Genomic DNA, 102,231 nt, shown 5'->3' on the forward strand with positions numbered 1-102,231 from the left:
ATTAATGTGTTTTTAGTGGAGTGATGGAGTAAGTCTTTGGCTAAATTCTAACATTTATGGACAGCTAAGAGATTTCTATGTGTGTCACTGAAAGAATGCTTCAAAGTAGTACTTTAAAACTTATTCCATACCCTTCGTTTTGGAGATCATGGGGAGGTTTCAGCAGTGGGAGCACCGAGATACACAAGCGCTGTACTCCTGTATTTCTGATGTTGCCATAGACCCCCACGGCTCCATGCACAGGGAGAGCTGGTGCCCCATTTGAGGCATCCAGTTGGATGATGAGATTGTTGGGCGTCTCTGCGGATGGACCCCCAGGGATCAAACACTTATCCCATGTCCTGCAGATAGGGGATACGTTTTAGATTGCAGGAGTCCCACAGCTGGGACTCCCATTATCCCCTGCACGGCACCCTGGCACTACCCAGGAAAGGAGCGAGGGTCGACATGCTTCCTTCCAGGGTGCCGTGCAGAAGACTGTGGGGGGTCCCAGCAGTCAGACCCCGTGATCTTAAACCTATCCCCTATCCTTTGGATAGGAGATAAGTTTTACTGCACCACAGTACCCCTCTTATAAAAACCTAGTCATCACTTATTTTATTATTATTATTCTCTACTATAATCTGTTGCTGTTGTTGAGACATTTGTTTTCATGGAACCCAGAAACACTAGTTGCAAATACACTGCTCAAAAAAATAAAGGGAACACTAAGATAACACATTCTAGATCTGAATGAATGAACTAATCATATGAAATACTTTTGTCTTTACATAGTTGAATGTGCTAACAACAAAATCACACAAAAATTATCAATGGAAATCAAATTTATCAACCCATGGAGGTCTGGATATGGAGTCACACTCAAAATCAAAGTGGAAAACCACACTACAGCCTGATCCAACTTTGATGTAATGTCCTTAAAACAAGTAAAAATGAGGCTCAGTAGCATGTGTGGCCTCCACATACCCGTATGACCTCCCTACAATGCCTGGGCATGGTCCTGATGAGGTGGCGAATGGTCTCCTGAGGGATGTCCTCCCAGACCTGGACTAAAGCATCCGCCAACTTCTGGACAGTCTGTGGTACAATGTGGCGTTGGTGAATGGAGCGAGACATGATGTCCCAGATGTGCTCAATCGGATTCAGGTCTGGGGAACGGGCGGGACAGTCCATAGCATCAATGCCTTCCTCTTGCAGGAACTGCTGACACACTCCAGCCACATGAGGTCTAGTATTGTCTTGCATTAGGGGGAACCCAGGTCCAACTGCACCAGCATATGGTCTCACAAGGGGTCTGAGGATCTCATCTCGGTACCTAATGGCAGTCAGGCTACCTCTGGCAAGCACATGGAGGGCTGTGCGCCCCCCCCCCCCCCCCCAAAGAAATGCCACCCCACACCATTACTGGCAGCAGAACGTTCTCCACGGCGTCTACAAACTCTTTCACGTCTGTCACATGTGCTCAGTGTGAATCTGCTTTCATCTGTGAATAGCACAGGGCGTCATTGGCGAATTTGCCAATCTTGGTGCTCTCTGGCAAATGCCAAACGTCCTGCACGGTGTTGGGCTGTAAGCACAACCCCCACCTGTGGATGTCGGGCCCTCATACCACCCTCATGGAGTCTGTTTCTGACTGTTTCAGTGGACACATGCACATTTATGGCCTGCTGGGGGTCATTTTTCAGGGCTCTGGCAGTGCTCCTTGTAACATTCAAGTTTCAGAAGACAGGAACCCCGGTGGATCTGGTGGACCTGTGTGGCAGTTGACTCGGACCATACCAGGGAGCAGAGTCTAAGGTGGCTCCCCTGGCACAGCTCGACCACACAGGCGGCTGAGGAGATGCGAGGCACAGGTTGGATAAGGCATCTCGTAGTCAGGATAGCAGAAGGTCAGGGCAGGCGGCACAATAGCATAGTCAGGAATGTAGCAAGTAGGCAGGTGGAAAGGAGCAAGGTCAGGTCACGCAGCAAAGGATCAGATACACAGCAAGGCAATACCAGTAATTCTTTCTCTCAGGCTCAAGGCAACAAAGCACCGGCAGGGAAGGGAGGAGGATGGAGGAATTTATCAATGAGCCACAGGTGAATTATACTAAGGAGCGCACTGGCCCTTTAAATCTTAAAGCTCCGACGTGCGCACGCCCTAGGGGATGGGGACATGTGCACCGGAGCAGAGAGGCAGAGGCAGGAAAAACACCCGGTGAGTGACGGACTGGGGCTCACATGCGGGCGCGTCCTGCGATGCGAGTCCCAGCCCCATTGGCAGCAGCAGGTAATGGGACCATGCGCTCATGGCCAGTGTGTGCAGCCGGAGCGCATAAAGTAAAACTCCTCCTGCTCCTCCTTGCACAAAGGTGGAGGTAGCGGTCCTGCTGCTGGGTTGTTTCTCTCCTACATCTCCTGATGTACTGGCCTGTCTCCTGGTAGAGCCTCCATGCTCTGGATACTATGCTGATAGACACAGCAAACCTTCTTGCCACAGCTCTCATTGATGTGCCATCCTGAATGAGCTGCACTACCTGAGCCACTTGTGTGGGTTGTAGACTCTGTCTACTGCTACCACTAGAGTGAAAGCACCATCAGCATTAAAAAGTGACCAAAACCTCAGCCAGGAAGCATGGGAACTGAGAAGTGGTCTGTGGTCACCACCTGCAGAACCACTCCTTTATTGGAGGTGTGTTGCTAATTGCCTATAATTTCCACCTGTTGTCTGTTCCATTTGCACAGCAGCATGTGAAATTGATTGTTAATCAGTGTTGCTTCCTGAGTGGACAGTGTGATTTCACAGACGTGTGATTGACTTGTGTTACATTGTGTTGTTTAAGTATTCCCTTTATTTTTTGAGCAGTGTATATACATTTTCACTTTATTTTCAAGAATCATCAGTTAAATACTTCAAAATTCCTTTGTGAAAGAATCCTGTCTCTTGTAAAATGTACACACTTTGCTATTAGACCAAACTTGTAATTATTTTTTGTTGTAAAGGTCTCTAGTTATTGGCTCACACAATGCATTTAGATCATTTTGGTATATTTTGGTATATTTGCCCTGGCAGCATCTATCTGTAGTCAAAAACTGACTTCCATAAGAATACCCCAGCATATTACCTTCAATTTTTTATTATCAAATATGTATAAAACAGCCTATGGGATGGCTCAAGTAACATAGAACTGAATAAAGGGTATCTTTGTAATGTGCATAAAAGTTTAGGAATTAGGGTTATCAGAGTTCATCTCTGCATCTTCATATAAGGGAGATGGCTCCAGTTCATTGTTCATTAAACTCTTTGATATACTTATGTTTTCATACTTAGGTTCTGAGTCTTCTTTATCATCTGGGCTTTGGTAAACATGATCACCATTTTGGGTTTGTTCCAATATTACTGGATCATGCAAGTTGGAATACATATTCTCTTGTTTATCGGTATTGCCTTCATTCTCTATACCATCCTCGGACAAGTGTTTTTTAAGGATAGAAGAACTTGGAAGAACACTTTTTTTCAACTGGCTGCCTTGTATTTTATCATTTGAAGAATTTTTCATTCTAATTTTGACATCTTCTGGATGTGTAAGCTTTAGCTGAGTGGCTTTTGAATTGGACTGCTGTAACAAACTCCTTCTTGCAGGTTTTGGGATTCCTTTCTGGAAACTGCCCAAACGTTTCAACACTGCCTGCACTGCTCCATCCACATTGCCTTCTGATTTTCTACGAGGCTTAAAAGGCTTTCTTGGGGGACCAACAGTCACATAAAGAGTGGAAATATTATGAACCTTCCTTTTAATTTCAGTGTTCTCTTTTAAGCCAGTCTCTGTAGCTTCTACTTTGAAAGATGTCTTTTGAGCGTTAGACATGGTCCTCCGGCGTCCAACTGGACCACTTCTCTGAAGCTTAGGATGATCCTCCGATTCTGGGTTATAGTTTATGGTGTCATAGTGCTCATTACTGTGTTCACCCTTTTGTGACTCATCTCCATCTATTGTCTGTGACTGTATAGAGGGCAACTTTGGGAGACTCATAGCAAGTTTTGGTTTCCTAACAAGATTGGGTGTGTCAGTTGTGGACGATCTTCTACTCTCAAACTTGGTTCCTTCAGCAAATGATACAGATGGTCTTTTGGCTTTTGCAATGCTAGAGGTTCTAGGAATAGAAAATGGAAGGGATACATCATCTGTGCTTAAAACCATGGCATCTGGGAAAACATTGCATTTTGAGCTTATTTCTTGAAACCCATCCAAGTCAGCAACAGACATTCCTATAAAAGAAAAAAGGATATATTAGTTCCCTATATCAGTCAGAATTATTTCTAAGTTTCTAGACTGTTCAATTTCTCGATGAAGATATAAATGTCTAATGCCAAAGTGCTGGATCCTTGATTTATACATTTAGATTTCTAGATTTCTATCAAATTACATCTAATGTATCTAATCTAGAGAATAGCTTCTGTCTGTTATTAAAAGATTTTTCCCAAAAATATATCATAAGAAAATTGGAAAATTTTATGTTTAATAGGGAAATTGGTTTTATATCTATTTTAGTATAGGGAAATCAACATCTGGTGGAATTTTTCTTTAACTCTTCATCTGTGGGAAGGATCAACTGTGGAGCCTTGTCCTTAGATTTGGCCAGGATTTGGGGGTTCACAAATCACTTTACCCGTTTCACTGCTTTATCTCACTAATTTGTCCTGATGGCAATTGTCAATTGTGCAAATCAAGAGAACATTTTCATTACCTCTAGCCAGAACTCATACAGAATATTGTTAGTTATCAGCCTAATAGAATTTCTGTTGTACCTTGCAGCCCAGCTTAAAGAGGAGTTACAACTGCTTCTAAAAGAGGACATAGCTGCTCCTAAAGTGTTTGTATGCTATAAAAGAACATAGCTGCTAGAAAAGGACTACACCATCCTGAGGAGAAAGCTGCCACCCCTGCTGTTCCATAATACACAGAAATAAATCATACATAGCTGCTTATATAATAATATTCACCATAAAGTAAGATAGTAGCATAGCTCTCCCCTCTGCTTACATGTTGCACACTTACAGGCTCCACCGTAAGGAAATGATGGAGGGTTCTGTCAGGTAAAAGGGGCAAGTGCGGCAAAAATGAAAAATAAAAAATAAAAACATACTCTATCTCTTCTTGCTCCTGGTACTGCAGCCAATGACTGGCCTTAGGGGTCACATGCAAGTGTGAAGGCACATAACCAATTAGTCACGTGATTGGCTGCAGTGTGGATGTCATCAGGGCACTTACACTGGGCAGTCCTAACTAGTGGTAGTACTGGAAAAATGGAGAAGTATGCATGCTTTTTAAAGATTTTCTGCCCTTGACTGCCCTTGGATAATTATGTTAAAGGACTGGAAAACCCTGTAAACAGGAAGTCTTACAGAGCAGTCAAAATGGTAAGCTGGAACCCCCTTAAAAAGGAAGTCTCACAGAGCAGTCAAAATAGTAAGCCATTACAGTTACCTGTGGAGTGCTAAATTAAGTCTTACTTTTTTTTTTTTATTATTAGGGACAACATTTTAACTTTTCTAAAGTTATATATTTAGGGAGATAGAGCACCTGATTGTGATGTCATAATATTAATCAGGACACTCACAGCTGGTTCTGAGAGAAGAAGCCAATCCCAGAAGATAAGCTCTTTGAGACAACTGAGCCCACCATGGTGGAGACAGCTACTGGCATGGGGGGCACTGTGGCTAGCATGGGGACATGGGTGGCTGACATTGTGAGGGGAACAAAGAGCAGGAATGAAAGCACATAAGTCTAGCAATATAGAAGGCATCTGTGGCAAGATAGTTTAAAGACACTCATTTAGTTAATGATTCATAAGTTAATCCTTGCCTTATGGTCTACATGCAACTGAGATAAAACAACTTCTGTCACCTTCTCTTGGTGGAACGCAGTACACAGGTCCATCTTCATCTGATTCAAATGAAGAAAAGGAGTTTTCAGATAACCAGCCTGTAGAGGGGGACTCAATGAAGCTGTGGTTGAAGGGCAGTTCCGTGTCATGATGAGAAACTGGAAGATAAAGGCTCATGAAGAAAAAACTTTAAAAGCACTTGACATCACTTATAGATCATAAAGCGTTACTAGTATGTCACTAAACATGTGGGATCTAGGTGTTCAGACCCAGGCGGTTTGTTAGAATAAGCTGAGAGAAGTGCACGGATGAGTGCTTCTCTCCCCAGCTGGATGCTCTCCCCTTTATCCATGAATACTTGGCATTCTTTTACAGAGTTTATGCCGGTGAGCCAGAAAAGGGAACCTACCTGTAATTGAAAAAGTTCCAGGATAACTTGTCCTGTATTCATGTAAATATCTGCTCATTCTGGAGTAAGTAGTCATGTGCATGGTCCTACTCAGTAACAGACAGCTCTCTCTATATGCACACTTATACATAGCTGTCACTTACTAAATAGGATAATCCACATGGCAACTTAACCCAGAATGAGCAGAGATTTACATGAATAAATTACAAGTTATCCTGGAACTTTTCATGCAAAAATATATGTCAGTCTGATCAGCCCTGCATGCTCTGTAACATGCTGAATGCAGATTAGACTGCATTATTAATTAGTCAGGCTCCCTTTAGGTTCACAATACTACATTAAGGCTATGTTCACATTACATTTTTCCCAACATTTGAGATAAATGTTGACAACCTGTCATAAAAATTTGCCAATGTTTATTGTGGTGTACTGACAGTATGCTTGATGAGTTTAAAGAACCAAGCATAGTCAACTATTGAATATGTTGGTCTATTTTCCACATGTATACACTCGTTTTGCAGGTCTTAGATGCATTGTATGCTTCATAATAAGGGTAGTGTCAGGCCCAAGGCCTGATTATAGAATCATAAATGTGTTATAACTGTATTGCTGTATTAGTGTATAATTCAAGACATGGGTGAGGGTTCATTCAGACTGTGTATTTGTTTTTGTGTACTCCAGTTTTATTGGGGGTCTGTCTATCTGTGTTATACCTCCTTTGAAGTCAGGCACTCTGGCCATCATAAATCAAAATGAGATAAGGGTACAGGAAGAGAGATGCCAACCCCCCCCCCCCCCCCCACCTGGTGGGATCAGAGAGGAGGGGGGATGGAGGTTTTTCCCTCCTAAAAAGCCAATATAAACTGATATGTTGGACAAACCTCTGGTCAAGCCTGTGGCATAAGCTGACAAGACCATCCTAAGAACAGCTGGAGACTCAGTCACAAGGACTGCTATACCATTATGCCGTAAGGACTTCATTTTTGTTTTCTGAACTGGCCTTGCTAAACTCTTTATATATTTTTTGTACCTGTATGTCATTTGTTTATTTTATACCTAGCACTGTGATACCTTTTATCAGATTAAATGTTTAATTAATCAGCTCTGGTCTTTTATCTCTAAATATAGGAGCTCACCTTTCTGAAGGAAGCTCTGGTGAAACACGTTTATCAAAGGGTTAATGTGGTGACTTGCTGGGACTAGTAGTGGATACCCAGAGGTCTGCTGGCTTTAACCCTTGCACCATCACACTCTCCCTAGCGTCTTTGCTGGACCGATAGGGTGTGATCGTGACAGGTAGGTTTACACAGATTGATCTGCAGCGTATGTTACGCAGCAGATCCGCCAACGATGGACCCCACATTGTGCCTCCATCTGTGCCTGCTCATAGCGGCAATCCGCCACTACGAGTAGAGATGTTGCGATGTGTGAGTTGTCGCGCTCATGCTCAGCATACTCACACACATCGCACTGGACAGCTGAGGTAGGCCGAGAACAGCCGCAATGTGTGCGAATATACTGCAGCATGTCTGCTCGTAGCAGTGGATTGCCACTATGTGCAGGCACAGATGGAGGCACAATGTAGGGTTCCATCGTCGGCAGATCCGCAGCATAAAATACGTCTGTACCCTAAATGCGGTGCTTCTTTCACTGTCAGTGCGCCACACTTTGAAGTCTATGCCAGCTATGACCAGGGTGGATTTCCATCATAGTTTATGCCAGATCCTGGTGTAAATTAAAGTAAAACCTGTCAGCAGCAGAAGCAGTGTAGAAAGATTAAAGCCAGAAAACTGGCATCATATCCTGATAAATCTATAGGTTAACTGTCAAATTTTATTCAAGGAAGGACCTGATTGCCGGCCACAGGGATGTCCCTCCTCAACAAGTTATCAGCTGAGCGACAGTGTAATGTATTGAGCCAGGCCCTAGTCTTCTTCCTGGTGACGGGGCACAATATTTCACACTGACGCTCAGCCTATCATCGGCTGAGGCGGAACATTTGTGGCTGGCAATTAGCAGGGCTGCAGTCTGACAAGTCAGCCCCCAGCACCAGAAAGAGGATAGCAGTGGAGGTCGGGTGTAGGATATCGGAGGCACTGGGGGAGCAGCGGGAGGTAAGTCCTGTTTGGGTTTTATTGGCATTCTGGGCAATATGTTTATATATAAAAAAAAAAAAAAAAAAAAAAGATAAATCCCGGAAAACCCTTTTAACATTAAGAGTCTTAACTAGACTAAACAATGCCGATAAATATAATAATGGAAAAAAAATTGACTGAGGTTGTATTTAGCAGTGTACCGGGCATCTGGGGCACAAGCCTGGATTTTTTATTCAGTGCCTCAACTGTATCTGCATCCTTAGGACATGAATCCAGTTGAATTATATGGTGAAGCAGAGAGCCATTGGCTGCTGCCTCTTACTCGTCAAAACCACAGGTTGCTATAAGCCTGCAGCCCACAAGAGGTCAAGAGCACAATGGCAACATTAATGTTCTAGTGGCGGCAACACAATGACATTATCGCATTGCACCTTAGGCAGCAGAGTAAGAGCTCCCAGCCTCTCATCGCAATGGGACTGGGTGAGTATTACTTTTTTAAGTTTTCAAGCACTATTAGTGTATTTCTAATGCGTGGGGGGCAGAAATTTGGATTACTACTGGGCAGAACAGTGGACTACTACTGCGTGAGGCATGAAGGGAGGCATTATTGTGTGGGGGCATGATTACAGTGTGAGACACTAAGAGGAGCAATATTACTGTGTAGGGGCCTAAAGGGGCAACTATTACTGTGAGGAGTACAGAAGAGAGTCATTATTATCATCTAGGGCACTATTACCATCTGTTAAGTTTGTATAGGATGCAAAAAAGGGGAGCTGAAAATGTGAGAAGCCAAAAATGTCTGTTTGGCTAATTCTAGAGGAATTGTGTCTGGCAGATGTCTTCATGGTGGTCTGGTCCGAATTGAGAAAAATAATGAAAGTCTACGAATCCAATCAGAGAAGACGTCACCTGTAGTCGTTGGATGTTACTGTAATCACTTATACAGTCTGTAGAGCCTGTGTAGAGCTGATGTCTATGACTTTATGAGAATATGGGGATATTTAGTCACTATGTGGTGGTATAACATGGCCTTGGTATAAAGTGGAATTATGTGGTCTTTTTATATTGGTATTATTTGCAGGTTTTTGTACAGCAACAATTTGGTAAAAATATTTTCTGTTTGTATAGTGACTTTGGAGGGGCAAGCTGTGCATAACTAGCTTGCCCCCTGACTGGTGAGCAGTTAAGGGGTTAAGAAATATACAGGCAAGGTTTTTAGTCCCCTCCCCCGCCTGTAAAAACTTGTTGGTAACTATAGTGCTGTCCCATTTGGGGAGGAGTGCACCAATCAGGGGTTTAATAGTTTCCCGGGCTTTCAGGGGCCCTCCCCTGGGTATTTATAGCTGTGGTGCCTCCCTTCCCCCCTCAATCTGCCCAGGACCTGGAGTTTTGCCCTCCCTCCCTCCCTTTTTTGTATCTCTGTTTATTGTAAGTCACAGCTTGGCGGTAAGAAGACGGTGAAAGCGGGGTCAACCCGGGGTAGACCTCCACACAGGACAGTGTGGCAGCACCTCTCGGGTTGGTAAGAAGCCAATCGGTGTCTTTGTTACAGTTAAATTGTTATTTATATAAGTAATTTTATAAATAAAGCTGTGGCCGATCCCCACTCATAAAAAAGTTGAATTGTTGTTGTGTCAGTTATTGTTTAATTAATTATTGTAATAAGGGGCAGGGGTAGTTATAGCCTGCTAGGAGCTAATTGGGTCTCAACAGTCTCAAATTGCTTCTGGGTCCCATAAAGAAACTCTTTGACAGGACTCTCAACTTACCATATGTGCCATTTGTAATACTGGTGTCTTCTCATGTGGCAGAGGTGCCTTTTCGCCTCCCTAAGCACCAGTGCTTGCACCCAACTGCTGGTATTGCACCCCCTATACATACACCCTTGGTTATAGATTGGGGTCCAAGGGATGAATTATTATAAAAGCAACCTTTAGTAAATGGTAAGATGGTGTAAATTTATTGTCCCTTTCGACATTGACTGCTTTCTTCTGGCTGTGTGGGTATGTTCACACAGTCAGGCTTTGCACAAGTGCTCCATGCAGAAATCTGTAGCTCCATTATTCTGGAGGGATATTTTTTCCAGACCATGTAAATGGGGCACTACATATCCCATCCACATACATTGCTGGTGGAATGGTGGGGGAATTCTGTCTTGATTTAGTAGTGGAATATTCTCCTAAATCCTGACAGAATGCACAACATATGGAAATGGTTTATAAATTATTATTTTAATGTTTTTCGGCAATAATTAAAAAAAAACGTAGAACAAACCTCTAGATGCAATTTTTAATGGCGGATTTCAGATTTCTTACCAGTAACCCAAGAAACTTTGTCACTCCCAATAGAACAGCATGGAAGGAAAAAGCCTATGTTAACAAGGGCTCCTTGGAAATTGTGCTTCATCCTTGATAAACATCCTCTGTCACCTCTAGATTCTCTGCAATAGAAAAAGAATTAAATGCACGTCCTTGGAGGTCACAACAAACAGTACCGTCCTACGCAAATCTTTGTTGCCATTTCCATTGTTCTATTTAGTTATAGACTGGCTATGGGATGCAGAGACATTGGCAAGAACTACCTTAGACCAGTGTTTTTCAAACAGTGTGCCTCCAGCTGTTGCAAAACCACAACTCTTAGCATGCCCGGACAGCCAAAGGCTGTCCGTGCATGCTAGGAGTTGTAGTTTTTCAACAGCTGGAGGCACACTGTTTGGAAAACACTGACTTAGACATATCTGTGGGTGTCTGACTCTAGTAATTCTGTCCCCACTGGGTGGCAGACGGGTATAAATATAGTCAGTTTGAATATTATTATTTTTTGTTTCTGTTGAGGAAATTGAGGTAAAATTCCATCCTATATATTTCTCAATATTGTAATTTCATTGCTTTATCCAATTATCAAAAATCTACTTAACTTGTAACATGAAAATAAAATGCAAAAAAATAAAAAACATAAACACAATGTAGCACTACCATTCTTAAAGTGTATGTTCCTCTTATAACACCATTTTACAGTTTGTGTATATATATATATATATATATATATATATATATATACACACACACACACACACACACACACAAGGCCTCTTTCACATTGCAGTTGGGCTCCATTAAATGGAGCGCTGTCAGCAATTCAGTGAAAATGACGCATGCGCAATTTTTTTTCGGTATACTCCGAAAGTGTGCATTGTGCTCCGACCCGTTTTAGGGTCCATTCTGCGGGGAAAAAAAATCCTCATGGTCAAGCAGTTGAAAAGGAACTAAGGACTCGGATACACTGTTCTAGTGATCAATAGGAGTCCCTTGTCCTATGAATAAATGAGAAAAACTCCTTCCAATTAAACTGTGAATTGGGTAAAGCTGAATCCATGGGTGGGGATGTAAACAAAATGGCATTTGCCAAAAACTGGTCCAGTTTGCTCCAAAAAACTGGCTAAGGCTGGGTTCACACTACGTTTTTCAACTACAGTTCCCGCATACGTTTTCTATCAAAAACCGTATGGGGAAAAAACGGATGGAACAGTATGGGAAAAAGTAAACCGTATGGGTTTTTAAACAGTATACTGTTTTTAAAAGTGCATACTGTTCCGTCCGTTTTTGTAGAAAAAAAACCCATACGTTTTTGAAAATTTTGTCCATTTTTTATGGGAGGGTTCTTGGGTGGGGACTTTAGGATTCAAATGCGCATGTGCAAAGTAAAAACGTATACGTTTTTCCCGTATGGAACCGTATACATGTGCGTTTCCCATTGACGTCCATGTTAAAAAAAAACTTATGCGGTTGCAGTACGGTTTTTAAACCGGAGACAAAATCGTGGTCAACCACAGTTTTGACTCCGGTTTAAAAACCGTACTGCAACCGCATACGTTTTTTTTAACATGGACGTCAATGGGAAACGCACATGTATACGGTTCCATACGGGAAAAACGTATACGTTTTTACTTTGCACATGCGCATTTGAATACTAAAGTCCCCACCCAAGACCCCTCCCATTAAAAATGGACAAAAATTTCAAAAACGTATGGGTTTTTTTTCTGTAAAAACTGACGGAACTGTATGCACTTTTAAAAACAGTATACTGTTTAAAAACCCATACGGTTTACTTTTTCCCATACTGTTCCATCCGTTTTTTCCCCCATACGGTTTTTGATAGAAAACGTATGCGGGAACCGTAGTTGAAAAACGTAGTGTGAACCCAGCCTCACTTGACGTCCTTGACATTTTCGATGTTTTTATTATTAAAAAGGATACGTGGCTAGAATGTGTCATGAATACAAAATTTTGGCTCCCGTTTTCTCATAAACCTTGGCAAGATAAAAAGTGGTGCACACTTAGACTAGACAGTCTAAAGATGCATTGGATTTTTTTACAGCCTGAGCCGCTGTTACAAATCTGGTGCATTCTTAGGATATGTTGACACAGCAGAATTTCTGTGTGGAATTCTACTGAAGAATTTTGATAGCCGTAATTTACTTCAAATTGATTTGAATTGGATTCCGCAGTCCCATTCAGACAGCAGAATTTCAGTAGTGGAATGCCCACCACGAAAATTCTGCTGTCTGAATGGGACTGCGGAATCCCATTCAAATAAATTTGAAGTAAGTTACAGCAGAATTTCTGTGGGAATTCTTCTGCAAATGAACATACCCTAAGAATGCACAACTTTGTAACAGTGGCTCAGGCTGTTTAAAGGGGTACTCCGCCCCTAGACATCTTATCCCCTATCGAAACTATAGGGTATAAGATGTCAGATCGCAGGGGTCTCGGCTGCAGCACCCACCTGTTGCGGCTCCCAGAAGCGATGGAGGCTCTCATCCTAACGCCTCACGACCACGGTGATGGGAGATCATGACAGCCGCCATGCCCCCTCCCATAGACTTGCATTGAGGGGGCGGGGCGTGACGTCACACGGGGCGGAGTCATGATGTCACAGTCTCACGTCACCGTGGTCGGGAGCCGAAGCCTCCAGCGTTTCCGGAAGCCGCAACAGGTGGGTGCTGCAGCCGAGATCACGGGGGTCCCCATCGGATCTGACATCTTATCCCTATCCTTTGGATAGGGGATAAGATGTCTAGAGGCGGAGTGCCCCTTTAAAGATCAAATGCATTTCAGCATTCCGTCAAAATATAAGACTAGTCTGCAGAATCCTACTGAAATCAGTGTTAAAATAACACAGAATTCCACCACAATTCTGTCAGAATTCTGTCGGAATTCCGCAATTCCCTTCAGCAATCTTTGCTGAACTGAATTTCTGCCAAATTAGAAAAATTCTGCCATGTGAACATACCCTTAGGCCTCATTCACAAGGCTGAATTTTTACGTAACGTCTGGTTGTAATCAGTCGGTGCTTGCATCGCTTGGAAATGTCAATTCTTTCTGCAGAGGCCAGAATTTGAATTTCTGTGGCAGATGTGTCCGCTGTGAAAATTCTGCCGTGTGCACGGTGCAACAGAATCCCAATGAAAACAATTGGAGTCTGCTGCAATGAAAATTCCAAGCAGAATTTTCCACTGGATTCTGCTAGGAAACTCCACCGTGTAAATAGTCCTTAGATTATCAAGTCTAAATTTACACTTTCTAAGAATTAGTTTTTTGTTTATCTCCCTTTAATGAGTTCCCATTCCAACAACATTCCCTCTATATTTTTCATTTTGTTGTTATTACTACTTATAATGTATAAGATTTACCTTTCTTTACTCTGAGGTTCATTATTTCCACAGCAACAGCAGCAGCAGCAACAGCAGCAGAGGAGCAACAGCAGGCATAAAGGAACCAGCGCCCCAGCGATAATGGCTCCCTTTTGGCTGGATGCTACAACAGAACACACATATAGAAATTACAGGGCTTGCACATATACAGTGATCCCTCAACTTACAATGGCCTCAACATACAATAGTTTCAACATACAATGGTCTTTTCTGGACCTTTGTAAGTTGAAACCAGACTCAACATATAATACAACAGAGGGTCCAGATCTGTGAAACATGTCAATGGCTGAAAGAACTGACCAATCAGTATGGGCATTCACTGGTAAAACACCTGTATTACTGAAGTGTATGCACTGACTGATGTCTGGTACCGCCCCCTACAGTACAGGGAGGAATTACATGTTCTGTACACTTTACCTGTACCAGGGTTAGCTGCTCCTTTGGACACCAGGTGAGGGCGACTCCATGTTACTTTTTTAGGACACTGTGTGTACTGTACAGGACCCCGAAGAAGTTCCTTTCCTCTACATAGACCAGTGTTTCTCAAGCAGGGTGCCCCCAGCTGTTGCAAAACTACAACTCCCAGCATGCCCGGACAGCCTTTGGCTGTCCGGGCATACTGGGAGTTGTAGTTTTGCAACAACCGGAGGCGCCCTGCTTCGGAAACACTGACATAGACAGTGATTTACAGCTCCCAGCAGATCTTTCTTACTTTTATATGTAAGGATTTGCTTTATCTAGATTAGTTATCTACTTATTTTTCTTTAATCCTCACTTTTTCCTATTTTTGGATGACATTTTGGGCCTTTAGAACCAATTACCAGGTTTCCATAGAGTTATGGTCTCAACATACAATGGTTTCAACATACAATGGTCATCCTGGAACCAATTAATATTGTAACTTGAAGGACCACTGTAGAAGGTATAGGTGCTCTTAGTAATCTCCATGGCCCAGATTTATCAAACTGTGTGAGAAAAAAAGTGGAGGGAATTTCCCACAGCAACCAATCACAGCTCAGCTTTCACTTTACCTCAGCTTGTTAGCTGAGCTGTGATTGGTTGCTGTGAGGAAATCCCTCCACTTTTTCTCTCACACAGTTTGATAAATCTCCCCCCATGTACCCCATGTTTAATTTTTATTATTCTGTCACCTGTCTTTCTCTCCAATACCTTCACTTATTTATTTGTATAGTAAGAAAGCATTGCATAGCATGATGCCTCCATATATACTGATGCAGTTCTTATGCGTAGTAGGCCTTTGTTTCAGTGTCACCTACACCACTTTGAACTGAAATCTGTATAGTCTGTGGTTTAGCATGTGTTCACAAGTTTAGGTTTTTAACTCCTTAACCCCTTAAGGACCAGGCCATTTTACACCTTAGGACCGGAGCGTTTTTTGAACATCTGACCACTGTCACTTTAAACATTAATAACTCTGGAATGCTTTTACCTATCATTCTGATTCCGAGATTGTTTTTTCGTGACATATTCTACTTTATGTTATTGGTAAAATTTTGTCGATACTTGCATCGTTTCATAGTGAAAAATTTCAAAATTTGCTGAAAAAATTGAAAATTTTGCATTTTTCGAACTTTGAAGCTCTCTGCTTGTAAGGAAAATGGATATTCCAAATAAAAAATTTTTTTATTCACAAATACAATATGTCTACTTTATGTTTGCATCATAAAATTAATGAGTTTTTACTTTTGGAAGACACCAGAGGGCTTCAAAGTTCAGCAGCAATTTTCCAATTTTTCACAAAATTTTCAAACTCACTATTTTTCAGGGACCAGTTCAGGTTTGAAGTGGATTTGAAGGGTCTTCATATTAGAAATACCCCACAAATGACCCCATTATAAAAACTGCACCCCCCAAAGTATTCAAAATGACATTCAGACAGCATTTTAACCCTTTAGGTGTTTCACAGGAATAGCAGCAAAGTGAAGGAGAAAATTCACCATCTTCATTTTTTACACTCGCATGTTCTTGTAGACCCAATTTTTTAATTTTTACAAGGGGTAAAAAGAGAAAATTTATACTTATATTTGTAGCCCAATTTCTCTCGAGTAAGCACATACCTCATATGTCTATGTAAAGTGTTCGGCGGGCGCAGTAGAGGGCTCAGAAGCGAAGGAGCGACAAGGGAATTTTGGAGAGTACGTTTTTCTGAAATGGTTTTTGGGGGGCATGTTGCATTTAGGAAGCCCCTATGGTACCAGAACAGCAAAAAATCCCCACATGGCATACCATTTTGGAAACTAGACCCCTTGGGAAACGTAACAAGGGGTAAAGTGAACCTTAATACCGCACAGGTGTTTCACGACTTTTGCCTATGTAAAAAAAAAAAAAATTTTTTTTCACTAATATGTGTGTTTCCCCCCCAAATTTCACATTTTTGCAAGGGTTAAAAGCAGAAAATACCCCCCAAAACTTGTAACCCCATCTCTTCTGAGTATGGAGGTACCCCATACGTGGACCTGAAGTGCACTACGGGCAAACTACAATGCTCACAAGAGAAGGAGTCATATTTGGCTTTTGGAGAGCAAATTTTGGTCGGGGGGCATGTCGCATTTAGGAAGCCCCTATGGTGCCACAACAGCAAAAAACCCTCACGTGGCATACCATTTTGGAAACTAGACCCCTTGAGGAACGTAACAAGGAATAAAGTGAGCCTTAATACCCCACAGGGGTTTCACGACTTTTGCATATGTAAAAAAATATATTTTTTTTTTCACTAAAATGTGTGTTTCCCCCCAAATTTCACATTTTTGCAAGGGTTAATAGCAGAAAATACCCCCCAAAATTTGTAACCCCATCTCTTCTGAGTATGAAGGTACCCCATAAGTGGACCTGAAGTGCACTACGGGCGAACTACAATGCTCAGAAGAGAAGGAGTCATATTTAGCTTTTGGAGAGCAAATTTTGCTCGGGGGGCATGTCGCATTTAGGAAGCCCCTATGGTGCCAGGACAGCAAAATAACCCCCACATGGCATACCATTTTGGAAACTAGACCCCTTGAGGAACGTAACAAGGTGTACAGTGAGCATTTACCCCCCCACTGGTGTCTGTCAGAACTTTGGAACTGTGGGCTGTACAAAATTTTTAATTTGCACAGCCCACTCTTCCAAAGATCTGTCAGACACCAGTGGGGGGTAAATTCTCACTGCACCCCTCATTATATTCCGTGAGGGGTGTAGTTTCCGAAATGGGGTCACATGTGGGGTTTTTTTTTTTTTTTGCGTTTGTCAAAACCGCTGTAACAATCAGCCACCCCTGTGCAAATCACCTCAAATGTACATGGTGCACTCTCCCTTCTGGGCCTTGTTGTGCGCCCCCAGAGAAGTTTGCGCCCACATATGGGGTATCTCCGTAGTCGGGAGAAATTGCATTACAAATTTTGGGGGGCGTTTTTCCCTTTTACCTCTTGTCAAAATGAAAAGTAAAGGGCAACACCAGCGTGTTAGTGTAAAAAATTTATTTTTTTACAATAACACGCTGTTGTAGACCCCAACTTCACCTTTTCATAAGGGGTTAAAGGAGAAAAATCCCCCCAAAATTTGTTAGGCAATTTCTCCCGAGTACGGCGATACCCCATATGTGACTCTAAACTGTTGCCTTGAAATACGACAGGGCTCCAAAGTGAGAGCGCCATGCGCATTTGAGGCCTAAATTAGGGACTTGCATAGGGGTGGACATAGGGGTATTCTACGCCAGTGATTCCCAAACAGGGTGCCTCCAGCTGTTGCAAAACTCCCAGCATGCCTGGACAGTCAACGGCTGTCCAGCAATACTGGGAGTTGTTGTTTTGCAACAGCTGGAGGCTCCATTTTGGAAACAGTGGCGTACCGGACGTTTTTCATTTTTATTGGGAGGGGGGGGGGGGGCTGTGTAGGGGTATGTGTATATGTAGTGTTTTTTACTTTTATTTTATTTTGTGTTAGTGTAGTGTAGTGTTTTTAGGGTACAGTCACATGGGCGGGGGATTACAGCGAGTTCCCGCTGCGAGTTTGAGCTGCCGCGCAAAATTAGCTGCATCGCAAACTTGCAGCCTGATACTCACTGTAAGCCCCCTGCCCATGTGAATGTACCCTGTACATTCACAAGGGGGGGACCTCCAGCTGTTACAAAACTACAACTCCCAGCATGCACAGTTTATCAGTGCATGCTGGTAGTTATAGTTTTGCAACAGCTGGAGGCACACGGTTGGGAAACACTGAGTTAGGAAACAGACAATGTTTCCCAACCAGTGTGCCTCCAGTTGTTGCAAAACCACAACTCCCAAACATTCTCAGGAATGCTGGGAGTAGTAGTTCGGCAAGATCTTTAGAGCCAGATGTTGCCGAACTACAACTCCCAGCATGCTGGGAGTTGTAGTTTTGCAACATCTGGAGGACTACAGTTTGCAGACCACTAATACAGTGGTTCCCAATCTGTGCCCTTCCAGATGTTGCAAAACTAGAACTCCCAGTATGCCAAAACTGTCCAGGCATGCTGGGAGTTGTAGTTCTGCAACATCTGAAGGGTCAGATGTTACAGAACTACAACTCCCAGCATGCCTGGACAGTAAGGGCATGCTGAGGATGTGTAGTTTTGCAACATCTGGAAGGGCACAGTGGTCTCCAAACTGTGGACCTCCAGATGTTGCAAAACTGCAACTCCCAGCATGCCCAGACGCCAAGGGCTGTCTGGGCATGCTGGGAGTTGTAGTATACACGGTCCCATTACAGCAATGCATGTCGCTTTACGGCGACGTGCATTGCTGTAAAGGGCCCGACCGCGGCTGAAGATCTACTCACCTGTCGCCGCCGCCGCCATCTTCCTCGCCGGGATCCGGGTCTTCAGGGACGAGGTAAGTACCGGGGCCGGTCCCCTGCACTCCCCCGTCCCCCGCCTCGTCCTCCGGTCTTCCTCCCGTCCTCTCCGGACTTTCAGGGGCCGGGCAGGACGGGAGGAAGTAACCGCCCCCCCTCCTGCGATTGGTCGGTTAACTAACCGACAGATCGCAGGGTATAGGAGGAGGTGGCAGGCTTGCCACCTCGCTCCTATACTTCAGCATGGTCCTGGCTGTCTGTGACAGCCGGGATCATGCGAAATTACCGGGTGGTCGGGTCCCAGAGACCCGATCAGCCTGGTATCGCCGCAGATCGCAAGGGCGATTTCCCTTGCGATTTGCGGCGATCGCCGACATGGGGGGCCTACATGGCCCCCCTCGGCGTTTGCCCTGGATGCCTGCTGAAGGATTTCAGCAGGCATCCAGTTCCGATCTCTGCCCGGCGAGCGGCAGAGACCGGAAATACAACAGGACGTTCTCTAACGTCCTTGGGCATTAAAGCCCAGGTAGTGAGGACGTTAGAGAACGTCCTATGTCCTTAACAGGTTAAGGACTCAGCCCATTTTGGCCTTAAGGACTCAGACAATTTAATTTTTACGTTTTCATTTTTTCCTCCTCGCCTTCTAAAAATCATAACTCTTTTATATTTTCATCTACAGACTAGTATGAGGGCTTGTTTTTTGCACGACTAGTTGTCCTTTGTGATGACATAACTCATTATATCATAATATGTATGGCGCAACCAAAAAACACTATTTTTGTGGGGAAATTAAAAAGAAAAACGCAATTTTGCTAATTTTGGAAGGTTTTGTTTTCACGCCGTACAATTTTTGGTAAAAATGACGTGTGTTCTTTATTCTGAGGGTCAATACGATTAAATTGATACCCATTATTACATACTTATACTATCTATTATTCTATTATGATCTGTACTTTTTTTTGATACCACATTTGCATATAAAAAAACTTTTAATACATTTTTTATAATTTTTTTTTAATAAAATGTATTAAAAAAGTAGCAATTTTGGACTTTTTTTTTTTTTTTGTTCACGACGTTCACCGTACGGTATCATTAACATTTTATTTTAATAGTTCAGACATTTACGCACGCGGCAATACCAAATATGTCTATAAAATATATTTTTTACGCTTTTTGGGGGTAAAATAGGAAAAAACGGACGTTTTACTTTTTTATTGGGGGAGGGGATTTTTCACTTTTTTTTTACTTTTACTTTTACATTTTTTTACATTTTTTTTTACACTTGAATAGTCCCCATAGGGGACTATTCATAGCAATACCATGATTGCTAATACTGATCTGTTCTATGTATAGGACATAGAACAGATCAGTGTTATCGGTCATCTTCTGTTCTGGTCTGCTCGATCTCAGACCAGAGCAGGAGACGCCGGGAGCTGGAAGGTGAGGGGACCTCCGTGCGGCGTTCTGAATGATCGGATCCCCGCAGCAGCGCTGCGGGCGATCCGATCATTCATTCAAATCCCGCACTGCCGCAGATGCCGGGATCTGTATTGATCACGGCACCTGAGGGGTTAATGGCGGACGCCCACGAGATCAGGGGCGCATGACACGGGCATCGCTCCGATGCCCGCGGTTATGCACGGGACGTAAATGTACGTCCTGGTGCGTTAAGTACCACCGCACCAGGACGTACATTTACGTCCTGCATCCTTAAGGATTTAAAGAGTCACTGTCACTTTGAAGAAAAAAAAGCATGTCAAAAGTTTTGATCGGTCGAGGTCTTGGTGTTCAGATCTCTAAAACAAGCTGAGAGAAGTGCTTCTGTTTCCGTTTTGCTGTACATATTCACAGGAAGAAAATGAGAGCAATACTTCTCTCAGATCATTGTAGAGATTGGTGGGGATATAGGCACTAAGTATAGGAAAACTGTACATGAAAGTAGATGAAAGAAGTAAATATGAAAAGTAATCAGCTTGCTTACTCAGTTGGCATGTTCCATGGGTTGGGTCACATGGGCCACCACTACAATCACAGATGCTTGAACAGTTGGATCCAAAATATCCATGAGGACATGTTTCATTGCAACTGAGGGCAAAGTAATTACAAAAAAATGAATAACATTTTGGCATCACTTGTAGGTACAATAGGTATGAAGATACATGCAGATGGGTACTTAGTAGAAATTTCATTCAGCTTGATATCTTATATAGATGGCTAACAGAACTATGATGTGTGACCATGTGCTAATGCTCGAATGAAGGTTTGAAACATGTATGGCTTTATTAGATGAAATCTATGCAATAGTAAAACATAGAAATAAGTGTCCAAAATCATACATAAGGGCAGGGTCATACAGGGCGCACCTGCAGCATATTTAACGCTGTGGATGAGCCGACAGCAGTTACAGAGGGACTGCAGAGCAAGCTTCGTCTGAGGCCGGGTAGTTCTGTGTGATTTTTGTAGAAATCCGCCACTATGAGCATACACACAGAGCTACCCGGCCACAGCTGAAAGCTTGCTCTACAGTCCCTCTGTGATTGCCATTGGCGCATCTGCAGAGGGAAATATGCTGTGGATGCACCCCGTGTGACCCTGCCCTAATGTGGTATTCCAGCACCAAAAAACTATTCTATCTATGGGAGATACACGATCGCTGTACTGTGGTATCCCTGGTGCTCCCATAGACAATGCATGGAGCGCGCTACCAACCCCGCCCAATTCTCGAGATCACGGGGTGTTTTAGAGTTGGACTCCACAGTGATCAGACACTTATTTTCCACTCTGTGCATAAAGAATACATTTTTAAGTGTATTTGCAAGGGAAGGTCACACAGACAAAGTTGAATGCGAACAGACATGAATACTGATTAGCCATACCATTAATACATGCCTACTATAATGTGCTGTAGGTTCCCCTTGTGCTACCAAAACAGCTCTGAACCTTCGAGACATGAACCTCTGAAAGTTTCCTGTGGTATCTGGCACTAAGACATTAGTAGCAGATCCTTAAAGATCTGTAAGGCTTCCATGGATCAGACCTGTTTTCCAGCACATCCCCTAGATGCTTGACTAGTTTAGGATCTGGGAAACTTGGAGGTCAAGTAAACACCTTTCCTTTCTTTCTTAAAGGGGTACTCCGGTGAAAAACTTTTTTTTTTTTTAAATCAACTGGTGCCAGAAAGTTAAACAGATTTGTAAATTACTTCTATTAAGAAATCTTAATCCTTCCTGTACTTATTAGCTGCTGAATACTACAGTGGAAATTCTTTTCCGTTTGAAACACAGAGCTGTCTGCTGACATCACGAGCACAGTGCTCTCTGCTGACATCTCTGTCCATTTTAGGAAGTGTCCAGAGTAAAAGGAAATCCCCATAGCAAACATATGCTGTTCTGGACAGTTCATAAAATGGACAGAGATGTCAGCAGAGAGCATTGTGTTCATGATGTCAGCATACAGCTCTGTGTTTCAAAAAGAAAAGAATTTCCGCTGTAGTATTCAGCAGCTAATAAGTACAGGAAGGATTAAGATTTTTTAATAGAAGTAATTTACAAATCTGTTTAACTTTCTGGCAGCAGTTGATTTAAAAAAAAGTTTTTCTCCGGAGTACCCCTTTAATCCTGATGAATTTTTGCAGTGTGGCAGGTCACGTTACCTGCTAAAGGGAGCCATTGCCATTAGTGGTTTACTATATCTGACATGGTTTACAATGTTCAGGTACCAGCCACATACATTTTTCCAGCAGAACATTGCCTAGAGCATTACACCACTTTCGTCAGCTTTCCCCTTTTCTCATGGGGCATCATGGCACCATCTCTTTGCCAGAAAAGTAACACATGGTAGTTCTCATGATGAGAAAGAAAGCATGATTCATGAGACCAGGCCACCTTCTATTGTTCTTTGGCCTAGTTCTGATGTTCACATGGCAACTGTAGGCACTTTTGGTGGTGATCAGGGCAAAGGTCAGCATGGGCGCTCTTATCAGTCTATGGTTACACAGTCCCATACACAGCAAGTTGCAATGCTCTGTGTTCTTACTCCTTTGAGCTACAGTAGCTTTTTGGGGGGATCTGACCTGGTAAGCTTTGATCCCCAAACACTTCAATAAGCCTGGGTGCCCATGACCCTGTATCCAGTTCACCAGTTGTCCTTCCTTGGACTACTTATGGTCGATGGCAAACACGGCATACTGTAAAGACCTGGTATTTTTTGATGCTCTGACCCAGTCATCTAGATAGACATTACAATTTGGCCTATGTCAAAGCTGCTCAGAACCCTTATGGTTGCCTATTCTTCCTGCTTCTAGCACATCAACTTTGTTAACTTAGGCAGGGTTCACACTGCATTTTGTGTTTACATTTCACTGTTTCTGTTTTATTACATTTGATTTTGCTGTAAGCTATGCTATTGGGGGCAAAAAAGGATACAGTACAAATGAAAGAAGCAATCTGATTGGTTGCTATGGGCAACCAGTCAATTTTTCCTTAGCACAGGTCGTGATAAATCTTCTCCTATAAGTCTAGACACCAATGGTGACCTTGCCTACTGCTGGCAGTGTCCTTAATAACACAGGGCTCTGCGCTGCAAACTAAGCCATGTCTGTCAGTCATGCTGGGAAAGGGTGGTAGGGGGAGCAGAGAGGGCTGCCAGCTTATAGCATGCTTTGGGTTTGGCACCACATCTCTGCCTTTTGGACTGGATAAATAAAGGTGATTCTCTCTGGTTATACAGTATGGACAGCAAATAGAAAAAAGATTTCCCACTAATCAGAATATCTAACGCTCAGAGCTTAGCCTTTCCCTACTTGTGGAATGACCTCTGCACATAGTATGCCTAGTAAACTATCCCATTTATGTCAATAGGATCTGGGCTAATCTGTCCCTATTCCCATGGTATTTGCTGTAAATAATTTCTTTCTAATTGCTGTTAAAGGGTACCTTTCATCAAAAAAAACTTTTGATATATTATAGATTAATGTATGCAGAATAACTTTCCAATAGCATGTTATTAAAAAAAATATGCTTCTTTCTATTTAATTTTTCACTTTGAAAAAATGACCACTAGGGGTCTCCCTACCAGTCCTTTTTTTTTTTTTTTTTTTTAATAGATTTCAGGCTCATGCTGGAGTCCTAAATCTCAGACTGTAGCCGGGACACAGACAAGCACAGCACTGCTCCCTGGAAGTGAGCAGTGCTGAGTTTGTCTGTGTTCCGGCTGCAGTTTGAGATTTAGGACTCCTGCATGAGTCTGAACTCTATAAAAAAGGACTGGTAGGGAGACCCCTAGTGATCATTTTTCAAAGTGGAAAATTAAATAGAAAGAAGCATATTTTTTTATAACATGCTATTGGAAAGTTATTCTGCATACATTAATCTATAATATATCAAAACATTTTTTGATGAAAGGTACCCTTTAAAAACAGTTCAGGCAAGATGGCTGCCCCCATAGGAATGTATTAAATATGAAATAAATAGAAAATAGAAACAGATTAGGGAAAAGAACATATTTCAGTATCTAATGTTTCAGGTTCTAATCAGTATATTCAACGACCTTCACTTGAAGTTGGTTAGTGGAGGGGACACTTAGGCATGAGGGGGAGGACTTGAATATGCCTATGAATGTCATACCTCTGTTTCCAGTATCCAAAGTCACAGACACACTCCCCTGTCACTGGGTCACACTTTCCATGGATGCAGAGGGGGCACAGGTGTTTGCATCTGCTCCCATAACTTCCAGCTGGACAAAAAAACTCACACCTTAGGATATAAGTAGAACAGTTAATATCCATATCAAGACTAGGCTCAGTTACTAGGTTTCATGTCAATAAAATGCTAATATACTGTCTGTACATATCAGCAAATTGCTATTTGCTTGTGTTAATAAAGTGAATTGACTTGAAAATACTAAATGTTTAGCAAAATGCACATGACACAGCTAAACAAACATCCTCTAAAACATAAGTTTCCATAGCTATGCCTTAAAAAGATAGCCTAAACCCAGAAAACAAAGAATCCAATAATAAATCAATCTGGGGGAATAGAGATAATGGTATACTGTAACCAACACCTGCATTTTCTGGGTAAGGTTATCTTTTTAAGGAACATCTTATTAAAGTTGTGTTATAGAGAGTCTTTATTTAGTTAGCTGTGTACATGTAGATGGACAAAGTACTATACCTTTTCTGTGTTAGGCTCCTTTCACACTATAAGCATGTGAAGAAAAGAAAAGCCAGCCACTCACCATAGTCCATCTTCTGGCTTTATTGCAACATGTAATACTCACAGATACAAAAAGGGGAGAGGGAAGGATACCATGGTATGGCCGGAAGAAGCACTTGCTAAGTGCGAAACGGAGCTTGTTGCCTTTTGTACCCCTGCTCCTTCCCTCTCCCCTTTTTGTATCTGTGAGTATTACATGTTGTAATAAAGCCAGAAGATGGACTATGGTGAGTGGCGGCTTTTCTTTTCTTCACATGATTATCACTGCTGTATACCATTCATAGCCTGAGCACCCCCACTACCTATTAGCAAGAACTACCCCAGCCCAGAGATCGGTTTATCCATACTACCGCAGTGCCGTAGGCCCTTTTCTACTGTATATATATCCTTTCACACTATAAAATGCATCCATTTTAAAGATCCGTTTAATGTTCCGTTATGAAAACCTTTAAAGTTGGCCGTTAAACGGCCCGTTACAAAATCCCATACGGCTGTTACAAAATCCCATTATAGTCTATGGGATTTTTACATTATCATTTTAACCCGACATAGCCCGTTATTAGTAACGGACGTTAATTTGTGACAGGTGATAGAACGGAAGAAATCGTGCATGCACAAAAATGCATATGATCAACGTGTCACTGGTTGAAGCTGGCTGGGAAGTCATACTCAGGTGGTACCTGGTTCCCTCCAAACTCATCTTAGATGAGTTTGGTGGAAGTCTAGCAGCTTCTGTGTCCATGTGATTTTGAAGGTGTGGTCATTAAGGTTCCACTTATGTAGATCTGAAAAGCTGGGCACTCCTTTATGGGTATGCACCACTGCTGTATGGCACTGTGATATATCTACTTTTTTGAAAAATACCTGTCGCTCTCTTATATCTCTTTATATGACTGCTCACTGTAGTTCAACACTGTATTTGATCCAACTTTGTTGACATCCTTAAATTTGTCTACTCTGAGTGTGCACTGTAAGCATACAAAGAACAAATTTACCTGGGTCCCATCTTCCCAGGATCACAATATAGACAGGTCCCAGTCTCACGACTACATTCTCCTTCTCCAAGACACTTTGGACATTTCTGTGCACAGTTCTCGCCAAAATACCCAGGTGAACAAGGCACATCACAATGTGTTCCATTCCAGCCAGGTTCACAGGACACACACGAGCCATTAAAAGGAGAGCATGCCTGGCCCAATTTACACTTTCCACAGCTGGTAAGTTAAACATAATAAGAATGATACATATGACATAGTAATCAACTTTTAAGGAAATAATATTAGAGAGACCTTTATGGAAATTTGAACAATTGCAGCTATTATTTAGTCTATTGTATGTATTTTTTTTTACCAGGTATACCAATGATACTTATACATTACAATGTGAAAAGTTTTATGTCAAGCCTAAAATGAAGCAGCACTCTCTCCCTCTCCTCCAACAGCAACATGACCCTTGTTTCTCTGTCTTGGAACTTAAAAGGATTTTCTCAATGCAAGTTATCTCCTCCAATACTAAACAAACTTAATAGCAAGACAGGCCATCATCATCATCAACTGTGTCTTATCACAATGGAGGCTGCTATTACCGGTGTCATTAACAAACATTTGACATGTCACATTGTCCCATGAGGAGTCTCGTAAGTGTTCGAAACACGTTGGGACATTGAGTATTTCTTTTATCTATATAAAATGTTTTCAGTTATTGGTCTGTATGGGATATCACTTTGTTTGTGAAGGGATTCAACAATAACCTTTGACTTTTTTGCTCTGTTTGATCTCATAGTAAATTAGCTAACTAAGGAGTGACCTCTAAATTCCCTTTATCTGCAATTATTCAGGGTCCTTGGGGGTAAGACTAAATTTAAAAAACAAATTAGGATGGCTAATGGTGAAATACAGATTAACTAGGATCCTGAAATACTCCCAAACCAAATTTTTGGAGGTATGGAAACTGGGAGGGTTTTATTTGGTAGAGCTGCATGTTTTTTTTTGCATCATTTCTGATTTTAAGTTCACTTCCACTAATCCTTTTCCCACCCCGTGTGTCTTTATGTTAACATGCGGTTGGAAGGTTGAGATTTCTTGATGTTTGATATATGTTCTTGTTTGCCTCTTGCTTGGCCTTATTGCTTATACCAAAAGTAAGCAATAATATAAATGTTTTATAAAAAAAATCTTTGAAAGTAGAAAAATGTGCATAATCTCCCGAAGACTGTTCCACTCTAACACCTTCAGTATTTAGTTTTTTTTATATACAGAATTTGCTATACATACAATATGATATTAAATAATAAATTATGTCCTTTTATTGTAACTTGTTGGCAGAGCCCCTTTATTACAAAATGTTTCAAAATAGCTGCTTTCTATATGGCAAACAGTGATTCCTCTGTTTAATAAGGGTCATTATACTAGTATAAAATATACTAGTATATATATATATGTTTGTAAAATACATGGTGAGAAAAGGTAAAAGGGCCACCACAAGTGCTGTTAATAATGTATATCAATCCCATCCTGCATTGAAACAGTACAACAAACTCCAGTGATCTCCAAGGAAGATGCTCCTGATAATAAAGATGGGCATTTCCAGTAGGGTTTAAAGGGGTACTCTAATCTTGGACATCTTATCCCCTATCCAAAGGATAGGGTATAAGATGTCTGATCACGGGGGTCCCGCCACTGGGGACCCCCGCGATCTCCGCTGTCACCCCAGAAATCCGATGCACAGAGCGAACTTCACTCTGTGCCGGATGAATGGCAATGCAGAGCGAAGGCTCGTGACGTCACAGCCATGCCCACTCGTGATGTCACGTCTCCTAAATGCAAGTCTATGGGAGGGGGCGTGGCGGATGTCACGCCCTCTCCCATAGACTTGCATTGAGGGGTCATGGCCATGATGTCACGAGCGGGGCATGGCCGTGACATCACGAGCCTCCGGTGCTGCACCCAACGCTCTATACGAACGCCAGCAGCAGGACCCCCGCAATCAGACCTCTTATCCCCTATCATTTGGATAGGGGATAAGATGTCTAGGGGCAGAGTACACCTTTTAGCATACCCATGTTTAATGGTTAGTTGGGTTTAGTCAGCATCATCACATGGCTGTCTGGCAAGCTCATCCTCGAGATGTAGAAAGTGTGAGTGCTGGGAATGTAAATCTATAACAGTCCCTCTAACTTACCTTTTCTCACATTTGGGTCCATAATATCCAGTAGAACAGAGATCTGTGCACCTTTTTCCTTGGTATCCTGTATAACATTCACATTCACCACTTTTGGAGTTGCATTTACCTTTCTCACAGGCACACTGGTGTTCACATCCCTGACCATACCAGCCTTCTCGACATATGCAACTTCCATTTGCTTGTAGACATGGAGATTTGTTGCAACTGCATCTTATACTGCATCTATTTCCCCACCAACCGCTGTTGCATAGACATTGTCCATTAGTCTGGTTGCAGTGTGAATTTTCCAGGTTGCACAAACATTGTTTATTACAGTCCTGAGCCCACCAGCCTGGCTCACATTTACAGAATCCAGTCAGCTGGTTGCAGGTCCCGTGTGGTCCACATTTGCAGGTATTCTGGCAATTAGGCCCCCATCGCTTAGTATGGCAGATACATTTGCCAGTCACCCCATCACACTTTCCAAAGGGATAACATGAACATCTCTGCTTGCAATCTGAACCCCAATACTGATTAGGGCATGCTACAAAAATAAAGAGAAAACTGTTAAAGGGACCTGTTAGATGCCACAAAAAAATTAAACTGTTTTATGTTACTCAGTACCTAATCTCCATCATGTAAATATAATTTTTATGTCTCTAATTTCCATATTTCACAAAAAAATTGCATGTTAAAGCTGCTCACTGTCTTTTCAATCTCTCAGAGGGAGGGGGCATGTCCTCTCTTGCCTTCACTGTGCATGACTCATCTTTCTCTCTCACTCTGACTGGTCAGTCAATCACTGCACTCTGCTCTGTAACCCTTTCCTCTCTGGTTTTATACTGTACATGTTACACAGAAGGAAGAATGATTATTGGAGATTGCCTGTACTCTACTACCAAAGACAATATGGCAAGTATATAACTTACACCCTCCTAAATTTGTGCAAAAGTTTAGTGCTAAAAGTACAGTAGTTTTTTATGCATACATTTTCTATCTGTTCTATATGTTCCTATGTCATTTATGTGTGTCATGATTTGGCAGTCCTGTAATGCTGGGACTTGTAGTTTTGGAATAGTTGGAGGTACAGTGTTTGGATAATTCTTTTTTGCAGCAGTGTTGACTTCAGCTATGTGCCTACAGCTTTTGCAAAACTACAACTTTGACTGTCCAAGCATGCTTAGAGTTGTAGTTTTGCAATAGCTGGAGGCACATTATTGGCAAACCTCTGTGTTACAGCAGTGTTGCTGCAGGCTTTGTTCCTCCTGCAGCCCTGTCCATCAGCCATCTTGTGTCCATGACCCTTGGACAAGCTGATGCTGTGGTTGGATTTATCAGTGTCCCAGGAGGTATGGGGATCCTTAGTGGAGTGATTTTAAAGCCAAGTACCTCGTTTTTTCACCATAGCAGTAGTACAAAGTAAAACATGTCACACATTCTATCTATCTATGTCCTATCCATCTTTGCTGCTCATTATCCCCTCCACTTATCCCATCCATCTTATCCTATTTCACCTATCCATTCCCTTAATTTTCCCAGTCAGAGGTGTCTCTGCTATACAGTACAGTAGTCCCTCAAGTTACAATATTAATTGGTTCCAGGACGACCATTGTATGTTGAAACCATTGTATGTTGAGACCATAACTCTATGGAAACCTGGTAATTGGTTCTGAAGCCACCAAAATGTCATCCAAAAAATAGAAAAAAAAAGTGAGAATTAAAGAAAAATAAGTAGATAACTAATAGAGATAAAGAAAATCCTTACATATAAAAGTAATAAAGATCTGCTGGGGGCTGTAATCACTGTCTATGTCAGTGTTTCCCAACCAGGGTGCCTCCAGCTGTTTCAAAACTACAACTCCCAGCATGCCCGGACAGCCAACGGCTGTCCGGGCATGCTGGGAGTTGTAGTTTTGCAACAGCTGGAGGCACCCTGATTGGGAAACAATGGTTTATGTAGAGTACAGGAGCTTCTTCAGGGTCCTATACAGTACACACAGTGTCCAAAATGGAGCCACCCTTACTTGGTGTCCAAAAGGAGCAGCTAACCCTGGCACAGGTAAGGAGTAGTACAAAACTTGTAGTTGAAACACAAGGAGAAGAGATTGACCGCTCACCCAGTATTCCTGCAGCTGTGCGCGGATCCACCAGCCCCGCCTCCGGCTCCACTCACGGAATATAGAGATACTTCCAGCACCAAGATGCGGTATAAAAACTGGTATATTTATTGATTCAAAGACAGGCTACAACACACGGATAACTCTAAGAGTTATCCGTGTGTTGTAGCCTGTCTTTGAATCAATAGATATACCCGTTTTTATACCGCATCTTGGTGCTGGAAGTATCTCTATAAAACTTGTAGTTCCGTACAGTAGGGGGCGCTACCAGACAGCCAGTCAGTGCATGCACTTCAGTAATAGAGGTGATTTACCAGTACAATGCCCATTCTGATTGGTCAGTTCCTCCAGTTGTGACACGTTTCACAGATCTGGACTGTCCGTAGCATTGTATGTTGAGTCTGGTTTCAAGTTACAATGGTCCAGAAAAGACCATTGTATGTTGAAACTATTGTATGTTGAGGCCATTGTAAGTTGAGGGATCACTGTATTTCACTCTATCACTCTCTATTTATCCCTAAGCTAATCTTTCTTGAAACATTTTTGCATCTCATATCCCTGTAACTGGATCTACAGAAGTCAGGGAAGGTTGTTGAATGCAATCCAAGTGTCGTATCAGCATTAAATCAGATATTCGCTTACAAATCTAATAAGTTGTCTATCCCAATCTTGGTGTGTGCTTCTGTGAGGGCTAAGATGACAAAAGGTGTTTGAACGTCAATGCAGAATACTGTTACATAGCCTTGGAAACATTATTTCCATGCAATTAACTTTTTGTAGACTCATAGAAAAGAGTATAATATTACCAGTAACTTTAATATGTTGTCAGGTTTTACATGAACTAAGGAGAACATGAATCGCCACCCATTAAAAAAAATAAAAATGAAGTGCTCTTCAATTTCCAGAGACACATTTCCAGTGGTTGGAGCTAACAGCTATATACCCCCAGCATAGATATACATAGGAAGAGGACCTGTGGCTAACCCCAAAAAATTAGATAACATTATCGTTAAATAGCTAAGGGTGCCCCGATCACATACCTTTTTACAGTTTCTTGATACACCCTCCTGTTACAGAGATATGAGGGTTTATAGTTTGCCTGACAATTCAGGAAATCAGTCAGACGGGCGTAAACTTAATATTAATAATAGGAGTGAATATTAAGGGATGAGCAGGTTATCCAGGCAGGGGGGGTGTATAAGGCAACATGCCCCTTAACCCCTTGGGGACGTTTTTTTCTTCCAGTTTTTGCACTTTCGTTTTTTCCTCCTTACCTTTTAAAAATCATACCTCTTTCAATTTTGCAGCTAAAAAGCCATATGATGGCTTATTTTTTGTGCCACCAATTCTACTTTGTAATGACATCAGTCATTTTACCCAAAAATCTACGGTGAAACGGAAAAAAAATCATTGTGAGACAAAATTGAAGAAAAAACGCCATTTTGTAAATTTTGGGGGCTTCTGTCTCTATGCAGTAAATTTTTCGGTAAAAATAACACCTTATGTTTATTCTGTAGGTCCATACAATTAAAATGATCCCCTACTTATATAGGTTTGATTTTGTCGCACTTCTGGAAAAAATCATAACTACATGCAGGAAAATGTATACATTTAAAATTGTCATCTTCTGACCCCTATAAAACTTTTTTATTTTTCCGCGTATGAGGCGGTATCAGAGCTAATATTTTGCGCCGTGTTCTGAAGTTTTTAGTGGTATCATTTATGTATTGATCGGACTTGTTGATCACTTTTTATTAATTCTTTCATGATATACAAAGTGACCAAAAATACGCTATTTTGGACTTTGGAATTTTTTTGCGCCTACGCTATTGACAGTGCGGTTTAATTAGCAATATATTTTTATAATTCGGACATTTCCGCACATATGTTTATTTTTATTCACACAGTTTTTTTTATTGGGAATACGGGGGGTGATTCTTACTTTTATTAAGAAAGGGGTTAAATGATCTTTATTCACTTTTTTTTGCAGTGTTATAGCTCCCATAGGGGGCTATAACACTGCACACACTGATCTTTTACATTGATCATTGGTTTCTCATAGGAAACCACTGATCAATGATTCTGCCGCTTGACTGCTCATGCCTGGATCTCAGGCACTGAGCAGTCATTCGGCGATCGGACAGCATGGAGGAAGGTAAGGACCCTCTGGCTGTCCTGTAACCTGTTCAATCCCGAACAGCTCCCTGAGCTAACCGGCAGTGCTTTACTTTCACTTTATATGCGGCGTTCAACTTTGAACGCCACATCTAAAGAGTTAATAGCGTGCGGCACCGCGATCAGTGCCGCGAGCTATTAGCCACGGGTCCCAGCTGCTATGATGCGTTATAGAAAGGGAGTGGGCTGAGGGCGTATAGGTAGGCCCTCCGTCCCAAAGGAGTTAAAGGGGTACTCCGGTGATAAACAAATGTTTTCAAACCAACTGGTGCCAGAAAGTTATATAGATTTATACATTTCTTCTATTTAAAAATCTTAATCCTTCCAGTACTTATCAGCTGCTGTATACTACAGAGGAAGTTGTTTTCTGTCTGACCACAGTGCTCTCTGTCAGGAACTGTCCAGAGTAGAAGCAAATCCCCATAGCAAACCTCTCCTGCTCCGGTCAGTTCTTGAGACAGACATAGGTGGCAGCAGAGATTACTGTGGTTAGACTGGAAAGACTACACAACTTCCTCTGGAGCATACAGCAGCTAATACGTACTGGAAGGTTTAAGATTTTTAAATAGAATTAATTTATAAATCTTTATAACTTTCTGGCAAAGAAGAAGTAGATGATCCAGCAATTCCTTAAAACTTCAATGTTTTATTGCAAATCGTTTGAAACTTCAGAAGGTACACCCATCACACTACCTAGCCGGTAACACACTCCAAATGGACACGTTTCGAGCGCATGCGCACTCTTGATCACCTGGGCCAGGCTTGGATCCATGCAAGATCAAGGAGAGGTGAGCTTAAAATCTTTTGCATTTATCATAACTTTCTGGCACCAGTTGAATTGAGAAACATTTTTTTTTCTACTGCAGTACCCCTTCAATGCATAACATTCTCACCCCCTGACTGTATAATCCCACCCATCACCTGATATTCACTTCTTTTATCGAAACAAAGTTCACGCCCATCTGACTGAATCCCTGAATTGCTAGACAAACTACAAAGCCTTAGGCTAGGTTCAGACTACGGAATCTCCGGGCAGAAAATTTCCGCCCGGAGATTCTGAGTTCCGCCTGCGCTGACTGAATAAGTCGGCGCTAGGACCGCTCGGACACTGCAGTCTCCCATAGACTGCAATGTGTTCCGCAAGGAATTCCGCCTGAAGAAAGAGCACCGCCTTTCTTCAGGCGGAAATTTCTAAGCGGATTTACTAAGTGGATTTTCCGCTTCACAAATTCCGAAGTGTGAATTTGTGAACGGAAACCCATTCACTACACTAGACATTTTAGCAAGCGGAATTTCTGACGGAAATTTTACGACTGAATTTCTGTCGGAAATTCCGTAGTCTGAACCTAGCCTTATATCTCCGGAATTGGAAAACAGATCAAGAAACTTTCTATATCTAACTCAATAAATACAAAGTATGCAACGGGCTCTTACAGGGGTTGTTCAATTTAAATATTCAATTTTCATATTTCCGTGCTGGAGTTAATAGAGGGAAGTCCTTTGTCCAAAACATAGGAAATGTTATATACAGACAGCCACTTTCAATTCCAGGTCTTTGCTTTGTTTTGGCAGGGGAGTTGGAGCTCTGAATTAGGTCTTAGACCAGGCCGACCGCCGATCGCTGACTGAAGAGACAGAAAAGCTCTGTCTTTGGCTTCAAAGGGGTACTCCGCCCCTAGACATCTTATCCCCTATCGAAAGGATAGGGGATAAGATGTCAGATCGCGGGGGTCCCGCTGCTGGGGACCCCCGGGATCTCGGCTGCAGCACCCACCTGTTGCGGCTTCTGGAAACGCTGGATGATTTGGCTCCCGACCACGGTGACGTGAGATCGTAACGTCACGACTCCGCCCCTGTGTGACGTCCCGCCCCGCCCCTCAATGCAAGTCTATGAGAGGGGGCGTGACATCTGTCACGCCCCCTCCAATAGACTTGCATTGAGGGGGCGGGGCGTGACGGCACACGGGGGCGGAGTCATGACGTCACGATCTCCCGTCACCGCGTTCGTGAGGCATTAGGATGAGAGCCTCCAGCGCTGCCGGAAGCCGCAACAGGTGGGTGCTGCAGCCGAGATCCCGGGGGTCCCCAGCGGCGGGACCCCCGCGATCTGACATCTTATCCCCTATCCTTTCAATAGGGGATAAGATGTCTAGGGGCGGAGTACCCCTTTAATAACCTTTGATCTCACCTGGTAGAAGTGGGGTTAACACTGTACAAGCCATAGATTTTCAGCTAATGGAAAGGCAAACAAAGCCAATCGGAACTGAAGGAGACAACATAAGGTTAAACGCAGTGTGGATCATTATGCTGTGTTAAAAGTGGAGTTTTTAGTGTTTTTAAATGGCAAGCATCCTTTTAAAGGAAAACTGACGACAGGTTAGAAGAATCTATCCTGCTGACATGGGCTAACAGGACCGGGGACACTGATTAAAAACATACCATTTATTCTCCCTCTCTGATGTGCCATGTTTGTGCAACGTTTATTTGTAGTTGTATGCTAATGAGGGTGTTAGGTGCACTGGGAACATTACTTTACCCCTAGGGGCACCAATCCGCCATTCCCCCCACGTTGTTACAGCACGACTCGTCATGAATACTCATCTGGTTTATGTAGCAATAATCCGCCTTGATTTACGTTAGTACAGAGGGATGAACATGATCATGAGGAGCTGTTACAGGAGCAGGGGCAAGTGGATTGGTGCACTTATGGGTAGAATAATGCCCCTAGTAAACAAACACCCTTAATAATAATGTCAATAAAATGTATGTTGCACACAAATAACACAATGGAAAAGGATAATGCCATGTTGTTATTCAGTGTCCTCTGCCATATTAGCCCATATACGCAAGTTAGAGTCTTCTAACCTGCTGTCAGTTTCCCTTTAATCAATGTATAATGCAATGGGCAATTTTAGTTACTCAATATTTTAGAATTTTTCTTGCTGTCAGTGAATGGGCGCATTTTTGTTTCCTTAGTGTCCTGCTAATGGCCCAGATTTAGTTCTCTGCCTACACAGATGTGATGTTACAGTGTATAAGATAAGAAATAGAAATCAACATGGAGGACAGGAGCAGGGACATGTATGTTTAGCTCACAGTGTTCCTTACACTAGTACAATATAAAAGGTCATGATGTAGAATCACTGCAGTCTGTAGTAGGTAATGTGGGCACTATGGATGCCATGTCACTGCAGTCTGTAGTAGGTGATGTGGGCACTATGGATGCCATGTCACTGCAGTCTGGAGTAGGTGATGTGGGCACTATGGATGCCATGTCACTGCAGTCTGTAGTAGGTGATGTGGGCACTATGGATGCCATGTCACTGCAGTCTGTAGTAGGTGATGTGGGCACTATGGATGCCATGTCACTGCAGTCTGTAGTAGGTGATGTGGGCACTATGGATGCCATGTCACTGCAGTCTGTAGTAGGTGATGTGGGCACTATGGATGCCATGTCACTGCAGTCTGTAGTAGGTGATGTGGGCACTATGGATGCCATGTCACTGCAGTCTGTAGTAGGTGATGTGGGCACTATGGATGCCATGTCACTGCAGTCTGTAGTAGGTGATGTGGGCACTATGGATGCCATGTCACTGCAGTCTGTAGTAGGTGATGTGGGCACTATGGATGCCATGTCACTGCAGTCTGTAGTAGGTGATGTGGGCACTATGGATGCCATGTCACTGCAGTCTGTAGTAGGTGATGTGGGCACTATGGATGCCATGTCACTGCAGTCTGTAGTAGGTGATGTGGGCACTATGGATGCCATGTCACTGCAGTCTGTAGTAGGTGATGTGGGCACTATGGATGCCATGTCACTGCAGTCTGTAGTAGGTGATGTGGGCACTATGGATGCCATGTCACTGCAGTCTGTAGTAGGTGATGTGGGCACTATGGATGCCATGTCACTGCAGTCTGTAGTAGGTGATGTGGGCACTATGGATGCCATGTCACTGCAGTCTGTAGTAGGTGATGTGGGCACTATGGATGCCATGTCACTGCAGTCTGTAGTAGGTGATGTGGGCACTATGGATGCCATGTCACTGCAGTCTGTAGTAGGTGATGTGGGCACTATGGATGCCATGTCACTGCAGTCTGTAGTAGGTGATGTGGGCACTATGGATGCCATGTCACTGCAGTCTGTAGTAGGTGATGTGGGCACTATGGATGCCATGTCACTGCAGTCTGTAGTAGGTGATGTGGGCACTATGGATGCCATGTCACTGCAGTCTGTAGTAGGTGATGTGGGCACTATGGATGCCATGTCACTGCAGTCTGTAGTAGGTGATGTGGGCACTATGGATGCCATGTCACTGCAGTCTGTAGTAGGTGATGTGGGCACTATGGATGCCATGTCACTGCAGTCTGTAGTAGGTGATGTGGGCACTATGGATGCCATGTCACTGCAGCAGACCGTTCAATAGGCAAAGAGAAAGAAATTTTTTCTATTGATTTTGCACTCTGAAATGCTGCAATAACAAACAGCAATACAGACAATACATAATAACAGAAGGATTGTAAAGTAATAAGGAGGCACAGTATTTTATTCTGGAATTTCAGCTGAGGAATATGAGAAATTAAGAAAAATTGAAAGGGCAACATTATGTGACAAGTTATTCTACATCTCCATAGCAACAGCAATGAAGCAGCTAAACATGTGTAAACCAATCAATCATGAATAGAGGTAATACAAATATAATATAGGTAATCTTCCTCTCTGTATATATAGAAATGCGTCCAGCCAGCAGCTGAATAGAGCTGATATACAGCATGGAGCACTCATGTTTTAGTTCTACATTAGAAACAAATTTGTACTCTGAGCTGCATATCCTGAGAAGTTTTTAAGTGGATGACTGGCAGGGGTTGTCCAAAGTTTAAAAGTCATCACCCATCTAATTATAGGGGATAACTAGCAGATTTTTGCAGCTGAGACCCCTACAATCTCCAAATTCGGGCCCGGCTCTCCCTGTGGAACGATGGGGTTAAAACATGCTCCATGCAATGTCTATGGGAATGCCAGAGATACTCATGTTTTTTAGGCACGGTAAAGGGTGGAAAAACATATGAGTAAAACCGTCTTGAAACACAAAAATACCCAAATGGATGCAAATCTATAGCAGGATTGTATAACAGATTTACAATAGATTGTGGGTTAAGTCATTTTTGTGGAAAAATCTGCAAGAAACCATGCAGCATAGTACAACAGATTTGGAAAATCTTCAGACTCTAACTTTTTTCCACATTTTGTTATGTTGCTAAAATAAAATAAAAGATCAAGTTTTCCTCCATCATTCTGAACTCATTACCCCCTAATGACAATAAAAACTGAGGCCCTCATTTACTAAGAAAATCGGGTTGTAAGTCTATCTTGCTTTCTTACCCAACTGCTTTTTTCCCCTTATTTATTATGTCGCATCCTGTTTGTCGCACGTGGGTTTTGTTGGTTTTGGTTTCCAACTCCTCTGAGCTGTCGGGAAAAAATCCACAACAATACAACAAATTCGGGTTGGAAACCTTAATAAATACGTGGGAAAGCTCAGAAATGTTGGGTTACGCCCCTTTTTCGGGTTTGGGAGAATACACATCGGGTCCGTCAGGAAAAAATGTCGCATCGTGTCGCAGACTGGCGCACGATGTCTGCGACATGGCGCAGACAAAGATGCGACAAAAAAACCCGACAAAAGAAGTCGGGTTTAGAATAGTAAATGAGGGCCTGAATGTTAGAAATCTTTGCTTATTTGAAGGGAAAAACTAAAATATTGTACTGACATAAGTTTTCAGACCCTTTACTAAGTACTTAGTTAAAGCCACTTTGGCAGTGATTACAGCCTCCAGTCTTCATGGGTATAATGCCCCAAGGTTTGCACCCCTGGATTTAGGGATTTTCTGCCATTATTCTCTGCAAATCCTCTCAAACTCTGTTAAAGGAAAAACTTTGAGCCTGTTCACCCACACTAAACCCAATACACTGGGTTATAGTGCGAGTGAACAGGAGTCCAACAAAGGGTTACTTAATTATCTATGTCCAGTATGTCCTGAGATATGTCCCCCAGAAGATCCTCTGCTGAATTCAGTAAATCGCACACAGGGGCCGGGCTTTGCCGACTCAGTTTACATACCGTATTTTTCGCCGTATAAGACGCACTTTTTCTATCGCGGCAGTCCCTGCGGCCATCAACGGCCGGGACCCGCGGCTAATACAGGACATCACCGATCGCGGTGATGCCCTGTATTAACCCTTCAGACGCGGCGATCAAAGCTGACCGCCGCGTCTGAAGGGAAAGTGACACTAACCCGGCTGTCGGGCTGTTCGGGACCGATCGATCTCACCGCGGCAGTCCCGAACAGCTTACAGGACCTTACCTGCCTCCTCGGTGTCTGCTCCGTGCCAGGATCCCCTGCTTGGCCGACGCTCTCCATCGATGTCATCACGTCGTCGCGCACGCCGTCCAGTCATCCAATAGGAGCGGCGTACGTAGCGACGTGATGATGGTGACGGAGAGCGTGGATCCCGGGGAAGAAGACGTCCGTAGAGTCGGGGACACCCCGGGGACGCGGCGACAGCGATGGAGCGACATCCAGGGCAGCGGTGACAGGTCCGGAGCGGCGGGGACACGTGAGTATTACCTCCTATCCAGTGGTCTTCAACTTGCGTACCTCCAGATGTTGGAAAACTACCACTCCCAGCATGCCCGGACAGCCAACGGCTGTCCGGGCATGCTGGGAGTGGTAGTTTTGCAACATCTGGAGGTCCGCAGGTTGAAGACCACTGTTGGGTTCAGAATCTTAATTTTTTTAGATTTTGCACCTATAAGGTGGGTGCGTCTTATACGTCGGTGCGTCCTATAGGGCAAAGAATACGGTATTTCATTGTCTGTGACTCCACACCCTAGTGAAGTGGAGTATTGAGGCCCCGACCCCTGTGAAGTCCCACCCCGTGCACGCGATTCACTGAATTCAGCAGAGGATTTTCTGGGGGACATATCTCAGGACCTACTGGACATAGATAAGTAAGTGACCCCTCGTTGGACTCCTGTTCACCCACACTATAACCCAGTGTATTGGGTTTAGTGTGGGTGAACAGGCTGACAGTTTTCCTTTAAGTTGACAATGAGTCCCTAAGCCAATAATTTCTTGTCTTGGCTGTGTATGGTAATTAAAGAGAACCAGAGTCCCAGTCCTCAAATGCCTCAACCAAAAATGGATGTACAATGGATATTTGATTGGAATTAGATTTGATAATACATTAAAAACTGAATCACATAGACAATCACAGGGGCCTTGTGATATACAGATACAATAATAGAGAAAAAAGAAATGACCTGCAAAGTAATAGAAACAAAAATAATGTCCCAAAGAAAAAGTCCTGTAATAATTCAAAATCCTATAATGGTGTAATAATCAGGAATGCTGAAAAAATATGTTGAATGATTCAAAGACAATTGAATATCCAGTTCTGGATGGAATATAGCCTGAAACCATCTATTACAGAGCAAGGATCACCAAATATAATGTAGAAAGTTGGTACTGTGTACCGCTCACCAAACTTATGTGGAGATCTGGATTAATAGCACGTTCTATCGCTCGTCACATGCAAATCTCGATCGTCAACTCCGCTAATGTTATCCGGTTCACTGCTTTAGCTCCCCACACTGAGTACAAGCGGCCCCAATCGAGCCACAGTGTGAACCACGTCTTTAGATCAGTGAAGCCAGACTTGGTCCGCACTGAGGCTCGATTTGGGCCGCTTGTACACAGTGTGGGGAGCTAACGCAGTGAACCGGATAACATTAGCGGAGCTGACGGTTGGGATTTGTATGTAGCCACAAATGGTAGCCACTCTTGGGAACATTTAGTGCTCTACAGACAGTTCTTTCCACCTCATGGCTTTTTTTTTTTTTGCTCTGATATGCATTGTCAGCTGTGAGGCGTTATATAGACTGGGCTGTGTCTTTCCAAATTGTGTCCAACCAACCGAATTTACCATTGCTGTTTTCACATTCTCACTATAAGGTACTGAGTGCAGACTGATGGGGGATTTTTTTTTTTTTTTTTAGCAGTCAACATATCAAATTGTGAAAAAGGTGAAAGGGTCTGAATGCTATCCTAATGCATTGTATCAACTACGCTATTACCATTGGACTAATTGATCTCATCCTTATTTGATAATGCTGCTACAGTGGGGCAAAAAAGGATTTAGTCAGCCACCAATTGTGCTAGTTCTCCCACTTAAAAAGATGAGAGGCCTGTAATTTTCATCATAGGTATACCTCAACTATGAGAAACATAATAAGAAGAAAAAAATCCATAAAATCACATTGTCTGATTTTTTTAAGAATTTATTAGCAAATTATGATGGAAATTAGTATGTGGTCACCTACAAACAAGCAAGATTTCTTCTTTAAGAGTCTCCTCTGTCCTCCACTCATTAACTGTATTAATGGCTCCTGTTTGAACTAGTTATTAGTATAAAAGTCACCTGTCCACAACCTCAAACAGTCACACTTCAAACTCCACTATGGCCAAGACCAAAGAGCTGTTGAAGGACACCAGAAACAAAATTGTAGACCTGCACAAGGCTGGGAAGACTGAATCTGCAATAGGCAAGCAGCTTGGTGTGAATAAATCAACTGTGGGAGCACTTCTTAGAAAATGGAAGACATACAAGACCACTGATAATCTGCCTCCATCTGGGGCTCCACGCAAGATCTCACCCCGTCGTGTCAAAATGATCACAAGAAAGGTGAGCAAAAATCCCAGAACCACACGGGGGGGCCGAGTGAATGACCTGCAGAGAGCTGGGACCAAAGTAACAAAGGCTACCATCAGTAACACACTACGCCGCCAGGGAGTCAAATCATGCAGTGCCAGATGTGTCCCCCTGCTTAAGCCAGTACATCTTAACAGGACGCGTTTCGGCAACGTATGCCTTCCTCTGCTGTCTACGCGAAACGGGTCCTGTTAAGATGAACTACAACAAATAAACTTGATTTATTGCATCATTTGGTGAGTGCTGGGACCTTCTTCTACACCTGGTTACCTTATCCACGTGCACCACCCGTTGACGAAGTGCCAACAACCATCTACATTTAAGCCAGTACATGTCTGGGCCCGTCTGAAGTTTGCTAGAGAGCATTTGGATGATCCAGAAGAGTATTGGGAGAATGTCATATGGTCAGATGAAACCAAAGTAGAACTCTTTGGTAAAAATCAGCTTGTCGTGTTTGGAGGAGAAAGAATGCTGAGTTGCATCCAAAGAACACCATACCTACGGTGAAGCATGGGATGGAAACATGATGCTTTAGGGCTGTTTTTCTGCCAAGGGACCAGGGGAACTGATCCGTGTAAAGTAAAGAATGAATAGGGACATGTATCGTTAGATTTTGAGTGAAAACCTACTTCCATCAGCAAGGTCATTGAAGATGAAACATGGCTGGGTCTTTCATCATGACAATGATCCCAAACACACCGCCCGGGCAACGAAGAAGTGGCTTCTTAAGAAGCATTTCAAGGTCCTGTAGTGGCCTAACCAGTCTCCAGATCTCAACCCCATAGAAAACCTTTGGAGGTAGTTGAAAGTCTGTGTTGCCCAGCGACAGCCCCAAAACATCACTGCTCTAGAGGAGATCTGCATGGAGGAATGAGCCAAAATACCAGCAACAGTGTGTGAAAACCTTGTGAAGACTTACAGAAAACATTTGACCTCTGTCAGTGCCAACAAAGGGTATATAACAAAGCATTTAGATGAACATTTGTTATTGACCAAATACTTATTTTCCACCATAAATTGCAAATAAATTCTTTAAAAATCAGACAATATGATTTTATGGATTTTTTTTTCTCATTATGTCTCTTATAGTTGAGGTATACCTATGATGAAAATGACAGGCCTCTCATCTTTTTAAGTGGGAGAACTTGCATAATTAGTGGCTGACTAAATACTTTTTAGCCCCACTGCATATGGAAGAGTGTATCCATAAGGAAGATGGCCAAGCCAAGGTGATTCAGGGCCTACTGCTGCAGGGGCCCCATGGGGGTTACAGAGGCTTCATTTCTAGGACTACAGAGCATTTATACATTACACCATATCTACAGATTTAAACTATTTCAGCAGTTCTAACCTACAGAAGTCTGTGTAGCTTTACTCACGTGAATTGCAGTCAGCACCAAAGAAACCCGGTTTACAGCGACAAACTCCTGGTCTTATGCAGATTTCATCAGTTTTGCAGGCATCAGCCCCCTCACAAATTGCTGGGGGTGGAAAATAAAGAGATACAAAAAATAACCATTTGTATTACAATTCGTGCAAACATTTTGGGGAAGATTTATCAAAACTTGTCCAGAGGATAAGTTGTTGAGTTGTCCATAGCAACCAATCAGATCGCTCCTTTCATTTTTGAAAAGGCCTCTGACAAATGAAAGAAGCAATCTGATTGGTTGCTATGGGCAACTCAGCAACTTATCATCTGAACTTATCATCTGAATATTTAAGTGTATATTAACCCCACTCCTGTGTAGTTTTTGGGTATACTGGATATGTAGTTTTTGGGTATACTGGATATGTAGTTTTTGGGTATACTGGATATGTAGTTTTTGGGTATACTGGATATGTAGTTTTTGGGTATACTGGATATGTAGTTTTTGGGTATACTGGATATATAACTGTTGCTGGAAAATGAATGCGACTTAGAATGTTACTGGCATATTATTAGTAGATGACATTACTGTCATTTCTATAGTACTTTTGAGCATATTACTAGTATTTTACAAGGCACTATTAGGGCATGTGAACATAATAGAAAATAGTTGCTTTTTTGGGAAGGAAAGTGCACATAGAGAGGTTCCTGGTCATTCATTTGCTTATTGCTGTATAGTTTCTATTTATCTGAATTAGAGATGAGCGAAGTTACAGCGATTCGATTCGTCACGAACCTCACGGCTCGGCAGTTGCTGACTTTATCCTGCATAAATTAGTTCAGCTTTCAGGTGCTCCAGTGGTCTGGAAAAGGTGGATACAGTCCTAGGGGAGAGTCTCCAGCCACCGGAGCACCTGAAAGATGAACTCATTTATGCAGGATAAAGTCAGCAACCGCCGAGCCGCTAGGTTTGTGACGAATCGAATCACTGTAACTTCGCTCATCTCTAATCTGAACACTCCATTTTGCAGTGCTGTGTGTTGTAATATTGTGCTAGATACAATAATTGTAATCATTTATTGTGTGCTTATTTTCAATCAAAAAGTATGGCCCTTGTAGTAATAAAAACTGACGGCAGAAGTGATGAAATGAATGTCAGCAGGTTAAAGTAGTTGTCCTGATAGACTATTTAAGGCTGCATTCACATATAGTATTTTGATCAGTATGGTCCTCATTTTGGTCAGTATTTTTAAGGTGTATTCACGCTGCAGAATTTCCGCTTGCAGAATTCCGCACGGATTCTGCATCAAATTGAAGCCCAACAGACTTCAATGGGATTCTGCACTCCCATTCACACTTCAGAATTTCAGCATCCGGATTCTGCACGGAATCCGCACCAATTCCGAGTGAAATCTGCACAAGCCAGAAACCAACCAAATGAATGTGGACGTCAAATTGGTGTGAATGTGCAGAAATCATGCCGTGTAGATATACCCTTAGCCAAAACCATGAGTGGAAAGACACAGAGAAAAATTATAATGGGAAGATTTTGCACCTTTTTCCTGTGTTTTGGACTCCTGGTTTTAGCTAAAAGTCCGGCCCAAAATTAGGGCCAAATTCTGATCATAATAAAAGTGTGAACCTAGGTTATAGTAAAATTCACAATCTACTTATAGTGCATATAAATTGATACAATCTTTTGGCGTGCCTATGAATTTTAAAGGGGTAGTCTGGTGAAAAAAAAAAAATTCATCTCAACTGGTGCCAGAGAGTTAAACAGATTTGTAAATTACTTCTATTAAAAAAACTTAATCCTTCCAGTACTTATCAGCTGCTTTATACTACAGAGAAAGTTGTGTAGCTCTTTCTAGTATGACCACAGTGCTCTCTGCTGACACCTCTGTCCATGTCAGGAACTGTCCAGAGCAAGATAGGTTTGATATGGGGATTTGCTTCTACTCTGGACAGTTCCTGACATGGACAGAGGTATCAGCAGAGAGCACTGTGGTCAGGCAGAAAAGAAATTCAAAAGGAAAAGAACTTCCTGTGTAGCATACAGCAGCTGATAAGTACTGGAAGGATTAATATTTTTTTAATAGAAATAATTTACAAATCTGTTTAACTTTCTGGCACCAGTTGATTTGGAAAAATTATTTTTTTTCCACCGGAGTACCCCTTTAAGCTAAAGTAAAAAGTGGGAAGGAGAAGTATAAGTCCTTCCTTTATATTTCCCTTTCCTTCTGAATATACTTCTGGCTTTGGCTTAAACACTGCAGTGGCAGTATACTAGAAAAGGGCTGTGTGAAAACCATTCGTGCACACTCCCATGTGTATTCACCCAGTGGAAGTTCCATAGCTGAACTTCCGGCAAGGATTTGGATTCCGGTGGAAGATTGATGTCAGTAAAAAAACATGTGTATAGCATAGCTTAAAGGGGTACTCCGGCCCTGAGACATCTTAGTCCCTATCCAAAGGATAGGGGATAAGATGTCTCACCGCGGGGGTCCCGCCGCTGGGGACCCCCGCAATCTTGTGGTCGCCACCCGGCTGTTTGTGAGTTGGCACCCCGGCGTGCAGCTCAAACAGGTGGGTGGCGAATACAAGATTGCAGGGGTCCCCAGCGGCGGGACCTCCGCAGTGAGACTTCTTATCCCCTATCATTTGGATAGGGGATAAGATGTCTAAGGCCGGAGTACCCCTTTAAGAGTAGCATGAATAGTGAGAAGAATACTAGATTACTAGACACATCACTGGAATAATAGCAATGTTTATAACAACAACAATAACAAATTATAATTGCATAAAAATTCCAGTGGATACATTACTAGTGTAGTACTTCTACAGGCCATATTGAGTATTTTAGTGGAATGATACGATACATAATACAGTGGGGATCAAAAGTTTGGGCACCCCAGGTAAAAATTTGTATTAATGTGCATAAAGAAGCCAAGGAAAGATGGAAAAATCTCCAAAAGGCATCAAATTACAGATTAGACATTCTTATAATATGTCAACAAAAGTTAGATTTTATTTCCATCATTTACACTTTAAAAATATCAGAAAACAAAAAAATGGCATCTGCAAAAGTTTGGGCACCCTGCAGAGTTAATATCTTGTACTGCCCCCTTTGGCAAGTATCACAGCTTATAAACGCTTTTTATAGCCAGACAAGAGTCTTTCAATTCTTGTTTGAGGTATCTTTGCCCATTCTTCCTAACAACAGTCTTCCAGTTCTTTAAGATTTCTGGGCTGTCTGTCACGCACTTCTCTTTTAAGGTCTATCCATAGATTTTCATTCATTTTCATCTATGTTGAGGTCAGGAGATTGTGAAGGCCATGGCAAAACCTTCAGTTTACGCCTCTTGATGTAACCCCCCGTGGATTTTGAGGTGTGTTTCGGATAATTATCATTTGTAGAAGCCATCCTCTCTTTATCTTCAGCTTTTTCACAGATGGCATCAAGTTAGCATCCAAAATTTGCTGAAATTTTATTAAATCCATTTTTTCTTCTACTCGTGAGATGTTTCCTATGCCACTGGCTGCAATACAACCCCAAAGCATGATTGATCCACCCCCATGCTTAACAGTTGGACTGAGGTTCTTTTCATTAAATTCTGTTCCCCTTCTCCAAACGTACCTTTGCTCATTCTGGCCAAAAAGTTCAATTTTAACCTCATCGGTCCACAGAACTTGTTTCCAAAATGCATCAGGCTTGTCTATATGTTAATTTGCAAAGTTCAAACGCTGTTCTTTGTGATTGACATCACCTGGTCTTCCCAGATGATGATTGAGAACAATCCATGACACTGGCAGGTCTCAGCTTTGCAAAGGGGGCAGTGCATGCTATAAATTCTGCAGTGTGCCCAAACTTTTGCAGACGCCATTTTTTTGTTTTCTGTTATTTTGAAAGTGTAAATGATAGAAATAAAATCTAACTTTTGTTGACATATTATAAGAATGTCTAATCTGTAATTTGATGCCTTTTGGAGATTTTTCCATCTTTCCTTGGCTTCTTTATGCACATTAATACAAATTTTTACCTGGGGTGCCCAAACCTTTGATCCCCACTGTATACTAGTAATATGACCAACAGTACAGTAGGTAGACTAGGCATGTTATGTATGATCATCTGAAAAGTTTACTATTTTAGCAAATAACTTATTCATTTTATAGTAAAAAATTCACACAAAATTTAAATGTACTTTCTGTACAAATTCTCTGCACTTTATGGTTATGTTCACACTGCGGATTTCCTGCATAATTCCGTGAGCGGAATTCCACGAGTAGAATTCTGCGCTGTGAACATTATCATTAGTGTGAATGGGTCTTCTGCGAGACCCGTTCACAATGCAGAACTTCAGCGGTGGACAATTCCGCTGCTGAAATTGTTCCGCACAAAGAATGAACATGTTCTTTCTTTCCGGGGAATTCCACAAGCGGAGGTTCCGTAGTGTGAATATACGCTTGAAGGCAAAGGACACCTTTGCCACTACACTATATTGGGGGACATATTCAAAGGCAAGTCTTTATTTATTAATTTATTTATTTAATTATTTAATTATTGTAAATTGTGCCATTATATATACATATTTTTTGCCACACGCAATTTGTGAGACATTTTGTATTTTTGTCATTTTTTTTTTTTTGCTGTTTACAACCTGTTTACAATAAATCTTTAACCCCCTAGAGGCCGCATGGCAATCCTGTATGCCCTGGCTGCCTGGTACTTGGTGCACCAGTTTCGCCCAGACTATGAATCGAACGCAGGATCTGCGTCTACTTCATAGACCGTGGTTTATGGCTGCTATCAGCACCCAGGAACCCACCAGTAATGGCAAACATCAGTGATAACGCCATGATCAATACTGATCACAGCATCGAAAGAATTAGGGGCATACAGAGACTCATCAGACTACCAGCGGCCCGATCGCAGGAGTCTGATGAGTCAAGATGGCAGCTTGAGCTCCACTTACCAGCTTATCAGCTGTTTTTTGTAGCTGTTCCCAGTCCTTTTTATAAATGAATTAATCAATGTGATTTTTTTGCTATGGCCAACTGCACCACTCTATTTTTACACAGGTTTGGCTAAATGTTCACCATTGTGCATGTGTCTCCAATGTTGCTTTTAGCAGCTGTTTGTTTGTTTTTTTTATCCTTAAAGCAAACTCACTTGCTAGTGTACAGTAGTCTCACCTCAGTCTTCACTCTGGCGCAGGGCGCTAAATAAGGAAAGATAGGTCTTTATACCTAAATTTGGCTCCACTCATTAACATTTTCAGATGGTTGTGGGACACAATAGAAAATGTGTCACAAACTATGATTTTTGTGGTGCAGAAAAAGAGCAATCTTATTTGACAAATCTCCCCATTGTTCATAAATTTAAAGGAAATCTGTCACCAGTGTCACGTGCACTAACCTGTCAGTACAAACAGATAGTGCAGGTGACACTGATGACAATGGTACTCACCTTGTCCCCTTCCATGGCGGGGATCTTTGGTAATTTCCTCCGTTAGCTCCAATCCCGGCAGCCGGCTTGGGGCATGGGCGGGGCTTAATGACGTCACCGCTGCTGCGAGACCCTGCAGAGAGTAGCAGCGGCTTGGGGCATGGACTGAGCTTAGTGACGTCACCGCTGCTGTGTCCCGCTGGGAGACAAGCCGGGTGCCGGGAGCTAACGGAAGAGATTACCGAAGATCTCCGCCACGGAACGGGACAAGGTGATTACCGTTGTCATCAGTGTCACCAGCACTATCTGTCACTACCGACAGGTTAGTGCAGGTGACACTGGTGACAGATTTCCTTTAAGTGGTTACCTTTACATAGCAAAACAACTAATTTTCAGGCTCCAACTTTTAGTCATTCACTTTCAGACCCCCCTGATATGCAGTTTGTAACCTGCTCCTAGTTACAGACTTTCTCATGTGGGTGTATCCCTCCCAGTAACACAAGCTGGCCGTAAGGACTATGGGGGAATAAATTATAGTCTCACTACATCAATCCAGCATGATAGGAAAAGAAATGCGGCGACTCACCAATTCAACTTCAGGCTTTATTATACAAGTGCAGGTGAACAAGTGAGTGCACATACAGAGTGACGTCCGTTTCACACTACATTGTGCTTCTTCCGGCTCAACTAGACACTCAATATATCCTAAGCTTTATACAGGTAAGTGTGGTGACGTCAGCTGGAGCGGGGCGCCGAATGATGACATAGTCATCCACCTATGCTCTCACAGCCGTATCACCTACAGGTGAGCTTACTACTGAGTCTCCATGGCAGCGAACGGACGCTGGCGCCACCGCAGAACAGGATCATCTTCCCTCTCACCAGAGCCCCTGCCTGCCCGCAGCCAGCGAGAGACAGCTCACACACCCAGTCCATACATATTCATACACAATCGCTCTGCTCCACAGCCAGTCCCAATGGATACGGAGAGACGCCCGTCAGTGACCAGATTAAGCCACCTCTTCTCAGGAGCTCCCCGCACTCAAGAGGAAAAGCTGAAATTACTGCATGAGCTTAATGTATTGGGAAATGGGGTAACATCAACTCACCAAGTACTTCCTATTAGCTTCTGTCAGGACAAGCTGTCTTGGGAAATGGTACATGTGAATTAAAGTGAATGGTGCACAATTAAAAAACATATTGTATTTATAAAAAAAATGCTCATGTCTACCTTATCGTTGAGTCCTAATGGACCCATAGCCTCAGTTTTAAGGATCCAAACTGCCTCTTTTTGTAACAGTAGCTTGCCTCTATCTCCACCATTTTTTGGATTATTAACTATCTCGAGACCAGAAATCTTAAAGCTCCAGCATCACCTCCGTGATCCTTCTTAAAATGATCAATTAGTCGTGGACATCCTGACCCTGTGGTGATAGATCTCATGTGTTCCCTAACATACAAATTTTTGGTCTTTCCTATATAGAACCTACCACATGGGCACGTCAGGATGTACACAAAAAATTTGGTCTTACACAAAATAAAGTGCCTCACCTCCCAATCTATCCCACCTACATTAATAAATTTGGCCTCCTGGTTGAGACAGCAATGCGTACATTGTTTACACCTAAAGTTACCTTGTAGTTTGAGATGTTGCAGCCAATTTTTTGTAGGATTTACAAATTGGTTGGTACCAAGAAGACTGCCCAGTGTTTTGTCTTTTTTCAATAGGAGAAAAGGGGCAAATTTTTAGCAGTATCCTCTAAGTCTACTTTTTTTCAATCAAATGCCAGTGTACGCCTGATAGCAGATTGTATGCTTGAGTCCATAGGAGAGTGCTTAAAGGGGTATTCCAACCCTAAGACATCTTATCCCCTATCCAAAGAATAGGGCATAAGATGTCTGACCGCGGGGGTCACGCCACTGGGGACCCATGCAATCTTGCATTCAGCACCCACCTCGGAAAGCTGCACGCCGCGCTGCCAGCTCAGAATCTGCTGTGTGACGACCAATGGCCGGATTATCGTGACGTCACGACTCCGCCCCCATGACGTCACAACTCCGCCCCCTGCCGCCACTATGCAAGTCTATGGGAGGGGGCATTCCGGCCCCGTGGTCGTCACACGACAGATTCTGAGCTAGCAGCGCAGCGTGCAGCTCCCCGAGATGGGGAGAATGCAAGATTGCTGAATGCAAGATTGTGGGGGTCCCCAGCGGCGGGCCCCCCACGATCAGACATCTTATTCCCTATCCTTTGGATAGAGGATAAGCTGTCTTAGGGCTGGAGTACCCCTTTAAAAGAAAAAACATAACTATCCAGGTTTTTTAGATCTATTCCTCCTCTTCTGGGAATAACCCTGATTCCAATACTTTGCATTGCTTATCATATAAATGAAGGTGTTTCCTTTCATTTATTCATCAGCTGTCAATTTTTGCTTTCTAAGGGCCCTTGTAGATGGACAAGTGGAGCTTAGAAAACAAACAACAAACTTGCTGATTGGTGCTTGTTTGCTGAGCCTACAAGGTGCATTTAATTGTGCAGCCCATTCAGGTTCATCATTATTGGACGCACATCACCTGTTTAGACAAGGTGATGTGTGGACAATTACAATGATTTTATTGGCCTCACAAAAGATTCAATCTGCAAACGCCCCTGGTAGCTGGCCTCTTTTGCCCAATAATCAGCCTATGTAAAAGGGCCTTTAGTCAACTTAAAAATTACTGTTTTGCACCAAGGTCTTTTTACAAAGCCAACATGCAAAATCCTCAATCTGGCAAGTACAGTGCAAAGTAATTTTTTTTTGTTTGTTTGTTTGTTTCAGCTTTAAATAAATGATGAACATGCCTTGTGCCACATCTTGGAGCAAAAGTCACCACAGTTTAGCCTTGAAATATTCATAATGATTCCCCTATGTGTCTCTTCTGCCTTTATTAGCAATCATGTTCTACCACTGCTTCATTCCTGCACTGCTTTCTCCTTTTACAGTACATTTGGGATCTTCTTTTCCTTGTGCATAAACATATCCCCATCATTAATTTTTCGTCTACAGGCTTGTTGTTTGCAGGGCTTATTGTACTTTGTACTGACATCACTTATATTACCACAAAATGTATGGTGAAGCCAAAAAACACCATTATGCCACTTTTAGGGGGTTGCGTTTCTATGCAGTGCACTTTTCGATAAATTACACCTTATCTTTATTCTATAGGTCACAACGATTACAACAATACCCAATTATATAGGTTTTTGTTTTATTTTGTTGGTGAAAAAAAATGTATAACTTTTTGTAAGAAAATTAGTAGGCTTAAAATTGTCCCCTTCTGACAGCATAATGGGCTGTATAAGGGCAATTTTTTTGTGTCGTAATCTGTAGCTTTTAACAGTACCATTTTTGTTTTTAATGGATTTTTTGATAATTTTTTTCAAATTTTTCCTGCTATAGAAATGACCAAAATTGCGCAATTCTGGACATTGGTATTTTTTTTAGGTTTATGCCATTTACCGTGCGGTTTAATTAACATTATATTTTAATAATGTAGACATTCACGCATGCAATGATACCACATATGTCTATTTTCTTTTACAATTTTTTATTTATAAAATGGGAAAAGGGGGGGGTGATTCAAACTTTTTTATAATTTTTTAATCCCCCATAGGGGACTATTACATGGAATCTCTCGATTCCTAACACTGATCAATGCTGAGCTATTACACAGCACTGATCAGTGTTATCCTCAACACAAAGAGGATCCGACAGCACAGAGGAATGTAGGGACTTTCTGGCCATCAGTTAAGGTGATCGGGACCACGTGATTGCCCCCTAGTAGTTGTGATCACCAATAGCAACCAGCCGGCAACATTAAAGCGTACCTGTCATCAAACCATATTTTCTAAATGAACTCAGATTATATTCACTAACTACTCCTAACACCCCTCCTGCTCTAAAAAAAAAAATGTCTGAGCATTAAAAGCTGTGTATCATACCTTTCCCCTTGCTCACATTGTGTGAGCTCCCAGCAGGAGAAAGTGGGCATTCCCCAGCAGTCACGACAACACCGAAGCCTGCGAGAGCTGTGACTCGCCATGCCCAGCACGCACTTTCTGAGTTTGGACTTCTGCATGTCCGGGTGGAGACCAAATTAACTGTTTGGGAACAGAATAGAGCAACCTAGTGGCCGTTTTTTCAATCACATTAAAAACATATATAGGTTAAGAATCTTAACAGCAAGTACATAGCAAAGTGTCTTATAATAACATAAGGAACAATATATTAAAAGTTTAGTTTGGTGACAGGTACTCTTTAAGTTGCCGGCTTTAGGTCCCGTGATCAGCTTTGATTGATGAATCTAAAGGGTTAATAGCCTCACGGGGTGGGTTATTAGCTACGGCCCATGGCTGTTGATTCCAGCTGGGGGCTGTGTGGTATGGAGCAGGATGACGTCACAATCCCACTCCGTAGCTGCTACCCCTTTCCCAGGATGTACCCATACATCCTGAGGAGGGAAGGGGTTAAAAGGTGTGAGAAATTCATACTTCAAGTAATCTTTTCTGAGCAGTAAAAAAGACAACTTTTCATATATTCCCAACTTTTTATATGTCCCTAACCTTTGGCTGACATCCTACTTTATCAAGTAATGTTGTCCTGTCAGCTTTCAAGGATGGATATATAACATACCAGCTGTACACTCCTTCCCTTCCTGTCTCCAGCCTGGGCAGCACACCAGCCTCTTGTTGACACTAAGGAAGAGGAAAAGCAGGAAATTGGTTAGTTTCACCATTTTCTTTCCATGATATACCAAAGTCATCACTAGGCAGATGATGTGTGAATTCTCAAAACCACTTACTTTTAACCTATGTTTAACCTACATTCCAAGATCCTTGCATTTCAGTTTATTGTTTTGTAATGGTTTTTGTGATGGTTTTTGTACTTAACACTCACCATAACTAGTCCTAGAGAGCTCTCTGTTTTATTCCAGCACAGCTACGTCTATAAGTTTCATTACAGTTATTTGGTCATATGATTACTGGTCTAACTCTCCAAACCTTCCAGTGCCTAATGTGTTTGAGCAGGATGTGAGTTCTGGGTCACCTGACTTCCTGTGAACTACAGGATGACATAATCATCTACCAGAATATCATACAAACTTGGCACTCATATGCTAGTGAATCAGTGGATTTTTATTTGACAGTCCATAGCATACAATATTGACCTTCCTCAGAATTATACAGGACTGGTGTGGAGGGGAGATTGGAGAGGAAAAATGGCCGAGTGCCGTGCTGAAGAGCAGGATGTGCATTGACCGAAGTCACTAGTCACAGACCGCTCTAGTTACTTTGGTCACTGCACATCCTGCTCTTCAGCACAGCCCTTGCCGTTTTTCCTCTCCAATCTCCCCTCCACACCAGTCCTGTATAATTCTGAGGAAGGTCCAGGAAGGACCGAAACATCAATATTGTATGTTATGGACTGTCAAATAAAAATCTGCTGATTCACTAGCATATGAGTGCCAAGTTTGTATTATATTCAGGATTGGGATTCTTACTTGGACACCATTACAGGGGGATTGCCATATCTACTACTTATAATCATCTACCAGATCATCCCTCCTAGTAGCTCTCAGACCCCTCCCCTCCTTGCAATTTTTTTTAATGTTTTTGCCATTATTTTCCCAAAATCGTGGCAAACAAGGTGCTATTTAACCGCTATTGTGTATTTGAAAATCACAGCAGGACATGGAAAATGCATTACAAATTCAACATGTAACAGAACCTTAATCCCTTGGGGACGGAGTGTTTTTCCGTTTTTGCACTTTCGTTTTTTCCTCCTTAACTTTTAAAAATCATAACCCTTTCAATTTTTTAGGCTTATTTTTTGCACCAACAATTCTACTTTGTAATGACATCAGTTATTTTACCCAAAAATCTACAGCGAAATGGGAAAAAAATCATTGTGCGACAAAATTGAAGAAAAAACGCTGTTTTGTAAATTTTGGGGGCTTCCATTTCTACATGGTACATTTTTCGGTAAAAATGACACCTTATCTTTATTCTGTAGGTCCATACGATTAAAATGATACCCTACTTATTTAGGTTTGATTTTGTCGTACTTATGGAAAAAATCATAACTACATGCAGGAAAATGGCGTGGCCCCGCGTTATAGAAAGGGAGTGGGCAGAGGGCGTACAGGTATGCCCTCCATCCCCAACAGGTTAAGTTCTTCATAAAACACCTCAATTGTGATTACAGGTCAACCCACTTACTCCTCATTGCACTATTTTTCTAAAAAACACACTCTAAATAAGAAAATGTATAGAGACTGCATGTAGTGAACTGACACCAACCCACTTATGAGTCTCAGCTGTTTAGGCTTCTGGTTGCTGCAGTCTAGCAGGTGAATAGGTTGGCCTCATTTCTGTGTACTTTTTTAATGGATTGTTTGCATTTCATACATGTTTTAAAAACTCCTGGAACCTGTAAAAAGAGTTTAGCGAAGTTCTGAATAACCTGTTGCTAATAATAAAATATGCTAACTTGCTTAAATAACCTCATGTTAACCTACAATGTTATAGGACACTGTAGCTGGTTCCACGCAGCCTGTATGTGAAAAAAGTACCACAGTGAAATATTTCTTCATGTTTCTTGAAAGATGGCTGGTATGCCTGTTGTTACTTGACTTAACTAAATGATTGATGGTTTCACACTTTTAAGAACAGGAGAAGTTTTTACGTGGTCCATGATAAAGAATTAGGACCTTTAGATGCCCACCACAACTCGGTTGCACCTAAATTGACTGCTGACTTTTTGCTCATCCCTCTGGGCCATTGTGGGTTATGGGAATGTTATGTCCTGCCAGAGCTTGCCCTCCCTAGGTGTTATTTAAAGGCTTGCCACTGTCACTGCTGCCTCTGGTAATGGTGTGCACTGGGTCTCCTGTAGGCCCAAAGGACCTGGGTTTCTATGTTTATGGAGGCCCTGGGTCTTTGACACCACTAAGTCACAGCCTTTCCCTGCCATCCACTCCATCTTGGACAGTACGGACATCGATGAAGAAGAGGACTAACGCCCCTCTATTTCCCCTACCTCCCCATACGTTTGCTTAGTAGTTTGGCCCTGTGATCCGCCCCTCCCCGATCACAGACTGTAATGTTTTGTTGTTTTTTCGACTTTGTTTCTTTGATATCGAGTGAGGTAGCGGAGTGTTAGTGTAGCATATAGTATAGTGTATAGCGTAGGGAACCTGTGCTGTATATTGTACTGTCATGCTTTGTGTGATTGTAATTTATTGTATGACTTTAAATGATGACTGAATGATGAATAAAGCTCTTTCAATACCTTTCCCAGCCATCCACAGAAGCATATGTACAACGTATAGACCAGCCACTACAGTAGGAGCATGGTACAGGGCCACAGTTTGGCTAGCTGTTACAACACTGGTTGGGGACAAAACAGTAAAACTGGTCTTCACCTGGGTTCTACCTGTGGCTCTCAGTACTTGAATACACCCAGGACTTGCAGACAAACCAAATTATATGACAAATACACAGTCACAAGTAAAAACATACAATTTTGACAGGAAACAAGAATAAGGGACTGGAGTGATGGAATAAGTGAAGGCAGAAACTAATGACAGTCAGTAATGTAGCGAAAAAGATGAACAGGAACAAGGAATTGATTCTAGCTAGCTATCCCTAATATCCCATGGATCAATAACCTGGACTGCGGCCACCACCCCGGAGGGAACCCAGGGCCTCCATCACCTCCAGCTGCATCTGCTCTCCCTGCATTCCATTTTATTGGTGTATCAGCAGAGCACTGATCGAAGCAGGGGAACACTTGACTCCATGCCTGGCCCTATAATGTAGGCTCTTAGTGCTGCATCATTCTACTCTGGGCTGGTCTGACTAGTAGAGGTCAGAGCAGCTGAGAAGTGCAGGACAGGACAAGTGAGTGTTCTCAGAAAGGACATATTCTCCAACCTGTGGCTCTCCAGTAGTTTCAAAACTGCAACTCTCATCATGCCATTCTACCGGTGCGTGACGGAAGTTGGCTGGAGAGCCATAGATTGGGAATAAATTTGCGGGAACAAATTATTAGGAGGGCAGTGGCACAGTTCCTTGGAGGACAGACAGCGCCACAGTTCATTAGGAGGACAGACAGTGGCCCAGTTTATTATGAGGACAGAGAGTGCAACAAATCATTAGGAGGACAGAAAGTGGCACAATTCACAGTAGCACAGTTTATTAGGAGGACAGACAGTGGCACATTAGGTGGTTCATTAGGAGGACAGTGTCTGACAATATTATATTATGGGGGCACAACATGTGGCAGTAAAGTTTGCAAGGCACAGTGAGTGGCTGTATTATATTCAGGGGTGCAGTGTGTGGCAGTATGAAATTTAGGGGTGCTGTATGAAAGTATTTTAACCTGTTGGGGATGAATGGCATACAGGTATGCCCTTGCATCCCGGTACTTAAGGACCAAGGGCATACATGTATGCCCTGGCCCCAGTACCAGGGTTTAAAGCACACTCACGAGCTGAGCACGCTTTCAAACCCAGTGGGTCCTGACTGATATCAGCAGCCAGGACCCAGGGTTAATGCCGGGCGTAAAAAAAGTGTCCCTGCAGCTAAGCGGAGCTGATCGAGATCATCGCGGTGAAACCGTGATGTCCCGATCAGCTGGGAGGACAGCAGGAGGGCCCTTACCTGCCTCCTCGCCATCTGATCGATCTTCTGCTGATCCCAGCCTACATAGCAAGCTGGAATCAGTATATGCAATCAAAAGTTTGCATGCTATAGCCTCCTATGGGGGCTAAAAAATTAATTGATTAAAGTGTTACGAATAATAAATAAATAGTGCAGAGAAATAATAGAGACGCACTCACCCTTTCATGTCAGCAAACGTGGAGGGATTTATTGAAGACAAAAGTGCAGTACATCACACGGGGGGAACAGAGAGACGCAGCTCCGGGAGCTGCGGGAGATGCGGCGACGGCTCAGTTTCGCGGTCAAACACACCGCTTTGTCACGCCTATGTAGGCGTGTGATGTACTGCACTTTTGTCTTCAATAAATCCCTACACGTTTGCTGACATCAAATGGTGAGTGCGTCTCTATTATTTCTCTGCACTATTCATGTTGGACCTTTTTCTCTGAAGACTGCACCCCCTGTATCAGCCCTATACGGACGCCCACATTGCATCTACTCCTAGTGACCCCATATGTATATGCTCTGGTGCCGAGAGTTTGTTTCCTTTCACATCCTACAAATAATAAATAAAGTGTTTTATAAAAGTGAATTAACCCCTTCCTAATAAAAGTTTGAATCTGAATTTGAAAGTTTTGCTGCATGTAGTTATCATTTTTTTTTAAGTAGTAAAATAAAATAAAACCTACATAAATTGGGTATCCTTGTAAACGTATGGACCTACAGAATAAAGATAAGGTGCCATTTTTACCGAAAAGTATACTGCTTAAAAACGGAAGCCCCCAAAAGTTACAAAATGGCGTGTTTTTTTTTTTATTTCACCCCACAGATTGTTATAAAATAAGTCTTTCCAAAGTACAATTGGTGATGACAAAAACAAGCCCTTATGTGGGTCTGTAGGTGCTAAATTTTAAACTTTATGATTATTAGAAGGGGAGGAGGAAAAAAACTAAAGTGCAAAAACTAAAATTGGCCTGGTCCATAAGGTCAAAATGGGCTTGGTCCCCAAGGAGTTAAGCTAGTATAATGGGTAACCATCCAAAAATCTCTGAGGAGTAGGGATGAGCAAACTGAATTTGACGAATCCAAATTCGTTACGAATTTCAGGATAAATTTGATTAGTAACAATGCGAATATCGCCGCGATTCGATTGCGAGAATCGCTTCATTAAACTCCATTTAGTGCGATCCAGGCTTTGGGGGGCCAGGCATCTAAAATGGCGGATCCACATGTGAGGCATGGGAGGTGGTGTTGTTAGCGTTCAGGCTCTTGAAGGAGACACTGTTGAGGAACCTGAGGAGGACATCAGTGACGTGCAGACACAATTCAATGACGATGAAGCCGATCGCACTTGGGAGCCGGGTGCAGAAGGGGCTTCGTCATCATCAGGAGAAGAGGGTTGCAGGTTGCCCGTGAGGCAGCAGCTGAGCCAGCAAGGTGGTAGCATGGTTGGCAGTCAGCATGGTGGCAGAAGTGGAAAGTCTGGAGCCAAACATGCCCGGGGTAGACCATCTGCTTTGCGGCAGCCTACCTTCCCGGGAGGTAGTGGAAAAGGGGTTCCTGGAGTCGTCAACAGTAGCAGTCAATCAGTGCGGACTTTTGGTGGAAAAATCAGCTACTCAGCGGTGTGTCAGTTTTTCATCATTAAGCATCCGGAGGATTTTAACCTGGCCACATGCAAGATGTGGCGGCAGAAGGTGAAGCGTGGCCAGGGTCCCATTGTTGGCACCATGTCCCTGCGTCAACAAATGCAGCATCACCATAAAATGGCCTGGGAGAACCGTGGCTCCGATGTTGGGGTCCAGCCTTCTTTATCACCCAGTGGCACGCCTGTTTCAGGCAGCCAAGGCTCCACCACCTCAGCCGTAGGGAACTGTGTGTCATACCCATCATCTGTCGTGCCAGATGCTCCTACTCCTCCAGTCATTCCGCCAGCAATCCCTCTGCGAAGCCATGTCCAAGAGACAACAGTATGCGTCCACTCATCCAACGGCGCAGAAGCTTAATGTGCTCCTACCCAAGTTGCTGGTGCTGCAGTCCCTCCCTTTTCAAGTGGTGGACTCTGCACCTTTCAGAGAACTGATGGCTTGTGCTGAGCCAAGGTGTAAAGTCCCAAGCCGTCATTTCTTTGTGAAGAAGGCAGTACCAGCCCTGCATAATTTTGTGGAACAGAAGGTGGGCAGTCCTTGAGCCTGTTGTTGTGTGCCAAAGTGCATGGCAGCGCCGACGTGTGGAGCGGTCTGTGACAATACATGTCCTCTACGGCCCACTGGGTGAATGTGGTTCTTGCACAGCCACAACAGCAACTTGGACAGGTTACGCCGCTTCTGCCAGGAGCTGTTGGCCCTGTGACAGTGTGCGCCAAAGCCTCCTCATCCTCCACAGTGTCCTCAGTCTCCACTGCACGGACAAGTCATAGTGCCCCTCCAGCATACCATGTGTGCAGGGCACGGTGGTGTCACACTGTTCTTCACATGGTTTGCCTTGGCGAACGGCGTCACGCAGGGGAGGAATTGCTAAAAGTCATTCATCAAGAAATCGAATCATGGCTTACTCCACGAAAACTGGCAATGGGAACCATGGTGACCAACAACGGGAAGAACATCTTCCTTGCGCTGCGACAAGGAAGCCTGAGGCATGCGCCCTGCATGGCACACGTGTTCAATCTGGTTGTCAAGTGGTTCCTGAATGTTCCCCCCCATCTGCAAGACATCCTAACAATGGGAAGGAAACTTTGCATACATTTCAGCCACTCGTACACCGCAAAGCACACCCTCCTTGAGCTGCAGCAAAAGAACGGTATCCCCCAAATTCCACCCTCCATATGTTGGACCAACTATACGAACAGAGAAAAGCCATCACCGATTTCTTGATGATCCAAGTGGATAGGGGGACTCCCCTGTGTAACTTGAATGTAAACCAGTAGCAGCTCATACGTGGCACTGGCCGTTTGCTCAGGTCCTTTGGGGAAGCCACCTTATTAGTCAGTCACCAGGATTACGGGATGAACAACGTCATTCCACTGTTTCATTTACTACAACGCGTGTTGAAAACTATGGCTGGTCAGGGTACTGGTGAAGTGGCGCCTACATCTCACGGCCACATGAGCCCTGTGGGGGCAGAACTGGAGGAGGAGGGGGAGGGGCACAGTGGAGCACAGTTTAGGTTTCGTGAGATGTGCGATTTTTCGAGTCATCTGACAGGAGAGGAGGAGCAGCCAGAGGAGCTAGAGGGTTATGAGGAAGGCAAGACAGAGAACTCAGACACACCGTATGGCAGTATGCAGTGGAGATGGAGGCAGGGAGTCCCTCCGAGTCACTTGCACAAATGGCACAATACATGTTCACTTGCTTGCGTAGTGACCACCGAATTGTCACCATTCGGCAGCGGGATGACTTCTGGCTCTCCCCCTTATTGGACCCTCGCTACCGGCACAAAATGGGGACCTTTTTTACACCCACTGAGAGGGAGGACAAACTGACCTACTACAGAGACATCCTACGTAGTCAGTTGGCCGATGCCTATCTGCGGCATCATCCATCCTCTCGCAGGTCTGACTCGGGGGGCCCTCTGCTCTCACCTTCCACTGCCATGGCTGCTGGGGAGGGGTGGGGTGGCAGGAGCAGTACCAGCTCCATCAGAAGCAGCCTGAGTCTACAGTCGCTGATGAGTAGCTTTCTTCACCCGCAACTTCACCAGCAACTCATCAGCAGCAGGTAGACCTGGAGTAGGACCTGAACCAGCAGGAGGTGACATACCTTGACATGCCCATGCCAACACACCTTGAAGATCCGCTGGACTTCTTGGCAGCCAAACTTGATTTGTGGCCGCAACTAGCAGAGTTTGCCCTGGAAAAGCTGTCCTGTTTGGCCAGTAGTGTGCCATCAGAGTGGGTGTTTAGTGCGGCAGTTGTCTGTCCACGAAAAATGTGGAGAGACTGACCTTTGTGAAGATGTATCAGGCATGGATCAGCCAGGATTTCCAACCACCATTGCCTGATGCATGAGAGTAGATTGACCATGGTGCCACACCAACTCTTCACAAATAAGGATAGTGTAAAACATATTTAAGGTGCTTCTCCCCAGTTACAGACATTCCTCTGCATCAGACCACAAGTAAGTATTGAGGATATACATTAGCTAAAACTTAACTTTTCTTAGGATAAAATATGTACCCAAACATTTTTTTAAATCAAACAAAAGGAAAGGTGTGCAAAAAAACGCCATGTGCCACCTACACCACCAAGTATGGATGTGATGCAAAGACCTCTAAAAGGTGGAAGGGAACAAAGTATGGTCCATTGTAACCGGTGGGGGTAAAAACTTCCCCTGTAAGGCCCTACTCTTGCATTATTAATTCCCTTCTTGGCAAGTGTTACTCGCCCTAAAAAGGCCATTTCACAGGGTTTTTAGGTGTTCTCCTATTTTCACACACCTTTGTCACTGGGTACTGGTATTGCCACCCACTATGTCACTGGGTCACTTTCATGACTCCTGATGCTGCTGATGCCACCTCCAGGCTGTCTCATACTACCACCATATGTTCTCCTCATGCTGATGCCAGCTCCAGGCTGTCTCATTCTGCCACCATATGTTCTCCTCATGCTGCTGCCACCTCCAGGTTGTCTCATTCTGCAACTATATGGTCTCCTCATGCTTCTGCCACCTCCAGGCTATGTCATTCAGCCACTATATGGTCTCCTCATGCTGCCGCCAACTCCAGGCTGTCATTCAGCCACTATATGGTCTCCTCATGCTGCTGCCAACTCCAGGCTGTCATTCAACCACTACATGGTCTCCTCATGCTGCCACCAACTCCAGGCTGTGTCATTCAGACACTACATGGTCTACTCTTGCTGTTGCCAACTCCAGGCTGTGTCATTCAGCCACTATATGGTCTCCTCATGCTGCCGCCAACTACAGGCTGTGTCATTCAGCCACTATATAGTCTCCTCATGCTTCCGCCACCTCCAGGCTGTGTCTCTGTTCCGCCATGTGGTCTCCTCATGCTGCAGGCACATTAAACAAAAGTTTTTAGGTTCATCTATTTGAAATCTTCAATTTAAATGTTAAAAAATATTTTTAATCTTTTCAATTGTGAGGCCTTATTGTCTCGTCAGGCTGTTGCCACCTCCAGGCTGGGTCATTCCGCCAGTATATGGTCTCCTCATGCTGCCGCCACCTCCACGCTGTGTCATTTAGCCACTATATGGTCTACTCATGCTGCCGCCACCTCCACGCTGTGTCATTCAGGCACTATATGGTCTCCTCATGCTGCCGCCACCTCCACGCTGCGTCATTCAGGCACTATATGTCTGCTCATGTTGCCACAAACTCCAAGCTGTGTCATTCAACCACTATATGGTATCCTCATACTGATGCCCCCTCCAGGCTCTGTCATTGTGCCGCTCTGCATTGTGATTCTAATAGCAACGCCTCTAATCTGCATGTCATACTGAATAACAGTATTATTTCACTAACCAAGCACACACCCTATGCGTGTTTACAGCAAGGCAACGTGTTCTACACCCCTGCTGAAGCTCTCCGTAGGCCAGAAATAGCCATTTTTAATACAGATTCGCCGCAAATAAATTCGGACCAAACCAAATTTTTTCGGAAAATTCGGCGAATGGACCAAATCGAACAAACTCTTTGGGGAGCAAACTCTGCATAGTTGAGACATAGCTGAAAAAGGAGGTGAAAGATGGAGGTCTGGTCCAAATGAAGAAGAAGAAGAAAAGAGAAAGTGAACAACTCCAAGCAGAGAAGTTACTGGATGTAAATGTTTATTTTGCCTTTATAAGTGTCTGATGAGAGCTGTAGTCCATATATGATCTGTACTGAGATGATGTCTGTTGTAGATTTACATCCTATAAACTTCAGTTTACCCTTTTACTTATTATTGGGTTATCATAATCTTCTGCTACAGACAGTGCCTCTTTCTTGCATAGCACAGGTCTAAGCCAGGCCTTAGCATTCAGCTTAGACCTTCACCTGAAAGCAAATGTCGATAAGCAGACCTTATCTAAACAACAGTTGCATTTTCATCCCATATGGAAGCATTTATCATTGTCTTTAGTGCGGTTTTTGTATGTAGATATGTCTTTATTTAGGCGCAGCGCTGCGCCTCAGGCTCATTTTTTGCCCCTTTTCGATTTACACCTTTTTTTTTAAAAGGGCATAAAGGCCATATGTTAAGGGTTAGTCTTGTGCAGTGGTAATGAATTTATCAACTGCGACATTTGCAAAAAAAGTCGCAAAACCCTTCAATAAGGTGCAATTCTACACCAGCCCAGACCTAGCGTAGCTTTTTGGTGTATGTGAAGAGTGAAATTTCAGAAAATGTGTATCCTCCAAAAAATGTATCACCTGCCCTGCGACCGATTAACAAATTTGGCAGAGTCATGCAAAAAAACATGCAAAAAAAAGAACTAAAAAGTGAACTAAATCACACACATCTTAGTAAATGCCCCCCATAGATCTTTTCCTAAACACTAAAGCTAACAACAGACATCAATAAACCTGTATGTCCCTGCAACTATTCCTATGAGTACCCTGGTCTACAACCTAACAATAGGCAGGAACTATGAGCAAACTGAGCAGAAAACAAAAACACAGGAACTAAGCAAACAGGTAAACTATGGTTTACCACAGTAACTGGATACTACTTGACAAACTAGGTTATTACTAGACTAGAACAAGGCATGGGAAACATCAATCAATTCTGGAAACTAATGCACAAAGCATTGACTATAATACATACAAAATCAAAAAATGCCATTTCAAATAGATTAAAGGGGTACTCCGCTGCCCCGGGCAGGAGCGGAGCGGGCAGTGTGGGGGTGGCGTGACGTCACGCCCCTTGTGACGTCACCCCATGCCCCATCAATGCAAGTCTTTGGGAGGGGGCATGGCATGCGCCCCTCCCCCTCCCATAGACTTGTATTGAGGGGGTGTGGCATTGACGTCACAAGGGTGTGGCCGTGACGTCACCACCCCCGCCGCCGGCACCCAGCTTTCTAAACAAACGCTGGGTGTTGCACATAGTGTTGAGCGGCATAGGCCATATTCGAATTTGCGAATATATGGACGAATATTCGTCATATTCGTGAATATTCGCATATTCGTTATATTTTCGTTTTATTTTCGCATATGCGAATATTCACGTGCGCGAAAATTAGCATATGCGAAAATTTGCATATACAAAAGTTAGCATATGAGAAAATTCGCATATACGAAAATTAGTATATGCAAAGTTTCGCATATGCGAAAATTCGCACACCAGTCTCACACAGTAGTATTAGAGCCTTCTTACACCACATAAGCTGGAAACAGAGAGGGGTGATCACTGGGATGTGTACTGTGAAAAAAAAACAAAAAAAAAACGAATATTCGTAATTACGAACATATAGCGCTATATTCGCGAATATTCGCGAATTCGCGAATATGTGATATTCGCAAATAAAATTCGAATTGCGAATATTCGCGAGCAACACTAGTTGCACAGAGATCGTGTTGGTCCCAGTTGCGGGATCCCCACAATCAGACATCTTATCCCCTGTCCATGTCTAGGGAAGGAGTACCCCTTTAAACTAGTGCAGAACAAAGCAGTCAAGATCAGCTGTGAGACAGTTGCATTGTAAGTGTCCTCGATTACTATGCAGGAAAAGACAGAGTAGGGAATGTATCAAGTATATTACATGTCTTTTGGTTATCAAGCATATTACATGTCTTTTAGTGTGTAAAAAAACAAAAACAAATGTAGTGCATTGATTGTTTCGCAACTTTTTGAGAAACTTTTTGTCCTAAATTGATTTTTGCCAAACTTGCTTGCTTGAACGCTTTTGCCTTTTGACATTGAATGGTTGTGAAATTATCATGTGAGACTTTTCTCTAAATTCACAAATTTTGTCACAGAGGTCTATAAATGTTGCAAACCAATACCAACAATCTTTTCACTTGCTGACAACTTCACACAAGCAAAAATCCCACACATGTGCGCATGTACCAAATTTATCGCACCGCGTGCAACTTTTCATAAATTAACCACGCAGACACATTCACATACAAACACGTGAGCCTGGTAAGTTTGCTTTAAAAACATGTGTCGCTAAACACACCCTGATAAATCTCCCCCAGAATAAGCGGATGTCTCCTGTCTCTACTTGGCTTGCATCAAAACCAATACAGTAATAAAATTGCAGCAGTAATTTAATTGACAAATCAATCTTAAAGGGGTACTCCAGTGGAAAACCTTTTTTTTATAAATGGCTGGTGCCAAAACGTTAAACAGATTTGTAAATGACTTCTATTTAAAAATCTTAATCCTTCCATTACTTATCAGGGGCGGACGCAGACAAAGAATGTGCCTGTCACCCCCCCCCCCCCCAAAAAAAAAGTACTATGCCATAAAATTGCACTGCAACTCACATTAATCTGAAGCATTAGGTAGGCAGCAGTTCCCCCACATTAGGTAGCATGGTTTCCTCACATTAGGTAGCAGTTTCCCCACATTAGGTAGCATAGTTTCCTCACATTAGGTAGATGTTTCCCCACATTAGGTAGCATAGATTCCCCACATTAGATAGCATAGTTTCCCCACATTAGGTAGCATAATTTCCCCACATTAGGTAACATAGATTCCCCACATTAGGTAGCATAGTTTCCCCACAATAGGTAGCATAGATTCCCAACATTAGGTAGCATAGATTCCCCACATTAGGTAGCATAGTTTCCCCACAATAGGTAGCATAGATTCCCCACATTAGGTAGTATATTTTCCCCACATTAGGAAGCATAGATTCCCCACATTAGGTAGCATAGTTTCCCCACATTAGGTACCATGGATTCCCCACATTAGGTAGCAATTTTCCTACATTAGGTAGCATGCCCCCCAACCCACACAGATACACACACATACACACACACACACCTACAGACACACTTATCTGGCCTGCGCAGCGCTTCTCCTCTCCGGCGGCAGCCTGACGAGTGACGTCACTAATGTCTTTATGTGCGGGACTGCTTAAGAACGACACTTGCGCAACGTCCCTCCTCAGACCCAGGTCGGCCTGCTGCAGACTCACTGTCAAAAGTGCCCGCTGCGCTATAATGCGAAGGGTGGCGGGCCCCCTCACACGCTGGGCCCCTGTGCACACTGGGCTAAATCGGCTGCACAGGCGATATGTCCATCCCTGAGCTTATGTATGCTCCACAGGAAGTGGTATAGTTCTTTTCTGCCTGACCACAGTGCTCTCTGCTGACACCTCTGTCCATGTCAGGAACTGTCAAGAACAAGAGAGGTTTGCTATGGGGATTTGCACCTACTCTGGACAGTTCCTGACACGTACAGAGGTATCAGCATAGAGCACTGTTGTCAGACTGAAAAGAATTATATAACTTCCTCTGGAGCATAGAGCAGCGGATAAGTACTGGAAGGATTAAGATTTTAAAAATGAAGTAATTTACAAATCTGTTTAACTTTTTGGCACCAATTGATAAAAAAATGTTTTTTTCCACCAGAGTACCCCTTTAACAAGTTATTTTTATTTTAATATAACTTCCAGTAACTTGACACAGGCCAGTGTTACCTTCACACAGTGCACTTTTACACAAAATGCAGTATGCAACACTTATACTAATTTAAGGGCTCATTGAGCTAATCAGACCCTTTATATTCTACCAGTACACCTGCTGGAACAGGCCACTTCTCACAGCCTACTCTGACCCAGTTGTAGCTTCTCCCAGAGCTGAAATCCCACACGACGATATTATCGACTTCCCACAGGACTGAATTCATCATTGCTTTTGGCTCCTTTCAGGGTTAAAGGTGTACTCCGCTGCTCAGCGTTTGGAACAAACTGTTCCGAACATTGGAGCCGGCGCTGGGAGCTTGTGATGTCATAGCCCCGCCCCCTCAATGCAAGTCTATGGGAGAGGGCGTGACAGCTGTCACGCCCCCTCCCATAGACTTGCATTGAGGGGGCAGGGCGTGACGCCATGAGGGGGTGGGGTTAAGACATCACAAGCTCCCGGCGCCGGCTCCAGCGTTCGGAACAGTTTGTTCCAAACGCTGAGCAGTGGAGTACCCCTTTAAGGTCCTCTACAGTTTCCACGGACCTCTCCTCTCCGGGTTAAAGTCCCTCTCAGCCTGCACAGTCATCCAGAAACTCTCTCCTAGTTACCTCACCATATGTACTGTGACAGCTCTCTGCCTTCATATATGGTACCAGGCATGTAATTTGGGTTCTCTGAGCCTTCATCTTACCTCCAGGAGACCCAGTGCACACCATTACCAGAGGCGCCGATGCTTCCATAATGAACAAGCCCACGCACACATGCCAGCAATAGGTTCGCCAGAAACTTCGTGTGGTCTCACCACACACTCTCCTACAGAGCCAAAACCCAATCCTCTATGCCATCCCCTTTGCCTTCTCCTACCATCATTGTGATACAGTACTCCAGCGCCACAACACACGCACCTCCAGGGCCCACTCTAATGTTGGCACCTCCTCCTATGAGCTAAAGGCCCGGAAAATATAATTCTTGCTGCTCAGCTACTCTGACAAAATATGGCAAGGCAACACAATACTGTAGCCTACTAGACCAATACAACTTGGACAAAAAGATGCACAGACGGTGCTTGGCATAACAAGTACAACACAAGTTTAAGCCCCTTACATAAGGGATTAGGAAGACACAGCTGGGGAGGCAGTTTTTTTTTTTTATAGTTTTTATGGGGAGGCAGTTTTCACATTTGCACTTATTCAGCATTACGCTTACATATATACATATAGATACTTTGCATTAGGACTAATGCAATTTTGTATTAAACGAATGATGAAGCCCAAGAATAACCACGTTGTAGCTGGTAAGGCCTCAGTAGAGAAAGAATGCTCTAATGTACAGCAACATTAAAGGGGAACTCTGACATCAGGTAAACACAGCAGAAGCATAAAGCATTGCTTACCTATCGGCCCCAGTTCTGAAAACACCAAACATCCATTTGTTTTGGAGGTTTGTGTCCTGTACTTCCTGGTTAAGCAGTTGCTCAGGATTACAATTCCCAGAATGCATTGCTTTCCTTCAACTCTCACAGCCCTCCATCCCTGCTTACGCCTCTCTTACAACACTCCTGCCAGTTCCCTGCACAGAGCTGTTACAGGACATCTCATTTCACAGCAGTCTATAGCACAGTGAGGTTGCAGCACCGATTGCATTTATTCCCTGTCTGCTCCTTTGCCTAAGGTATTCAGCACAAGGCAGCATGGTATAAATACAGCTCTTCCTAAATGTCCCAATAAAGATATATATATATATATATTACAGGGAGATAGTGATATGGGCTGTAGGGGCTGGTCAGAGGTGATGACATCACTGAAACAGCAGAGGTTGATGCATTATCTTGGCAGAGAGGGAGAAGTCATGGAGACAATACCACACTAAAAATGAAAAAACTTTACAACTTCCTGTCAGGGGTGAATCTAACAAAAGCATGCTAAAGCCAGAACAATGTGTGATAACACTATATCAGGAAGTAAAATATTTTGGGGTAATAGTTTTATTTATATACTATTTCTTGGAACTGGAATACCCCTTTAGGTACCCACTTTTGTCATCCATTTTAGATGTATAAACTGTAGACTGTATAAAGAGATACTGACTGTCTTTTAGGTTATCTACCCTACATTGAGGAAAATATTTTCTCTTGGCCAAAGCTTTCCATAAAATGACTTGTAACATAACTAATTGATTGTTACTTTTACTGCTGCTTATCATTCTATATTCAGCCGTCTCTGAAATATGAGAAAGTCTAGAAATGGATTTCCCTATTGTTGCATAGGAAGTCAGTTTGTACACAAACAGGATGTGAGAACAAATGTATAGGAGCATGCTTCATCTGCGTATGGCACCAAAATGACAATGATATTCTACCTAAAAAATAGAAATAAAGTCTTACAACAAAAAGATGAAACATTGGTTAGTAGACCAACATTTAGATCAGTAGCCTAACAAACTGCACCAACTTTTCCTTGTGATCGCACATAATAACTAAAGCTATTGATATATCTGAGGCGCATGGCACTGTACATCACATGATACATAAAACAATCCACAAAAAGCAATACTGTATACCAATCCAAAGTGGTGAGGAAAGGGGCATTATCTGCATACTAACATCATAACTATGGAAGAAGCGGATTTAAGAGATCTATATATGTAGCTGTTGAAGTTTTGTGTCATATAAATATAATAGTATAAATAAGTGTTTTCATTTTACCATAATATTGTAAAACTACAAAACCAACTATAGATCAAATGATATATAAACATGGACATTTACCTAATTTACAGGTATATGTATGCACTTTATTTATAAGGATAATATCTACCTGACTTGACATTCTCCTCCAGACTGGAATTTAAGGTTCATTACACAATTGTAATAGTGTAACAAGACAGTAGCAGATACTACCGCTAGAGATGAGTGAACTTACAGTAAATTCGATTCGTCACGAACTTCTCGGCTCGGCAGTTGATGACTTTTCCTGCGTAAATTAGTTCAGCCTTTAGGTGCTCCGGTGGGCTGAAAAATGTGGATACATTCCTAGGAAAGAGTGACTGTATCCCCCTTTTCCAGCCCACCGGAGCACAGGAAAGCTGAACTAATTTATGCAGGAAAAGTCATCAACTGCCGAGCCGAGAAGTTTGTGACGAATCGAATTTACTGTAAGTTCGCTCATCTCTAACTACCGCTATACCGTTCCGCTCCTCCATTGTTATAATTATTAAAGCTAAGGATGTTTCTGTACCTGGACATTGCAGTACCATTCTATAGATCATCATGTGCTGAGTTCCAGAATTATTTGTTAATAGATGACATTTTTGCTTACTTGTCAGATGTACAGACATTTTTTCCAGCAGGATCCAGGTCCTGAGAATTAACTCTTTGAAGCCAGGTCCAAAATATCAGCATCAGCCTCAGCTTTCTGCTATAACCGGACATTTTCACTGTACTGCCACATGGAACAAGCAATAAGCCAGAACTAGATCCTAGAGAGGCTGGAAGATAAGCCAGGAATTGTTATGGAATAGCTCCATCATAGTCGCAGGCTGGTCTCTTGTCTGCAGTGTCCATCCCAGTGTGATTGTCCTCTCATTGGGATCAAGTTCCTTCTTGATTTTTTTTTCCTGAGGAAGTAAAGGAGGGGGTGCAGAATTCCTGCTATTGAATCCAGTGGGAGGGGGAAGAGCGAAACAGGATCTAAAATGCAATAAATGTAGATGTCAAAATATTGCAACACTTATAGATATTTGGGTTAAGTGTAACTAAGCACTTTTAGGCACACCAGGGGTTATGTATGAACACTGCTCTAAAAGGTCCATAAACAAGTTAAGGGAACGTATGAGATTGATTATGCTGCTCATGCTATACCTTAGACATGATGTTTTCAATTGTCTGCAGCTTATATAAGGTGTACAGTAGCTTACATTCACTTACATCCAAAGCATTGACAAAGAGTCATGGATATTCATTAGGTGCTGCTGACCCTGCCCACCCGCTGATGTTTTACAGATAGAAGAAAGATGATACCCAGCACTCACCAGTAATGCACAGTAAAGATTTATTAAGCCATAGTGTAGTACAAGGACGCATTTTGGCATGGGAGCCTTCCTCAACTGTCTGCCTTAGGCAGACAGCTGAGGAAGGCTCCCATGCCAAAACGCGTCCTTGTACTACACTATGGCATAATAAATCTTCACTGTGCATTACTGGTGAGTGCTGGGTATCATCTTTCTTCTATCTGTGGCTTTACCCTACCTCGTGCACCACCGCAGATTCCACAGAAGTGCCGACATATCTCTATATTGATGTTTTACAGATGTCTCCCTATAAACAGTGATAAGGAGAAATGTGTCGATCATCAGCAGTTGGGCAGGGTCAGCGGCACCCAATGACATAGTAACATAGTTAATAAGGTTGAAAAAAGACCAGAGTCCATCAAGTTCAACCTATATCCCTAACGAGTCCCTACTGAGTTGATCCAGAGGAAGGCAAAAAACCCTCCCAACTAAAAATTCCTTCCTGACTCCAAATTCTGGCATCAGAATAAATCCCTGGATCAACGTTCTGTCCCTATAAATCTATAATCCATAACCAGCGATGTTATTACTCTCCAAAAATGCATCCAGATCCCTTTTGAACTCTTTTACAGACTTCACCATGACCACCTCCTCTGGCAGAGAATTCCATAGTCTCACTGCTCTTACAGTAAAGAACCCCCGTCTGTGCAGGTGTAGAAACCTTCTTTCCTCTAAACGTAGTGGATGCCCCCTTTTTTTAGATACAGTCCGGGGTATAAATAGATCATGGGAGAGATCTCTGTACGGCCCCCTGATATATTTATACATAGTTATTAGGTCGCCCCTAAACTTTCTTTTCTCTAAACGAAATAACCCTAATTCTGATAATCTTTCTGGGTACTGCAGTCCTCCCATTCTCTGTATTACCCTGGTTGCCCATTTTTGAACCCTCTCCAGCTCCACTATATCTTTCTTGTACACTGGTGCCCAGTACTGTACACAGTATTCTATGTGTGGTCTGACTAGTGATTTGTACAGCAGTAGAATTATTTCCTTGTCGTGGGCATCTATGCTCCATTGATGCACCCCATGATTTTATTTGCCTTGGCAGCAGCTGCCCAACACTGGTCACTACAGCTAAATTTACTGTTAACTAAGACTCCCAAGTCCTTTTCCATGTCAGTCGTCCCAAGTGTTCTCCCATTTAGTACATAATCCCAGCCTGGATTTTTCCTTCCCATGTGCATTACCTTACATTTATCAGTGATGAACCTCATCTGCCACTTCTCAGCCCAAACCTCCAACCTATGCAGATCCATTTGTAACAGTTCACTGTCCTCTATAGTGTTTACTGCTTTACAGAGTTTAATATCATCTGCAAAGATTGATACTTTACTATTCAACCCCTCTACAAGGTCATTAATAAATATATTAAATAGAACAGGACCAAAGACTGACCCCTGTGGTATCCCACTAGTTACATTCACCTAATCAGAATAAGTATCATTAATAACCACCCTCTGTTTCCTATCACTGAGCCAGTTACTTACCCACATTCGCCCACAGCCCAATCTTTCTCATTTTATGCATCAATCTTTTATGTGGCACCGTATCAAATGCTTTGGAAAAATCCAGATATACGACATCTAGAGATTCACCCTGGTCCAGACTGGAGCTCACCTCCTCATAAAAGCTGATCAGGTTAGTTTGACAGGACCGATCCCTCAGAAATCCATGCTGATATGGAGTCATATATTTATTTTTATCAAGATACTCCAAAATAGCATCTCTTAGAAAACCCTCAAACAATTTACATACAACGGATGTTAAACTAATAGGTCTATAATTCACCTTTTGTCCCCTTTTTAAATATTGGCACCACATTTGCCATGCGCCAGTCCTGGGGAACAGTCCCTGTCACTATAGAGTCCCTGAATATTAAAAATAGGGGTCTGTCTATTACATCACTTAAACTTTAGAATACGGGGTGAATGCCATCTGGACCTGGTGATTTGTCTATTTAGATTTTTTGTAGGCGGCACTGTACTTCTTCCTGGGTTAGACAGATGACCTGTACTGGGGAGTTTACCTTATCTTGCTTTATTTCCCCTGGCATTTCATTCCACGGTGAATACAGTGGAGAAGAATTTGTTTAATATATTAGTTTTATTCTCTTTGGCAATGAGTCTTTCTGTCTCTATTTTTGCCGCTTTTATCTGTTTTTTACATATTCTACATTTTTCTCTATAGCTTTTTAATGCTTCTTCACGTCGTCCTGTTTTAGTACCGTGTTTCTCCGAAAATAAGACCGGGTCTTGTATTCATTTTAGTCACAAAACAACACACTAGGGATTATTTTCAGGGTAGGCCTTATTTATTTATGGGGCGCTGCAGGAGTTTGGAGGATGGGGGGGGGGGGCTGTGGGAGTGTGGAGTGCTACAGCCCCCAATCCTCCCACAGCCCCCCATCCTCCACACTCCCGCAGCCCCCCATCCTCCACACTCCTGCAGCCCCCCATCCTCCACACTCCCGCAGCCCCCCATTCTCCACACTCCCGCAGCCCCCCATCCTCCACACTGCTACAGCCTCCCCTTCCCCATCGTCCTCCACACTCCTACAGTGCCCCCTACCCCTCTGCCATAATAAACTACACATTTCATCCCCAGCGGAAACCAGCACTTCCCCACCTTCATAGCTTACGCAACTTGTAGAAGCTGCAGCTCTCGGCGTTGGCAGGATCTCCTTCTGCCGGGGCAGGGACACATCCGTGACATCGGGCGTGCATACGTGCAGACGTTTTAAAGCGACAGTGTCCCTGCCCCGGCTCAATTAACTTGCTGAGGGACCAGCCAAAGGGAGGGGGGGCATAACTCAAGAGGGGGGATTTGTTGAGAGCGGCCGCATTACTGGCGGTCCGGGTCTGGACCGTGGTCCGCCAGTTGAGTACCCCTGGCCTAGGTCTTATTTTCGGGGTAGGGTGTAGGGAAACACAGTATTTTAAATTATTTATTTTTGTCATTTATTGACCCCCTAAAATGCTTCATCTGGGGGCAAAACATCTTGGCCAAATGGCATTGGGGTGGCTGGGATCACTGATAGTAAGTAACTGAGGGTATGGTGCAAGGTTTGTTTAACTCTATTTTTTTGTGGTTGTAGGCTGTATACCTATTTGTAACTTACTGTAATGTAGTCATGCACACTTCACTTTGTATGGCATTTCTAACCTAGTTTGGTGCGACTATTGTAATATACACATAGTTACAGTGGGATCTGCTCCATACGTTCCTGCTTTCATACCTGATTTATATGTATTTTATTTTATGTAATTCAATAAAGATATAGGTGTTTTTTCATTATGTTGGTTTGCTTCCCATTGGTGTTTATGGTTTATGGTTGGCAACCCATACAATGAGTTATTAGGCCCTGTTTAGGAGTTTGTAATGTGCAGAGGGGTGTGATGTAGGGCAGATGGAATTACCCTAGGGGCAGAAGGCATTAACCCCTTGTGTTCATGACGCCAGGGTGTTGTTTATCCTCTACACCACCCTAAGGTATACCGCTGGATCCAGGGCTAGGCACAGGGGCAAATAATGACTCCGACGCCAAGTTACTGAACAACGGCAGCTTTACTGAATCAAACAGATGTAACAGTCTATACAGCTTGGCTAGGCCCATGTGACTTCAGAGACCACAGGGCTTGCTGGGACTTATAGTGGACTTGGACAATTTGATGCAGGGCCACGCTGACTTGAGACAGACTTGACTTGGACCGACTTGATTGAGACCGACTATGACTGACTTTACCCAGTTTGTAGCTTACCAGGTTTTGACTCGGACCTGGGGGGTAGTGGACTTGTGGATCCGTGGCTGCGTGGTAGATTTTGGCCTCCTCTGGACTCCAGTCACACACCTAGGACTTAACCTTGCTGCAACTCAGCACCAAAGAGAAAGAGTTGAAGAGGCTCCACCCAGGGCTTATATGGGGGAGACTCTGGAGGGGTCCCATAGGACACCCTGTAGGTCACATGGTGACTGGTACCTTCCCTGGTTACAATCACATCACAACAGGTCTTAAAGGTATATAACATTTTATGTACAAAACATTATTCAAAATGATTCCAAAAGTGTTTCTGGAAATATTTTTTTGTAAAGGACCTCCTGTGTTGCTACCTGAAATAAATCTAATCTCGTTGTATAAAGAAATATTATATTCCATTTAACCTGAATAGCATGTAAATCCTCATAAAGTCTTTTTTCCCACTGGCTCCTACAACAGTTTTTCTTTCTTTTTTTTCGTCAATGAACACCCGTATCCGGTGACCGGTTTTAGGTCTAGTCAGAAAATCGGATATGAGGCAAAAATGAGCCAACCGGAGTCACCGTTTGACTCCGGTCAGCTCATTGAAATGAATTAGATATGGGACGGGTCTGGCTGGGATATGGGAGCGCCTGGTTTTCGCTCCCCACCCCAAATGGATCTGGCAACCGTAGAGTGAAATCGTAGTGTGAACCCACCTTTAGTCACAAGCATATCTCCCTGTGTAAAGGGGGAATGTGCTACCAAAATGATGAAAGTGAATGATCTAGCAATTGTTTGAGCAGCTTATCTCTTTCAAATTTTAAAAAGGGCTTTTTAACAAGTGCTGAACAATGTGAACATTGTTGATCGGTGCTCATATCAAGCAACTATCTGCCTGTGTAACACAGCCTTTATTAAGTTTGCCTCAGATTTGACATTGGGCCAAACCAGGGATATAAGCGTGAGGGATTGGAAGTTCTTCACCATTACCCCAGTGTGGACGTTGCCACAGAGAATCCCCAGATAACTACCCCCAGAGTAGTCTCCATTAGCAACAGCAGATGCAGGGGGGCCATAAGACACCGATTCATAGTAAGAAATTGTAGTTGATTATGTGGTGTCCCAGCACCAATGGCTGTCTTGTGGTTTCGGACTGCCTGCAGCACAAGGTGTTGGGCCCACCAGAGACTTACTGTTATACCAATTATGGTTGCACTTTATTGAAAAGTAATATATTTTTCTAATGAATTCTATTGTTATGTATATATAGATGTTATTCCTGTGTTACTGTACCCTTAAGATAGAGCAGTGAACCCCATGTGACCCTGCCTGCCAATGGGAACCCCTAAAGACTCCCTTATATAGTGTAGTGGGGGAGGAGTTACCCCAGTCCTAGTCTAAGCAGAATTGCTGCTGATCCACAGTGAGGTTCGGGTGTGCTGTGGTGTTGTGTGCTCCAAGGGAAGGCCTAGCTCAAATCCACTTCTTCTGGTCATTCTTCAAGGATCTCTTGTATGGTGGAAGTTCATGCCCTGACAGAAAAGGCTTCAATACCTTGACAGAACCTACCTACCAGGATTCATCTACCTGCCTTACAAGTCAGTATTAATCCATTTGGTCAAAGCACCACAAATCCCAGCAAGGCAACAGGGCTCCCAAGGAGTTACGCTGCATCCTCTCACCCACAACCAACTGTCTGTGTAATATCATCTGCACCCAGGTCAGTAAAAGACAGTTATCCGTAATCTGACGTAAGTGTTTATTTACTCCCCGTGTATGGCCCAGAAGAGCTGTCTCCAACCTCGGACCGTGTATAGGATAACGGTGCCCTGGCATCACAAAGTGATAAAGTATGTCTCCTAACAACCCCGTGGCTACCACAATTATGCAGAGGTTAGGGCAAATGGAATGGTACAGAACAGTACTGTATACAAGCAGGTGGGCAGAGCGGGCAACAGACAAGAGATGTGGTCAGAAAATTAGACAGATTAGTAGCAAGAAATAGGGGCAAACACCTTTGCACAGATCACGAACGAAAAAGATTGTATTGCTCAGGCCCTTTAAATGAATAAGCTGCTGTGACATTGGTTCTGTACATAGGGAGAAGACAGTGGACAGTGGTGGCTGAAGTGGGAATTATTTATTTCTTTGGTTATTTGAACTTCCATTTTATTTCTGCTAAGTAATTAAAGCATTGATATGTAACATAGTAACACCATTTGTAAGGTTGAAAAGAAACAACAGTCCATCCAGTTTTGTCATGCTGCTCTTCTATGTTGGTGTAGAAGCCTTCTTTCCTGTAGACACATTGGATGCCCCCTTATTACAGTATTGGATATAACTAGATAATTACATAACTATATATATTTACCTATTTATGTATAGTTACTAGCTGAGTACCTGGCGCTGGCCGGTTTTTCCTACCTAATCCTTGTGGGGGAGGAAAAGCAACAAAGAAGGAAGCTTTTGTCCTCATATCCCATCCTCAAATCCTGGCCCCATATCCCCTCCTCATATCCCGACCCCAAATCCCCTCCTCATATCCATCCCCATATCCCGCCTCATATCCGACCTCATATCAAGACCTCATATGAATACAATCTATCCGGTCCCCAAATCCCTTCACCATATCCTGTCACCATATCCCATCCCCATATCCCGACCTCATATCCTGTCCCCATATCCCGACCTCACATCCCTTCCTCATATCCTTTCCCCCTATCCCCTCATATCCTTTCCTTATATCTAATCCTTAATTCTAATCCTCTTATCCCGTCCTCAGGTGGGGATGAGTTGTGATAAAGATATTGTAAGCTGAAAATAAAAGGGGTGTGGCTTAAAGGGTGGGCGTGTCTTTGCCAGATGGGGCATAGAATGCGGGGAGGGTGTGGCTTGCCAGCCTGACTGATGCATTCACCAGGAGTATGGTACCAGAAGTATGATACCAAAAGTCCTATATACTTGCATGGGACTTGAAACAAAAACCCCATCCTTCACATATGGGGGTAGGTTAGGGTTAATATAACTATTATATCATTTTATTTGACATGTAAGAAATATGTGACCAAGTTTATCGAAATATTTCCAGCCGTACGGAAGTTATGCTGGAACATACATTTCCCATAGATTTGCATTGGACTTTAAACAAAAACCTAGACCCTCACAAATAAGGGTAGGTTTTGGGTTAAATTAACTATCCTATATTTTTAGTGGATATATAAGTAACATGTGACTGAGTATTATCAAAATATCTCCAGCTGTTTGGAAGGTATGCAGTAACATATATTTCCCATCGACTTGTATGGGACTTTAAACAAAAACCCAGACACTCGCAAATCGGGGTGGTTAAGGGTTAAATTACCCATTCCATGTTTGTAGTTGACATATAAGTAACAAACATGTGTACCGAGTTTCATGTTAATATCTTCAGCAGTTTGGAAGTGATGCTGGAACATGCACACATACATACATTTAGTTTTATATATATATATATATATATATATATATATATATATATATATACTAGCTAAGTACCCGGTGTTGCCCGGTTTTTCCTATCTAATCCTTGTGGGGGGGGGGGGGGGCGAGCAAAATAGGGGAAGTACTTGTCCTCATATCCCATCCTCATATCCTGTCCTCATACCCTGACCTCATATCCCGACCTCATATCCCGTCCTCCTATCCTGTCCTCATATCCTGACCTTATATCCCTTTCCTCACATGCCGTCCTCATATCCCGACCTCATATCCTGTCCTCCTATCCTGCCCTCATATCCTGACCTGATATCCCTTTCCTCATATGCCGTCCTCATATCCCGACCTCATATCCTGTCCTCCTATCCTGCCCTCATATCCAGACCTGATATCCCTTTCCTCATATGCCGTCCTCATATCCTGTCCTTATATTCTGACCTCAAATCCCGAACTCATCTCCCGACCTCATATCCCAACCTTATATCCCCTCATCATATCCTGTTATCATATCCCGACCTCATATCCTGTCCTCATATGTTAGCCTAATTTCCCTTCCTCAGGTGTGGTTGAGATGTGTTGTAGAGATTGTACGCCGAAAATAGAAGGAGGTGTGGTTTTGTGGAAGTGGGCATGACTTACAGGCCAGACCAATGCACAAAAAGGGGAAAAAATAAAAGGGGTGTGATTTAAATGGTGGGTGTGGCTTTTTGGGATGGGGTGTGGCATGTGGGAGGGGTGTGGCCGGACTGATGCACTCACCAGGAGATCCAGAGCAGAGCAGAGCTTGTAGTAAGGTATTAGAAGTCCTATATACTTGCAAGGGACTTTTAAGTCAAAAACCCTATCCTTCACATAAGGGGGTAGGTTAGGGTTAAGTTTACTATCATATATTTTTTATTTGACATTAAAGTAACGTGTACTTGGTTTCATCAAAATATCTCCAGCCATTTGGAAGTTATGCTGGAACATACATTTCCCATAGACTTACATGGGACTTTAATCATAAACCCTGACCCTCCCAAATAGGGGTGGGTAAGGGTTAATTTAACCATCCTATGTTTGTTGTTGACATATAAGTAACATGTTTACCAACTTTTATCGAAATATCTCCAGCCATTTGAAAGTGATGCTGGAACATACATACATAGAGTTTTATATATATGGATAGATTAGTTATCCCTAAACTGAACTTGGGAGTCAGCTATTGGCTAAATCCAAACTTCTTCTTCCTCCTATTTGAATTAAATGATTTGTAATGTGAAAAGTGCTCTCCCCACCGAACCCTTATGCCGCCCTCTGCCCAGGGGCCACTCGTTATGCCAGTCAATGAGTCTATGCAGAGGGCGGGCTTTGGAAGGGTCACTGAAGTTGTGTCCACCAGTTCTCAGCTCACCACGTGGACATACACATTACTATATACTCTGAACATCATCTGGTACTATACTATACTAAATAAATGCCACAGCTCCTCACTGGATCATGCAAATGGAAAGTCTTACATATTGATTATGACCCATACAATCAATATAAAATGTATTATTTGGGCAACCGCTTTAATATTAGGGTGTGGCATGGTCAACAAATGTGGGGCAAACCTATCTATGTTTTGCCACAAAATGCCGTTCAACATGCAGTTTTTATTGGTAAAAATGTTTTATGTGTTTTATTGTTATTTTTTATGGTGTAACTCACATACTGTTTATGTAAATATACCCTAAGGGCTCCTTTACACAGTAACCTGCTTTTAATGAAAGGGTACATGGGCACGGTGCCGCATCTCTTGGGAAGGGACAGCCTGGAATCTCTCATTCACTTCAATGATTGAAATTAATGGAACCAGTGTTTTGAAGAATGGAAACTGCTGTTTTTAAAACTATAATTTTTGTGTTTCTGCATCACAGACAGCGTGAATGTAGCTTTATGGAATTGTTTATGCATATGTTTGTGGTGTCTTTTTTTTTTTTTTTTTAAGTGACTCAAAGGGAAAGATGAACTTTGGAGTCAGCCACTGGCTAAATCCAAACTTCTTCTTCCTATTTGAATTGCATAATTTGACTTGTGAAAAACACAACAAAAAACGCATTGAAATGAAACAAATGATTTTCAAATGCAGAATAAAAAATCTCTATTAAGGTAAAACACAAAAAAAAATCACCACCTACCTAAAAAAAAAAGCCCCCAAAACTAAAAGGCTGCGTAAGTAGTGTATTTTATATTTCACTATAGTAAAGTTTGGCTGCAGCATTTATCTCGATTAAAATGCCAACAAAAACGCCATAAAAAAGTGCTATGCCAAATTCAAAAAATGCTGTATGTGAATTCAGTCTTAAAGGGGTACTATGGCCCTAAGACATCTTATCCCCTATCCAAAGGATAGGGGATAAGATGTCTGACCGCGGGGGTCATTCAGCACCCACCTCAGGGAGGTGCATGCCGCGCTGCCAGCTCAGAATCTGCCGTGTGACAACCACGGGGCCTGAGTATCGTGATGTCATGACTCCGCCCCCGTGTGACATCACGAGTACCCCTTTAATGATTTTTTTTTAATTTACCGTATTTTTCACCCTATAGGATGCTCCGGCATATAAGACGCACCCAATTTTAAATGAGGAAAATCTAGAATACAATGTGAAGTTTAGGTCACAGTAATCTTCAACCAGCAGACCTCCAGATGTTGCAAAACTACAACTCCCGGCATGCCAGGAGTTGTAGTTTTGCAACATCTGGAGGTCCGCAGGTTGAAGACCACTGATATAGGAGGTAATACTCACGTGTCCCCGCCACTCCGGACCCGTCACCGCCCGTGGATGTCGCACTCCATCGCTGTTGCCGCGTCCCCGGGGTGTCCCCGTCGCTCCGGAACGTCTCTGCTGCCCGGTATCCTCGCTCTCCGTCGCCCTCATCACGCCTCTACGCACGCCACTCCTATTGGATGACAGGGCGGCGTGCGCGACGACGTGATGACGATGAAGGAGAGCGCCGGCCATGCAGGGGATCCCGGCTAGGAGCCGACACCGAGGAGGCAGGTAAGGTCCCTCCCGGTACAGCCGGGTTAGTGTCACTTTCCCTTCAGACGCGGCGGTCAGCTTTGATCGCCACGTCTGAAGGGTTGATACAGGGCATCACCGCGATCGGTGATGTCCTGTATTAGCCGTGGGTCCCGGCCGTTGATGGCCGCAGGGACCGCCGCGATAGGTGTGTATTCGCCGTATAAGACGCACAAACTCCCCCCCCCCAGTTTTGAGGAAGAAAAAGTGCGTCTTATACGGCGAAAAATACGATAGTTAATGATTGTGAGACTTGCTACAGAAGCAGCCCTTTATACTGGCATAGAAGACATCTGCTGCTTGTGTCTACCTCTGGAACACATCCTAAATTATGAACATAAGTTTAATGAGTTCAAGGCATAGGAGATAAGAATACAATAGAACAATTCAGTCTACCAAACAGCATTGGTTTTGACAAGGTCACTGTGATACTCAGCTTCTGGGAATTTGAGACCACAGCAATGTCCATTAATCTTGTCATAGAGACCATGCTAAATGGTTGTTTATTACCTATAACAAGGATTTTGGAATGTTGGATAATAAACATTAGTTGCTAGTAAAGTATAAGCCATTGGAAAGAATATAAATTATTCTACAGGACACTCTTAGGCCACAATAACTGGACTTTTTATGGTGCTCTAAATCCAGTTCACTAGAAGCGTGGGAGGTCCAAGTATTTCAACCATAATAAGTATACAAAAATCTGTTTGTGAAGAAGCCATGTGAATGTGACCCAAGTGAGAATCTTACTTCCAATTCTTCTAATTCAGATTTGAATCTGTCATCAATAATTATATCAGGCTTACGCAGGGTTGCTTGGTGCAGTTTTTGATGTGCACTTTGACCCATATAATGTAAAGACCTATACTTCTATCTTTTATATCCACTTCAGGTTTATTCTTACGAAAGCTTTCTTCACGCTACAATTATAGCATATGTTTAGCGTTTACCATAAAAGCACTTTGGCCGACATTTATCACTGTCTTTAGAGTGTTTTTTGTGCCTAGAAAAGGCGGAGGCAGGGTTTATTTGCGCCTTTTTTGCGCCTTTTGGTTTACACATTTCTGCTGATTTTGAGTTGCAATCCACTGATTTTGGCAATACACATGATATGGAAGGGTTTTATGAACTGCGCCCTTTTGTGAAAAGGCGCAAAAAAGGTGCAAAGTCTCTAAAACTACACCAGCTCAGACTTAGCTTAGCTTTTCGCTGTGTGTAAAGAGAGAAATTTCAGAAAATGTGGCCTGCACAAAATTTATCAAATGCTCTGCGACCATTTAATAGATTTGGTGCTCCTACACATTACCAGCACACAAAAAAGGGGTAGAAAAATGCTTCACTTACACTACAATGATAAATGCTTCACTTACACCTACAATGATAAATGCTTCACTTACACCTACAATGATAAATGCTTCACTTACACCTACAATAATAAATGCTTCACTTACACCTACAATAATAAATGCTTCACTTACACCTACAATGATAAATGCTTCACTTACACCTACAATGATAAATGCTTCACTTACACCTACAATGATAAATGCTTCACTTACACCTACAATGATAAATGCCAGCCACTGTGTATTTGCTAAATGTCAAGCCGCCCATCAGGGCAGTACTGGTGGTACTGCCATAAGGGGCCCAGGCCAAATGAAATATACAAAGGGGGGCCACTGCCTGGTCCTTTTTACAGGAGAAAGGAAGGGGGCAGATGCTTCAGCTGTATGGGGCCCCAAAATTCCTGATAGCGGTCGTGCCAAATGTATGCAAAACAGTCTAAAATGCTTTATAATGTGTCGGTTCTTAACTCCTACAACGGTTTGTCCCTGCTTTGAAATATGCAAGGTGCCATGTAGTACCGTGTAATGCCAGGAAAGTCCATAACTGTCTTATTCTGCAAATCAAAACCTAGATTTTTTTTATCAATCAGTACAAATAATAAATTACAAGTAAAAGGTCAGTGACAAAAATGATCATATGCAATAAGTACTATCCTCGCGAATCGACTTTGAGGGAGAAATGGTGCATGTTTTGCAATAAACAAACATAATGGGAATAAATCCTAACACCCAACATCTCACTCCATATGTAAATAAGAGGTTTGATGCAAGCATTGCCCGAATGTCACAAATACGGGGGCAATTCCATAGACAATGAAAAATATTAACTGCCGGGAGAGAGCATTTAGGACAACAGTTACCAGAAAAAAACATTTTGGCCATCAATTTAGGAGAATAGGCTATATGAAAGATCATAAGGGCCATTGATTTGTAGCTATAATAAGGCAGTAGGGTATTTAGTTTAACCGTGCCCATCAGCAGGTCTTGTACTTAATTGTTGGGATAGACCAGGAGAGTCCCATTTTAGTAAGGGACTTACAGGGGCGTACCTAGAGAATTTGGCACCGGGGCAGACCCTTAATTACACCGCACTCCCTCCCTCCCCCCAATTACACCCCCCCCCCTTAATTATACCCCCTCCCTCTCCTTAATTACACCCCACCCTCCCTCCCCTTAATTACACCCCACCCTCCCTCCCCTTAATTACACCCCCTCCCATCACATATAATTATTTACTTACATTTTGATGATGCCTCCGTCCGACCGCTGGTGATGGACCCTTCTGCTCCTTTAAAATATCCGTGACGTCACGTTGCGCACCGCCGCAACACTCCTCCCCATGCTGCTATGACTCCACAGATGCAGGCACCGGGCAGAAAAGCGTTGCGGTCGCGGTGCAGCAGTGGATAGGGCCAATAGGAAGCAGTTTCTCCACATTAGGTAGCATAGATTCCCCACATTAGGAAGCATAGATTCCCCACATTAGGAAGCATAGATTCCCCACATTAGGAAGCGCAGTTTCCCCACATTAGGTAGCATAGATTCCCCACATTAGGAAACATAGATTCCCCACATTAAGTAGCATAGACTACCCACATTAGAAAGCACAGTCTCCCCACATTAGGTAGCCTAGATTCCCCACATTATTAGGGAAGCGCAGGAAGCACAGTCGTTCCCCCCCGACAAGCACACACACACACAAAGACAGACACACACATAGACAGACACACACAGACAGACACACACATACACAGACACACACACACATAGACAGACACACACACACACACACACATAGACAGACACACACAGACACACAGACAGACACACACATACACAGACACACACACACATAGACAGACACACACACACACACATAGACAGACACACACATAGACAGACACAAACACACACACATAAACAGACACACACACACTTACCTGGCAGCGTTTCTTCCCTCTGACGGCGGCCTGACGAGTAACGTCACTGACGTCCTCCTGCGCGGGTCTGCGGAGGGACGTCACATGCGTGACGTCCCTCATCAGACCCAGGCCGGCTGCCAGCACAACTGCAAACGGGGGTAGGCGGAGCGAGGTAATGGGGTGCTAACGGATGGGAGCGAGCACAGCTGAAGACGAGGGGGGCACCCCGGTCACTGAGCGGCATGGTGTCACCCCATCAGGCTGGTGTCGCCCGGTTCGGTCCGCACCCCAGCCACTGGATTGGGGGACTCCGTCATGGCATCCCCCTTGTGAGTGGCAACCGGGGCGGGAGTTCCCCTTTAAGCAGAATGAGTTGCAAAACTAAATCTTCATAGTGTCTAAGTTGAATATAATAAAAGTACTGACTATCCAACATGAACACAGTTACTGAGTTCTAAGGACCTATAGAAATACCGAAGTATTAGGATCAAGTTTACAGGGTATATGAAAAAGCCTTCAGTTCTGAATGGTATATCTCAAGGGTAGGCAACCTTTTGGTAGTGCTATGCCCAATTTTTTTTTTTTCGAAGTGGCTTGGTGTGCCGGCAACATGGGTGTGGCTTGTTGTGGGTGTGGCTTGATATGTGTGGGGTTTGTGGGGGTGTGGCTTGTCACAAGGTGGGTTTTTTACAGAATTGTCCCTATATTTTGCTCTCGCTGCAAGGACCTTAAAGTGAGAACAACCATTTTAACTCAGACCTGTGTAATACAGACCCCAGAATCACCACCCACCATAATACAGACCCCAGAATCACCACCAACCATAATACAGACCTCAGAATCACCACCCACCATAATACAGACCCCAGAATCACCACCCACCATAATACAGACCCCAGAATCACCACCAACCATAATACAGACCCCAGAATCACCACCCACCATAATAAAGACCCCAGAATCACCACCCACCATAATACAGACCCCAGAATCACCACCCACCATAATACAGACCCCAGAATCACCACCCACCATAATACAGACCCCAGAATCACCACCCACCATAATACAGACCCCAGAATCACCACCCACCATAATACAGACCCCAGAATCACCACCCACCATAGTACAGACCCCAGAATCACCACCCACCATAATACAGACCCCAGAATCACCACCCACCATAATACAGACCCCAGAATCACCACCCACCATAATACAGACCCCAGAATCACCATCCACCATAATACAGACCCCAGAATCACCACCCACCATAATACAGACCCCAGAATCACCACCCACCATAATACAGACCCCAGAATCACCACCCACCATAATACAGACCCCAGAATCACCACCCACCATAATACAGACCCCAGAATCACCACCCACCATAATACAGACCCCAGAATCACCACCCACCATAATACAGACCCCAGAATCACCATCCACCATAATACAGACCCCAGAATCACCACCCACCATAATACAGACCCCAGAATCACCACCCACCATAATACAGACCCCAGAATCACCACCCACCATAATACAGACCCCAGAATCACCACCCACCATAATACAGACCCCAGAATCACCACCCACCATAGTACAGACCCCAGAATCACCACCCACCATAATATAGACCCTAGAATCACCACCCACCATAATACAGACTCCAGAATCAGACCGCACCACAATACAGACCCTCCCCCCTTTACATAATATAGACCCCAGGATCAGACCCCAGTCGTGTTGCACAATACTATACATACAGTTACATTAACTGACTCACAATTCACATCTTTTACGGTCGGCGTCGTTCTCTTTCCTTCTGTTCTCCATCTGGCTCAGACAACCATGATGACTTCTTCCAGCCAAAACCCATCACTGCAGCATCTGCAAGACAAACATCTTAGTTTCTGCATTTTTCCAGTGTAGTCCCCAGAAGTGGCGAATTCAATGGAGTTTATTCCATTCCAAACAGCGTTATAGGGAAGGCTACGTTTCAGCGACCTGTCTTCTCCTTTGTCAAGCATGAGAGGTGACGAAACGTAGCCTGCTCTGTAACACTGTTTGAAATGGAAAAAACTGCACTGAATTCTGCACTTTATACTTTGGTGAGCTACGATTTTCCTTGGATATAAGTAGGTAGGTAGCTATGCAGGTAGGTAAGTAGATATAAAGGTAAGTTCATAGGTAGGTAGCAAGGTCGGTAAATGGGTAGCTATGTATGTAGGTAGGTACCTGGGTAAATAGGTAGGTAGTTAGGTAGCAAGTAGGTAGTTAAGTAATTAGGTTGCTCTGTAGGTAAGTAGCTATGTAGGTAGGTAGCCAGGTGGCCAAGTAGGTGGGTATGTAGCCAGGAAACTAATAAGGTAGGTAGCCAGGCAGGTTATTGTGTAGGTAGCCAGGTAGGGAAGTAGCCAGTACTCCTTCATATCCAAATCATCAGCCCCCTCCCCGTCACCTGCACCCTCCTTCCCCCCTTCTTTTGCACCCCCATCACTTGCAACCCCCATAATCACTTGCACCCCCCTAATCAGCACCTTCACCCCCCTTCCCCCTTATCATTACTTGCACCCCCTTCCCCCTCATCATTACTTGCACCCCCCCTTCCCCCACATCATCACTTGCACCCCCCATTCCCCCTCATCATCACTTGCACCCCCTTCACCCTCATCATCACTTGCAGCCCCCCTTCACCCTCATCATCACTTGCACCCCCTTCACCCTCATCATCACTTGCACCCCCCTACTCCCCATCATCACTTGTACCCCCCCCCAGTCAACACTTGCACCCCTCTCCCCCTGCCATCATCACTTGCACCCCTATCATTGTGTAGATAGCCATGTAGGGAAGTAGCCAGTTCTCCTTCACATTTAAATCATCATCCCCCTCCCTGTCACCTGTGCCTCCCTCCCCTGTACCCCCCTCCTTGTCACCTGCACCCCCTCTCCCTCATTACTTGCACCCCCCCATCATAACTTGCACCCCCCAATCCCATCATCACTTGCACCCCACCCATCCTATCATCCATTGCACTCCCCCCATCCCATCATCACTTGCACCCCCCATCCCATCATCACTTGCACCCCTCATCCCATCATCACTTGCACCCCCCATCACTTGCAACCCCCAATCCATCATCACTTGCACCCCCCAATCCCATCATCACTTGCACCCCCCCATCCCATCATCCCTTGCACTATCCCCCATCCCATCATCCCTTGCACTCCCCCATCCCGTCATCACTTGCACCCCCCCATCCCATCATCCCTTGCACCCCCCCATCCCATCATCCCTTGCACTCCCCCCGTCCCATCATCACTTGCACCCCCCCCCACATCCCATCATCCCTTGCACTCCCTCCAATCCCATCATCACTTGCACCCCCCATCCCATCATCCCTTGCACTCCCCCCGTCCCATCATCACTTGCACCCCCCATCCCATCATCCCTTGCACTCCCCCATCCCATCATCCCTTGCACTCCCCCCATCCCATCATCACTTGTACCCCCCATTCCCATCATCACTTGCACCCCCCCATCCCATCATCACTTGCACCCCCCCATCCCATCATCACTTGCACTCCCCCATCCCCCCTCCCATAAAAAAATGTAAAAAAAAGAAAGAAACTTTTACTCACCTATGTGGCAGTCCGGGATCTCTGCGGCAGCACAGGCTGGCTGCGTTCTTCTCCCACTACAGTGCAGGCGCCGATGAGTGACGTCGTCGGCGCCTGCGCTGCGTGGGGGCAGAGGTCACAGGTCTCTCAGTGAAGCCGCAGGTCCTGCAGCTCACACTGAGAGGAGACTTGCAGTGTGTGCGTACACAGCTTAAAGCGGTGCTCGCTCGCGTGGGGATCCGGGACAAGTGTCCTGGATCCCCATTAGCGAAGCGAGCGCATCTCGAGCCAGAGCCCCGCGTGCCACCCAAAAGCACTCCGGGTGCCATGAGTGGCACGCGTACCGGGGGTTGCCGACCCCTGGTATATCTTCTGAGTGAATTATCTTTGAGAATGGAAGGGACACCAGAGGGCTGCAAGTGTAGTAGGGCAGGCAATGCAAAGGGATAAGAAAGAGCACTATTAATTGAAGAATTGTCAAATCTGTTTCTCCCCCAACTAGTCCATAGCATGGCATAAAGTGTAATAGGTGGGTACCATCCAAAACTTCATCTGCTGTAATTTAAAGAGGCTGATACGGTTTCCCCGGTTAAACTCACAAATAAATTGTCTAAAGAGTCTATTAAGCAGTTTGACATCACCCTTCTGTAAAATAGTTTGACATCACCCTTCTGTAAAATAATTGTCAGGTTTGTAAAGGGAAAATTAGTTTAAAGAAGGCAATCATTTTAATTAAATGGGACCAGACCATAAAAGAAAGATGTATAGCTCTCCAAGAGTTTAACTCCTGGGAAATTGACCCATAGGAGAGGACTGATAATGAATTTATAAAGATTACGCAGAGTAGAGTATTAGAATAATTTATAAGGAACCCTAAAACTCTGTGGACTTCATCTATCACTTCTAGAACAGCCAGTATAGCTTCCTCAGGGTTGGACATTAACAATAAATTGTCAGCAAAAGTGAGAGTCTTCAATTGAGAATGACCAACTTCAATGCCCGTGAATGCAGGTAAACTGTTTAATACTTTTACAAGGGGATATAGCTCCAGGTTAAACAGTAACAGGGATAGAGGACAACCTTGCTTCGTACCCCAAAGTATCTCAAAAGGACCAGACTGAACGCCATTCAACCATATGGTGGAGTGAGCATTTGCATAAATGGTACGGACTAGGTTTACAATGGGAAAGTAAAAAAAGCCATATTTAGGGGTCTAAGTGCGATAGGCCCACGAGACACGATCCACCGCCTTATGATCTTTGGCCTTAGTTAGTCGTCTATGAAGCATGCCTCCCAAAGCCATACAAATATTATAATATGTACAATCCTGTACAAACCCTGCTTGGGAACCAGTCACTAAATGTGGCATCATGGTTTTAAGCTGGTTGGCCAGAATTTTAGTAAGCAGTATAAAGTCCACATTTAATTAAAAAAAATAGGACAGTTTGGCAACGGAAGTGTGGGGGTCTTTACTAGGTTTGAGCAGCAATGTCAGGCAGTAGAAAGGTATCTAGGATATTGTTATAAAGAGAAATTAGATGAGGGGCAAGTAATGGGCCAAGGATTTGATAAAATTCCCCTGAGTATACATCAGGACCCGAGGAAATCCACAATTTAAGCAGTTTGACAGACGCTTCCACCTCCTCCACAGTAACAGAGCTATCCATGAGCTCCCTCTGGTCTGGATAGTTGTTAATCTAGGAGGATTTGTCTTCCTAAGAAAGGCACCACTGTCAAAAGAGGGTAGATCATAAACAACAGCGAAGAATGTCAAAGACATTACAGGTGGTGACCGAATCATGAACTAGGGAGCCATTAGGAAAGGCTTGTTGGGAAACCCTGGTTTAGGAAGCTAGAAATCGGCCCAGCCTATTGCTCCTTAAAAGCCTCTGTCAACTTGTAAAGGAGCGGTTGAATGGAGGACAAGAGTTTATGTTTTTTTCTGAAAGACATAGGAAATGATAGGACCTCTCAGAACAGCCTTAGCAGGTGCCAAGAGATGTTGATGTTATCTAAATGGACAATGTTGTCCTCCATGAAAGTCTTCCACTTGTTGATCTGGAATTTCTTCAATGCATCAAATGCATAACGATGAGCTGGAAAGCATCATCTGAACAACAACGTTGATTGTAACGCGAAACCGCCGGCAGTTGCCTGTTTTCTGAGCGCTGTCAGCAGCTGCTGTGAATCCCACGCTACCGAGGAGGTCCGGTACCTGAGGCCGTTAGACCCGTATTAAGCGGTGAGTGCAGGCTATGTTTCTTTACATTGCTACATTGTTTTCTGACGCTTGACTCTCTGTCCTAGCACCACCGTGGGTCAGAACAGAGACTCTCTCAGCTGTTCCTAGAGTCCTAAGAAGGGTGTGAAGATTGATGTTGCTAGTGCCGCTACCTGTCTATTGTCTTTGAGAAGCTGTTAGTCTTGGCAGCCTTTAGCAGAGGAAGAATTCTCGTACTTCTCCATACTATTCAGTAGAAGTGCTGATAAATAGAGATTGAGGCAGAAGAAGACACCCTATACAAGTACAGTGGTCCCTTAACATACGATGGTAATCCTTTCCAAATGGACCATCGTTTGTTGAAACCATCGTATGTTGAGGGATCAGTGCAATGTAAAGTATAGGACAGTGATCTACAACCTGCGGACCTCCAGATGTTGCAAAACTACAAAACCCAGCGTGTCCGGACAGCAGTTGGCTGTTCGGGCATGCTGGGAGTTGTAGTTTTGCCACATCTGGAGGTCCGCAGGTTGTAGACCACTGGTATAGGAAGTTGTACTCACCTATCCCCGCTGCTCTGGACCGTCACCGCTCGTCACCGCTGCCCTGAATGTCGCCTTCCATCGCTGTCGCCGTGTCCCCGACGCTCCGGCAAGGCCTCTGCTTCCCCGACATCCTCGCTCTCCGTCACCGTCATCACGTCACTACGCACGCCGCTCCTAATGGATGACAGGACGGCGTGCGCAGCGACGTGATGACGACGATGAAGAGTGCCGACGATGGAGGGGATCCCAAAGAGGACGCGCCGGAGCCCCGAGGACAGGTAAGTGATTGTTAGCGGACCACACGGGGCACCATAAACGGCTATCTGGTGGCAGCTGAAACAGTCTGCGCTGCCGGATAGCCGTTTATGTGATGGCCCCAAAAAACGAAAGCATTGTATGTTGATGCTGCCTTCAACATGCGATGGCCTCTGAGAGGCCATCGCATGTTGAAATGATTGTATGTTGGGGCCATCGTAGGTCGGGGGGTCACTGTAGCATGTCTTGGCAGCAGGAACGACTGGTCACTAGAAAGGAGGCGTGGGGGCACCTATGACACAGAGTGTCATCATGTGCCTAAGGAATGGTATAGTAGGTTGAATACTTCATGGGGGCCAAAGGAGCATTTATAGGATAATCAGTACGGGCTGGCTCCACCGACTGCACAAAGACGTCACTAATGTCACTTTACACCAGATAAAAGCAGCAGTGTTAGCTGTCAGTAATCTCATAGGGAGCTTGAGAGACAGGACTACATCAATCAAGATACATCAGCCCACCCGACAGTGGCTAGGGGAGCTCAGGATCCTCCCCAACCTACATTTTTGGATCTAGAATAAAAGTAGTAAATCATCTCCATTATTACAGAAACTGGAAACAGTGATGGACTCCCCACTAGGAACGGGGGCTGATGTGAGCAATGACAACTATTTTAGAGCAATGCAGAATGTGCTGCTGTATGGGAGATTTATCAAAACCTGTGCAGAAAAAAGGTTGAACATTTGCCCATAGCAACCAATCAGATCGCTTCCTTTGTTATTCAGAGGCCTTTTTAAAAAATGATGAGGCAATCTGATTGGTCAACTTTTTCTCTGCACAGGTTTTGATAAATCTCCCCAACTGTCTTTTACCTTAGTCCTACTAGCAAGTGGGGTATTACTGCAACTGTGAACAATCAGGACAGGTGAAAAATTTAACACCTAATTAACCCCTGATTAGACCCTATCCCTACCCTACCCTAACTGGATAACACCCCTGACAAATAAGCCTAAGAAAAGAGGGAAGGATATTAGTGTGCTGCAATTTGGACTACAAAAGGACAAATGATTGTTTGTAATTAACGATTCAATTACATCCTAATTGGCAGCACAAGGAGGATGGGGACTTAGCAAGAAAATATAAGGAAGGGTCTTCCAGCTGGACAGAGTGCAAGCTACAGATGTAGTAGCTACTGCCCAGGTAGAATGAGTGAGGACAAACAGAGAGTCAAGCCTTGAGCCCCCAAATTTTGGCTAATGGTCTAATTAATTCAACAACTCAATGTGGGTTTTGAGGCTTTTGCATAATTTGCATTTCTCTCTTCCCTAAAATCTGTGGACCTTTGACGGTTGATCTGTAGACATCTAGAAATGTCCAAAGTGTGTTGGGACCTGTTAATGGTATAAAGCTAGGTTTTCACTTGGCTTTTTTTGTACACCTAAAAAAACACCCGCAAAAACGCCAGAAAAGCTGCCACAGGTTTTTCCTGAGTTCTGGCATTTTCCCAGGTGTGTGGAAACAGCCAAATTTCTCCCCTGTGGCAGTTTTCTCACTGTCTTCAGGTACCACTCTGTGGGTCGGATGCTGAGCGCCCGGTCCACAGAGTGTGAGGAGTGATGTATAGCATCACTACTCACCTCTCCCAGCCGTATAGTATACAGGAGTGCATAGTGTACCCATGTATACTGTACAGGAGCCGGGAATCCTGTCACCAGACTGACAGGACTCCCTGCTCCTATAGCCCCTTTGGGCTAGAGCCGGTACCAACAGGCCCGGAGAATCAAAAATGGCACTCCTGGGCCTAGGCATTAACAGGCTGGCATTATTTAGGCTGGGGAGGGCCAGTAACAATGGTCCTCGCCCACCCTGGTAACGTCAGGCTGTTGCTGCTTTGTTGGTATCTGGCTGATACTAAAAATAGGGGGAACCCTATGCATTTTTTTATTTTTTTGTATTCATTTATGGGGGAAAAAAAGCATAGGGTTCCCTGTATATTCAGTATCAGCCAGATACCAACAAAGCAGCAACAGCCTGACGTTACCAGGGTGGGCAAGGACCATTGTTACTGGCCCTCCCCAGCCTAAATAACGCCAGCCTGTTACCGCCTAGACCCAGGAGCGCCATTTTTGACGCTCCATGCCTATTGATACTGGCTCTTCCCGGCACCCCTGTGGCAGTGGGTACTGGGGTAACAATTGGGGGTTAGCGCTAGCTGTTTTTGGGGCTAACGCTAAGCCCCAGCTTAGTAATGGATTCTGTCTATTAGTCAGCCTCCATTACTAAGCCTGAAAATTCAATAAAAAAAAAAAAAACAACACATTGGAAAAATTATTTTAGTTTAACCCCTTAAGGACCGGGGTTTTTTCCGTTTTTGCATTTTCGTTTTTTGCTCCTTGCGTGTAAAAAATCATAACTCTTTCAATTTTGCACCTAAAAATCCATATGATTGCTTATTTTTTGCGCCACCAATTCTACTTTGTAATGACGTCAGTCATTTTGCCCAAAAATCTACGGTGAAACGGAAAAAAAATCATTGTGCGACAAAATTGAAAAAAAAACGCTGTTTTTGCATTGATAGGATATAGGATATTCATCGCTTTTTATTCATTTTTATTCATTTTTAAATGATATAAAAAGTGACCAAAAATGCACTATTTTGGACTTTGGAATTTTTTTGCGCGTACGCCATTGACCGAACGGTTTAATTAACGATATATTTTTATAATTCGGACATTTCCGCATGCGATGATACCATATATGTATATTTTTATTTACACTGTGTTTTTTTTTTTATGGGAAAAGGGGGGTGATTCAAACTTTTAATAGGGGAGGGGTTAAATGATCTTTATTCACTTTTTTTTGTAGTGTTATAGCTCCCATAGGGACCTATAATACTGCACACACTGATCTTTCACATTGATCACTGGTTTCTCATAAGAAACCAGTGATCGATGATTCTGCCGCTTGACTGCTCATGCCTGGATCTCAGGCACTGAGCAGTCATTCGGCGATCGGACAGCGAGGAGGCAGGTAGGGACCCTCCGGCTGTCCTGCAAGCTGTTCGGGATGCTGTGATTTCGCCTCGGCTATCCCGAACAGCCCACTGAGCTAACCAGCAGTTTTTACTTTCACTTTTAGCCGCGTGGCTCAGCTCTGAGCGCGCGGCTAAAGGGTTAATAGCTCGTGGCGCCGCACACTATTAGCGGCGGGTCCCGGCGTCACTATGACGCCGGGCCCGCCGTGATATGATGCGGGGTTACCGTGTAACCCCGCGTTATATCACGGGAGCAGGACCAAGGACGTACCGGTACGTCCTTGGTCCTTAAGGGGTTAAAAAACACTCCCCCACAGCCCTTGTTAACCATTTTACTAAAATAAAAAAAATCCAGTTCATCCATCGTAATCCATCAAATCCACCGTAATCCTCTGCATACACGGATCTGAAACAAGCAGGAAAAAAACCACAAAAAAATGGGTTAGGACATTTTTTGTGCTCTCCATAGGGGAGAGCGCCCATAATGCAATGTCTTCCCAAACAGGGAGCCTCCAATTGGTGCAAAACTACAACTCCCAGCACGCCCAGACAGCCTTTGGCTGTCTGGGCATGCTGGGAGTTGTAGTTTAGCAACAGCTGGAGTCTCCCTGTCTGGGTAGACACTGGCAGAAGAATCTGTTCACATTATCCAAAACGGACAATGTTAACAGAGCTTCAGACTTACTAGCCTGGATCCCGTCTGTAGCTCCGCCCCCTAATGATGTCATCACCTGGGGCGGAGCTACACAGACCCGCGGGGAATGGACGGAGGTAAGGGTACTTCTCCATCTTCTGTACACACTATATACAGCTATCTATAGATAGCTGTGTATAGTGTATGCCGCCCAAAGGGTTAAACTACACTGTCCAGCAGTGTAAGTTAACTCTTTCCTTGCCGAGCTGGCTTAGCGCACAGCTCAGCAAGGGGTTAAGTGTGCCAGCAATGTGAATACTGTATACACATTGCAGGCTCACTGTAAGTTCTTGCTGGGCATCAGCTGTTCACCTGGCTCTGTAGCCTTGAGAACAGCTGATCCCGACAGTCACTTCAGGAGGATCGCAGCGGGTGTCAGGAGGAGTGACATCCGCTGTAATCTGTCCCTTACTGCAGGTACTACTACTCCCAACATGCAGCACACTCTGCTCCATGCTGGAAGCTGTAGTACCTGCATTAGTAGACAGATCGCAGCGAGTGTAACTCCTGAGACCCGCTGTGATCCTCCTGTATAATGTATAGATGCGTCCGGCTGCTCTTCTATGGTCCCCTGCACTGACGTATATACACATATTCCTATTTCTCACAGAGTTGTGATTGGCTGGAACCATCTGACCAATCTCAGCTCTCTGCGGGAAATATTAATAGGTGTATATATGCGGCAGTGCAGGGGATCATAGAAGAGCGGCAGGCCGCATCTATACATTATACAGGAGGATCGCAACGGACCCCGGCGATCTTTCAATTAGTACAGGTACTACTACACCTATCATGGAACAGTGTGTTCCATGCTGGGAGTAGTAGTACTACCTAATAAATGTAAAAAAAAGTAAAAAACACACACTACATTTTTATAATTGTCAGCTACATTTTAGGTCCCTACCCGCCCACATAAATTGATCCCGGTTTAAAAATTAAGATTTTGTTATAAAAAAGATAAATTTCGTTAAATACAATTTTTTCCATCGCTACTGTATCTTTTTTATTATTATTTTTTATTGGTACCCTACTAAATTTTTACAAAAAGGGTATCTCCATCACTTTTTTGGATCGCTAAAGTCCAAAAGAGAATAAAAACCGCCTGAAAAAACGCCAAAGTTAAAACCCACATGGCGATTTTCTTGGCATTTTTTCACTCCCATAGACTTCTATGGGAAAAAAACGCCAAGATTTTCCCGAAAAAACGCCAAAGTCTCGACAAGAGGTCGTTATTTAAAAACTGCCAAGGAGCCCAAAAACACCAAAAGGATTAAAAGTGGATTTGGCATTTTGCAGTTTACTACTGACTTGCAGCTAACATCTGGCCGCAGCGTTTTTTCACAAGGCAGAATGGGCGTTTTTATTGGCATTTTTGTAAAAAAAAAAAAATGTGGAAACCTAGCCTAAGAGTATAAAGCTCATATGCACAAAATGCTTGTAACTCCCCAATCCTCTTAAAGTAATAGCCACTAGAAAGGCAGCCTTCCAGGATAAATATTTCAGATCCATGCTCTCTAGAGACTGGAAGGGGGGGGGGGGGGCGGTGAGCATAGCCCCCTGAGCTCCACTGTAGGGTCCCACCGGGGAAAAGATCTCAGAGTTCTAGGTTTCAACTTTTCAGGTTCTTTAAGAAACCTTTTGATGAGAGGGTATTGGTACAACGGCTTTCCTAAGAAGTCATGATAATGCTGAGGTATGGACTCTCTTAAAGGTGGAAAACTTTTTTTTATTTTTTTATCAACTGGTGCCAGAAAGTTAAACAGATTTGTAAATTACTTCTATTAAAAAATCTTAATCCTTCCAGTACTTATTAGCTGCTGAATACTACAGAGGAAATTCTTTACTTTTTGGAACACAGAGCTCTCTGCTGACATCACGAGCACAGTGCTCTCTGCTGACATCTCTGTCCATTTTAAGAACTGTACAGAGTAGGAAAAAATCCCCATAGCAAACATATGCTGCTCTGGGCAGTTCCTAAAATGGACAGAGATGTCAGCAGAGAGCACTGTGCTCGTGATTCAGCAGAGAGATCTGTGTTCCAAAAAGAAAAGAATTTCCTCTGTAGTATTCAACAACTAATAAGTACTGGAAGGATTAAGATTTGTTTATAGAAGTAATTTACAAATCTGTTCACCTTTCTGGCACCAGTTGATTAACCCCTTAAGGACGCAGGACGTAAATGTACGTCCTGGTGAGGTGGTACTTAACGCACCAGGACGTACATTTACGTCCTAAGCATAACCGCGGGCATCGGAGCGATGCCCGTGTCATGCGCGGCTGATCCCGGCTGCTAATCGCAGCCAGGGACCCGCCGGCAATGGCCGACGCCCGCGATCTCGCGGGCGTCCGTCATTAACCCCTCAGGTGCCGGGATCAATACAGATCCCGGCATCTGCGGGAGTTCGCGATTAAAATGAACGATCGGATCGCCCGCAGCGCTGCTGCGGGGATCCGATCATTCATAACGCCGCACGGAGGTCCCCTCACCTTCCTCCGTGCGGCTCCCGGCGTCTCCTGCTCTGGTCTGTGATCGAGCAGACCAGAGCAGGAGATGACCGATAATACTGATCTGTTCTATGTCCTATACATAGAACAGATCAGTATTAGCAATCATGGTATTGCTATGAATAGTCCCCTATGGGGACTATTCAAGTGTAAAAAAAAATGTAAAAAAATGTAAAAGTAAAAGTAAAAAAAAAGTGAAAAATCCCCTCCCCCAATAAAAAAGTAAAACGTCCGTTTTTTCCTATTTTACCCCCAAAAAGCGTAAAAAACATTTTTTATAGACATATTTGGTATCGCCGCGTGAGTAAATGTCCGAACTATTAAAATAAAATGTTAATGATCCCGTACGGTGAACGGCGTGAACGAAAAAAATTTTAAAAAGTCCAAAATTCCTACTTTTTTAATACATTTTATTAAAAAAAAAATTATAAAAAATGTATTAAAAGTTTTTTATATACAAATGTGGTATCAAAAAAAAGTACAGATCATGGCGCAAAAAATGAGCCCCCATACCGCCGCTTATACTGAAAAATAAAAAAGTTATAGGTCATCAAAATAAAGGGATTATAAACGTACTAATTTGGTTAAAAAGTTTGTGATTTTTTTTAAGCGCAACAATAACATAAAAGTATATAATAATGGGTATCATTTTAATCGTATTGACCCTCAGAATAAAGAACACATGTCATTTTTACCATAAATTGTACGGCGTGAAAACAAAACCTTCCAAAATTAGCAAAATTGCGTTTTTCGTTTTAATTTCCCCACAAAAATAGTGTTTTTTGGTTGCGCCATACATTTTATGATATAATGAGTGATGTCATTACAAAGGACAACTGGTCACGCAAAAAATAAGCCCTCATACTAGTCTGTGGATGAAAATATAAAAGAGTTATGATTTTTAGAAGGCGAGGAGGAAAAAATGAAAACGTAAAAATTAAATTGTCTGAGTCCTTAAGGCCAAAATGGGCTGAGTCCTTAAGGGGTTAAAAAAAAAAAAAAAAAAAAAAAAAAAGGTTTTCCACCAGAGTACCCCTTTAACTTAGATGAAGCTAAACCTTTTATGAGTCCAAAGTAGAGAAAAAAATCACACTGTGGTTGGGGTTAGTATCTCTTTTATATAATGTCTAAGATAAGCCTAATTTACAGTTTAATTTGACAATTCATTAGTTTTCCACCTGTTTCCACCAGGGGCAGTAATACTCCTTGTATGCTGTCAGTTGTGACATAAGAGAATGACAACTTGCATACAGTCAATACCTTTGATGTGTTATTTTTTATAGGAGCTAGTAAGGCACTTATGACATATAGACTTATTAGAAAGTTTCTTAATAGACATTCCTATGTGAATGCATTCAACTATTAGTAGGGGGAGTGTGACAATATTCTGCTGGACAATGTTGAGGACTGAAGTCCTTGCTTTAGTCATGATCTGGGTCACCGTGATCATTGTGGTTGATGTGCCCCTACCAGAGCTCCCACACTCCTTAGGCTGGCACAATGACAGGAGGACTGCACTGATGGTGAGGGTGGTAGTAGTGTTCTGGGGCATGCCCTGGTATGTGTCCTGGTTGGTGGGATTTGGGATACCCTTGATGTGCAAATAGAGCCAGACATAAAGCGTAACTTTTAACAGCAAGGACAACTTACAGTTCTTAGTTTCTTTTACAGCTAAGAATCATCCAAATGGCCCTGATAAAAAGTTTACATACCCTTAAATGTTTGGACTTGTTGAAGACACACAAGGTGACACACAGGTTAAACTGTCAATAAAACGCTATTTCTCACTATATCTGTGGGTTTATATATTGCAATTAGTGTGTCTATAAATAGTCAATTAGTTTTCTAACTCTCACCTGGATGCACTGAGCAGGCTAGCTACTGAGCCATGGGGAACTGAAAAGAACTGTCAAAAGAGTTAGCAAGGTAATAAACCTTTATAAAGATAGAAAGGTATATAAAAAGAGATCCAAAGCATTGAAAATGCCAGTCAGTACTGTTCATTCACTTATTAAGAAGTGGAAAATTCAGGGATCCCTTGATATTAAACCAAGGTCAGGTAGATGAAGAAAGATTCAGACACACTGCCAGAAGGATTATTGAGGACACAACAAAACACCCACAAGGAACCCCAGGAGAAATACAGGCTGTTTTGTAAAAAATATAGTGTGGTTGTTTCAAGGAGCACAATATGACGATACTTTAACAAAAATAATTTGTTAAAGTATCGTCATAACAATATGCCCAACAATACCTAGACGTGCCTCACGTAGTGCAGTTGCCCATAGCAGCCAATCAAATCGCTTCTTTAATTCTTCAGAGGCCTTTTAAAAAAAAGTGAAAGACGCAATCTGATTGGTTGCTATGGGCAACTGGTCAACTTCACCTCTGCACAGGTTTTGACAAATCTCCACCAATGTTTTGAGAGGGGTGAGCAAGGCTTATAGTGAAAAAAGTACCACCCCCCTGTGAACCATGCAAGAATTCAGAGCCTTAGGGTATGTTCACACTACGGAGTGTGAACGGAATCTCCGCTCGCAGAATTCCGCAAGCGGAGATTCAGCCTGGCAGCCGACGGCGGCGGTAGGACCGTGCTGCACTGCGCCATCACTATTGATGGCTATGCAGTGCTCGCGGACTTCCGCGCAAAAAATTAACATGTTTTTTCTTTGCGCGGACAATTCCGCCGCTGAAATTTCACAGTGTGAGCGGGTCTCGCGGAGACCCATTCACACTAATGTTAAGTTCACACCGTGGAATTCCGTAGTGGGAACATACCCTTATAGACAACTATTACAAATGACTGCACGCTGTCATTGATGCTAAAGGGGACAATACACAGTATTAGGAACTAAGGGTATGAAGACTTTTAAACAAGGGATATTACATTTTTTTTGCCATGTGTTGTTTTATGATTGTGCTATTTTGTTATAATGTACAGATGAATCAGAATCCCATTAGGAATGTTTTTTGGCTGCTCACTCAGGTTTCCGTTGAAATGGTACATATATCTCCAATTCTCCATGTGGGCAGACACAGGATGGTTGTATTCTAGCACTGGACTTCCCTGTGTTGCGTGTTCCTATAATTGTTGTTACTACTCCTTCTCCTTGTCATGTTTTACTACCCCAGCAGTCAGCAGATTTGTAGGAAGCACCTTTTTCCTGCCTAGATCAGCAGATCAGGCTGGGTCTTCCTGGCAGCCGCATTCTGTTCTTTGAGTTCTGCTCATAAGATTATTTCTTCTAGTACCTACAGACCCGTGAATAATCCAAAGCTCACATCTTACCTCTAAAGAATACAATTTATGACATTGCAAAGAAAATAAATTCAGGTCTAAATATAGATCCACATAGATGTGCATGTAAGGAAATAAAATTGTAAGATCTCATGGATTTACTGATGAATCCAAGGAGACTAAGGAAAGCGCAGGAAGTGTGTCACAGGAAGTGACTACCATCATCTTTTGTTATAATGTCAGAGCGTTGCATTACTGGGCAATAGGGAATTCATGATTGTGTACAGTACCTCAGACCTTGGTGAGGACACATACACCCAAAGCATTGTCAGTAGTCACTCCTCGAAATGTGCATATGCCTATTCTAAGAAAGAAGTCCTAGAACGTGTCCTGTCATCTTATTCAATAACAGCTATGAGTCAGTTTCTTAGTCAGACAGGCGTTTCATGATTATGGCGGTCTATTGTGACCCGGTCAATAGTTACTGCTAAATACAAAGTAACTCTAACATTGTAAGGAGAACTCGGTCAAAAAAAAAAAAAGTATCCCCTATCCACAGGATAGGGGACAAGAAGCTGATCACGGGGGGTCCGATCGCTGGGCCCCCCTGCAATCACTGGGATGGAAACTGGGCGCTCTCAGTCTGGAGTGAGTGTTGTCTTCTGGTAGACGGGACGCGCTCTATTCATTCCCATGGGAGCGCCGATTATGCCAGAGAGCTGTGCCTGGGTCTTTTCGGCGCTCCCATAGGAATGAATGAAGCGAGTATCGGCAGCAGCAGTGCTCCTCACTGAGCCCCAGCAATCAGACCCCCTGCAATCGGCTACTTATTCCCTATCCTGTGGATAGGGGATATGTTTTTTTCCACCAGAGATCTTCTTTAAGGATGGGACATTCTACTTATAGATGTAGGGAAAGATTTCTCAAAACCTGTGTAGAGGAAACATGGTGCAGTTGCCCATTGCAACCTATCAGATTGATTCTTACATTTTTCATAGACCTCTTTAAAAAAAAAAAAAAAAAAGCAAAAATGGCATCTGATCGATTTCTTTGGGGAACTGCAAAGTTCAAAGAAGAAACTGCAAATCAGCTCCCCATACATAACAGGTAGGCACTTTGTATGAGATCCGGAAGCACAGATTCAGGAGACTGTTATCCCCCGTAGACATGTAGAACTTGATAGAGAAAGGATGGTTCCAGCTCCCAGGAAAAATCTAATTAAAATTTAACATTTAATCTTGCATATTACAATCCGGTAATTCAGAGCCGGATTACCAGATTTTAATTTGGGGAACTGCACCACTCTTTCTCTGCAAAGCTTTTGATAAATCTTCCCCATGATTTTAGGCCTGAGGGGTTGTCCGGCGATTTCCTTCAGTTTTTAATAGTGACCAGGCAGGGCTGAAAAAAAAAAAAAAAAATCAGTACTTACCTGCCCTGATCCTGCCTCCATTGCTGCCAATGGTGCCGAATGTTGTGCTGCTGCTTTTTACTTTATGTCAAGATGAGGTCCTGCTCAGCCAATTATTGGCTGTCACAGTTGTGGCCAAATATTGGCACTTTCTTATGTCAAGATGCCACAAGGAAGCGGTGAGCATCATGGATTGGCACTGTCACACCAGGTGACAGCTTTTTCTTCCTTTTTTCAACCCACCTGGGCACTATAATAAAGCATTTCAAAAATTGCAAGACAACATCTTTTAGGTTGGTATGGCCTAGCCATAATATGGCCACCTGTGGTTATACTAATGTGGTGCCGGGAGAGAGTAATGGTGTCTGGGGTGTTGCGGTGATAGTGTAGGGTATATTGGTGTTAACCCTTAATTGACGTGACGCCAGGGTGGGGTTTCCTCAATGTAGAAATCCTACCGCCAACCGTCCCACATTTGGCAGGGAGAAATAACGGAATGTCCACAGCAGGTTTTATGAAGTAAACTTGAAGTAACTTTACTGCATTTTTTATGCAACAGCATAGAACAAAACAGTCTTTGAGAGAGAGAACCGCAGTACAGGTTTCTCACAGGTTTGCTGGGACTCCGGGATCAATGAGCTTTGGTGCTAGCCACGTGCTACTATTTTTAGAA

At 43.4% G+C, this 102,231-nt stretch overlaps 1 protein-coding gene across 2 annotated transcripts; it reads right to left on the reverse strand.

Moving 5' to 3' along the window:
• Positions 1-3,103: 3,103 nt before the first annotated feature.
• Positions 3,104-87,728, reverse strand: SCARF1 (scavenger receptor class F member 1). 2 transcript variants are annotated; one of them, XM_056558684.1, is made up of 13 exons: positions 87,677-87,728; positions 85,821-85,924; positions 69,749-70,119; positions 52,826-52,887; positions 42,720-42,821; positions 28,297-28,822; positions 26,112-26,330; positions 24,526-24,654; positions 20,883-20,986; positions 14,069-14,192; positions 10,692-10,816; positions 5,892-6,029; positions 3,104-4,252 (listed from the first exon to the last, which is right to left on the reverse strand). In XM_056558684.1, exons 3-13 carry the CDS (start codon positions 69,859-69,861, stop codon positions 3,207-3,209), a joined length of 2,688 nt encoding a protein of 895 aa, XP_056414659.1. In that variant the 5' UTR covers positions 69,862-70,119; positions 85,821-85,924; positions 87,677-87,728; the 3' UTR covers positions 3,104-3,206. The 2 variants fall into 2 exon arrangements, with proteins under 2 accessions (XP_056414659.1, XP_056414660.1); XM_056558685.1 differs by lacking the exon at positions 26,112-26,330.
• Positions 87,729-102,231: the final 14,503 nt, after the last annotated feature.

The sequence above is a fragment of the Hyla sarda genome, chromosome 2, assembly GCF_029499605.1.
Source record: "Hyla sarda isolate aHylSar1 chromosome 2, aHylSar1.hap1, whole genome shotgun sequence".
Classification (NCBI taxonomy): Eukaryota; Metazoa; Chordata; class Amphibia; order Anura; family Hylidae; genus Hyla; species Hyla sarda.

Coding starts and splice junctions, on each gene's coding strand:
- SCARF1 (XM_056558684.1), bottom strand. CDS start 69,861: ATGTCCGGTTATAGCAGAAAGCTGAGGCTGATGCTGATATTTTGGACC. Junction 42,822..52,825: donor AGGGAAGGAGTGTACAGCTG/GTATGTTATATA, acceptor TTCCACCCCCAG/CAATTTGTGAGGGGGCTGAT. Junction 4,253..5,891: donor CTGCGTTCCACCAAGAGAAG/GTGACAGAAGTT, acceptor TTTCTTTTATAG/GAATGTCTGTTGCTGACTTG.